At 43.9% G+C, this 144,179-nt stretch overlaps 1 protein-coding gene and 1 non-coding gene across 2 annotated transcripts; one reads left to right on the forward strand and one right to left on the reverse strand.

The window, feature by feature from the left end:
- Nucleotides 1-37,511: 37,511 nt before the first annotated feature.
- trnam-cau (transfer RNA methionine (anticodon CAU)) lies at nt 37,512-37,584 on the forward strand. The gene has a single exon. It is a non-coding gene; the product is annotated as a tRNA-Met (tRNA).
- A 16,466-nt stretch (nt 37,585-54,050) lies between these two features.
- On the reverse strand, nt 54,051-112,885 carry smad6b (SMAD family member 6b). Its single transcript, XM_072565285.1, has 4 exons — nt 112,352-112,885; nt 109,130-109,186; nt 107,877-107,945; nt 54,051-54,965 (listed from the first exon to the last, which is right to left on the reverse strand). Exons 1-4 carry the CDS (start codon nt 112,767-112,769, stop codon nt 54,424-54,426), a joined length of 1,086 nt encoding a protein of 361 aa, XP_072421386.1. The 5' UTR covers nt 112,770-112,885; the 3' UTR covers nt 54,051-54,423.
- Nucleotides 112,886-144,179: the final 31,294 nt, after the last annotated feature.

Raw genomic sequence — 144,179 nt, forward strand, 5'->3', positions numbered from 1 at the left:
AACGCATCCTGGTCAAGTAAACACAGAAAATAATGAACAATATTGTCCTTGAACTTAAATTATCTTAAAAAATTCAAGGTAATCAGTTCCTGAGGATGCAGATATAGTCATATCAATATACTGCAATATCCTGGTTTTTAATTATTTGAATGACAAAACTTTTCAAGTTTAGTTAATTTTGAAGACTCGTTTATTCCTCTGGCCTAGTGAGTAAATTCCTGTTGATACATTTGTGATTTCCAAACAAAACAGGAAAATGCTAGGTACAATCCCAGGCCTTTAGTTAATAGATATCAATCAGCATGGTTATGGAGGGTGACATTTGGCCATTCTTAATTCTCAGACCACGGAGGTAAACTCTGATTGGTCAAGGTGTTGTCATAGGAATGCAGCAAAGATTGGCAGTATCCATGACCTGCTTTTTTATTCTTCTTTGAAAGAAGGGGAGTGCATGTAAATGCAGTTCTTTGAGATTGGGACTGAAGATGTAGCAGGAGTAGGCCATTCAGCCCCTTGAGCCTACTCCACGGTACAGTATAATATGCTGCTTAGGTTGAAGAATCTCTGGCTGAAATACTTGACCTTTGAGTGCTTGATGAAACAGCGTATACTCCGCAATTGCACTTCATACTAGCAAGTGCCTGATTCCGTCTGTACTGGCCAGAACTGGGAGTGTTTGATTTCCCGAACATTGACAACATCCCCCCACAATAAGCAGCAACATTCTCAAAGGCAGGAGGGCACCGATGAATCGCAATCAAAGGTAAATGAGAATGGAGACAAGACAGTTGAATTCCATCTGGCAGCCCTTGTACAAGCAGCAGTAAGTTGGCTGGAGTTGTGCTTGGTGTCTTTGTTTATTAGATGGAAAATAAGAGCCCCTCGATTTTCAAAGCCTTACAGATCATAACAGTAGCCTTACATGCACGAAGAATGTCCACAGCCTGCCAGTGAGTTTATAATACTGACTGTAATTGTTCGATAATGAATATCTAGCCTTGAATAAACTAGCCACAGAGCACACATATCCTTTCTTCCAAAAGATAGTCTCAGAATGCCATACTCACACACATCTCCTTCGACATCTGCTAAACAATTGGGCATTTTTAAACTCTGTGTATAAACTCCTAACTAGGACACACTGTTCCAAGTATAGTGGCTTCAAAACATTCTTTAGTGGGAACTATTAACAGTTGACAAACACAGTTAAAAAGAGCTGGATTTCCCTTTAAAAGGCTTTCAACATCTGGCCTGCACTGTGCGTTTGAGGTTCCTTGAGGGCTGTCCATAATTTACAATCCAATTAGAACAGTTACTTTGCAGTCCCTCTGTCATTACTTAGAAGTAGGCACTAAGTCTTAGCTTATTTCCTCTGTAATTGCTTGAAGCTCAGAATCAATAAGTTCTGGAAACTATTCTGACAGATAGCTGAATTCATAGAATCAGGGAATGATCTAGCACAGGAAGAGGCCATTCACCCCATCATGTCTATGCCAGCTCAATTGAAAGAGCTAAGCAATAAATCCCATTTTCCTGTCCTTATGCTATAATCTTGCAAACTTTTTCCATTCAAGTGTTTATCAGATTCCGTTTTGAAAGTCTTTATAAAATCTGTTCCTTTCAGACAGTGTGCTACAGATCACAACAACTCATTCGTTCCTTTACCAATTATCTTAAATCCGTGTCCCTCTGGTTACCATCCTCTGCCATTGGAAGCACTTGCTCCTTATTGCTCATTAAAATCGAACCCTTTGGTACTGATACTTCAACGTGGTCCTTTATCCTTTCTTTAAAAGGTAGATCGGAGTGCAATTTTTGATTTATTTTAATAGTTAGTCCAACTGATTAGAATCATAGAACAATCCAGCACAAGCCATTCGGTCCATCGAATCTACTGCACCTCTTTCGAAGAGCAACCTGTTTTGTGTCACTCCCTCGTTCTTTCCCCCTATCCCGGCGTTGGTGCCTTTCCTTTTTGAAAATTACTGCTGGATCTGTACACACCACGTCATTACTGCTGGATCTGTACACACCACGTTATTACTACTGGATCTGTACACACCACGTTATTACTGCTGGATCTGTACACACCACGTTATTACTACCGGATCTATACATACCACGTCATTACTGCTGGATCTGTACACACCACGTTATTACTACCGGATCTATACACACCACGTCATTACTGCTGGATCTGTACACACCACGTTATTACTACCGGATCTATACACACCACGTCATTACTGCTGGATCTGTACACACCACGTTATTACTACCGGATCTGTACACACCACGTTATTACTGCTGGATCTATACACACCACGTTATTACTACCGGATCTATACACGCCACTTTATTACTACTGAATCTATACACACCACTTTATTACTACTGGATCTATACACATCACTTTATTACTACTGGATCGATACACAGCACGTTATTACTACCGGATCTATACACACCACGTTATTACTACCGGATCTATGCACACCACTTTATTACTACTAGATCTATACACATCACTTTATTACTACTGAATCAATACACACCATGTTATTACCACTGAATCTATACACACCACGTTATTACTACTGGATCAATATACACCACGTTATTACCACTGGATCTATACACACCACTTTATTTGCCAGTGCATTCCAAAGCATAGTGACTTGTTAAGGAACAAAGATTTTCCTCCATTAACCTCTTGTTCTTTTTCCATCTGCTAAAGTACGTTTTGGCTTTTTGAATGTTTTTTTAAAAAAACGCACAATCTAGAATTTAATTGTGTAGAAATCGGCTATTTAGTCCATTAAAGGTAACAACAGTTCCTTCGGGCAATGAAGCTATCTCCTTTTTATTTACAAATTTCTTTGCTTTCCCTTCTCCTGAATGGGTAATTGGCTTTATCTCGCTGGCACCTCGCCTACAAGGTCACTCATTGACAATAAGGAGAAAGCAAAGACTTAGGCTTAGGTAGGACTATACGATAGTGTGGAGCGCATTAGAGTCAATGAAGTACTTTTGAAGTGAAATCACTCAATGAGAAGAAACACAACTGGGAAGTGTGTACCCAGTAAACTGCGTTAACCACATGATAATGACCAGATGTGTTTGAAGGATGCAGACTGAATACAAACAATTGTCAGGACACTCCACAGCTCAGTTTCAAAATAATACTGTGACATCTGTTGTGTCCACCTGAGAGAGCCTTAGTTTAACGTCTCATCTGGAAGATGACACCTCAGCCAATGCAGCACTCCCTCTGTACCACATTGTTAGGCTGAGTTTTGCCTGAGTAAAAATCAAAAGAACTGCGGATGCTGTAAATCAGAAACAAAAACAGAAATTGCTGGAAAAGCTCAGCAGGTCAGGCAGCATCTGTGAAGGAAAATCAGAGTTAATGTTTCAGGTCTGGTCACTGGTCCTAAAACATTACCTGATTTCTCTTCACAGATGCTGCCTGACCTGCTGAGCTTTTCCAGCAATTTCTGTTTTTACACTCAATTATCCGAAACAGGCCTTGAACCCATAACCTGCTAACTTTGAGGCAAGTGTGATACCCACTAAGTCACTAATGAGAAGCCAGGTTCATCATTATCAAGTGGCTGATGGATTGAGGAGGTCACCTCTCAGTGCTGGAGTAACCAAGCCTCATCGTAACATGAGCCCGCAGACTGCAAGCACCAAAGAGACATGCATCGATCTAACTCTCCAATCTTGATTTCAACTGCTTCATCAATGACCTTCCCTCCATCCAAAGGTCAGAAGTGGGGATGTTCATTGATGATTGTGCAATGTTCAACACTATTTCCTCTACTGAAACTGATGTGGAAATTGTCCACCTCCAAATGCAGCAAGACCTGAACAACATTCAGGCTTGTGCTGACAAGTTCCCAGTAACATCCGCACCACACAAATGCCAAGCAGCGACCATCTAAAAAAAAGACAGTTTAACCATTGGCAGTCAATGGCATTATCATCACCAAATTTCCCACTACCAACACTCCATTGGTTACTATTGACCAGAAACTGAACTGGACTGTCCCTATAAATGATGTGGCTGCAAAATGAGGTAATTCACTAGGTGTTCTGCAGCAAGTAAGTCACCTCCTGACTCCCCAAAGCCTGTCCACCATCGACAAGGTATAAGTCAGGAGTGTGATGGAATACTCCCCACTTGCCTGGATGCATGCAACTCCAATAACACTTAAAAACTTGACACCATACAGGACAAAGCAGCCTATTTGATTGGTACCACATTCACAAACATTGACTTCCTCCACCACCAATGCTCAGTAGTAGGCGTGTGTACTATCTACAAGATGAACTGCAGAAATTCACCAAAGATCCTGAGATAACACCTTCCAAGCCCATAACCATGACTATCTAGAAGGACAAGGGAAACAGATATATGAGAACACCACCCCCTGCAAGTTCCCCTCCAAGTCACTCACCAGCCTGACTTGGAAATATATTGCTGTTCCTTCAGTGTCGCTGCGCCAAAATCCTGGAATTCCCTCCATAAGGGCATTGTGGGTCTACCCACAGCACATAGACTGCAGTGGTTCAAGAAGGCAGCTCACCCCCACATTCTCAAGGGACAACTAAGGACGGGGAATAAATGCTGGCCCAGCCAGCGATGCCAATGTCCCAGAAGTGAATAAAAAAAGATCAGGGACTCAGGGGCTGATCCAATGACAGGAAGGCCAGAGAACATAGAACATAAAACATAGAACAGAGAAGAATACAGCACAATACAGGCCCTTCGGCCCTCGATGTTGCTCCGATCCAAGCCCACCTAACCTAAACTAGCTCACTATCCTCCCTATGCCTATCCAATGCCTGTTTAAATGCCCATAAAGAGGGAGAGTCCACCACTGCTACTGGCAGGGCATTCCATGAACTCACGACTCGCTGAGTAAAGAACCTACCCCTAACATCTGTCCTATACCTACCACCCCTTAATTTAAAGCTATGCCCCCTCGTAATAGCTGACTCCATACATGGAAAAAGGTTCTCACGGTCAACCCTATCTAAACCCCTAATCATCTTCTATCAAGTACACCTCTATCAAGTCACCCCAAACCTTCTTTTCTCCAATGAAAACAACCCCAAGTGCCTCAGCCTTTCCTCATACGATCTTCCTACCATACCAGGCAACATCCTGGTAAACCTCCTCTGCACCCGTTCCAGTGCCTCCACATCCTTCCTATAGTATGGCGAAGTTGGGGAAAGAGCCAGGACCCCAGAATGCTAACGGCATCATCTTAGGTTTACAACTTTTTCATTCATTGACACCCCTCTAAACTGCACACAGGACCCTCCAGTTATCTCCAATTATCTTCAATATAATGACTGAAAGATAGAAGAATCCCATCCCACAGACAGAAAGGATGAAATAGGCCTCACTGCAGCCTCGCCAGCGCTAGGCCTCTCAGGAGGCAGTCTTCTTTACCAGGAGGATAAATGAGGTGCTAGATGTTTCAGCCGGCCACCACCCCCTATTCATTTCTTCTTGGTGAAGTGAACAAACATTGGTCGCACTATGTGCCAATAAATTATTTATTCACGGTTAATGTCCCAATCAACAACAACAACAGTCAACTGAATTTAAATAGTGCCTTGAGGATGCCAAGACTTTCCACAGAACCATTATCAAACACAATAGACAGCCATCCGTAGGAGAGAATGTGAGAACCACAGAGGCAGGTTTTCTGTGAGCCATCCTACTAAAGAAACTGTGCGTTGCTTTTGAAAACATTTCTCTGTAGATTTTTATTTTAAAAGATTGGAGAGGAAAGAAGTGCTGAATTTGAATATTGCCCAGTTAGGGATTGTAAAACCCTCTCTCAGACAATCACCAGTCACGATGACATAGATTCCCTTGGGTGCTCTGGCTTCCTCCCACAATCCAAAGATGTGCAGTTTGGGTGGATTGACCATGCTAAATTGCCCATAATGTTCAGGGATGTGTAGGTTAGGTGCATTAGTCAGAGGTAAATGCAGAGTAATAGGGTAGGGAAATGGGTCTGGGTGGGTTACGCTTCAGAGGGTCAGTGTGGACTTGTTGAGCCAAATGGCCTGTCGGGATTCTATAATTCAAGGCACACTCTCTTGACTTCAGAACATAATCTAGGCTGACAGTGCTTTGCAGTGCTGAGGGAGAGATATAAAATTGGAAGGTTCATGGTCATGTTTGATGGAGAGCAGGGGAGATCTCCCGAGTTTTCTGCCCAGATTCTTTATCAGGTCAGTATCTCGTTACCAATTGTGGGAGTTTACTATGTGCACATTGGCTGTCATATTTCCAACAAGGCAATTGCAACTGCATGTCATTGGAGTTAAAGCACTTCAGGATGGCCTGGGGTCACAAAAGGCACTCCATGAATGCAAGTTCTTTCATCATTCTTCTGTATGCCTGGTGTAAGGATTACGAGATCAGTTTTTTTTCTGGAGGGATCTGGTGAAGGGTTGAAATCCATATTTCAGGAAACCAACGAAGATTGGAAAGAGAAGGCAGAGAAAATTAAATAAATCCAGAAGTTGTGGTTTCTGGGGATGCCAAGCTTGGGTTGTAAAAGTTGGACGAAGAAGGAATGACTGGGGGAGGTGATGAGCTCTCAAATTCTCGATTTGCCTTTTGGACTGAGCCAGGACACACCCAACGATATTGGGGCAGTAAACAATGAACATATCCCTACAGGAGGGAGGGGAGTCAGCGTTATTCCCTTCCTATGTGACAACACAAAAATGGTGAAACTGACAACATTAGTGTCAAACTTCCCTTTCCTACTCAAGGTAGTAAAGTCGTAACCTCTTTCCCACGATAGTCACACTCGATACCCTCCTCCATCACAGGAGACACTCGGACAACATTCATGGATCACTTCTGCCTCTCACATAGGAGGCCATTTGCCAGGAACAACAAAGACTAAAAGTGCTCTCATTTCGTAAGAACTGGCTCTGCTGTTAGCTCAGTGAGGGCATTAAATATAGGGTGGGCCCTGCCAGTATAAACCAAACACATGTCACATTAAAGAGGCTGTCAGAGCTCTTGTGTATCCAGTCACTCCATGATCAAACGACACTTGCACCTCAACATCTTTCATTCCTTTTCCCTCCCTCCTCTGTTCTTTCCATTTTCCTTCCCTGCACACATCCCGACCTCCAGGGACTGATGTGCAAACTTCTTTGCAAATAAAACTTGATGTGTTTAAATGCCTCACCCCTGACGATAGCACGCTATTATAATCGGAAGCTGTCCGTATACTACTGTCTGCAGAGCAGCTATAAGTCACTGTGGTTAGCTGGCACAGTGGCCTGCTTTGCCTGGTCAGAGCGCACTCACTTAATAATTACCAGCTGTGCCCTCACAAACTGTTGACCTCCAGGGCTATTTAAGGTAATTTGTTTGTAAGGCTGCATTTATTTAAACTACTTGCCTTATTGTAATCTTTCTCAATTCCCTTCTCCCTCCCAACTCTCTCTTCCACCCCTGCTATCTCCCCCTTACTTTGGAACACGAGGCTGAACAGTGTCAGCACCAGCGTCACATGAAAAAGAAGGGAAAACACAAAGCAGGACTTTTAATGAGCAGGCTTCAAAGGGGCATTTCTCCGGAGTCTTGCTTGCTTGGAACAGGCCGTGTGTTGGAAGCTTGGAAATGATGTAGGGTGACTGCATTTCCGCAGTCTACCCCATTTAGTCTCAAAAATGTGGAACGCATTAGTGGCAAAATACACTTATTACTTAGGCTTCACTTTAATGTTTGCAGTTCCTTGGATCTATTATTTTATGACTCCACAGTAAAAACCTTTTTCAAGTCCTTCAAATTACCTCCTCTCTTGGGTGAGATTCCTACAGCTCGATTAAACTCACTTCTTCTGCATTTCCCATTAACTCTTTCTGGGACTAATGGCTCTGAAACCAGACCGCGAGCTGGATGAAAGGTGGGAGGAATCGAACAGGGGTTTTGGCGAAGGTCAGACGTGAGATTGGGCCATAACTGCTTGATGGGCATTTATCCCGTCTCCATCCCATCCTACTGCGGATCTGGGTTGGGCAGATAGCAGGACTAATCCCTCATACATGGCGCTTACATGCTGATATACAAATCAGGAGCAGCAGGAGGCCATTCAGCCCTGGCCTAACTCCCTCTGCCATTCAATAGGATCACGGCTGATATGTTTGTAGCCTCAGCTCCACATTCCCACCTGCCCATGATAACATTGAAAAAGCTGATCAATCATTCTGCTTCAGTTATTGCCACACCATGTCAGGAACTAACATCTGTCTTTTGCCATTATTAACAAATTTGATTGGGTTTGATTTATTATTGTCACATGCATCTGATTACAGTGAAAGTTTTGTTTTATGGTGTAGTACCAGGAGATCATAACATACAAAGACACAAAGATCATGGGGTGATTGAACAGAGCAAGGAACACAAAGTTACAGCTGCAAAGAAGGTGCACAAAAAGCAATTTGGAATTTGAGAGGACCATTCAGCAGTCTAATAACAGCGGGGAAGAAGCTGTTCTTGGATCTGTTGGCGTGTCTGTTTAAGCTCTTGTATCTTCTGCCTGACAGAAGAGGTTAGGAAGAGATTATAACTGGGCTGGGAATAGTCTTTAATGATGTCAGCTCCTTTCAGAGGCAACCAGAAATGTAGATGGAGTCAATGGATGGGAGGTTGGTGTTTACATTTGGGAGAAAGTGAGGACTGCAGATGCTGGAGATCAGAGCTGAAAAATGTGTTGCTGGAAAAGCGCAGCAGGTCAGGCAGCATCCAAGGAGCAGGAGAATCCACATTTCGGGCATAAGCCCTTCTTCAGGAATGAGGAGGGTGTGCCAAGCAGGCTAAGATAAAAGGTAGGGAGGAGGGACTTGGGGGAGGGGCGTTGGGAATGCGATAGGTGGAAGGAGGTTAAGGTGAGGGTGATAGGCCGGAGAGGGGGTGGGGGCGGAGAGGTCAGGAAGAAGATTGCAGGTTAGGAAGGCGGTGCTGAGTCTGAGGGTTGGGGCTGAGACAAGGTGGGGGGAGGGGAAATGAGGAAGCTGGAGAAATCTGCATTCATCCCGTGTGGTTGGAGGGTTCCGAGGCGGAAGATGAGGCACTCTTCCTCCAGGCGTCGTGTTGCCATGGTCTGGCGATGGAGGAGGCCAAGGACCTGCATGTCCTTGGCGGAGTGGGAGGCGAAGTTAGTGTTCAGCCACAGGGCAGGTGGGTTTGTTGGTGCAGGTGTCCCAGAGGTGTTCCCTGAAACATTCCACAAGTAGGCGGCCTGTCTCCCCAATGTAGAGGAGGCCACATCGGGTGCAGCGGATGCAATAAATGATGTGTGTGGAGTTGCAGGTGAATTTGTGACGGGTATGGAAGGATCCCTTGGGCCTTGGAGGGATATATTTCCTTCCCCTTCCCTATCAGCGTTCCGGAAAGACCACTCCCTCCGCGACTCCCTCGACAGGTCCACACCCCCCATCAACCCAACCTCCACTCCCGGCACCTTCCCCTGCAACCGCAAGAAATGCAAAACTTGCATCCACACCTCCCCCCTCACTTCCCTCCAAGGCCCCAAGGGATCCTTCCATATCTGTCACAAATTCACCTGCACCTCCACACACATCATTTACTGCATCCGCTGCACCCGATGTGGCCTCCTCTACATTGGGGAGACAGGCCGCCTACTTGCGGAACGTTTCAGAGAACACCTCTGGGACACCCGCACCAACCTACCCAACCGCCCCGTGGCTCAACACTTCAACTCCCCCTCCCACTCCACCAAGGACATGCAGGTCCTTGGACTCCTCCATCACCAGACCATGGCAACACGACGCCTGGAGGAAGAGCGCCTCATCTTCCGCCTAGGAACCCTCCCATCACTAAGGGATGAATGCAGATTTCTCCAGCTTCCTCATTTCCCCTCCCCCCACCTTACCTCTGTCCCAACCCTCGGACTCAACATCGCCTTCCTAACCTGCAATCTTTTTCCTGACCTCTCCGCCCCCACTCTCTCTCCGGCCTATCACCCTCACCTTAACCTCCTTCCACCTATCGCATTCCCAACGCCCCTCCCCCAAGTCCCTCCTCCCTACCTTTTATCTTAGCCTGCTTGGCACACCCTCCTCATTCCTGAAGAAGGGCTCATGCCCGAAACGTCGATTCTCCTGCTCCTTGGATGCTGCCTGACCTGCTGCGCTTTTCCAGCAACACATTTTTCAATTTACAACATTTCTCTGGTGCTGGGCAGAGCAGTTGCTGTACCAAGCCGTGATGCCCCCAGGCAGAATGCTTTCTATGGTGCAACTCTAAAAATGTGTAGCTGAACCAGTTGGAGGTCTCATGCCAATGTGAAATGCACAAACGAAGTGACCTAACGACTAAAATGTGTTAAATGCGACACCGAGTCCAATTCATTGATGCCAATTCATTGACATTGACTAGAATTTTATGATCGGGCTCCATTAAGGACGACCTCACTGGCAGTCTGGGAAATGGTGGTGACCAGGGGAGTACCACTCCAGTGAGGCTAAGAGGACCACCCTCCTGTCTGACTGGCTGGCAACAGCCATCAGAGGACAGCAGGTTGAGGGTCACAAATATCAGCCCCCTTTCTGCCAGCAGTGATGGTTTAGCCACCGAAGTTATTTCCTAATTAAACCTGGAGATGGGGACAGCTCCATTTTGAAGCACCCTCTCTCTTTCCTTACCTTTCATAAAAACCTGCAGCTTTTCCCAAACTGTAAGGGCGTCTGAATGGCTGTCTAGCTTTGGGATCCTGGTGAATGAGATAGGGTTTGATGACCAATAATAATAGCTTCACATCCACCATCACTGAGACTAGGTTTTCACTCAAGATCGTTAATTCATTGAACCAAGTCAGATTTGAACCCACATCCCCAGTGGATTTGCCTGGGTCTTTGAATTATTTGTCCATTGACAATGGATTCTTAAGGATTTATAAAAGTGAAATAGAGTCATAGAGAGGTACAGCATGGAAACAGACCCTTTGGTCCAACTTGTCCATGCCGACCAGATATCCTAAATTAACCTAGTCCCACCTGCCAGCACCTGGCCCAAATCCCTCCTAACCCTTCCTATTCATATACCCATGCAGATGCCTTTTAAATGTTGTAATTATACCAGCCTCCACCACTTCCTCTGGCAGCTCATTCCATACACGCACCACCCTCTATGTGAAAACGTTGCCCCTCAGGTCTCTTTTAAATTTTTCCCTCTCACCCTGAACCTATGCCCTCTAGTTTTGGACTTGCTCAACCCAGGGAAAAGACCTGTGTACTCACCCTATCCATGCCTCTCATGATTTTATAAACCTTTATCCCCCGATGCTCCAGGGAAAATATCCTCAGTCTATTCAGCCTCTCCCTAAAGGTCAAATCCTCCAACCCTGGCAAATTCCTTGTAAATCTTTTCTGAACCCTTTCAAGTATGACAACATCTTTCTGATAGGAAGGAGACCAGAATTGAACACAATATTCCAATAGTGGCCTAACCAATGAATGCTTCTGTATTTTGTTACATTGTACAGAAGGAATCTCCATTTGTCCATCAGCTCTTTGTACCTCGTGAGGGGAGTAAAATTCATCCTTTTTAACTTGACTTTCATTTGGGGAAAGTGTTTTCTTTTTGACTCAGTGGGTTATTGGTTCCAGTGCCACCTCAGGAGCCTGGGCATAATCCTGGCTGACACTCTGGAACTTTTTTTTGTAAGAAGGAATGGTAATATTTAACTTTTTAATTTGTTTCTTTATTTTTCTGCTTTGTACCCAAGATTCTGTACCAAGTACCTTTGTGTGTAAGATATCGCCATAATTGGCAACTTGCAAACTGTACTCCTGTGAGTACATGTGACAATAAACCTAAATCTAATTCTAAGTGCTTTGCTGTAGAAGGTGTCAGCTTTTGGATCAGATATGAGATGTAGGTCCCAACAGCAAGTATTATCCCTTTTAGTCCACATCACAAATGAAGATTGTGGGGTCTTGCTGTGCCATGCATCCTACAACTCACAATGAAGCTGAATCCCAGCATGAGGGAGAGTGCCCTATCTTTCAGTTAAAGGCATTTCAATCTTCTGGAGGCAGGATCATCTCCCTGTACAATCACCCTCACTTTCCACAGGAGATACATTTGAGGAAAATCTGTAACTGGCAAAAAGACAAAAATTAAGCAATTATTTCCTATCAGAATTAACAAATGCATTTTCAGCAATATATTGAAATAATGATGTAAGTATGAAACAGTGGGCGGCACGGTGGCACAGTGGTTAGCACTGCTGCCTCACAGCGCCAGAGACCCGGGTTCAATTCCTGCCTCAGGCGACTGACTGTGTGTAGTTTGCATGTTCTCCCTGAGTCTGTGTGGGTTTCCTCCGGGTGCTCTGGTTTCCTCCCACAGTCCAAAGATGTGCGGGTCAGGTGAACTGGCCATGCTAAATTGCCTGTAGTGTTAGGTAAGGGGTAGATGTAGATGTAGGGATATGGGTGGGTTGCGCTTCGGCGGGGCGGTGTGGACTTGTTGGGCTGAAGGGCCTGTTTCCACACTGTAAGTAATCTAAAAAAAGCCACATGAAAACTGAAAATTCATGTATATATCAAACAACAAATACCGGGGGAAGAAATAGTGTAGACCCACTGTACAGCAATTGCAAAATAAAAACTGAAAGAACTGCGGACGCAGGAAATCAAAAAGAAAAACAGCAATTGCTGGAAAAGCTCAGCAGGTCTGGCAGCATCTGTGGAGAGAAATCAGAGTTAACAGAAGTGTTCTGAGGAAGGGTCACTGGACTTGAAACATTAACTCTGATCTCTCTCCACAGATGCTGCCAGACCTGCTGAGCTTTTCCAGCAATTTCTGTAACAATTCCTCCTCATTACCATTACTCCCACTTTGTCACATTGTAGTGGCTTGTAATCATTCTGCCTTATCCATTCACACCTCCCCTAGATCCATCTTATGTTTCTTTACTGATTCCATTAGCATCAAGCCTTTTCTGATTTGTTTCTCCTGCCTTCCTTGTCATGTTTGCCTCAGACCTCAGCCCCTACATTGTCTGTATCTGAACTAAAAATTGTGCTCAATCGCTAATGCTTCCCAGTTCCAGTGCAAGGTCATTGAATGTGAAATGTTAACTCTTACTTTCTCAAATGCTACCTGACCTGTTAAGTGTTTACAGCATTCTTTGATTTTATTTCAGATGCATTTAGTTGTTTTCTCCTGGCTGTGTGTGATTATCTACATGATGTTTCATTTGCACTGACGAAAGCAACTATCTTAGATAGGGGCATGGGTACAACTAACGAGTGAATCATGTACGAAGGCACTTTACCATGGTACGTGCACCAGCATGTTATAAATGCCTTTGAAATCTACCAAACCATCAATTACATGCTTACAGTAAAATAAATACAGAATGTCAGTGGAGAGGTAGAAGTATATGAATGAGAGATAATTGCTTCACTTGGGACCATTTGTCCCAGATAATAACGTAACTTTTGCTAAGAGCAATGTGAAATAACTTATTGTGATTTGTTATCCTTGCATGTTATCAGTGAAACTGAACCACATTAAAGATACAGTTGAGTTCCCTCTGCAGCTCAGTAAAAACTGGACCATGCAGTTTAGGCTAATCTTGGAGCCAGCCTGTGTTAAATAGTCTCAACAGAGTTAATGATAAGAATTAATTGGAACACACCATGGGCAAAGCAGGTGCAATAAACTTAGCTCCTTCACCCAATAGTCACCCAGGGATGAATCTTCCTAGCCCCTCAATGATGTGGATTTTGGGGAGAAAGTGAAGAAGGCAGCGTGAGATTTTGCAGTGAGAACCTTTCAGTGCTGAGTGCAGAAAGTCCCACTTTCCAACAAAAGGTTGAACAGCGAGACTACATTCTCACTATGAGTGGTGAGACACCGATGTTTAACATTCCCTTATTAGTTATCTTGGCTTTGTTGGTGTGTAGTTTCCCATTCTCCACCGTGCCAGATAGAAAGGAGATAGTGACAATTCCCAATGTGGAAGGCAGAGTGGTGTTACTGGGTGGCTCCAGCTCACCATTTGCTACTCTGGCCCTCAGTTACTCAGTATCAATGTCTCAGGGCAAGCTCCCTGGGCAGCGACAGCATCCCGTCCCCATCCATCCTCCTGCACCTCGCACACAAACATGACTGATGGATCCAGTCACAGCAGGGGTTATCATTGCTGTTGCAGTGATGCAGAGAGATGGACGAGGAACGGATGCACCATCGAACCCTGGAGCATCAGCTACATCCAGCAGATACCAATAAGCCTCCCCACGAGGAACTCACAGCCGAATTCTCCCTCAGGATGTGTCGGAGACGCAGGAGGAGGACCAGAATCTGTCACCCTCAGTGCCATTTCCCTCCGGATGAGTGAGGCAAAGTGTCAGCACTGAGGATGTCCTGGGACACTGTCACTGAACTGGACCCAACCCTGGAGCCTGAAGGAGTGTCTGGCCATCCCATCCCGGGGGTTGTCATGGTGACAGCCACGCTGAACTTTTATGTGATTGGCCCCTTCCAGGGAGACACTGGCGATCTGTGTGGGGTCTCTCCCCCGTCCACCCACCGATGCATCAAGACTCTTCCTGATGCAGGTTGTGTCAGATCACACTGTGCCATCCCATTTCCCCATGACCAGGTCAGTGCTGCAGCCCGGGCAGTAGGCTTTGCCAACACAACTGGCATCCCCCGGGGCAAGGAGCTATTGATTAGACACACACCACATTGACAGCAGTAAAATGAGAGCTGTCATGATGTCTATTTCCTGGAGAAGGCTTATGTTCCTGCTGTGTTTTTGGGCTGGATACTTGGCCAAGATAATTACTGGGAGACAAGGGCTACCCTCTACGACATTGGCCGATGAGTCGAGAGAGTGGTGCTGGAAAAGCACAGCAGGTCAGGCAGCATCCGAGGAGCAGGAGAATCGATGTTTTGGGCAAAAGCCCTTCATCAGGCATCCCTTGTAGAGAGAGGAGGAGAACTTCTTCAAGGCAGGCATCTTTGGAAGAGGCTTCGCAGCGAGATTAAAATCAGCTGGGAGACAGTGAGGACTGCAGATTCTGGAGACTAGTGTGGTCGAGAGTGTGGTACTGGAAAAGTACAGCAGGTCAATCAGCACCCGAGGATTCTGTTACACAGCTTGCTGACTTTGGCTTAGTGTAGATACAATCCAGACTATTCTTCAGCCAGGGATATCATGGAGCAGATGATAGGTCTGTGGTTATTGAAGGTCTATCACTTCAGCCTCAGGACAGTTCTGCAAGAGTCCCTCAGGGTAGTGTCCTCAGTCCAACATCTTCAGCTGCTTCATCAATGTCCTTCCCTCCATCATAAGATCAAAAGGGAATGTGCAATCATTGGTGAACAATGTTCAGCACCATTCGCGACCCCTCAGATACTGAAGCAGTTCATGTTCAAATACAACAACATCTGGAACAATATTCAGGTTTGGATTAACAGGCGACAAGTGACATTTGCATCACAAAACTGCCAGGCAGTGACCATCTCCAACATGACAGAATCTAAAGAAGGGCTCCTGAAGAAGGGCTCATGCCTGAAACGTCAATTCTCCTGCTCCTTGGATGCTGCCTGACCTGCTGCGCTTTTCCAACATTCAATGACATTGCCATCACTGAATCCCTACTATGACCATCCTGGGTTTATCATTGACCAGAAACACAATTGGATTAGCCATATGAATACAGGTACTAAAAGATCAGATCAGAGACTGGGAATCCTGCAGGGAGTAACTCACCTCCTGACTCCCCAAAGCTTGTTCACCATCTACAAGGCCCAAGTCAGGACGGTGATGGAATACTCCTCATTTGTCTGGATGAATGCATCTCCAACAACACTCAATAAGTTTGACATTGTCCAGGACAACACATGACTGGCAACACATCCACAAACATCCACGATCTCTTCCATAAATGCTTAGTAGCAGCAGTGTGTACATTCTACAAGATGTACTGCAGAAATTCATCAAGGCTCCATAGATCGCATTTTCCAAACTCATGACCACCATCATCTAGAAGGAAAAGGGCAGCAGATACATGGGAATACCACCTCAAAGTTCCCCACCAAGCCACTCACCACCCTGACTTGGAAATATATCACCGTTCCTTTAGTGTCACTGGGTCAAAATCCTGTAATTCCCTTCCAAATAGCATTGTGGGTCTACCTACAGCACATGGACTGCAGAGATTCAAGAAAGTGTCTCACCACCACCTTCTCTAGGGGCAACTAGGGATATCAATGCTGGCCCAGCCAGTGAAACCTATATCCTGTGAATGAATTTAAAAAATGAAGTAATCTAAATGATTCATTTGAAGTTTCTACACCTGTCAATTAACATTTAGGATGGGGAAGGTATGCTTGAGGATGGGTATTGCGTAAGGGCCTCAGGACCCTGGAGCAACCTTGCGATGATGTCATGGACTTGTACATTATGGAGTAGAAATAGCACAATATTGGCAGAGTTAGAACACATTACTGATTGCCAGGCTAGAGCTCAAAGTATGAGAGTTCAAGCAGGTGGACATGAGCATATTGAAACGTGTGCATTAGTCCTTACCTAATGTCTGGAGGGATATGGGCCAAGCGTAGGCAGGTGGGACTAGTTTAATTTGGGATTATTGTTGGCATGGACTGGTTGGACTGAAGGGTCTTTCTGTGTTGTATGACCCTGTGCAGCAGCATTTAGTATTAAAGTAAAATGAATAGCGTTAACTTTGACATCTTAGTCTGAAGAGAACCCTTGGCTTTGCCTTCCCTTGACCGGACTATCTAAAACCTAAAATCAAAGCACATCATCAAACCACACAACCGAATAATATCCACTGCCCATAATACACGTATAATTATATAAATATGGGATTGACTGTGAATCAAATACAAAAGTTGGGAAGTGCTGGAAAAAATTGTCCTGGCAAATCTGGTGACACTCACACAATATGAGTGTGGGCTTTCTGCCTCCAGTGGGGCGAGGAGAAGTAAGCAAGTTATATTTCATTCATTAAACTTAAAGTAAGGGTTAACACAGAGTTTCCCCAGGTATAAATAGAATTAATCTATCTCTTGACAGCATCAATATTTGTTTGAATGAGTAGTGTACTATTGATCACGTAGTATTGCACACAGATTGTGGCAAACAAAGCCAAAACCTGAATGTCTGAAAATCCTTCCTGAATACATGCTCTGAGGCGATGTCTCATCAACCACTTTCTCCTATATTATTCATGTGTCTTTGCCTAGGCTGACTTTTTGGTTAAGAGAAAGTGAGGACTGCAGATGCTGGAGATCAGAGTCGAAGAGTGTGGTGCTGGAAAAGCACAGCAGGTCAGGCAGCATCCTACTCCCTGGATTCGCCCGGCCCCTGGATTCTCCTACTCCTCGGATGCTGCCCGACCGGCTGTGCTTTTCCAGCACCACACTCTTTGACTTTTTGGTTAGCCCAGTCCAGATTTCCCATCCCCATCCCACACCCCCCCCCCGCCCATCCTCTCCAGTCCAATTTATCATGCAGTTGACTTAAACCGGAATTCTAACCCTGATTTACAACTTTTCCAAATCCGAGTTCGCCATTGTAGGGAGTGGTCAAGGGTCAAATGAGTGTTGCCAACTTTTGTTGGTTACACTCCTAGGGGTTTCATCACATGATCACTGGCCATCAATATTCCATGATATGGAGGTGCCGGTGTTGGATTGGGGTAGACAAAGTTAAAAATCACATAACACCAGGGTTATAGTCCAACCATTTTATATGAAATCACAAGCTTTCAAAGCACTGCCCTTCGACAGGTGCAGGGCACAACTGCCGGAGCTTAGAGACTTCACCTGATGAACGAGCAATACTCCGAAAGCTTGTGATTTCAAATAAACCTGTTGGACTATAACCTGGTGACTGCTGATTTCATCAATTTTCTGACAGAAATTACTTCTCTCAAAGGGTCGTGAATCTGTTAAAATCATGGACCCAGAGTGTAGCGGATGCAGGGAAACTGAATACATTTAAGGAGGAGACAGGTAGATTCTTAGTTAGCAATAGGTTGAAGGGTTATAGGGAGTGGGCATGGAATTGGAGTTGAGACTGAGATGAGATCAGCCATGATGGTATTGAATGGTGGAGCAGGCTTGAGGGGCTGAATGGCCTCCTCCTGCTACTAGCTCTTAGGTTCTTACATACCTCACTTTAACTTGACAGAACAATCTCCATGACGGTCACTTCCCCCACCATTCAGAAAATAAATAATCTCTTGAAAATTACCTGATTGAATAAGCACCCTTTTTAAGAATTCCTACAGTGTGGAAACAGGCCATTCAGCCCAACAAGTGCACAGCAACTCTCCAAAGACTATCCCAACCAGACTCACTCTCCAACCCAACCCAGTAACCTTGCATTTCCCATGGCTAACCTACGTATCCCTGAACACTATGGGCAATTTCCCATGACCAATCCACCCTAACCTGCACATTTTGGACAGTGGGAGGAAACCAGAGCACCCAAACTAAACTGAACCCAGGGCTCAGGTGCTGTGAGGCTGTAGTGCTAATCACTGAACCACTGTGCCACCCCTCTTATTCCCCACTGTCATTATTTTATAAATAGAATTGTGCAAAATAAATTTTAAAAAAGTGGACTCTTTTTTTCTCAGAGTCTTGATGACTTCTCTCAAACATTGTTCCAGGTAGTGCCTAAACTTCAATTCCTGGGGACTCCAGGCCAGTTCTGGAGGGCTGGAAACCTCAGGCTGAATGCACTTTTTTTTCTCTGCATTATGATGCATTAGTACAAAAGACAAAAAGAAAACATTTTGATGTTTGGCTGTGAAGTGCGGATTGATAAATATCATTTTTGTTGGTTGTTGTTCGGACTGGAGTGCAGGGAGGGCCCTGAGCCAACTGCTGTAGCCAAGTTGGATAAGGAATTGTTTCTGAACCAGTTTGTTGCAGAAACCGGCCAAGAGCCCAGGTTGTGTGGTCCATGCTGAGAAACCAAGGGCTTCCAGCAAGGTCAGGAAAGTTGAGGACATCAGTATGGCATGGGCCAGCGATCTTGGCTGGAGCTGTGTTTATCTTGTCATACTATTTATCCTTCCCTCTTTTGTAAACAATTGTTTAACAGGATGTAGTGGTTAAACCCACTGAGTGAAAAATGACTGTTTTTGTAACATGCATTAAAGAAACAATCTTTCACCATGACAACCTCCAAAACTCTCATTGCAAAGAACGTTTTACAAGGATTCATTTCCTTCTTGTTTCTTTGTCTTTCCCATTTGCTCCTTTCATTCAAAGAAAAAAAGGAAAACATATTTGTCTATAACTCGTTTCCCAACCTCGGGACTTCCAAAAATACAGCCAATTAAATCTTTTAAAAGAACAATCATTGCTGTAACTTAGGAGCTAATTTACACGCATCAAGTTCCGATAGACAGCAATATAATAGTGACTGGATCATCTGTTTTTCTCAATATGTTGGCTGAGGCACAGACATTATCCCCAGAATGAACTCCTGGATCATAACATGGGATCTCTTGTGACCACATGAAAAGCAGACACGATCTCAAATTAGTACTTCATCAAAAAGGTTTCACAAGCCAGTACACCTTCAGTACTGCAAAAACGTCACCTAGCTTATCTACCTTTGAAGTAGGATAAGAACCCCCAATCTATTGACAGAGTTTGGTATAAAATGTGTAACTGATATATATTTTAATATTTAGTTTAGACTTTAGATTTTGATTGCACAGTATATGTGTTTGTGTCTGCACGTCTGAAGGAGTTCAATGATTAACTTGCAAGTATTTCTGTAGCTATGGTGATTTATTTTAAAACCCAACATTAGAGAGAGTCTTCCCAGAGAGTAACAGGATTTAGTTTATATTGAGAGAGTTCACAAGAGAACAGAGTAAACAGATGTACAATAGATTACAGATAGATAATTCTGAAATTTATTTTCTGGCTAAGGGAAAATGCTCACAGTTTGAAAAAAAAAGTAGTTTAGCACTGTTAAGAGGTTTCCTCAGTGTATGGAGTTTAGTTTCAAAGTTCCATACCAGAAGTGTTTGGTTAAAAACCCAAGGGTTGTTTGAAACTGAGAAATTTTAAGCTCAGTGCATGAAGTCTTCAGGAAGAAGCTACCTGATTCTAAATATGGGGAATTATAGGCAGCACTAAGTTAAGCCCTCATGACATGAAAGAGAGGAGAATTCTCTCTTGTATGAATACTATAAGTAATGTTTTTGGATTGTATTTTACTGTGTTTTTTAAATACTTAAGCTTGCGTTACATGTAAATGGTTTGGCTTCTTCTATTTTACTTTCATTTCTTTTGTTTAATAAACTTCAGCTTTATTGTTAAATCTGCAGCATTGTGTGCTTGTGATTCAGTGAGAGACTACCTCATTGAAACTAAAAGAAAACTATCAAGCTGAAGGTTGGTCTGGGATCAGATAAGCCCATTAATGCCCGTCAGTAACATTAGAAATGAGAATGCTTACTTCTGCATTCTGAACATTACATTGGAATCATTTTTTGATTTTGGTGGGCTGGAATAATTTAACTACAAAGCAACAATGATCAATTACTTTATTATCATTATTAACAATATTGATAATAATGCTAATGATCGTTAATAAATGGCAATGAATTCTTTAATTTGTATATTTTCATCCCTCTCTTCCTCTTGCTGCATTCAGTTTGCAGGGGTTCAGGAATGTGGCAGTTACTCACCCAACTGACATTCTTTCATAAAATGAAGTTGGAAAGGTAGAGTGGCTGTTCAATCAGGGGAGATGTTAGAGTTGAGCCCAATACTGTCCACTCTCATTCATATTGACTGAGATCCTATAAAATGATATGAGTAGGAACCAGTAATGGTCCCACCTACTTATCAAATGCTAATCTATCCTTAACCAGACAGCGCGACATGACTATTCCAATGTTATGTTGGTCAGATTCCTATGCATAAGTTCATCTGAAATGTTACCTCACACCTCGTCCCCTTCAACCCTGTTGCTGACTGACAACACAAGCTCCAGGTTTGGCAACCTCTTGATTCTCATCCTTTAGTCCAATGCTCATCCTTGCAGGCAGTCCCCGGGTTGTGAACGGGTTCTAATCTTGAGTCTGTTCGCAAGTTGATTTGTACGTAAGTTGGAACACAGTGCGAGACCATATAAAGCAATGGCTTGCAAGTACAGGAAATGTTTGTATGTCAGATCTTTAAAGTTTCACCCCTGTATGGGATTGCTTTCATATGTACAAGCTGTCTCAAGTCAGACCTTTGTAAATCAGCCCCCCCTCCCTCCGCCGTATGATCAAATTCCCTCATAACCTCAAGTGTTTCACTTGAGATCCCCGTGCTTCTCCAATTCTGGCCTCTTGAGCATTCCAGTGTTAATCAGTCTGTGCTTTCAGTTGCCTGGGCCCCACACTCTAGTATTCAATCCCTGAGGTTCTCCACCTCTTTACCCCTGCTCCTTTCAGACATACATTAAAACTTACCTCTTCGACCAAGCTTTTTGAAACCTCCCCTGAAATCTCCTGATGTGATTCAATGTCAAATTTTATCTGAGAATTGCTCCTGTCAAGCCTGCTGAAATATTTCTGTACTCTATGAGTGCAGGTGGCTGTTGGAGCTATTTTCGCAGAGATCACATTGTAAATCAGAATCTTTTATTAATTTGCAGGGGTCAGTAATGACCAGTTGGATCATGTTACACCATTGTGACAGCCATAAAAACCTACTGTAATACTTTCACCCCTTTGTAACATGACACCTCACTGAGTCTTTGGGCAACTTAGATTATTAAGAATTGCATTAAGTCTTTTATTATGTAACCTTTGGTTGTACAATATCTTTTTAATCATATCACATACTAAGGGTATCCCTTAATTAATTATCCAAATCTGCAAATGATATAATGTAACTCAGCCGTTCAATTGGATTATGACTGATTTGAGAGTTAACTTTACAAACTTGCCTTTGCTCAATATCTCTTAATGTTCTGATTAACTGAAATCTATCAACCTCACATTTGGAATGTACTATTGACCCAGCATCAATTGCCTTTTGCAGGATGAGAGTTCTAACCTTTTGCCATCCTTTGTGCATGCTAATAAAGTTCTGAACTTTATTCCTGAAAGCTAAATCCCCTGATTCCAGACTCCTCAACCAACAAGATTCATTTCTCTCTATCTAGCCTATCTTTTCACTTCACTATCTTGAAAACTTTGATAAAAATCACTCCTTAATCTTTTAAATTCCAGAAATACTTCTCCAGTTTATCTGGTCTCCAGTGGATTGAATTGCTCACTCTCTGTATACTGCAGCCAATTCTGTGCCCCAAAATTTGACCTGTTTGAGGGGTCACGTTGACATTTTATGATGGCATCCCTATCTCTGCCATTTCTGCCCCTCCTTTTTCTGTCAGATCCCTGAACTTGTCAACTGGGATTCTTTGTCAACTGGGAGCCAACTTCATGCCACAGCCTACTCAAATATTCAAACATTGGCAACTGAAGAGGGATTATGATTACGATGGTTTTGGAGCAGAAATTCAGACTATCTTTGAATCATATTTAGTTGCTAGCCAGTAAATATCTTTCCTCTGACTGGGGTTGATGTGCAGCTTTACAAGTCAGCTGTATTTTAAATGTCAGAAAGGTGGGGGTTAAAGGAGAATGACACTTTTCTCACTCTCTGAAGGGTTACCAACATTGGAGAAATCCCATGTGTTGGACCATCAGGCAATATGCTTGACTTTTTACTTCAAGCTAATACATTGACATTGATAAAAGCTTCAAGCGATGCTAAATCATCATTAATGTCATTTCCTTCTCTTGCTGTTGTGCATGATAATTTCCCCTCCCTTTTCTTTCTTCTTCACCTCTACTCTTTCCTTCTGTACATAACGTCTCGATTACAGTGTCTCAAAACCCTGTTTAATGACACCTTATGATCCAGCCCTCTTGATGGGTGGCATGGTGGCTCACTGGTTAGCACTATTACCTCACAACGCCAGGGACCTGGGTTCAATTCCTACCTCGGGCAACGGTTTGTGTGGAGTTTGCATGTTCTCCCCGTGTCTGCGTGGGTTTCCTCCCACAGTCCAATGATGTGCGGGTTAGGTGATTTGGCCATGGCAAGTTGCCCATGGTGTTAGGTGCATTAGTCAGGGGTAAATGTAGGGGAATGGATTTGGGTGGGTTGCTCTTCGGAGGGTCAGTTTGGGCTGAAGGGCCTGTTTCCACACTGTAGGGAATCTAATCATAACCTGGTAAAAATTACATCCCTCAAATATTGACGAGTTTACTGTAAAATTCTGTCCAATTATTATAGTTTTTTTAAAAATGTATTTATCTCAATGTAAATATGCTTGCAGTTTAATGAAGTAGCCACATCAAATATCAATATTTGGTGCAATTTCGAGTCAATTTCTCCACCTGTTCAGTGATATCAGTTGAGGGTGTGAGTGAGAATACTTTCTGCCTGTGAGATTTATTTAAGGTAAACTTGTGTTAGATTTAAGTGCTTTATGCTGTAAATAAAGTATAATAGTGATGTGTATACCCTCTGCATTACAATTCTATTACTTAGTGTGTGTTTTCACAATGATGATGTGGATCTTTGGATTATCCAGAATATTTGATCAATCAGCTCACTCTTGGTCCCATAGATGCTGGATAATTAAATGCTTGCTGTATATGCTTCCCCTTTTTCTTTATGAACAGTGATAAGGAAGAATATACAGCTGTTCAGGACAGGTCATCCTGACATCTACAGCTAATAACAAAATCGCTTTATTAAATCCATTGGGCTGTCATGACTTTGTGGTTGGAAAGTGTCCCGATGCTAAAACACAGACTTGGTGAATTTAATGGGTTAAAGTAAAACATTTGGAACTGCTTGCTCCCAGTATTACCATTAGAGATAATGTTGTTGAGATCTGTGGTTTCCTATAAACCAGTAAAGAGACCGTTTTCTTAGTCAACTCTATATCGACACCAAAGCTCAATTCTCCTTTAAGGATTATATTGGTAGGTGCCAGGAGCAGAGTTTACTGTATGAGACAGGTATGTGCTTGTTTCTCAAGCACGCATTCCATCTCACTGTAGCCTGAAATGGTAAAGAGGTTGAGAAAGCTCTTAAAGCAGACAGAGCTTGTGAAACCTGGCCCTCCCAAACCACAAGGTCAGCATGGTCATGTTTTGTTGTCAGTTCATATCACCTGTTTTTTGAAGAGGTAGATTGAGGCTGCAAGCACAAACTTTAACTGAGAGTAAAGCTGGGATGTCACATAAAATTGTCTTTTGAATCATCTGTCCTTGAAATATTTTGTGAAAAGGCACAAATAGATTTGATGCGCTCCTCCTTTTCTTAGTGTTCCCTCCAGTTCACCTGTGAATAATAATGCTGTAATGATCAGTTTGGTTCCTGGTGTGGATGGCACTTTAGATTAGCGGCCATACACACCACAGCATTGCTGGAGTATAGGGACAGGAGTAGGCCATTCAGCCCTTCAAGCCTATTCTGCCATTCAAGGTCATGGCTGATCAACTACCTCAACAGCATTTTTCTTGCACTATTGTGAATTTCTTTGATATCATTAGTATCTGCGGATCAATTGATCTCTATCTCAAACACTCTTAAAGACTGAGTGGGCACAGCTCTCTGGAATACAGCATTCCAAATATTTGCTACCCTCTAAGTGAAGAATTGCCTCCTCATTTCACTACTAAATAGCTAACTCCTAATTCTGAGACTGTGACTCCTGGATCAACACTCCCCAGCCAAGGGAGCCACTCTTTCTGCATCCACCCTTTTGGTCCTTTGAAGAATTTTGTCAGTTTTAATGAGATCACCTCTTATTCTAGAGAGTTGCAGTCCCAGTTTCCTCACTCCCTTTTCATTGGATCGTTCCCACCATCCCAGGAATCCAGTTGGTTACCCTGTGCTGCACTCCCTCGATGAGAAGTCTGTACTTTTGGTGGGTTGGGGCGGGGGCAGGGATGAGGGCGAGGTGAGGGGATCAGCACCACACACAGTGCTGTAGGTATGGACTCACCAAGGGTCTAAACATTCGTCACAAGATATCTTTACTCCTGGACATTGCATATAGTTGGTGTGCACTGTCCCTTTAAGAGAGCAGGTCAGCTGACCCAGAGGCAGGAGCTAGTGTAAAAACTGACTGTGGAGCTTCAAGAACAATAATAAAAGTATTCCCTGTTCAAGTTTATCCTCTGCCTCCCTCATGTTCTATTTATAGTTCTAGTGAACCATAAACATAAAAAACACAATAGACAAGGTGGCTCAGTGGTTAGTACTGTTGCCTCACAGCATCAGGGACCTGGGTTTGATCCCACTCTTGGGTGACTGTGTGGCATTTGCACGTTCTCCCCGTGTCTGCATGGGTTTCCTCCAGGTGCTCCGGTTTCCTCCCACAATCCAAAAATGTGCAGGTTAGATGAATTAGCCATGGGAAATGCAGGGTTACAGGGATATGATGTCCTTTGGAAGGTCAGTGTAGATTCAATGGGCCAGATGGTCTTCTTCCACACTGGAGGGATTCCATGATATGGAGGAAGGTGTGTGTCCAGCATGAGATGGGGGATTCTCCAAAGTCATGGTCTCTTGGGGCAAATAATAACAAAGGGGTTCAATGAAAACGGGGAGGGAGTTGGCTGGAAGAACACAAGGGGCTACTCGAACAGCAAGACAAGAGGGAACCTCTATGCTCACTGACAGAGCCTGGAATTCATTCAGACTGAACCAAAGTTGGAATCTCACTATGTCAGCTCAAAAATCAACTGACACAAAGTGGCTGGCCCTGGAGTAAACTGCTTTTTCTTTCTTTGGGACAGAATAAACCATCAAAGAGCAGTTACATGATGGTCAGGTCAAGCATTTGGTGAGCTATAGCTGTGCGATACCCTCTCCAGCTTAGATTATCAGGCTTTGTTCTCAATAGTTTCTCGGCGAAGGAGAGGACGGTGGGAAATGACATCTAACTAAGGCAAGTTGCAGCTTTAATGAAACGTGCAGATACAACGAAAGAGGGTTATCACTGCTCAAGGTGGGATTCTGAGTCTCCATTTAAGACTTGAAGGGAAAATCGTAAACATTTTCCTCAGCATCAAAAACCTGACATTTTCATTTTTCATTCTCACCATTGCTCACACCACACCAGCAAGGGGAAAACTCCAATCATACAGTCATTCCAGCAAAGCAGAAGGCCATTCAGCCTGTTCAAGCCATGCTATTCCTCTGTAGGTAGCTTCAGTAGGACCCATTCAGCCAGATGATCATCTTAACCTAATGGTGGGGGGTTAGTTCCTAAAGTACTTTTCCTTGCACTCTTCTGAATCTGGTCTCTTGCATCTTCTTGGTTAATGGCAATGACGTGTTTAGCGTTGATGTATTCAGCGACCTGCTTCCTCAACCTTTGGAGACCAACCCCCCCCCCTCCAACAACATTCCCCCTCTGTATGTCACCCCCAAATAATCTCCCTCTGTATCCCCTCAAAACATTCCCCCTCTCTATGTTTCATCTCCAAAACATTCTCCCCTCTCTACCTGCTCCCCTAAAACATTACCCCCTCTCTATCTGCTCCCCAAAACATTCTCCCCTCTCTACCTGCTCCCCTAAAACATTCCCCCTCTCTATCTGCTCCCCAAAACATTCTCCCCTCTCTACCTGCTCCCCAAAACATGCCCCCCTCTCTATCTGCACCACCCAAAACATTTCCTCCTCTCTATCTGCTCCCCAAAACATTCCCCCTCTCTATCTGCACCACCCAAAACATTCCCCCCTCTCTATCTGCACCCCCTCCCCCCCCAAAACAGTCCCCCCTCTCTATCTGCACCCCCCCAAAACATTGCCCCTCTCTATCTCCCCTAGGTCTTGACAGGATGGATGGGTTCTTTCCATCTGTGGGAAATTCCAGAACTTGGGTTCAACATTTAAAACTAAAAGGTCACCCACTGAAGACAGATGAGAGTTTTTTTTGAGGGTATCTTACTCAAAAGCCAGGGGAAGTAAACTCTTTGAGGTAGGTATATTCTTGTTAGCAAAGGGCTGAAAGGTCATTGAGAGGAGACAGGAAAGTATATTCAGATCAGCTGTGATTTTCAGAAAGCGTGGGTCAGTTCAAGAGGCCGAATGGCCTACTCCTGTTTGTAATTTGCATGTTTTCAAACATTTGGTCACTTGCCTCAATATCTCTTTATGTGCCTCCGTGTCAAATTCGATGAAATACCTTGGGACAGATCATTACATTAGAGGTGCTACATCGAAGGCACATAGCCACAACGGAATGATGTCATTAAGGCAAAAAGGTCAGGCTAACTTGTAGGTGACATCATCAGAGCAGGATCAAAATGCTGTTGAATATTAGCCAGATCCCAAGTAATTTTTAACAAGAAGCTGTCAGTTATGTTTAGACTAGAACATACCTGAGCTGGTGTGGGACCTAAGTAGCTAGTAAAGGAAAACAAAATGCCTGAGCTTTTGTTGTCAATATAACAGCATGAAATCCAGGTCCTTTATCCTGCAGTTTACATTGTATTACTCTGGTAAACAGAGAAAGGCTGATTGCTACATAAGGGCCCACCTAATTGTGCAAAGGTCTCCCAACCAAGTGGCAACACACACAAAGATATCCAGCATGAACAGGATTGGGTTATAACTTCTTAATGGTGCTCCTCACATGACCCCTGTACTGGTGACACAGAACAAAAGCTTGAAGACTTTAAAGTGTGTTTAAAACTATGGTAAAATGTGTGTGTATCTGTATACGTGTGTCTGTGTACCTGTGTGTTTATATGTGTGTATATGTACCTGTACCTGTGTGTGGTATCTGTGTATGAATATGTGTGGGTAGCTGAGTATATGAGTGTGTGTGTATGTATTTGTATTTGAGTGAGTGCTTACATGTGTGTGCTTTTATCTGAATGTGTGTTATGTATCTGGGTGTGTGTGTGTGTATATCTGTATGTGAGTGTGAGAAAGTGTGTGTGTGTCTTGTGTGTGTGTGTCTATGTGTATCAGGATTCCTGATGAAGGGCTTTTGCCCGAAACGTCGATTTTCCTGCTCTTCGGATGCTGCTTGACCTGCTATGCTTTTCCAGCACCACTCGAATCTTACTCTAATCTTCAGCGTCTGCAGTACCCACTTCTGCCTTGTGTCAATGTGTATGTCTGTGTGTTTATATGTATGTGTGTGAGTGAGAAAGTGTGTGGGTATTTGCCTGTGCACAATCTCACTAGGAGTAACAGCCTAGTTTCTGTGCTTAAGGATTTAGAATGAGATGATTAAATGATAATCTTCAGAGAAAGGTGCTCCTCACTGGTCCAAGTCTGAAACTTAAACATACATCAATCAGTAAGATACCAAGAACTAAGGGAAAACCGGGTGGACTGAGGAGAGAATACAACATTTATCAAGTATGCGACTAAGGCACTAAGAACACATATTCAAAATATTAAATGTCTGCTTGCTTTGAAATGGAAAATGGAAAACTCTTAATGGTTTACAAAGATTTCGGGAATATGAAGACATTGATTAGTGCGCAGTCCATTTCCTGAAATTCTGCAACAGACAGAAGAAACAGTGAATTTGTGAAATTTATCAATCAATGTATTGGGATCAGACTGCCTCTTTAAACATTGTCGACACATAGTCCCAACCACCAGTGTGCAGAACAAACAGGATTAAGGCAGCACAGGACAATAATCAATCCAACCAGACTCCTCGGTAGAATGCTGACATTTATTTAAGTCTACGACAGATCTCCCATGGCATTGCTCAGTGGTAGCCTAGGAACAAAGGAATGATGCTCAGTTGCTAACTTAACCTGAGTCTTTCAAGGAACTGCTCAAAAGATTACACAGGTAATTGGACTGCGGGTAAAACAATCAATTCATTGATTGCAGATGGTGAAAAACACAAACAATCAGTTAGAATGTGTTGTTGCGGGTGTGATCTATAATTATATGAAGATGAAATAGGGATAATATTTGGGTTTGTTGAGGCTGCATTTTAAGAAGGGGCACTATTTCAGTTTCCAGGTTATGGAAGAGAACAGAATTATTGGAGGTTTTTCAGGAAATTATGAGGGACTTCAACAACTGGGTTTACAGCAAATATTGATCAGACAGACTTCACTCTCTGGAGAAAAGGAGGGTGTAAGATTACAGAATGATGAAAAAGGTTTTTTGGATTGTGCAAATGAGACCAGTTTGGGTTCATGGAAGCTCTCCTGTTGAGACTGAATGTGAGGACATGGGATGTTGTTTTTATTGAAAAGTTTCAAAAGAAAATATTAAGATTAGGCAAAGTCAGGGAGAGATAGAACTGTAGAAGTGATGCCAACAGAACAGAAGAATATAGTTTTACAAAGAGAGTTGTTAGATTCCTGTTAGGAAATGGGATGTCGGAATCATTGAGAGGGAACTGATGGGTGGTTTGAAATGGTCAAGCAATCTTACCCTGTTCAGAACACTGTAAAGTTTCCATTAATCTCCTGAAGTCAGTTACTTATAAGTTTGAGGCTTTGCTTCATTCTCCCTTTTGTTAAGAATGTTTTCTTTTGGAGGAGAATGTGATATCTGGTGTGTCATGTGCCTGATGCAAGATTTTTATATGTAAATAAATCAGGGAAGACATTACCAGCAGGTGATCCCAGTGTTTAATGTTCTCGAACAAACCTCCCTGCTCTGCTATGGAGGTGTAAAGTATTTATACCAAAAACAAAGAGTTGGAATTTGACTTCTCGTGACTTCAAGAAATTCAACATTATCTTGGACAAACAAAGGCAGTCTCTGGTTGACTCCCCATCCACCACCTTCTACATCCATTCCCTCCACCACCAACACTATCTTGTACTATCTACAATAGGTTTAGCTCAGTTGGCCGGATCATTGGTTTACAGAGCAGTATGACGCCAACAGCCTGGGTTCAATTCCCATCGTCGGTTTGTGGTTACCATGAAGGACCCTCCTTCTCAAACTCTTTCCTCGCCTGAGGTCTAATGGCCCTCAGGTTAAATCACCACCAGTCACTTCTCTCTGATGTGAGACCAGCCCCTATGGTCTTGTAAGACTATGGTGACACAAGTTGCACTGTGACAATTCACCAGCGATGCTCGCCAAGACAAACATTGACTGCAGTTGGAGGACCAGTCACTCAGTGAAAGATGCTCTTTGGTCTGTCTGAAACCTTGATGGTCTTCCAGAGCAAGGAGTTGACCCCAACTGACTGACACATCGGTCCAGGACTACGTCCTGAGGGACGCAATAAAATTTGGGGCAGCTCCTATCAGTTGGGAAGGACCTCTGCGGAAGTTGAATGGGGTCTCACCTGCTGCCTCAATTCTACATAAATATCTCATTCAAGTAAGAGATGTCTTTGGTTTGTTTGTTGGACAAAGTCACACTCTAATGTTTGTTTGTTTCCTCGATATACCACTTTACAGAACCGAACTGTGTTTGTGACTGTACATATATAAAGATACTTTTAATGAATAAAGTATACTTTGAAATAAACAAAATTCACCAAGGCTTCATTGACACCATATTCTAAACTCGCAGAAAGTGAGGATGCTGCAGACGCTGGAGAATCAGAGTTGAAAAGTGTGGTGCTGGAAAAGCACAACAGGTCAGGCAGCATCCGAGGAGCAGGCGAGTCAACGTTTCAGGTATAAGCCCTTCATCAGGAATGTTAGTAGAAGCTAGCCCAAAGTTTTTGGAAATTAGCATAAACCCGAAACATCAACTCTCCTGCTCCTCGGATGCTGTCTGACCTGCTGTGCTTTTCCAGCACCACATTTTTCAACTCTCTCCATCTTCTAAACTCTCAATCGTCAACCAGGACAGTCGACACATGGCAACACCACTGCCTCCAAGCTTCCCTCCAAATCAAGGGTTATTCCTACATTGATGGTGGTGAATTTCCAGGAAATGCCACTCCAACAGCACCTTGGAATCATCTTCACCAAAGTATCCTGAGATGTTTCCAGGAGGGCCATCACTATCTACCCCAGAGCTATAGAGATAAACCCCAAGAAAAGTCAATAATCCCAAGAATGATTTGCATTTTTTTTTAATAAAGGCGGTTGGTAAATGCTTTGCATGGCGTAAATGAATGTAAATTACCAGGATTGCGATAGACAACTGCTGCAGCCATTTTCTACATGTCCAAAACTGACATACAAGAAGCAAGGCGATTGGCTAGGGAGAGAGTGCAGCCCAGAGGGCAGCCTAGTCTTCCTGTGGTTGTGCCACATGATCTTTACCAACTAGCTGAACCAGAAGGTGGATCCTTGGCTGAGTATCTACAGCTCTTACAGCCCAGAATAAGGTGAGAGAACAAGATCTGAGAAGGATTTTCTGGCTGATGCAGTAAAGGCTCGTGGGGTGGCAGGACTGATACACGACGAGAGACTCGATCAGGAAGGTCGACATTCACTGGTGTTTAGAAGAAATGGTGAGCGATGTGAAGGGCTGGAGCCTCATTAAAAACCTCTGAAATTCCGACAGGAGAATTCACGATAAATGCAGGAAGGATGTTCCCCACAGCTGGAGAGTTTAAAACCAAGTAACACAGATTAAGGGAAAGAAACCAAATTGTGGATGCTGGAAATCAGAAAGGAAGACAGAAATTGCTGGGAAAGGTCAGCAGGTCCAGCAGTAACTATGGAGAGAAAGCAGAGTTAACATTTCGGGTCCACTGGCCCTTCTTCAGAACATCCTGAAGTTTTCCAGCAATTTCTGTTCTTGTTACAGTTTAAGGATATCAGGTAGGCCATTTAAGACTGAGATGAGGAGAAATTTCTTTACCCAGAGAGTGGTGAGCTTGTGGAATTCTCTCCAACAGTAAGTGGTTGAGACTGAAATATTGAATATTTTCAAGAAAGAGATAAATATAACTCCTACGGCTAAAGGGGTCATTGGGTATGGAGCAAAAGTGGGAATACAGCTCTGAATTGGATGATCAGCCATGATACTATTGAATGGTGGAGCAAGCTCAAAGGGCTGAATGGCCTACTCCTGTTCCTATTGTTTATGTTTCTGTGATGTGGAATAATATAAGCTGTTTATTTGGCAGTTGTTTCAGTATTACCATTTGACAGTGCTTCGTTTAAGGAATAAATAAAATAGTACAATCACATGATGTATTATGCAATGGAGCAGTCATTATGTTTGAAGATAAATGTTTGATTGTTTTATAGAGTGATTATACAGAAGGTATATGACTGGGTAGATGGCGCAGTATAAGATAATCTATCAGTGGAACTGGAATATTTGGACTCCTGGGCAAACTCTATCCCAACATTGCAATTTAATATTATAATCATCCTCCACTTGGAAAGGTTCATATTCAGAGGACATAGATGTAAGATCATTGACAAAAGAAGCAGACATGAGATAAGAAGATATTTATAACACATGTCGCCTATTATCATTGGGAATGTCTGAAAGGATGGAAATTGACCTGATAATTTTTTGGAAAGGGAATTGGAAAAACAAATTGAAGGGGAGAAATGTGCAGGGTGGCAGGGAAAGAACAGAGGAATGGGTCTAGTATGAAAGCTTTTGCAAAGTGTCTGTTAGGCATGACGGGCTGAATGGCCTCCTTTCCTACTGTATCACTTTATACCTCAGACGTGATGGGCTGAATGGCCTCCTTTCCCACTGTATCACTTTATACCTCAGGCACAATGGGCTGAGTGGCCTCCTACCCCACTGCCTCACTTCATACCTGAGGTGAAAGCAGCTTGCAAATTAATGGAAGGCTAGGTTGGAACAGTCGCTACTCCAGTTTTCTTATCCTCTTGTTAGAATACGGTGGGAATGAGAAATCAAATGCTGGTTAAGTAGATCGGAATGAACACATGGGAAATGGAACAGTTGCATTACATTGAGCAGTCCCTAGGTTAGGGATGGTATATTTACATATTGAGCACTTCCACACTCAACAATATATCTCACCAAATCCCAGAAGGGAGACACCACCTCCAGAATAACAGGCAGGCAGGGCTTTTGTAGTGTGACAGTGGTGTCCTTACCTTTATACCAGTAGGCCCGCATTCGAGTCCCAGTTGCTCCAGAATTACATAATAATATGTCTGAAAATATATCTACAGTTGACTCAACTTTACTGCAACAGGATTTGAAACTTCCTAAACCCTCAACCATTGGTCTCAGTGCACCAAACAAAAGTTCCGAAAGTAGAAAGGCTGTGCTCCCGCTGGATATTATTCTTTGGCTGTATGGTGTGTATGCAGCACTGATTTACCAGAGTGATACCAGGTTTAATGGAGTTCGTTGCAATGACTGATTTCATACACTCACTTCATAATCCCATGAATATAAAAGATTAAGGGGTGGTCAAATTGAGGTGCAAAAGATAATGAAAAGAGCTTTCAGTCTCTCCCCATGTGCCCTAATTCCCAAGGTAGGCGTTCGTACAAAGTGGTACAATCAGAGCCAAGAGTGTGACATCAAGAAGCACTTGGTCACACTTCAGGGAGTGGAATTGTGGACCTTTCTCACTCTCAAAGAAACTGTTGAGAGGATGGGGCAAGAGGTTAATTTGCAAAATTCAAAAGCAAGATGGATAGATTTTAGTTCAATATGGACATCAACAGCTACTCAATCAAGATAGGAGATTGAATAAAGACATAGATCGGTCACGGTCGAATTGAACGATAGACCAGGCTTTAGGGGCTGAATGACCAGCTCCTGTCCCAACCTTCCTAAGCTGTGGTTGTATGATGCTCAGCTTCTTCAATGTCTAAGTGCTTTTCAGACACTTTACTTTCGAACCAACCCCTTGGTTCTTCACTTCTGCCGGATTGTGTGACTCAAGCCATGTGATGCCACTAAAATTACTTCCAAGAGAATGATAAACAAACAATTGGAGGTCCACAGACCACCAAGGAAGCACAAAAGCACTTACACAATGGTCACATTATGTCCCAGTTGGCTGTGTCCTGTTTGATCTCATGTATTTACATCAGAATGTTCTTCGTGGATATCTGGTATGAGTGTCAGTCCCAAAGATAACCAGCTGGTGTTTCAAATATAATGCAGAGTTTAAGTCTATTTTAATTAATCACATTAAGTGTGGAACTCAAAGTGATACCTCAATAAATCCCAGGAGTCAAATGTGCAAAGGAATGGTTGAGTTGCCACTTTCTTAAAGGGGCAATGTCTTCATATAAATCCGGCAAAATAAAAATATTCAGAATGTACTGATGTGAATACCCTACAGTGAGTGAGTGCTGTTGTCTGCCAAAGTGTTTGTGCCACCATACTTCCTTTTTCATTTTCAGGCACTGAGCATTTTTGACATTGTTTGGATTTAATGAAGATTTTTCAGTTTTTTAAATGAAATTTTTTATTTACTTTTATGATTACATAAAGGCTGACCATATGTGAGCAGGGGAAGGTTTGTCCCCGTGGTTGATTTCAGCCTGCATGGTGCCAATACAGCAAGAACCTGCATTTGTACAACACCTTTAATACACTAGAATCTTCCAAGGCACTTCCCTTGAGAATTAATGAGACAAGAATTGACACTGAGTGAAAGTCGCAGACATGTAGGCTAAAAGGTTCATCACAGAGGCAGGTCGGAATAAATTATTTAAAGGAGGGTACAAATCCAGACAGGTTGAGGGAGGGACGTACACTCACACAATTGTTAAAACACAAAATGAGGCCATTCAGCCCTTTGCACTTATGATGGGTCATGATCAAAAGAGGAGGTTCAGCCAAGGGATCATTCTTAAGTGACTCCTACTTGGAAGTTTACATATGTGGATGTTTTTGGCAAGTGGGATTGGGACTGGATTAACTGTGATGCTTCAGTAATGGAACAACTCACTTTGCTTCTCTGTGCTCTTTATCTCACACCATCATCGTCGACAATCTCTCATGGATGAGGATGACTCTTTCCCACTCTCAGGGTGAGTCTGTAGGTGGCTGTACAGACCGATGGGGCTATCACAGGCTGTGTTACACCTGGGGGCAGGTGTGGCCGCAGGAAGGGAGTGGGTGGGGCCTTGGTGTGACAGAGCGTTCCTTTTGCTGTTTGCGCCTGGCTTCCATTTTTCTCCCGATGACAAGTCTCGAGGTGCTCAACTCCTCCCCAAGTGCTTTGGACTGTCTTGGGCACTCATTCCCAGGTGTCTATAGGAATGCCGCTATCACCTGAAGCACTTCCTCTGTCCACCTGGAGCTCCAGACACACACATACACACACACACACTCACTCAAACACACTCAAACACACATTCACACACACACTCTCTCACACACACACTCTCTCACACACACATACACACACACACACTCAAACCCACACACACTCACTCAAACACACACACACTCACACTCTCAAACACACACACACACTCACTCAAACACACATACACACACTCACACACACAGACACACTCACTCAAACACACATACACACTCTCTCTCACACACTCAATCAAACACACTCAAACACACAGACACACACACACTCTCTCACACACGCACAAACACACACAGACACATTCTCTCACACACAATCTCAAACACACATAAACATACACTCTCTCTCTCACACACACTCTCACACACTCTCTCACACACACTCTCAAACACACACACACTCAAACACACATACACACACTCTTTCACACACACACTCACTCAAACAAACACACACTCACACACACACACACACTCACTCAAACAAACAAACACACACTCACACACACAGACACACACACACACTCACTCAAACACACATACACACTCTCTCTCACACACACACTCTCAAACACACACACACTCGCTCAAACACACTCAAACACACATACACACACACACTCACACTCAAACACACGTACACACACTCTCTCACACACACACTCTCAAACACATACACACTCACTCAAACACACATACACACACACTCTGTCTCACACACACTCACTCAAACACATACACACACACTTACTCAAACACACATTCACACACTCTCTCACACACACACAACACACACACAGACACACACACACTCACATTCAGACACACTTACACCCACACTCTCTTTCTCACACACACACTCACTCACCCAGCCACTCAGACTCACCCAGCCTCTCTTACACACACACGCACTATAGGCATGAAACCTGCATCTTCACCACAGTGTATTGTAGAAGAAATCCCGTTCTTGCTACATCGTCCCTCTGCAAAGACAGTGACCTTTTAATGAATATCAAATAGAGAGACAACTGTGGATTCAGTTATAAAGGGTGATATTTTATAAGGTGAGGACGTGATTTTGCAGCCTCCTGTTTCTCTGATTTGCCAGTTGTAGCTGTTTTCCCCAAGGTGCAATAGCCCTTGCCTTTATTAACTTCTTTCTGAGCTGCAGTCTTTCCAGTTCAAGGACGGTGCATGATACAGTTCAATGGCTTGTAAAAATACCCAGCGAGGCAGACTGTGCAGTGCCCATGAATTCACAGGATAAATAATGAGTGCAGGATATTATTTAAGCTGACCAGTGAGATAATGATAGAGGATACATTGGGCAGACAGGAGGTTACTGCAATTTAATTGTGCCCCATAGGCAACCTTAGGATCCATAGTAGTTTCCCTGAACCAGGGAATATTACTCTGTGACCAGTTTTATTTAGCTATTGTGAAAAATTCCTATTTGCTCTTATGACAGGGTAACTACTCTATAAACAGGAAGCAATCTAGTTTTCCTGAGTTTAAACAAAATACCAAACGCTCCTTTAGAGACTGACCTTTGATTGACTTTTTGCTCAGTGTAATTTTGAATGGAGAGGGTTTTTTTCTTCTGCAGTAGTTCTTGTCTACGTTCTGGCTGCTGCTCACAAAACAGGTCAGCAAGAGAACCATTCAGCCCACAGTCTCTTTCAGAGACCAATCACAGGATGATAACAGTACAAAGGTAATGACTGGGGCCATCAAATCTACAGTGGCTCCCTACAAGGGCAATCTTGTCAGTCCCCTGTAGTTCTGCAATTTGTTCCTCTCAAGGACCTTATTCAATTCCCTACTGAAAGCCACAACAGAACCTCTCTCACACTTTCAGGTAGTGGGTACCACACATACATTTTCCCTCATGTTCTTTTCCCAATGATCTTCACTCTGTGTTCTCTCCATTCCCTCTACCTAGACCCTTCATATGTTTGAACACCACTAACAAATCACCCCTCAACTGTTTCTTCTTAAGGAGAACAAAACCAGATCTCTAATCCACCCAAGTAGCTGAAATGCTTAAACTGGAATCATTCTTGTGAATCTTTTCCTCACCCTCTTTAATGCCATCACATCCTTCTTAAAATGAGATGCCCAACATTAGTCTCATGATGCTCCAGTTGAGGTCAACAGGGTTTTTCTCGGAAGGTCACTCTGATGCTGACTCAGCTGGCCTTCTTAGCGCAGTAGGCAGCGCGTCAGTCTCATAATCTGAAGGTCCTGAGTTCAATCCTCAGAGAAGGCAAGACTGTGGCCTTTGTCACCAACACCTTCCCCCTACCTAGTTATCTCGATCGTGGTTGTAAGAGATCTGCCCTGGAAGTTAGAACTTTGAGAGGAGCGTTGATCACCATTTTCAAGAGATTAAGGGGGACGGATGGTTTCTCTCAATGTTTTCACTGATTGGGGAATCTGGGACTGGGGCACACAACCTAAAACTCAGAGCCACATCTTTAGTTGTGAATCTGGGAAACTTTTTTTACCCACAATGCTGGGTCTTTAATTAATTTTGAGATTGATAGCTTTTGTCAGCCAAAGTTCTTCAGGGATGTAGGGCATGGAGGGGTATGTGGAGTTAGTGTTCAGGGAAGCCAGGTTGTAGGTGGCAAACAGGTTTGAGGGGTGAAATCGCCTCTCCATTCCCTCTCATTCATCAACTGATTTCAATTCTTCCAAAACAGAGCGACTAAAAAACACCTTCATGTTACCTCAGTAATAATTAAGTGCAGCATTAAAACCCATCCAGTCTGTTACTATAACCAGGCTAATGGGAACTCATTGCCGACACCCCCAAAACCTGTCCACCATCTGACCTGATGAAGGGCTTTTGCCCGAAACGTTGATTTTCCTGCTTCTCGGATGCTGCCTGACCTGCTGTGCTTTTCCAGCACCACACTCTCGATTCGAATCTCTAGCATGTGCAGTCTTCACTTTCACCATCTACAAGGCACAAGTCAGGAGTGTGTTGGAATACTCCCCACTTGCCCTGAATGGGTGCAGCTCCAACAACACTCAAGAAACTTGACACCATCCAGGACAAAGCAGCTCCTGCTTGATTGGCACCACATCCACAAGCATCCACTCTCTCCACCACTGATGCTCAGTAGTGGCAGTCTGTACCATCTACAAGATGCACTGCAGGAATTCACCAAAGATCCTCAGACAGCACTTCCCAGACCCATAACCATGACCATCTAAAAGGACAAGGGGAACAAATACTTGTGAGTTCTCCTCCAAACCACTCACCATCCTGGACTTGGAAACATATCGCTGTTCCTTCGCTGTAGCTGGGTCAAAATCCTGGAACTCCCTCCTTAAGAGCATTGTGAATGTCTGCAAAGATGGCAGCTGTTCAAGAAGGCAGGTTTCTCACTTTCTCCAGGGTCATTAGGAATAGAGAAAAAATATTGGCCCAGCCAGAGATGCTCATATTCCCTTGAACCACTGAAAAGAGAATCGTGAATTGAAAACTCTGTTTAAGGATGCATTACAACATCTGTTCATTTATAATATTGAATGTTACAAATTGTTTGCACATATGCCACAAAAATTCTCTTTAAAAAAGTTTTACCCCACTTTTCTCCCTCATTTAGAGACTTGCAATTGGACATGGCTTGAATTCAAGAGCAAAAGATCCTTTGTAGTCTGGCCAAAGAGAGCGGCGATATTCCATCGCTGGGCATTTAGTGAATCTGGTCACTACTTCAAATTAATAATAACTTTAAGGCAAGGGACACAGGTTCAAACCAGCAACTGGCAAGTTTAGGACTGATGACAGGAAGTTATTAACAGAAAGAGTGATCAACACATGCAATGGACTTCCTGGCATGCAGTGAAAACAAAAACTCTGGAGTCACTTAAATTGGCAGCTGGATTCTGGAATGTGGAGACGAGAGATTATTTCTAGTCAGTCACAATGGCTTGAATGGAAGCACATTGAAGTTCCAACACAGAACCAGACCATTCAGCCTAAGCTGTACTGGCTTGGTTCCACAAGAACCTCTAACCTTTCTATTTCAATGAAACCTTTTACTTTTTTAAGACCATGAAGTGCAGGACTAGAAATAGGCCATTCGGCCCATTGAATCAGCTCTGCTATTCAATAATAATCCTCAATTCCATGATTCCCCCCTCCTGATTAAAAAATGTTCAATCTCAGCCTTGAATGTACATAACGACCCAGCCTTGATAGCCCTCTGTAGTGAAGGATTCCACAGGGTTTACTAGTCTCTGAGACAGGAAAATACCCCCTCAGCTCTGGTTTCAATTTGTAATTCCTTATTCTGAGATGACACCCGCTGGTCTTAGACTCTCCCCAAGCAGAAACAACCTTTCCACATCTAGGGTGTAGGTTTGTTCGCTGATCTGTAGGTTTGATATCCAGATGTTTCATTACCTGGCTAGATAACATCATCAGTAGCGACCTCCAAGTGAAGTGAAGCTGTTGTCTCCTGCTTTCTATTTATATTTTTCTCCTGAATGAGGTTCTGGGGTTTGTGGTGATGTCATTTCCTATTCATTTTCTGAGGGGTTGATAGATGGCATCTAGATCTATGTGTTTGTTTATGGCGTTGTGGTTGGAGTGCCAGACCTCTAAGAATTCTCTGGCATGTCTTTGCTTAGCCTGTCCCAAGATAGATGTGTTGTCCCAGTCGAAATGGTGTTTTTTTTCATCCATGTGTAGGGCTACGAGGGAGAGAGGGTCGTGTCTTTTTGTGGCTAGCTGGTGTTCGTGTATCCTGGTGGCTAACTTTCTTCCTGTTTGTCCTATGTAGTGTTTGTGACAGTCCTTGCATGGAATTTTGTAGATGACATTGGTTTTGTCCATGGGTTGTACTGGGCCTTTTAAGTTTGTTAGTTTTTGTTTGAGAGTGTTGGTGGGTTTGTGTGTGACTAGGATTCCGAGGGGTCTTAGTAGTCTGGCTGTCATTTCTGAAACTTCTTTGATGTATGGCAAGGTGGTTAGGGTTTCTGGCTGTGTTTGGTCTGCTTGTCATGGTTTGTTCTTGAGGAATCTGCGCACTGTATTTTTTGAGTATCCGTTCTTCTTAAATACGTTGTATAGGTGGTTCTCCTCTGTTTTCCGAAGTTTGTCTGTGCTGCAGTGTGTGGTGGCTCGTTGGAATAGTGTTCTGATACAGCTTTGTTTGTGTGTGTTGGGATGGTTGCTGGTGTAGTTAAGTATTCACAAAACGACACGACCCTCTCTCCCTTGTAGCCCTACACATGGATGAAAAGAAACCACCATTTCGACTGGGACAACACATCTATCTTGGGACAGGCTAAGCAAAGACATGCCAGAGAATTCCTAGAGGCCTGGCACTCCAACCACAACGTCATAAACAAACACATTGATCTAGATGCCATCAATCAACCCCACAGAAAACGAACAGGAAATGACATCACCACAAACCCCAGGAACCCCATCCAGGAGAAAGATATAAACAGAAAGCAGGAGACAACAGCTTCGCTTCACTTGGAGGTCGCCACTGATGATGTTACCTAGTCAGGTAATGAAACATCTGGATATCAAATCTACAGCTCAGTGAGCAAACCTACACCCTAAACCTCAACCTGAGCTACAAACCTCCACAAACCTTTCCACATCTACCCTGTCAAATTCCTAAAGAGTCTTACAAAATTAACCTCCAATTGATTTAATACCATTACAGAAGAAGTCACATTGTGTCAAAATCTTTCGCTGTGCTCTCACCAGGACATTTCACAAGAAAATCAAGACATATGATAAGCCCATATGACATCACTAGATTGAGTGGACCTTCATGCAGTCTCCAATATTAACCCTTTCAGAACCATTATCTTATACAACAGCTTTGATCTGTACATGGTTGGTCAGGCAAGAGGCATTTAAGTGGTTAATTCCTGAAGAAGGGCTCATGCCCGAAATGTCGATTCTCCTGCTCCTTGGATGCTGCCTGACCTGCTGCGCTTTTCCAGCAACACATTTTCAGCTCCCAAAGCCTATACTCAATACTCCGACCAATAAAGGAAAGCATACTAAACGCCTTCTTCACTATCTTATCTATCTGCGACTCCATCTTCAAGAAACTATGAAACTGCACTCCAAGGTCTCTTTGTTCAGCAACACTCCCCAGAACCTTACCATTAGGTGTATAAGTCCTGCTCGATTTGCTTTTCCAAAATGTAGCATCTTGCATTTATCTGAATTAAACTCCATCTCCATCCTCAGCCCATTGGCCCATCTGACCAAGATCCCATTGTAATCAGAGGAAATCTTTTTCATTATCGTCTACACCTCCAATTTTGGTGTCATCTGCAAACTTACTAACTATACCTCTTATGCTCGCATCCAAATCATTTCTATAAATGATGAAAAGTAGTGGACCCAGCACCGATCCTTGTGGCACTCCAATGGTCACAGGCCTCCAGTCTGTAAAGCAACCCTCCACCACCACCCTCTGTCTTCTACCTTCAAGCCAGTTCTGTATCCAAATGGCTAGTTCTCCCTGTATTCCACGAGATCTCACCTTGCTAACCAGTCTCCCAGGTTGATTAAAAAAAATAGGTTCAATAAAAATGAAAATTATAGGTAGTCCCCAGGTAGTGAACGGGTTCTGTTCTGGAGTCTATTCGCAATTGACCTGGACACAAATCAGAACCGAATGCAGGACAATATAGAGGAGCTTTTCGTGAGAAGAGGAGATGTTTGCATGCCGGGTCTTTAACATTACACCCCTGTGTGGGATCACGGTCGAAGTTACAAGTGTTTGTAAGTCAGACGTTTGTGAATCGGGACCTCCTGTATCAAGGTCAGGCGTACAGACTGTTTTGATGATGTGAGGAGATTTTAAAAGCAGAAACATTGTAACAAAACTGGTTTGGTTTGCTTTCTGTCTGGGTGAATGTATACATGAAGAGCAGGACCAGGCCACTCTGTCCTTCAACCCCACTCCACCGTTCAATAAAATCACGGCTGACAATTCCATCTATCCCCAATAACATTCAACTCCATTGCTCATCAATTGTTATAATACACAAATGTACATTATTTTATATATTTATGTATAGTTTGGCCCATAGAAAGGAGTGATCAGAAAAGACTGGAGAATATACATTTTTTTAAAATCTAGAATTCAAACATTATTCTTAGTGAGGCTGATTTTCATGACAATGTACTGATTACACACACGCTAAGGCTGGAATCACATCATTCTAAAGGTATAGTCTCACTCGCTCATGACAGGGAAACAACTGGTGGGGTTTAATCTGAGCATCATCAGATGAAGGGATTGGTTGAGAAGGAGATTATCTCAGCCACTGAAGGAATTTTTATTTACTACTTTATAATGAGAAGAACTGTAATGTTGCACTTTTAACTTAACTTCATTATTTTTCTACTTTTTACCTCAGGTTTTGTATCTATTTACATTGTACCTAAGATGGCTCTGTGAATGGTGACATTGTACACTTTTCACTGTACTCCTCTATCCCTGTACTTGAATACATGTGACAATAAAGCCTAATTCTGCATTAACAATGCCAGTGTACAGCCAACTGACTTAACCACTCAACATACAGATGTTGATTTCAAATAAGCTGTAGTTTCTGGGTAACTGTTTTTTTTGTCAGTTCTAGATTTGACTGTTTAGATTAGATTAGATTCCCTACAGTCTGGAAACAGGCCCTTTGGCCGAACAAGTCTACACCAACTGTCCAAAGAGTAACCCACCCAGACTCATTCCCCTCTGACTAATGCACCTAACACTATGGGCAATTTAGCATGGCCAATTTGCCTGACCTGCACATCTTTGGACTGTGGGAGGAAACCAGACACCTGGAGGAAACCCGCGCAGACATAGGGAGAATGTGCAAACTCCACACAGACAGTCGCCCGAGGTGGGAATCGAACTCCGGTCCCTGGCGCTGTGAGGCAGCAGTGCTAACCACTGAGCCACCGTGCCGCATTAGCTTAATCCTGGGAATCTGTTTTTTTAAATCTATAAACTTGAAATAGATTCCGGTTTATAATACACTCCTGCAAATCAATTACTTTCGATACATAAGTCAGCTGAATTCTTCAGTTAGATTCTAATCAGTCCCATTTACCCTTTGGATAAATCTGACCAAAATCTATCCTTCATCCAACATCATTAAAGATTTCATCTCACAGTAGTTGGTGGGAGCTTGCTGTGCACAGGTTGCCTGCTTTAGTTCTTACATTAAAACAGTGACTACATCTCAAAAATACTTCATTGGTTTTGGTGTGTCCCAAGATAAGGTGATATAGAAACACAGATTACTTCTTTCTGGAAACATTTGGACTCCTGAGTTAAGCTCCAATCTGCAAACTGTTTCCAAGTAAATGTTAATTTCTACAAAGGGGAATATAGGATTAAAGATAGGATTCTTGGCAGTGTGGAGGAACAGAGGGACAAAGTTGCCACCCAAATGGATAGGATTGTTAAGAAAGCATATGGTGTTTTGGCTTTCATTAACAGGGGTATCGAGTTTAAGAGCCATGAGGTTTTGCTGCAGCTCTACAAGTCCCTGGTGAGACCACACTTGGAATATTGTGTCCAGTTCTGGTCGCCCTACTATAGGAAAGATACAGAGGCTTTGGAGAGGGTGCAAAGAAGGTTTCCCAGGATGCTGGCTGGACTGGAGGGCTTGCCTTATGAAGAAAGGCTGAATAAGCTCAGACTTTTCTCTCTGGAGAGAAGGAAGAAGAGAGGACATCTGATCGAGGTATACAAAATAATGAGAGGAATAGATAGAGTCAATAGCCAGAGACTTTTCCCCAGGGCAGGATTGACTGATACGAGGAGTCATAGATTGAAGATATTAGGAGGAAGGCATAAAGGAGACATCAGAGGTAGGTTCTTTACACAGAGAGTTGCGAATGCATGGAATGAGTTGCCGACTGAGGTGGTGGAAGCAGAGTCATTGGGGACATTTAAGCGACTGCCGGACAGTGATTAGCACTGCTGCCTCACAGCACCAGAGACCCGGGTTCAATTCCCACCTCGGGCGACTGTGTGGAGTTTGCACGTTCTCCCCGTGTCTGCGTGGGTTTCCTCCGGGTGCTCCGGTTTCCTCCCACAGTCCAAAGATGTGCAGGTCAGGTGAATTGGCCATGCTAAATTGCCCATAGTGTTAGGTAAGGGGTAAATGTAGGGGTATGGGTGGGTTGCGCTTCGGCGGGGCGGTGTGGACTTGTTGGGCCGAAGGGCCTGTTTCCACACTGTAAGTAATCTAATCTAATCTAATCTAATCTAAACATGCACATGGATAGCAGTGAGTTGAGGGGTGTGTAGGTTAAGTTACTATATTTTACATTAGGATTAAGTCTCGGCACAACATCGTGGGCCTAAGGGCCTGTTCTGTGCTGTATGCTTCTATGTTCTAAATACCATGGCTCCATCAATTATATTCCAGATTTTAATATGCTCCGGGTAACCATTTTTTTGATATGTAAACTGTTCAAATCCCCTCAATTAGATTCCAGTATATACCTCACCCCTAGAATGACAGTTTATTTTTAGAATACTATCTTAATGCCTCAATTAAGTTCTAATCTGCAGTTCCCTTAGGTATTGGTTATTCTATATTTGTAAATCATCCAAATCCTCAATTACATTTACATTTGTGTGGATATTATAGAAAATAACTTCATAGCTTTCATTAAATTCCCATCTGCAACTCATAGCTGGGGTAGCCATTACTTGGTGTGTCAGTATTAGAACATAGAACATAGAATACAGCGCAGAACAGGCCCTTCGGCCCTCGATGTTGCACTGACCTGTGAACTATTCTCAGCTCATCCCCCTACACTATCCCAAAATCATCCATATGCTTATCTAAGGATTGTTTAAATCTCCCTAATGTGGATGAGTTAACTACATTAGCAGGTAGGGCATTCCACACCCTTAACTACTCTCTGCGTAAAGAACCTGCCTCTGACATCTGACTTAAATCTATCACCCCTAAATTTGTAATGATCCCCTCATCATCCTAGGAAAAAGTCTTTCTTTGCCTACCCTATCTAATCCTCTGATCATCTTGTATGTGTCTATCAAGTCCCCTCTTAGCCTTCTTCTTGCCAATGAGAACAGGTTCAAGTCTCTCAGCCTTTCCCCATAAGACCTTCCCTCCAGATCAGGCAACATCCTGGTAAATCTCCTCTGCACCCTTTCCAGTGCTTCCACATCTTTCCTGAAATATGGGGACCAGAACTGTACACAATATTCCAAGTGTGGCTGCACCAGCGTTTTGTACAGTTGCGGCATGATATTGTGGTTCTGGAACTCAATTCCTCTACCAATAAAACCTAACACACCGTATGCCTTCTTAACAGCACTATCCACTTGGTGGCAACTTTCAGGGATCTATGTACATGGACTCCAAGATCCCTCTGCACATCCACACTACCAAGAATCTTTCCATCGACCCAGTACTCTGTCTTCCTGTTATTCTTCCCAAAGTGCATGACCTGAAATTATTAAATTAAATTTTCCAAAGGGGTCAACTGATGATGGGACCTAACTTTTCAAGGTAAAAGATGGAAGCCACCACATTGTCCTTTGCAATTCACTTTTTCAAACAGTCCACCTTGTATATAATTTATTTCTCAGTGAAGCAACAGATATTATGTGGATATTCAGTTATATCACTGACCCCAATCCCTTAACCATGACCTCTCTCTGAAGTTGTTTTCAGAATTCATTGCTCCTCATTACTAGGCTTTTAAATCTTCTAATGTAATTCCATTAGTACCGAAAGATGGTCAGAATCTTAACAACTCGACTACTTCCCAAATCAGCCTAGCCACTGTCAACAGATGGAGATAGATTAGTCACTCGGAATCCACAGATATCTTTCTCAGTAAGGAATAGTAATGGGGGGTGGAAATGTTGTCTCATTTATTACTACTTGGTTCATATGCAATTCCCAACTACTGCTGAAATAGCTAACTCAGCACAGAGTGGGAATCCATCCACAGATAGACTGGAGAAGTTGGGTATGTTTTCTGTAGAGCAATGAAGTCTGAGAGATTTTGATAGAAGTTCCCAAATTATGCTTTTATTGGCCAGTGCATTGACTATAGGAGTTGGGATGTCATGATGTGGCTGTACAGGATATTGGTTAGGTCACTTTTGGAATATGTTGCTCAGTTAGGTCTCCTTGTTGTTGTAGCATGTTGTGAAACTTGAAAGGTTTCAGATAAGGTTTACAAGAATGTTGCCAGGGTTGGAGGGTTTGAGCTACAGAGGGAGGCTGAAAAGGCTGGGGCTGTTTTCCCTGGAGTGTCAGAGGCTGAGGGGAGACCTTATAGAGGTTTATAAAACCATGAGGGGCATGGATAGGGTAAATAGACAAGGTCTTTTCCCCGGGGTAGGGGAGTCCAAAACTCCACTAGAGGAGGGCATATGTTTAGGGTGAGAGGGGAAAGATTTAAAGGGACCTAGGGGGCAGAGTATGGTATGTGTATGGAATGAACTGCTGCAGGAAGAGGTGGAGGCTGATACAATTGCACCATTAAAAGGCATCTGGGTACATGAATAGAAAGGATTTAGAAGGACATGGATCAAATGCTGGCAAATGGGACTAGATTGGGTTGGGATAACTGGTCGGCATGGACGAGTTGGACCAAAGGGCCTGTTTCTATGCTGGACATCTCTATGGTTCTCTGAGGAATCTGGGCAGAGCGGATAAGAAGAAACTGTTATCAAGAACCAGAGGGCATGGTTTTTGCGAAAGAAACAAATCCGTGCTGAGAAAAACCTCTTGCACTTAGTGAGCAGGGTCTGAATGCACTGCCTGGAAATGTGGTGGTTGCAGGTTCAACTGAGGTTTTCCAGTGAGTATTGGATAGTTATTTGCAGGGTCACGGGGAATAGGCAAAAGTTTGGCATTAAATCAAAATGCTCAGTGAGCCAGTTCAAACATCATGGACCAACTGGCCTCCGTCTCCAGGGGCACAATTCCCTGATTTTCTACAGGTACAGCACTGCAAACCCAGCACTGTCAGGGATCAGGTTGTGTTGCATTTCTGACATTTTCCCATTTCAAGTCAGGTGGTTTAGGCCACTGGAAATTCAGGTCAAGTTGAGGTCAAAGATGACTCAGAATGTGGGATAGAATGGGACGTGGTGCGTGCAAGCCAGCAACTGGTGCTGCATCACATTAATGCAGCACCTCACTGAATCGTCCTGGTATTTTTTTAAAAGCAAACTGGACAAACAAAATTGATGCATACAAGATTATAAAAAAGACATCTTCACATTCCACCAGTTTTGGGGTAGCTGGATTTGAGATACTCTTTCTTTAAAACAATCCATACATATTACAGATATTATCTCACTATATATGTATAGAGGTTACACCATCAGGATAGCTTCTATACTATCTACTCTATATAACTAGCTATATATTGACAGAGAGAGAGAGAGAGAGATAAGTGGGTATTATACATTAACTTTCTATAGATTGACTTAACTTTTCTAGATTTCCATTATGTCACACCTATTTTATGCCACATTTTATTAAGTTTAAGAACGTGGAAGTACTACTTTGACTTTTGTTTTGGAAACATTAACATGCGTTCTTTAACCCTCCTGTCATCCATAGCATTGTTATACAGGTCCACCACCACATTTCATCTGGTTACACCAAAACAATGTCCCCTATCCAGAACAATTTATGTCGTGTAAATTGATCTCAACATATTTTGACTGTTATTTGCATTGTTATAGGTTCCCAAAATAAACAGACAGGTATGAAACTCAGCTGTGACTTACTATAATCAGCCTCAGTATCCAATGGTCAGTGAATGGATTACATAAACATCAACAATGGGTTTTTCTGCTGGTCACAGTCCCATAGCTCTTACTGCCCTCCGTGAATACAGTGAAAGACCAGTTCACTCACTCGCCAACTCTTCTCGGAAGGGATGCAATTAGGTTTCATGTTACTGTTTCTGAATAATTCAGCACAAGTCTCCATTTCCATTTATTTTCCCAGCTCCCTTTTGGAAGTTGCTATTGACGCTCCTTCCACTAGTACAGCCCAGATCACAACTCACTGACTGGGTAAGGAAATGTTTCAATCTATGTTTTCCGCCGTTGGACCACTGACTCTATCAAAGCATATGTTAAGCCCTTCCATAGGTGATCAGTAAATACAGCAATGTATGATGTGATAAATCATCTGGGCAAAGAACTGTCAGGAACAGCAAAAGATCATTGCTTTCTATGACACCCAATTGTGTGAAGTTTTTGTAACTATGCCACGAGTGAGGATTTCCTCCCATAAGTTGGACAATTCCTTTAACATTTCCCTATAACTTAAATTCTTGATAATTAGTATCACCTTGCTCGCTTTCTTACCTTCTCAAAGGCATTAATCTGGCTGGGAGCTGAAAAAGTGCAATATTAAGAGGTAACCTTGCATTACGAAACAAGGATGTGCAAGCCTTTTTCCCGGGGTACAACAGAGTGTTACAAGGGGACATAAATTTAAGGTGAAGGGTGGAAGGTATAGGGGAGATGTCAGGGGTGGGTTCTTTACCCAGAGAGTGGTGGGGGCATGGAATGCGCTGCCCGTGGGAGTGGTAGAGTCAGAATCATTGGCGACCTTTAAGCGGCATTTGGATAGGTACATGGATGGGTGCTTAATCTAGGTTAGAAGTTCGGCACAACATCATGGGCCAAAGGGCCTGTTCTGTGTTGTATTGTTCTATGTTCTAAGCCCTAATCAATTTCTCTGGCTAGTTAACATCCTTCGATTGTTGATTAGTTAATACACTGTAAATCAGGTTCTGAAGTGTTGTTGTGAGTAACGTGTCGGGGGGGTGGGAGTCCAAATAGGGGCCATAAATAGATATTCTCACCTGACATCAAAGTACATGCAGTTTCCAGCAGTGACCATTCAGGATGAAGCTCCAACACTCAGGCTCCAATACACATGCTCCCCCTCCAACACCCCCCACCAACCAGTGTCTAAACCGTACACCAAGGACTGGAATAGGAATCTTACTGTTTCAGTTACTTGGGTCCATCATGAAACAAACTGACAGGTCAATCAAGTTGACAGGAATTGAGGTAAGCGGTACCCATCAGAGAGCATCCAGCTCTCTTGGCCTTCATCTGCTGCTGGGTGTATCACTAGCTGTGCATTAGAGGCCAGCCTCCCTGTATGACATCAAAACAGCACAAGGAGAGTGAGGACTGCAGATCAGGCCTAAGGCCCTCTCCAGCTCCTCGGATGCTGCCTGACCTGCTGTGTTTTTCTAGGGCCACACTGTCAAACAACAGAATCCAAGCTAATTCCAGGAGGAGATAAGGCTATGTCAGTTTCCATACAAGGGGTTCCATTAAAATATTTAATATAACCATAAGACCATAAGACATAGGAATGGAAGTAAGGCCATTCGGCCCATCGAGTCCACTCCGCCATTTAATCATGGCTGATGGACATTTCAACTCCACTTATCCGCATTCTCCCCGTAGCCCTTAATTCCTCGTGACATCATGAATTTATCAATCTCTGCCTTGAAGACATTTAGCGTCCTGGCCTCCACTGCACTCTGCGGCAATGAATTCCACAGGCCCACCACTCTCTGGCTGAAGAAATGTCTCCGCATTTCTGTTCTGAATTGACCCCCTCTAATTCTAAGACTGTGCCCACGGGTCCTAGTCTCCCCGTCTAACGGAAACAATTTCTTAGCTTCCACCCTTTCCAAGCCATTTATTATCTTGTAAGTTTCTATTAGATCTCCCCTTAACCATCTAATCTCCAATGAATACAATCCCAGGATCCTCAGCTGTTCCTCGTATCTTAGACCTACCATTCCAGGGATCATCCATGTGAATCTCTGCTGGACACGCTCCAGTGCCAGTATGTCCCTCCTGAGGTGTGGGGACCAAAACTGGACACAGTACTCCAAATGGGGCCTGACCAGAGCTTTATAAAGTCTCAGTAGCACAACGGTGCTTTTATATTCCAATCCTCTTGAGATAAATGACAACATTGCATTCGCTTTCTTAATCACGGATTCAACCTGCATGTTTACCTTTAGAGAATCCTCGACTTGCACTCCCAGATCCCTTTGTACTTTGGCTTTATGAATTTTCTCACTGTTTAGAAAGTAGTCCATGCTTATACTCTTTTTTCCAAAGTGCAAGACCTCGCATTTGCTCACATTGAATTCCATCAGCCATTTCCTGGACCACTCTCCCAAACTGCCTAGATCCTTCTGCAGCCTCCCCACTTCCTCAGTACTACCTGCCTGTCCACCTATCTTCGTATCATCAGCAAACTTCGCTAGAATGCCCCAGTCCCTTCATCCAGATCATTAATATATAACGTGAGCAGCTGCAGCCCCAATACTGAACCCTGTGGGACACCGCTTGTCACCGGCTGCCATTCCGAAAAAGAACCTTTTATCCCAACTCTCTGCCTTCTTTCAGACAGCCAATCCCCAATCCATACCAGTAGCTCACCTCGAACACCATGGGCCCTCACCTTACTCAGCAGCCTCCCGTGTGGCACCTTATCAAAGGCCTTTTGGAAGTCTAGATAGACCACATCCACTGGGTTTCCCCGGTCTAACCTATTTGTTACCTCTTCAAAGAACTCCAACAGATTTGTCAGGCACGACCTCCCCTTACTAAATCCATGTTGACTTGTTCTAATCTGACCCTGCTCTTCCAAAAATTTAGAAACCTCATCCTTAACGATGGATTCTAGGATTTTATCAACAACCGAGGTTAGGCTAATTGTCTTGATCCTTTCTTGAACAATGGGGTTACAACAGCAGTCTTCCAATCATCTGGGACTTTCCCTGACTCCAGTGACTTTTGAAAGATCTCAACCAATGCCTCCGCTATTTCCTCAGCCACCTCCCTCAGAACTCTAGGATGTAGCCCATCGGGGCCAGGAGATTTGTCAATTTTAAGACCTTTTAGCTTTTCTAGCACTATCTCTTTTGTAATGGCAACCATACTCAACTCAGCCCCCTGACTCCCTTTAATTGTTGGGATATTACTCATGTCTTCCACTGTGAAGACTGACACAAAGTACTTATTAAGTTCTCCAGCTATTTCCTTATCTCCCATCACTAGCCTTCCAGCATCAGTTTGAAGTGGCCCAATGTCTACTTTTGCCTGTCGTTTGTTTCTTATGTATTGAAAGAAACTTTTACTATCATTTCTAATATTACTGGTCAGCCTACCTTCATATTTGATCCTCTCCTTCCTTATTTCTCTATTTGTTATCCTCTGTTTGTTTTTGTAGCCTTCCCAATCTTCTGATTTCCCAGTGCTCTTGGCCACTTCATAGGATCTCTCTTTTACTTTGATACATTTCCTGACTTTGTCAGCCATGGCTGTCTACTCCCTCCCCGGATAATCTTTCTTTTCTTTGGGATGAACCTCTGTACTGTGTCCTCAATTATACCCACAAATTCCTGCCATTTTTGCTCTACTGTCTTCCCCACTAGGCTCTGCTTCCAGTTTATTTTCATCAGTTCCTCTCTCATGCCCTCATAATTACCTTTGTTTAACTGTAACACCATTACGTCCGATTTTGCCTTCTCTCTTTCAAACTGCAGACTGAACTCTACCATATTATGATCGCTGCTTCCTAAGTGTTCCCTTACTTTTAAGATCTTTTATAAAGTCGAGTTCATTACACAGCACTAGGTCCAAAATAGCCTGCTTCCTTGTGGGCTCCATGACAAGCTTTTCCAAAAAGCCATCCTGTAAGCATTCCAAGAATTCCCTTTCTTTGGATCCACAGGCAACATTATTTATCCAGTCCACCTGCATATTGAAGTCTCCCATGATCACCGTGACCTTGCCTTTCTGACATGCCTTCTCTGTTTCCCGGTACATGTTGCACCCCTGGTCCTGACCACTGTTAGGAGGTCTGTACATAACTCCCATTATGGTTTTTTTGCCTTTGTGGTTCCTCAATTCCACCCACACAGACTCCACATCATCCGACCCCATGTCATTCAGTGCCATAGATTTAATTTTGTTCTTAACTAACAAGGCAACCCCACCCCCTCTGCCCACCTCCCCGCCTTTTCGATAAGTTGTAAATCCTTGGATGTTTAACTGCCAGTCCTGACCCCCCTGTAACCACGTCTCTGGATGTCTACCACATCATAATCATTCACGATGATCTGTGCCGTTAGTTCATTTACTTGGTTACGAATGCTACGAGCATTCAGGTAAAGTGCCTTAATGCTAACATTCTTATCATTAGAGATATTGGAAGTTATAAGATGTCCTTAGTTATCCTTCCTTTTTTTTGCATTCCTAATCTGCCTCAAGGTTAAATCCACCTGCACACATGCTATCCTGCTGCTTATCTTTCCATTTAACTCCATACTCCCTGTCGCTTTCACTTTCCCTTCCCCCCCCCAACTCAGAAGTTTAAAGTCCTACTGACCACCCTATTTATCCTCTTTGCTAGAACATTACCACCAGATCGGTTCAGGTGGAGACCGTCCCAATGGTACAGATCCCCCCGGTTCCAAAACTGATGCCAATGCCCCATAAAATGGAATCCCTCTTTCCCATACCAATCCCTTATACCATGTTTACTTCCCTAATTTTCTTATCCCTATGCCAATTGGCACATGGCTCAGGCAGTAATCCGGAGATTATGACCCTTGAGGACCTATACTTCAATTTCCTTCCTAGTGCTTGATAATCCCCAAACAGGTCCTCCACCCTAGCTTTGCCTATGTTGTTAGTCCCAACGTGGACCACAACAACTGGATCATCCCCCTCCCGCTCCAATATCCTTTCAAGCCGGTCGGAGATGTCCCACACCCTGGCACCGGGCAGGCAACACACCATGCGAGACTCCCGATCCGGCTTGCATAGGATACTATCTGTCCCCCTAATTATAGAATCCCCTATAACCTCTACTTGTCTTTTTGCTCCCCCCCCTCTTGAATGGCCTTCTGCACCATGGTGCCTTGGTCAGTTGGCTCATCCTGTCCAGAGCCCTTTTCCTCATCCGTATAGGGAGCAAGAATCTCATACCTGTTGGACAAGGTCAAGGGCTGAGGCTCCTCCACTCCTGAACTCAGGTTCCCCCTACCTGCCTCACTTACAGTCACACTCTGATGAGCCTGATCACTAGCTGAATGTGAATTACTTAATCTCCCAGGTGTGACTGCCTTCTGAAACAAAGTGTCCAGGTAACTCTCTCCCTCCCGGATGTGCCGCAGCGTTTGAGGCTCAGATTCCAGATCATCACTGGAATCCAGATCAACCACTGGTACTAACAGAAGTTACACAAACTCCAACTATACCAGGGTTGATGTTCCCATGAATGCCCCCCCCCCCCCCCCACCACCACACACACTTCATCTAACATGCTCAGCATCTCTTTCTATTCCTTTAATCCAAATGTTTACTTAACCTCCTTTAAATGTAGCTTTAGTACTCACCTCACCCAAATTCCAGTCTGCAGAGAGACGTTTCTCCCTAATTTCCTCGTAGAGGTGCATGTGTTTTGATGTCAGGTGAAGATTTCATAGAATCCCTACACTGTGGAAGCAGGTCTTCAGCCCAACAAGTCCACATCGACCCTTCAAAGAGTTACCCCCCCCAGACCCATTCCGCTACATTAATCCTGATTAATGCGCCTAAGCAACCTCTTCACTGAGGGACTGACAGCCTGCAAACTGAAACAAAGACTTGGCACAACCGATTTATAATGCAAATACTTTATTATCAATGAGTGACTCATTTTGTTGTTTTACGGGTAAGTTAGCTTTTTGTCTGGGTACTAAAAGTACGGCAGCACTATACACCAAAACTAGGCTTTGTCCCCATTTTTGCTGTATAATTTAATCTGATGTTGAATGAGTATATATAAACCAAAGTGCATTTTCCTGTTGTGTTCTGTATTCATACACATTGCACCATACATAAATAATTACAATGTAAAAATGACTCCATATTTACAAGTACAATATATATTTCATATAATATATAAAACTTTATATTAAATCTAGGTAGATGATATTTGGAATAGTCTTGTTTTTTTTCTGATATAGGATTTCATTCCTGGAGGGTGACTGTTATCTGCTGCTATTCAGCATTATTTCCAGCCAACATGGGCAAGACGTGATGAACTGTCTCGAATAGCAAGGTCCCCAACCTTTCGCAAAGCTGATACGAACACTGTTAGGATCATATGGCCCGTCTGCATAATCTGTATCTGTGGCTTGCTGCAGCAGGCAAGACTTCTCATAGTCAAAAACCTTTATTGAGTATCCTGGCATCACCTTCCGAACAATCAAAGTCCGAGAATTGGGAATGTCCAGCGTCGGGGAATTGACGAAGATTGGATGCTCACTTCGGTTGTACGCCCACACCCCATCCGGCTCTCTGCTCAGTAAGATCCCATAGCCAATTTTGCTTCGAGTCCTTTTGACGGTCTCGCTCCTGTTGTGCAGGGCTAACTGTCCGAGGCAGAAGCCGTTCCCATGAGGTAGGTCGTAGAAGATACTGACAGACTGTTCATAAACAGTGTACAGGCGGCCAACTCTGGTCCGATGTTCCCAGTACGCCACGATACACCAATGGCACTGCTTCATTGTGTCGGGTGACAGGCTGGCATCTGCAAGGGTGAAGAGAAACCAAACATTAGGGCAATCTAAACTCATTTCAACACCCCATGCAAGGCTTAACATCAAAGTACCCAGCTACATTACTTCTCAAGGAAGCAGCCACCCTTTCTACATTAGCCAACAGCCCTCCCACACACAGACACAATTCTAGTACTCTTACGAGACTTTCAGGTTGATGGGTGGATGGGCATCATTTCAATTGAATGGAGAGGAATGTTCCAACAGTCCAATAAAAATTCTGACTGTACAAACCCGGCTTACATTATTAATGTACTGGTGGGTATGGGACAGCTGACCGTAATAGTTAGAGCTGAAAGCATTGGTGGAGGCTGGTTTAATCGAGACATTCAAGAAGGTTGAAATATCCATGAGGGTTGAAATACCCAAGCCTCCAGAGAACACCAGCAGATTGGCAAGAGGAAAAGAAGCGCTTTTAATGGGGCATTGCAGACACAATGGGCTGAATGGCCTTCTACTGCATTGTATTATGTCTATGATTGCAGAGAAATTGGTGTCTTATGCAACATTAAAGTGTGTTTAAGATCAAATGTTCCCAAAGGCCACTAGGATCCACATCCACGTTAAACAAACCTGCTCACACCACTATTGTCTCCTTGATGATGGTTGTGGTTATGGAATAAAGTGAACAGAAAAACTACCTAACTTACTGTAGATCAGGGACTATAATGTCACCTAAGACACAGTGGACAGATGTTTCGTCGCTGATGCTGTGATTAATGATTTCACTGCAGAGACCTGAATACTGAAATCTGGGCTTACATCCCCCAGCACACCACTGAGGGAGTGCAGCATGGTCAGATGTGCCATTTTTGCAAATGAGATGTTAAACTAAAGTCCTGTTTATTATGAAGTGATGTAAAGGATCCTGTGTCACAATTTCAAAGAAGGGCAGATGAGTTCTTTCATGTAGGAGCAAATTACTGCAGATACTGGAAGCTGTACTGAAAACCAAAAATTGCTGCAGGTCACAGCGGGTCAGGCAGCAGCCATGGAGAGCGACAAAGCTAACATTGTGTGTCTAGATGACTCTTCACCAGAACGGACATGAAGTGTGGAGAGGCCAGCGTTTATGCAATATTGGGGAGGGGATGGAGTGCTGGGGGAGACAGGGTTTTGACAGAGCAGATCCTTTCATGTATCCTGCTCAAAATTTATCGCTCAAAGCAACGCTACAAAAACATTATTTGGGGACGACCACACTGTTGTTTCTGACAGATTAGCTACAAAGGCAACTATATATTTAACGCTACTGAACTGGGTGGAAAGTGCCTTGGGACATCCTGAAAAGGTGTTACATAAACATAAGCCTTTCTTCTCCTTTAGTTCATTGTAACATGCAGTTGGAGCTGTGGAATAATATTAAAGAATACCGGAAAATACTTTGTTTCTCTCATGTCTGTCAGTCTGGGTTGAAATAATATTGGAGTCTCTGACACTTGTCACAGTCACCGATTATTAAACTAAAACACTCATTTCACATCAACTTTCTGTTGACACGATTTTTGGTCACAATCTTATGCCAACATTTGAACTGCCCAGATAAACATTTAACATCAAAATCCCCAAAATGGAAATATTTGTCTGTAAAGTTGCAGGTTGTACCCACAGGGAGCAAAATTCTCACAATCTTCTTTTACAATCATCACTGGACTCAGGCAATCTACCCATTTCATCCAAATGCTCTTTGTAATTCTCAATTTGTATCTCAGTTGAATAATACTTTGCCATTGTCATATTTGGTGAAATTGCTGACCCCAAAGAACCAACCCTGTCACAATGTGACTGTCAACGTTTGTAGATTTGGGGGCTCTCAAACGATTCATGAAATAAACGATGTAAATCATTTGTTGATAGCTTAAGATATTGTCAACCGTCGTGTCTAACACTTGGTACAGTTGAATGACCAACTCTCAGTCTAGGTGGATATCAGGAGACTCTAGTCTTCCCAAGACAAACATACACATTAAAAGGTTAAACAAGGGAACCCAGATGCTGGTTTGATCAAATGTGCTGCTAAGTTCAATTTTTACAGACTTCCATTTATACCCTGTCCCCAAATTCCATTAAGGTGGAGACAGCAAGTCTCCTTAAGTCCATTGTAGCAGTTTTGGTACATTAAATGTCTTGCTATGTTATTTCAGGAGCTAGGTCAACATGAATCAAATTGCTAAGGGGGAGCAGGTGGTCAACGTAGCCCAGTCTAGATGAAACAGCTGGAATTTTATGATATGGACACCATTACCAAATCCTAGGTTTCCGTTACAGATTTATTTAATGCCTTGCATTTAAATGCTGCTGTTGTGGTGGGACCTGAACTCATGTTTATTTAGACCAAATATCTCAATGACTAGTCTGATAGTAAAACCATGTTGTCACCCTGTATAAAATACTGCAGCCTTGAGACTGACTGGGCCTTGCCTCCTGGCTCAGTGGTCAGGGCTGAGAGACACAACTCAACAGTAACTTTGCCTGGGAAATCTTGGCACATGGGAACAACCTAGCTCTCAACGCCAGCAAAACCAAGGAACTCATTATTGACTTTTGGCGGGATGTTACTCATGCCCTGCTACACATTAACAGCACAGAAGTGGAACAAGTGGAGAGTGTCAAGCTCCTGGGAGTGGTCATCAAGCTTTCTTGGACTCTTCATGTGGATGCACTAGTTACAAATGCCCTTGCCAACTTTTATAGGTGCACCATCGAGAGCATTCTGTCTGGATGTATCACTACCTGGTATGGCAACTGTACCATTCAAGATTGGAGATGGTTACAGAGAGTGATGAACTCGGCCCAGACAATCACAAAGGCCAACCTCCCATCTATAGATTCCATCTACCAAGCCCACTGCTAGCATTCTCAAAGATCCATCCAGGGAGATTTAAACAATCCTTGGATAAGCACATGGATGATGATGGGATAGTATAGGGGGAACAAGCTGAGAACAGTTCACAGATCAGCGCAACCTCGAGGGCCAAAGGGCCTGTTCTGCGCTGTATTGTTCTATGTTCTGTCCCACCCAAGCAATGTTTTTCTACAACCTCTACTATCGGGGAGAAGGTACAGAAGCCTGTACACACGCACCAGCTGGTTTTGAAACAGTTTCTACCCTACTGTTGTTAGAATACTGAATGGACTCTCAAACTCTTAGCATTCGGCTGTACTTGTGTTTTTGTTTTTGCTGCTGTTTACCTATTATTTACCTATCTATGCTACTTAACTCTGATCTGCCTGTATTGCTCGCAAGACAAAGCTTTTCACTGTACCTCGGTACACATGACAATAAATTCAATTCAATCCAATTCAATGATACCCGCTCTCTCTCGGGTATCCACAGTGTGCCGTCTGATTACAGTGGAGGACAGTTCACCATCTCAATGGTAGGATTCACCCACCTGCCTGATGTCAGTTTAAATCACGTAAATCCCTAATTAACCTAATCCATTGCATCAAACTTCACTATAGAAAAGCAAATGTTCAGAATTATATCCAACATTTCTTACGCAGTCTCAAAGTTTACACAATGTTCCTGCAGATATACACGAGTTTGTCATTTATCTCAATTAAGTACCAAGTAATTCACAGCTTTCTCTATGTAGTTGTAGTACCAGGGACAGGTCTCGGTGAAGGCAATTAGACTGATCAGTTAACAATACATTCCAGTACATCCCATGTTAAAGTTTGTCAGTTAAGTCTGGCTTTTCCTGTATTGCTTTTACTTATCAGGCCTCATGACAACACTGGAGTCACTCTTGCTTATTAATATTATTCTTGACTGAAGCTCAATTGTCAGTGAATCCAGAACTTCTGACCATTTGTTGCATAAAATGTACTGCAACGACAGTTAAACACATGCCAGAACACAAGCTTTCCAACTGCAATCTCTTCCACTCAATATCGTTATCACTATTTAGACCCGTTCAGACTCGCCAAGGAGAGGGAAGTTTGAAGTATGGATTACTATAGATCAGGATAAGAAGATAAGAACGAGGAGCAGGAGTGGGCCATCCGGCCCTTCGACCCTGCTCCGCTACTCAATAAGATTACGGCTGATCTTTTCGCGGACTCAGCTCCACTTTATTTTGCAAAATAAAAGTCTACCTTAGCTTTAAGAGTGATCACTGAAGTAGCATCAACTACTTCCCTGGGCAAGGAATTCCATGAATTAACAACCCTCTGGGTGAAGAAGTTCCTTCTCAGTTCAGTTTGAAACCTGCTCCCTCTAATCTTGAGGCCATGCCCTCTTGTCCTAGCTTCACCTGCCAGTGGAAACATTCTCTCTATTTCTATTTTATTTATTCCATTCATAATGTTTCTATAAGATCCCCCCTCATTCTTCTGAATTCCAATGAATATAATCTCAATCTACTCAGCCTCTCCTCGTTAACTAACCCCCTCAACTCCAGCATCAACCTAGTGAACCTCCTCTGCACCCCCTCCAGTGCCAGTACATCGTTTCTTTTGACATGAGGCCATTCAGCCCACTATGCCACAGCAGAAGCAGTGAATATACATGATTTCCCCATGTCAGCCATATTCCGTTGTAGTCAAGCACACCCAGGCACGTACATGTTTTTTATTCATTCACGGGATAAGGGTTTCTCTGGCCACAGCAGCATTTATTGCCCATCCCTAATGGCCCAGAGGACAGCTAAATGTCTGGAATCACATGTAGGCCAGGTAAGGATGGCAGTTCCCTTCCCTAAAGGGCATCAGGGAATCAGATGGGCTTTTCCCCAACAGTTGGCAATGGATTCATTGTCATCATTAAATTCTTTATTCCAGATATATATTGAATTCAAATTCCTCCACCTGCCATGGCAGGATTCAAACCCAGGTTCCCAGAATGTTAGCTGGGAGTCTAGATTAACAATTCAGTGACAATACCGCTAGGCCATTGCCTCCACATCATCAAGTATATGTTATCAGTTCCTTTACACTGTCAGACTCATTGGGTGGGTGCTGGAAGAACTAGAAGCCGAAGAGCACTCCCTTTACAACATTTAAATACTGCATCCTCCACTTCCTCAGACTGAAGTTGGTAGTTTTGTTAGTCAGGATAGAATCTGTTATGGAAATGGAGCAAAAGGACGGAATTAGGAATCACGATCATCATGACTTCAATGAACAGCCCAATCTTACTTCTGAATGTCAGCTTTCCATTGCCTGAAACATCCATTTGTTACCAAATGTGAATTGGTGAAGACTGGGTTAACAAGAACATGTGACTCATCTCTTCCAATCAGTTCAGGACATTATCTGATGTAAAGAACTGGAATGAACTGGAGGGTCAGGTTTTCGATTTGGAGAGTGACAAATTCAAAACGAATCAGCAAACCCTGAGGGTTCCCTCGCAAAGACAAAGAAAATCTTCCACTGGCATTTAAAGATGAGATTTTGTAATTTCATCTGGAATTTCAGACACAACCTAATCATTAACTTTACAATTCAAGTTATTACCAGGTCCCAGAAGAAGAAAAAGGACAAGAGTTAGGTTCCTGAGAACTGTTCCAGAGTTGGGAAATGTCAGTGAAGGTGATAAACTGGAGAAGCTGAGACTGTTTTCGTTGGAGAAGGGAAGGCCAGGAGGAGATTTGATATACGCTTTCAAAACCATGAGGGCCCTGCACAGCTTAGATATGGAGAAACTGTTCCCACTTGTTATAAAGATCTGGAATGGGAACAGCATAGATTTCAAATGATTCACAAAGGCAGCAAATGAGATATGAGATCTTTTCTCCCCCCAGTCAGTGAGTAGCCAGGGTTTGGAATGTGTTGCTTGGATGTATGATGGAGAAGGGTCAATTAAGGCACTCAAGAGGATATTAAATAATTGTTTCAGTAGAAATAACTTGCAAGGGAAGTGTAGGAGAAGGCAGGAGATGACTCCAAGTGCTAATGTGCATTGAGGGAAGCTGGCACAGACATAATACTGTGACAATTCTACTCTGACAATTCTACCCCAGCTAGGTTAACGTACATTATGATCAGGTCTTAACCCATCTTTCGGAAACATCACAAGGAATTATATTAGTGCTCAGCACTTAGATGTGGAGCTAAATCCCAGATGTCCATTTTGTGCACGATATCACAAACAGGGTCAGCAGAAATTGGCTGCGAGCCGAATGGTGCCCAAGGTATAAGTGCACTCTCTCCCAATGGCACACCTCATCATCCACTGGGAGAGGCCTGTTGCGTTAACTGGGGTCGTCTCTGTGCTGCACCAGTGCATCAGAAGGGGCTATCACAGGCTTTCATCCACAGCTCCCTGAGCTAACAGGCTAGTGCATCAAGCCCACCATTAAACCTGCTGCTAAATAGACAATACACAAGTCCCTGAGCCCTAACCAGCCACTTAAGGACAGAGGATCAAACACGTGTGTTTGTGGAGCATGCAACCGGATTTTCTTGGGACTATACGGGTTAAAATTTCACAGAACATCATGGGGTAAGATATTAAGGACAGATTCGTAACGTTTCAACCAAGGCTAGATTCTGGAGAAGCTGTGTGCATGCCAGACCCATTAAGCACAGTACAAACATGTAATTAATGAGAGTTAAACAGTTCCATGCAATTTTTTCCATATACAACACACCCACAAGTGATTAAATAGCAGACTAAGTAAGTACACTAAGGAAGGCCATATCCGTTTGCTTTAACCTTTTATTTTAAAGAAAAACTCCTATTGGTCACACCACGCACTCCTTTCTAACCCAACACTTACACAATTAAAAGGGAAGAATTATTTCCAGCGGTCTCTAGCTGGGCACTGGGCCCAGCTCTTCAAGCTTAGCCCAGGGGTGTGTTCTAAGCCAGCGTGTCTCTCGGCTCCCACTGACAACTTATCAGCAGATGAAGCCCTCTTAACCTCTTCTCCCTCACACCATCAGATGCGATCAACTCACTCACATAACAATCCCATTATTTTCCTTCAGTAAGCGCAGTACCAGTGACAGGTGTTCCCAAACCTCCCCAATAGCACTCCCACTGCTTCAAATTATCTCTGAACCCAGACGCTTGCTCTTAAACCTTCTCTCCAAATATCAGCCCCTGTGAAAAATAATTCCCTTCCCTCACTTGGTATACACTCTCCAGCTGCTTGTATCAAACCTTTTTTCTCCAGCTCTCCCTTCCCCACTATCATCCTTTCTCCCTCACTATCATCTGACAAAACACTCGACACTGCCTTTCCTCTCCCTTGCCCAGGACCCTTCCCATCATCCTTCGGGATGAGTGTACTGTTGGCCTCTCCCCCCAGCCCTCGCCCCCCGCGGCTTTGGGGCACTGCTGCTTTTTGTGGGTGGGTGCACTGAAATTTGGAGATATACTTTGTTAAAATACTCAACACAAAAGCAAGCCTTTCCTCTGTCCCCACTTTGCAACTGCTTCCAGGTTTGACTGACAGATGACACTCAAAAGAGAGTAGAATTTGCTCTCAGCAGTGTTAACTAGTTAACCAGAGCTTCCTATACCTGGTAAACCAACTTGGTGGAAAAGTAACCCTTTTACTGTTCCATTTTTGTTTCCCTTTGAACTGTTCTTTCTGGTATTTATGGGGTGGGGATGGAGGAGACGTCCAGTCAAATACATTCCCCCATCCCCACGCCCCAGTGATCTGTTTCAGTGAGAGCTTAGTTGATGCTCCCATTAAGACATCTACAGGCCAGGGGCTATGTTTGTGGTGGTGGACCTGAACTTCACTGTGATCTCACTTAACATTGGCACCCTGGAGGACAGTCACAAACTAGAAAGCACAGATTTAAACACAACTGGCAGACAAACTAGAAGGGCAAACACTTTCTTCTCCACCGGGAGCGGAGAGAAGCTGGTCTGAAGGGACAGTGGGAGCAGATTCAGTAAGAAACAGATAACCACTCAGATAGGGAAATTTTACACGACCATGGACTGACTGGACAAATTCCTCAAAGATCTAGCACAAGCATGAGAGGCCAAAGGGCCTCCTTCCGTTTTGCTTCATTTGTTGGTTTTGCAGACCCACCCTAGTTCTGAGGAGTGAAGGTCCCAGAAGTTAACTTCAGCTATCTCCCCGGTTGGGAATTCAAACCAGAACTCTCCTGTCAGAACGGCCCCATTCCTCACTCACCCTCTTATCAGAGGTTGGATTCCCTAACAGCTATGTCGCTGCTGATTGATGAGGACTCAAGGTTCCGTGCTCAAGTTCTTTTATCAACAGTGTGTAAGAGTTTCCAAGCTTAGCCTCCTGGTTTCAATCTGGTTAAGCCTCTACAGCCTATTATGAACTGACTGGCGGTTTCTGAATTCTTTGTTTAGTGGATCACAAGACAAATCCAACGGCTCCCCCCAGCAAGACTGGGGATGGTTAGTAACCACCAATCAGATTGGTTATGTCAGTTAAGGAGGTGGAACTAAAGCCAATCAAAAAACAATTCAACAGAGAGATACCAAGGCCTGAAGATGCCTGAACCAAAAGGCTTCCATTGCCAAGGTTAGCTTTGACAATCCTCAGCCCCACCCTCCAGCCAATCAAAATCAGATGGAGGGCAGGGGTGAAAATTGTTAAAGAGACTTGCATATGGCACCTTTCGTGATGCCTGGGTATCTCAAACGGCCTTACAAGCCAGCCAATCCATGCACAGCAAAATCCCACAAACAGCACTGTTGCCATGAAGAACGCTCCAGTTTGAAGACGACAGGAACAGATTAAAATAAATAAATATCAACCATCCTCTGGTTTGTTCCTTGGGTTAATGCTTTAATCAGAGTCAAACTAGCCAATTTAAAGTTAAACACAGTTTGGCAGTCATCATCTAACCAGTCCATACTTCATGGCATTCCCAAGTCCACCTAAGAAGTCTATGCTGATATGGACTGATGAGGGCAGGAGGTATGAAGTCCACATGCTGTGTAAACACTGACATGGGCCAGAAGACATGTTCCTGCACTGCAAACACATGGCAATATTAATAACAAAATGCAGTTTATACCTAATGTTATTTTTAAGGAGAAACATTTGGCCATGGGGGGACATACAGGGTGAGTTTATCAAATGATGTGATGCACTGCATCCATTTGCCCACTCGCTCAACTTGTCTAAATCACTTCAACACCTCCTGGCACGAGATCTCAAACCAAAATCCCACTTCTCTCCTCTGATGGAGGCAAAAAGATCCAAGGACGCTGTTCGGAAGAACAGCAGGAGACTTCAACATCACAGAAAGTGATTCTCTGATCATTCTCACATTGCTGTCTGTGAAAGCTATCCAGCCACACTGTAGGAAATTTGAGGAGAATAAGCACAGAGGACTTAAGATCAACCTCATTATTGCCAGTCTGATCCAGGATGGTTTAGACAGGATTCCTCCGTCCTGTTCTCTTTTGCTAGTAGGATGCATTCTCGTACTGTTAAATTAATTCCTGGAATAGATTCTACTTGGCAGCTTTGAAAAACTTTATTCTGCAGCAAGGCTTGAATCCACAAAGCCTCTTCTGGAGTACTGTGTCCAGTTCTGGTCGCCTTGCTGTAGGAAGGATATTATTAAATTGGAGAGGGTTCAGAAAAGATTTACCACAATGCTACCAGGAATGGACGGTTCAAGATCAAAAAGTAGACTGGGACATTATTCATTGGAGTGTAGGAGGTTAAGGAGTGACCTCAAAGGTTTATAAAATCATGAGGGGCATTGATAAGGTGAATAGCAAGAGCCTTTTCCCTAGGGCATGGAAGTTCAAAACTAAGGGGGCATATTTTTAAGATGAGAGGAGAAAGTTTTGAAAAGGACATGAAGGATAATTTGCTTCTTACAAGAGGGTTTGTGTGGAATGAACTGCCAGATGAAGTGGTGGATGCAAGTGCAGTTACAACATTTAAATGGCATTTGGATAAGTTCATGAATAGGAGAGGTTTGGGGGGAAATAGGCCAAGTGCGGGCAGGTGGGACTAGTTTAGTTTGGGAACTTGGTCTGCATGGACTGGTTGGACCAAAGAGTCTGTTTCTGTGCTGTTGACTCTAAACTGTCCCGAAATGTCTATTTTCCTGCTCCTCGGATGCTGCCTGACCTGCTGTGCTTTTCCAGCACCAGACTTTTCAACTGCTAACGTCTCCAGCAAAGACCGGTTTGGAGCACAAACAGTGTCAGGGGAATTCAGTCTCAGGGGAGGTCACACCTTCATGAATTGAAGGTTTTGGAATGGGGAATTTTGCTCCCTTCTACTTTCTCCTCCTCTAGCCAGTCTTAGAGGGAAAAAGATCGCTTTGCAGCTAAAGACATGTCAGTTCATTGGCAACCTGTGGCCTTACAGTAAATAGCGGCCAATGGCAGGAGCAGGGTCAGAGATCATTCACCCAGAAGCCTGCTCCATCTGGTCTCCTGTTAATGTTCAGCCCCGAGCTGTATGGACTGGAGGCAGTGGCATTTCATCAGGAACAGGACGATGTAAATGTGAACAGTCATCACTTTACAGCGTGCTGGCTACAAACCAGTGAAGTGAAACCATGCAATGATCATGGCTTTTAATGCAGGGCTAAATTTGGAGGACAGGACAAGTCTACATATCCTTGGGTATAGGGAGTTGGGGGATGTTCTAATCAAGGTGCTGAAGATAATTAAAGAAGCTGATTGCTTCTCTCTATTTACCAAGCATCACAAATCCTGCCATCTAGAATGTCAAGGGCAGCAGAAACATAGGGACACCACCCCTTGTAAGTTCCCCTCCAAGCCACTCACCATCCTGACTTGGATATTTATCACCGCTCCTTCAGTGTCATTGGGTCAAAGTTCAGGAACTTCATCCCCAAGGGCATTGTGGGTCAACCCACACTGTAGCGGTTCAAGGTAGCAGCTCACCCCAACCTTCTCATGTCCGATGAACGAGTACTGCCCTACTTCTCCTGGTGGTGGGGAATGGGTAGGAGGGAATGTCCAGAGAGGGCAGCCCCTTAAAATCAGAGCTGGGCTGTGCCCACATGTACTTTTTGTAACACAAAAGGAGAACAGTCATCTGGAAACAGTCTCCCTCCAAGAAGCTGCTGAGGTTGGGGGGGGGGGGGGGGGGGGGGTCAAGTGGAGCATGTTGTTTCAAACTGTGCGAGGATATTCCAAGTTGCTGGACCAAGCTGAACACAGGAAATTAAACTACAGAACAGCCATGAATTAACTGAATGCTGGTATGGGCTGGAGGGGCTGAATGGCCTAATCCTATTCTCAGGACTGCTGAGCACTGAAGGAGTTAAAATGTGCGTGCCAACAATCCGGAAAGTTTCAGATAGGGACTCGAACCTGGCAGTGAGTCAATGATTAAACATCGGGAGATAAGGGAATTGGATGCGTTAAACTAGCATGGGTTCAGAAAGGTACAAATCCATCAAAGAAAGATTACGCGGTTACAGGCGAGAACCTAAGTGAGTGGGAAAAGGCACATTAGAGAAAAGAGTGACAGAAAGAATGTGGGGAGAGAGAGAGAGAGAGAAAAGAAGAATGGGAAAAAGCAGAAAAACCAAGGGAGAGAGAGAGCGTGCAATGAGTGAGAGGTAATAAAAGGATTATGTGTTAAGGAAACTATTAGCCAGTGGAAGGAGGAGGCCAGCTCTGTAGTGTTGTTTGCTGTGCCCATACTGAACTCATGTTGTGATTCTTGCAAAATGCTTTGCTGAAATGAAATCGTTTCATTTTCTTTTCCATCTTTCCAAGCATACACTCAAACAAAGTCTCGAGATTCAAGCGGCAGAACCCAACGAGATGCAAGTTTTCTCAGCCAGGCCCCTAATACACGAGGCCAGTTCTGTCTCATCTACAGCCAACTCCGAGCTTTGCCTGCAGCTATTAGGTGAAGCCATTAAGGAGACAGCGGGAGGTCTGAAAGGCTTTGAATGTTGAACAACACTTTGCCACATAAAATGGGAAGAAAATGCAACATTTGAACTCAAAACCTACACTGTGCCATTAAATGTTTTGACAGTAAAGTGCTTGCAATGGCAAAAAGAAGAGTTTAATCTCGTGGTACACTCTTCTCCTCCCCCACGAGTGGAATGGTAAAAGCCCAAAAGCTTTGAACAACTATTATTACAGGGATAACCAGAAATTATAACAGCAACATTCAGCCTGGCGACACAGCTATCTCTCCCATCAACAGCCAACTTATCAGCCAGACATATACACTGAAACACTGCCCTTGTTTATATATGAGGCTGTTTCAAGCAGTCCCCATTTCCCCTCTGCAAGAGCTGTGCTTGCTGGCAGACAGACCAACATGACTGAGCAAACATACAACATGGCCCTCAATAAGAAAATATTAAACATGTACTCCAAAATAATTATTTTTAAAAACTATCAAAGAATGAGGGAAGAAAGATTCAAAAGAGTTGGGTGGGCCTGCTTTAAAAAAAATACAAAGAGAGCGAGTGTTTAATGCAAAGTTCCCAGGAATTTCTTTTGCTGTTTTAACCCCTTTGGACTTTGAAAAAAGGAAGAAATTACATTTAGGTAGCACCTGTCATGTCATCAGAATGTGTCAATTTGCTTGACAGCCAATAGTGTGTTTTTGTTCTAAAAGAAAGGCGCACTGTTGTGATGTAGGAATTGTGCATCCAATGTGTACACAGAAACTCCACACAAACAGCAACATGAAACTGCTTTGTGGTCATGTTGTTTAGAGAATGCATTTTGGTCAGAGCAATGATGGGCTGCAGGAAAGGCCAGAATGGTATGGACAAGATGGGCCAAAAGGACTTTTGCCCTGCTATAAAATCTCTTTGCCTCTGTAATTTGGAGGACAGTGGATATTTTGGGAGATGGAGGGGCTGGGGGTAGGTGACAGAGAAAAGGTGGAGTGTGATGTGTCTCCTTTCCAGATTGTAGAACAGGGGTACAACTGAAGAACTCCTGTGCCATGGGACATGAAGTTGGACAGCAAAGAAACAATCACAATCATCGTTCAGTCTCAGAACCACAGGCTGTCCCATTGGAATTCGACACAATTTTGTAATGTCAGAAAAAGGGCTGCCAAATTGGGCACAAGAAGTTCCAAATTTTGTTTTTGTGATGAGATTAGGAGATCTCCCTTCTTTTACCTTTGAACCATGGGATCTTTACATTCAATTAAGAGCTCATAAGACACAGGAGCACAAGTAGGCCATTCAGCCCATTGAGTCTGCTCTGCCATTCAACAAGATCATGGCTGATCTGATCATCTTCAACTTCACCTGACCCCCTTACTGATGCAAGATCTGTCTCTCAGCCTTGAATGTACTTGAACCACAGCCCCAGCAACGCTCTGCTGTAAAGAGATCCACAGATACACTACTGCCTGAGAGCAAACAATACCTCCTCCTCTGACTTAAACGTGCAACCCCATATTCTGAGGACACCATCTGGTCCTAGACTCTCCCACTTTGGGAAATAACCTTTTGTATCTACCCTGTCAAGCCCCCCAAAGAATCACAAACGTGTCAATAAGATTGCCTCTCATTCTTCTAAATAACGAGTACAGGACCGATCTACTCAATCTCTCCTCATAAGACTATCCCTTCATACCTTGGATCAGCCTAGAGAACCTTCTCTGAATTGCCTCCAAGGTCAAATATAATTTCCTTTGTCAAAGGGGTCCAAAGCTGTTCAGTATTCCAGCTGGGCTGTGACCAGTGCCTTGCTTCATTTTAGCAAAACCTCCCTACCTTTACTGTCCATTCCCTTTCAAATAAAGGCTTTATTCTCACTGAGAGACTGAGCCCATGACAGTGCTGCACTCCCACAGCCCTGCAAGGGAGCACCAGCCTGGATTTGCAAGTTCCGAGTCTCTGGGCCTGAGAACTCTGAGCCTTTTGACCCTCAGGCTGGAGTGTCGTCCGGTGTGACACCCCCAGAGATTCCAGGAACTGTTGGACAGAATAGAAAATCCCAGGTACATGCTCAGAAAGCAAAACATGCTCTCCTCTCCTCCTAGAGCGCAAATGAGATTACTCAGTTTAGAAAGAAGAATGTGGGTTTAGCTGGAGTGAATTCCTGAGGACTAGAAACCCCGCGAGGGGCCCAGCTCAGAGTTGTTCTTTTTCATGAGGTCCAGTTGCTGACCTCCGTCTGCCTTATCTCAAGCGCAGTCTAAGAATGGAGTCAGATTACATCTCTCGGACAGGCCCAGAGAAGCAAATAGCTTTACATCTCTCTCTTTCTCTCTCGCCTTCGCTTCTTTATTTTTGCTTTGTCAAGCCACATGTTATGCTTTTTCAGCAGCCAGGGGGAGGAAAAAAAAGGAGAGAGAAATATTGTTTCATCAGTCTCAAATTTCCACTCTCCATGACTGCAACATTTTCAGGAGACACTTCTGCCAAGCCCCGGAGTCTGAGTGACCGCAAAAGCTTTGGGAAAACAGGAAACTTCGGGTTTAATGGCTGATCACTGATGCGGTCACACTTGAACGTACTGCAGATCCCTCTGTGACACAGGAAGTGGGGCAGCTCCCTTCACCAACTCCCCCCACCCACCTTGTCACCAACCCCCAACACCTCCCTCCCAGCATGCCTCAGAGTAAAGGTCTTCATTAAGCAAGGTCAGTGCTTTGGTGCTAACCTTTACTGACACACACACACAAGACACAGGCATACACACACACACACACGAAAACTCTCTGCAGGCAGTTCTCCTCATTCTCCCAGCTTCCTGCAGTCTGTACGGGAGGTTACATCAGGCAGAAGGTAGATTCCTCAGGGGCTAGGAGTTCCTGTACAAGCCTGAACCAAGTAAAAGAAATATGAATAAGAAACATCATCATCAGAATGGCAGTGAGGGAGATGCAAAATAAACCAGAGCAAAGACAGAAAAATATAAATTACAAGTGAAAGCCACAGCAAGTAAAAGCAGAGAACAAGAAGGTGGGGTGGAGAAAAGTTTTTTTTTGCAGCATCATTCTTGATCGTGGGACATTCCACAGGAAATTAGGAAAACTAGACAACAGCAAGGTGGTACCATAGTTCATGGATGCAGCAGCCAACTTACACACAGCAAGCTCCCACAAAAACAAATGTGATGACCTGATCATCTATTGTGGTGATGTCTGACAAGAATTAAATATTGAAAAGTAGAGAAAGTGCGAGAGAGAGAGAGAGAGAGAGAGAGAGAGAGAGAGAGAGAGAGAGAGAGAGGAGACAGCATGAGAGACAGAGACAGAGAAAGAGAGGATAGAGGAGAGAAAGTGAGAAACAGAGTGAGCGAGCACGAAACCTATGACTTTTGTGTACACATGGTATCACAGAGCACATGCAGATTGGTACAGGGTTTCCTGATTTTAGGAAGTTTGAAGAAAGTTTGAAATATAGACATTAGATAACATTTGACAAAAGTCAGTGTTATTTGTGTACATAGTTTAAATTGTCGTGTCGCCTGTTTCTGTCCTTATAGATTGTGGGAAAAGAGCAGTCTGCTCACTGAGTGGGAAGTGCCTTCTGTGACGGCTGACTGACCATAGGCTACAGCTACTCCCTGTAAGGAGCACAGGTACATTTCCTCTTAGTTAGGAAAGGGAATTAAAGACTTGCATTTATAAAGCACCGTTCACAGACACAGGATGTCAAAGAGATTTTCCAGCCAATGGGAGTTTTTGTTGAAGTGTCATCATTGTTGTGTTGTCAGTCCAGGTCCCACAGACATTGTGAACAAACAGTATCACTAAAAACACAGGCAAGGGAGAAGGACAGCACAGGATATGGAGCACTGGTCTCTCTCTCTCTCAAAAAGTGATAAAGGATCACCTTATACCTGCTTGGAAAGGCAGACAAAGTCACAATTGAACATCCAAGCCAAGAGGTGATAACTCTTGTCTGTGTAACTCCCTCCCAGGTACTGAGCTAGAATGGCCTGGCTTCTAGACCAGGATTTGAACCCACAACCTTCTGACTTGGAGTGCAGTTTCACACACTGAGCCACATGGAACCTACTCTACTCCTTTATAGCAGTAGCGAGGCAGAGTGGGGTTTGTGGCAGGAGGAGGGGTGTACCCGAGCCACATTGGCTCATGTCTCAAGTTGATGAAGGCAGCCTTGACCCAGCACATCAAATGATCTACAGACACAGGACTGTAAGTAGGCCATTCAGCCCATCGAGTCTGCTGTGCCATCCAATGAGCTCATGGCTGGTCCTCAATTCCACCGTTACGCCTTTTCCCCAAAACCTTCGACTCCCTTACTGACTGAAACACCTGTCTATCTCAGCCTTGAATATATTTAAATGATTCAGCCACTATATCTCTCTGCTGTAAGGAATTCCACAGACTCACTATCCTCTGACAGAAGAAATTCCCCTGCAGTTCTGTTTGAAATGTGCGAACCTTATACTGAGACAAGATCCTAGACCTGCCGACAAGAGGAAACAAAAGTGGCATTCACATTACATGACAAGACAGGGCATCTTCTTAGTTATTTTGAATGATATTTTTAATTAAATCCCAGTGCCTTTCAAATAAGAGAAAGAGAGAGAGAGAGGGAGAGAGAGAGAAATAGTTTTCTTTAGCGCAATGGTATCCTTCAGGAACATTGTTTATTAAAAGGAGTTCCAGACCAATTTCATCTGGATTGACTCTGTTAAACAGAATAGACACAGGAGAGAGCATAGCTTATCACAATTCAGACTTTTTCAACTAGACCCAAGCACTGAATACAAACGCATAAACTTTTGTGTTTTCTTATGAAAATGTGCAATTTTGGCTCGAGGAGGCTTTTTTAAAAAAAAATAAAAATCTTATAAACTTCATGCCCTGTGTACTTTTTCCAGCTCCATTTGCCAGTAAGTTAAGGGCCACTTCTCTAATAAATGAGTCCTAATGGATGCCAAGAACATTGGTCTCCTGCAACAGGGTAATTCAGCTCAATAAATCATTCTTTTCTGTGCTTCCTACCAATCCTTATTCCACCCCCCACAACCACACGACAGTCTCAGTGAATTACAATGCTCTCCCCTCACCCAGAGGTTCGCTAGTCTCCATTTGACTTTATCTCTTCACAGTCTTTTAAATGGCCAGGGTCCAAGCCTCATTAGTAGTTAATCTCAAAGACAGTGCATTCCAAGCCTTCAAAACCACTTCTTTTTGCTATCTCCCACCCATCAATTCAGCCAGTAAGGCAGCCAACTTGTCGACTCGATAGCCTCAGTCCTTATGCCTGCCTCTCCGATGGCCAACTGGAAGAAATTACTTCTTCAATGCAAAAGCAACAACTTGCATTTATGTGGCACCGTTGAGTCAGTGAAAAAAACCACCCCGGGGGGCAATTTTCAAACAAAGTCGAACATTGTTTCGGACCAGAAAAGTTGATCAATAAGGAATTTGTTAAAATGAGAGAGAGGCTGAGAGGTTTCAAAGAAGGGAATCCTAAAGCCTAAGGTTCTGGAAGCTAAAGATTATGGCACAGCATTGGAAGTAAGCAGTTAACTAGAACTGGAGGGGCAAGGGTATGAAGTGACAGAGATAGCGGAGGGATGTGAATACAGATGAATAATTGAGGTACTCCAAGACTGGGAGCCAAGGTCAGTGATCAGAGAGGTGATGGTAAATAAAACTACACAAAATAAATATGCTTAAAAAAAGAATTAACCCTTAAAGTTACTATTTGCTAGCTTCTCCAGGGATTGGAATTCCAGCCTCACCTCAAGACTGAAGGACGTTACCATGGTGACATTACCAGCTAATGCACTGAGGAAGAAGCAATCGCATTAGACAAGGTGGGTCTCAGTCACTGGAGGTTCTGAGCAATGGACACATGACAGACAATCGGAAAGAATAACCTTCACACTAGCCCGATATAAATCAGCTGGGTATAATCTTTAAGATGTAACGCCTGTATCCCCTGTTTAGTTGTATGCTGTGTGGTGCCATTCAGGTTTTAGTGAATTAACCAAGAGGGTGGTACATGTATGGAATGAGCTCCCAGAAGTAGTGATCAAGGTGGGTACAATTACAATGTTTAAAAGACACTTGGACAGGTCCGTGGATAGGCAAAGTTTAGAGGGATCCGGGCCAAACGCAGGGATTTGTTTAGGTTAGAAAACTTGGTCGGCATCGATGAGTTGGACCAAAGGTTCCGTTTCTGTGTTGTACGAGTCTACGAGTGTGACCCCACATGATGTCCTGTATTTCTACAGCGTCCTTCATAACCTTCCTGTGTACCAAAGCGCTTACCTCAAGGATGTTTTCCAAGCCTCCCTGAACACAAGACTGCACCATCTCCACCAACCCACCAATCCTTCACCCGAGACAGCCCCAACTGGAGAAACAGCGTCAGTGAAGGTCCGAGCACCTCCAGCCAATCTGAACTGCTGGGCCTGGACATCCCACCAACTCACTTCTTCAGACACTGGCTGTTCCATCAGTAGGTATGGTCTGCAGACCCTCACTCACCTCCACATCACTACCTCAGAGAAGACGACAGCCATCCTTGGTGCTGAGGGCTGGCCAAAAAGGAAAAGATTGCGGTGACAATGAAGTATCTCTGCACTGAATCACTGTCACAGCAAATTTACGAAGTGGGAATTAAAACTGCTTTCCCACTCTTGTCAGCGTGGGTTCCGGGGTCAGTGAGAGACAGGGGTCTGTGCCAACCAATGACTGGTGATGGGCACACATGGCAAAGGAGTCCACAACTGTGATTGCACTATTCTGTGAAGGAACAGAGGTTGTGCAAGTGTGACAGGGCGCGAAGAACCTGTGAGACAGACAGACAGACACACACACACGTGGCTGAGTGAACTCCATCACCATTCTGTTCCCTTATTTACAAGGGATCACCACAGCAAGCACTAAGCACCACTTCCAGTATTAACTCCTCTCTCCAACTCAGGCCCACCAGACCCTCTGAAAATAATGTACATTCCTGGCATTCCTCAGGGTGAAAGGGTGAAGGTTGAGGCTACTATCAGGCAAAGGGTTAGCTTTAGCAGTTAAAGGCCGTTAATTAAATCTCTCAGCAGGTCCACAAGGTAACAGTCCCCCTCCATTTATGAGCATCTCACTCCTTTATGACTCCTGGATGAGTAGAATCATATTCAATGTGAGTCTGCCAGTATACAAAACCATGATTTTCTAACCTTTTTAATGCTGGTATTTGAATATCAGGGAAGTGAAATGTGTGACAAACCTTGTATAGTCTTCAATTGCATGGTGTAAATAAAAAAAAAACCACACCATTTTAGGTAGCTTTCCTGTTGAGCAGATGCTGGTGCCTGGAGAAACTGTTGTAAGCTGTACAAGGTGAGTGAGAGGTGGAGTTGGGTGTGGAGATGTTTGAGACGGGGAAATACCTTGCAGGAAATCAATACATTCCACACTAAAAGGTGTAGCGTGGGATTTGCCAACTCTCCTGGCAGCCCCTGATGTCACACTCTTGTCCGTTCGTTCCTCACTCATATACAAGGTGGTCAATGAAGTGAAAGAGAAAACAGCCGCATTTTAATACTGACCTTTCCTGACATCAAGAGGTCCTAAAGGCCTGTGAAGTATAATTCCCATTTCAACGGTGGAATCAATTTGCACACAGCAAGCTCCAACAAACAATACACAACCTCACTAAATATTCTAGGACCTGTAATCCTTGTGTTTGTTGAGGATTAAGTATTGGCCAGAGCAACAAGGAGAACTCCTCTGCCTGCCTCCAACACAATAACAGTGAGGAGCCGATGGCCTAGTGGTGTTGGTGACAGCCAATTGTTCTGGAATTACCAGCTGACGTTCTGAGGATCTGGGCTCAAATCCTGCCATGGCAGATAATGGAATTTGAATTCAACTTATATATCAAAAAAAAATCCGGAAATAAAAGTCTTGATGACGATCATAAAACCATTGAAAATTGTCAGGAAAATCCCATCTGGTTCACTAACGCCCTTTAGGGAGGGAAATCTGCCATCCGTACCTGGTCAGTGTGGTTGACTGTCAATTGACCTCTGGCAATTAGAGGTGGGCATCAAACAATGGTGTAGCCAGTGATACCCACATCCTGTTAGTGAATTAAACTAAAGCTATGGAGGGATCAGACAGACTCAGTTCATACATCTTCTTCTGCGGAGTAGGCGCAGACAGGAAGAGGCATTCTGCCCTTGAGCTGATTCCACCTTTCGATGAGATCCTGCTGATCTATGAAAAAGCATTATCCCTATCCTGTCATATATTCTCCATTACCCCTTTCACAAGCAAAGCATCCATCCATCTCAGTCGTAACATTTTCACTTGAACTCTAGCCTTAATAAAAAATGTTTCCAGGATAGAATTCCCAAATTTTCCCTTTTATCCAAAAAGGCCTGGCTCTAATTGTAAAGGGTATGACCATCTCCCCCCCCCCACCCACCCACGACTACCTCATTGTCTGTTTGTGAATACCCCAACCCCCCACCTCACTTAAAGAAATAGTTTATATTTCTCAATTCTATCTACTCTTTTGATCATATTAGATCAGTCAGTGAGGATACTGCTTCTTCATCTTCAGGAAATAGAGTCAAAAACAAGCAATCCTCAAAACTTACCGCCTTTAACCCAAGTGTTATTCTGGTTTGGCTGGGCTACACCCCGTTCAGATTAAATTTCTGCTTTCTATGTTCTTCTCTGTCCAGGTTGTGGTTTACTGATGAACAGGAGGGGCCATTCGGCCCTTCAAGTCTGTTCAGATTACTTCACATTTCCATTTCTTCCTGACAACCTTAAGATTCTTGACAGACAATGGAGTCTATCTACGCCTCTATAAAATTATTTAAAGATCAGCACCTCCCCAGCTCCCCAGACCTGTTACCTCCATTTCCATCTTAAATGGGAGGCACTTTGTTTTTAAACTACGTCTCTTTGTTTTGACGATCCACCATGTCACGTTCTCTCAGCATCTGACACATATTTTAAGGAGAACATGGCTCATTCTTCTGAGCTCAAATGGATACAGGCCTAATCCGTCAAATCTGTCCTCACAATAATCTCTTTGCCCCAGCAGAGTGAATCTTCTCGGAGCTGCCCCTAAAGCATTTCTGTCCTTCCTGAAATAAGAGACCAAAACAGTACCCAGTACTCCAGCCTGGTCTCATCGGTACATTGTATAGCTCTGGTTTAAATTTAAAAAAAAACAGAAGTTGCTGATGAAACTCAGCAGCTCTGGCAGCATCTATGGGGAGAAAACAGAGTCAACGTTTCAGGCCCATCGACTCTCTCTTGGAGGGTGACTGGAAAGGTTAACTCGGTTTTTCACTCTCCACACATTCCCAGACCTGCTGGGTTTTGCCAGTGATGTCTGTTTCACACCTCCAGCAGTTCATTATTTTAGCTCATCGGTTTTGATAAACTTGCGCACATTAGCTAGCTGTTAACGTCTCGTGGCACATGGGCCATCCAGGCAAAGGACGGTGTGAAACTGCTCCACGTAAAGTCTCAGGTTCAATCCATGTGCTGTCGATCGAACCAGGGCCAGGCTGGGTCTGACAGAATTAAAAACACAAACCACAGATCGTGGTACAGTCACTGACCACAAGTCAATCCTAGTCACCTCAGCACACGTGACATGCAAGGACTAGATTGCATGCTCCTCCTTCTGCCCATACCGCCACTGTCTAAAAGAAAACCCAGAGGAAAATCACCAGGAAATGGGGGAAGTGTTATTTAGGTCCTTCACAGGTACCATGGGACAAAATGGCTGTCCTTTGCACAGTATCACACCATCAAGCGTAAAACGAGTCTAGCCTGTTGGCACTATCACATAACATCAAAATTGACTGCACTGTTAGAGCCTACCGCTGACGGCTGGATGAGGAAATGATCAACTCCACAATCCTTACCCTGACAGGGAGTTAGCCAAAACCAGTCAGGTGAGGACTGGTCAAAAAAGTAGAGACAGAAACCAAAAGTCTCGGCTTGTAAACTGGGCCCTAACTTTACTTTCCAGTTTCCTTCTCATTGCTCGAAAATGTGAGCCAGCTTTCAAACATGAAAGTTACAAACTGTACACTGTCTAAACGGGTTGAAGACCCAAATTCTACACTCAGCAAAGATGTCCTTATTGTTGAAAAACACAGGAAACCCAAAGGAGAAGGTCTGAATTTCAAGAAGTTACTGTTGTCATTTTCAATTAAGAGCTGCTTGGAACTCTGGGAGTGGATCCAAAATGGCCTCCACAGCAACAAGAGGCCCACATTCTTCTGCTCTCTCTTACCAGGGAAATGGGAGTTTACAATGCACTGCTCTGGTTAGTCACCGCTGTATATAAGTCCCAATCCCGGGAAGTCTTGACCTACTGCCATGAGACTGTATGCTTACAGTGAGGGAAACAAGCACCTATTTGAGATCTTCTGGAAAGAAAACAGAGTGACTGGAAGAGTTAGAAAAAGAGGAAAGCGAGAAGAGAGAGAGAGAGATGAGAAAAAGAGAGGGAGAGAGATAGAGAAAAAAAGAGAAAGAAAGTGAGAAAGAAAGGAGAAAGAGAGAGAGAGAGGGGGGAGAGAGACAGAAAGACAGACATTCTCAAAGTCAGGGGAATGCCCACCATATTTCAAATGGGGGGTGTGGCTTTCTCCAAAAGGTCAGGGGTCATGACCCTGACAGAGAAGGCCTCTAACTGAAAGGAAACAGGCACTAACGGAGGCCTGAAGTCATTTATACAAAGCCAGCTGAACCCAAGGGTCAGCACAGCATGGATCAGCTCTGCTCACAAAGCGAAGGGAGCTCATTAAGGCTGTGGTCAGCTTTTTCTCTGCTGCTGTTTGGATGTCTGGTTGTCCAGCTGAAGGCATTGAAAAGAAAGAAGCAAGACACGCTTTCAGCGGTGTCCCTCTTGTTCAGGAGGAAGAATCCAACTTCATGTTACAGCTCGCAGAAATCTTCCAGTGCGTTAATTTAAAGATGATTTTTCCCCCCCACAGTGGCTCAGGGAAATCCTTCTCCCACAGCTATACCGTTGAAGTAGTCACTGTCGAGAAGCTGAGATTCCCCGATCAAGCAGCATGACTAGATTTTCAGTAATCATGATTTGGACACAAGGTCAGACCTATCAGTCAAAGCACGGATGATCCTATGCACAGTTTCCATAACTTTTACAAAGTATTTAAAAACAAGAGTCAGCACACTCAACACATCCGGGTTCGTGTTTCTCCTTCTCCATCAAACCCCATCTGCTCCTCCTTTCAGTGTCACCGGTATATCCAACTCCCTCTCCCCACCTTTAAATTAATTTATCTACAGTATTACCTCAATCACACTCTGTGGGAATGAATTGCACACTCCAGCCATTCTTCAAGTATAGAAGTTGCGCCTTAAGCCCCTACTGGATTTCTATTAACTGCCTACATGCCCTTGAATATCTCTGGTTGAGTCAGCATTTATTGCCATTCCGAATTGCTCGAGCAGGTATTAGTGAGTTGCCTTCTTGAACCGCTGAACTCCACTTACTGTAGGTAGACCCACAGTACCATTAGAGAGGGAGTTCTAGGAATCTGACCCAGTGACATTGATGGAATGGTGATATATTTCCAAGTAAGGATGGCGAGTGGTTTGGAGAGGAACAGGCAGGGGGTGGTGTTCCCATGTATCTACTGCTCCTGTCCTTCTGATGGAAGTGATCATGGTTTTGGAAGGTGCTGTTTAAGGATCTCTGGTGAATTTCTACAGTGCTTCTGACAGATGGTATACACTACTGAGTGTCAGGGGTGAAGGGAGTGGACGCAAATGGATGTGGTGCCAATCAAGTGGGCTGCTTTGTCCTAGATGATGTTAAACATCTTGAGCGCTGTTGAAGCAGCATCCTTCCAGGTGAGTGGGGAGTTTTCCATCACACTCCTGACTTGTGCCAAGTAGATGGTGAGCAGATTTTGAGGAGTTGGGACAGGAGTTACTTTCTGTAGGATTCTTAGCTTCAGTAGTGACCAGAGTATTTATAATTCCTAGTTCTAGTCTCAACTGCAAGGAGCAACACTTTCTCTACATCCATCCTAATCAAACCCTTTCGTAAGTTTAAAATAAAACTCTTTGAAAGATTGTTCAAACTGAACAAAGTTTGGTATGGGGTTCTGTACTGGGCCTGTGGATCACAGCCTGTGTAATATGTCTTACAACTGATCACAGCTGATCTAATTGGCTAAAGCACGAGGCAGACAGGAGAAATAAAATTTGCTGAGTGTTGCGTAATGATCTACCCCATGGTGATCCAGTGATCTCAGTGGTGAGACAAGAGAATTGGGCCGACTGATGCCCACTATGTCGGGTCACATCCAGGGCAGTGCCATTTTCACCAGTTACCGGAGCGCTGCCGATGCCCATGCTACTCTCTGATTAACAAAACCCAGCAGCTTCTGGAGAGAGAACAAGAAACCTGAGGAGCGGGTAGTCTGGGGCAAGGCATGGGAATCTGTAAAAGAGAAAGTACAGAAATGAAGTGGAGGGAGTGTCCAGAGAGCCATGAACATGACGGGACAGCAATACAGATTCAACCTGTCTCGTATACTCCAGTACCTTCATTTCAGAGTGTGACTGTTTTGAAGTTTAGCCTTCACCAGCTGAACCCTAGTGTACAAGAGCCAGGGGTCTGTGCTGGAACTGTTTAAAACTGTAGTTAAACTGCAATTCTGGGCATCTCAGTGTAGCAAGGACGTGACTGCCTTGGAGAGGGTACAGTGGGATTGACAGAAACCTCATCCAGACACAGCAATTTTAGATTAGATATGTTTGAGCTGTTTACTTTGGAACAGAACAGGCTAATTGAAGAGCAGTAAATTATGAGGGAGGTGAATAGAGTGGACAGGGAGGTGCTGCTCTGTGTTGGTTGAGCAGTTTATAACTGGTTTGGGGGGCGGGGGGGTGTAGCTTTAGACTCAGGGTTGAGTATGATAGAGGGGATGTGGAATAACATACTTTCACCCTCAAATGTTGGCAGAGGTCTGGAAATCATTGCCTTGAAAAGCTAGTGGAGGCAGGTCACATTTAAAATTTACTGAAATATAGTCAGCTGTAAGGCTCCAGACCCAAGAAATTGGAAAATGGGATTAGATTACATAGCTCCTTTGTAGGGACAGCACAGGCCGTTGGCTGAATGGCTTCCCCCTGTGCTGTAAATCTCTATGATTCTATGAAGTGAAAGACCATAAGACCGTGAAAGAAAATACAAAAACAAAAAGAAAATCCAAAGTGCTCCTAGCTTTGTGGGAACACAGATCTGAAAGGATGGTCTATTCCAACACGGAGAGAATTCAAATCCCAACTCACAATTCTCCCAATAGGTGGCTGATCCCATTGCTTTTAAATTGTTCGGACCAAGGCCTGACTTTATTGGATGCTGTCCAGCGAACAACTGTCTTTGCAATTCCTCACAGCAAGAGGCCTGCCCAGCAACTGTCACCTAGACTCTTCCTCATGCTTTAAATAGTCAGTGCTGGGAAAACTAACCAGGCACCAGCTGGACTACCATCGACCCACTTCAGACAGACTTACTGACTACTCTTTGTTCTGCTTATGAAGTGGGTGCTGGCAGTCAGGCACCAGGGGATCGGAGACCGAAAGAGACGATTCTGACTTGACAGTTTCCTGACCTGTGAACTGAGACGCTTCGTAACCATGGGACCGACAGAACCCTTTTGACAGGGATCGACGATCTCTGTCCAGCCAGCCTCCTGCTGGATAAAGGCTGGTTTATCTTGTTACAAGAAAACTGCATTTTTGAACATATTTAGAGAATGGAGGAATAAATTTTAAAATCAAGCTCTGCTGGCAAAGAATTCTTTTTTTAAAAAAATGTGTTAGGCGTTTGGATCCAATCCAATTTGAGATTTGACCGTTTCTGGGCCACTCAAATTATTTGTGGCAGTTAAAAACCATACGGTTTGCCCTGATGTTTGTGTAACAGGGCAATAGTGGAGGAGAAGTATTTGATATTGGAGAGGGCGATGGAGTAGTGTGGGGGGTGGGAAGAGAAATCAGCCCCAAAATACTGTCTGTGTGGATTTCAAGGACATCACACAGCTGAGCAGTGATGCCTCTGTTGTCAAATAGCAATATTCACTTTATCCACAGCAGTGCATGGTCGTGAAAGAATGCACTGGACAAAGGTGCACTGTACAATTCACACTCCAGAGGCTGTTTTGTGTGAAAATTGCATCTATACAGGACAGAAACCTGGGGAGGTGGGTACAGAAGTGAAAATTATTTTGCAGATTATGAGAATCAGCTGCTAGCAAACTGGAGCTCACACTCTGCTCCCGAAATGGCTTCTAAGGTTAATTTTCTATAACTGGCAGTGAGAGGGTCGAGAGCTTTCCACTGTAAGTGTGAAAAATGCAATACAACAGAGGGTACAGTTTCCATTCAGAGGTAGACACTGCTGTGCTCACATCGTAGCCTTGTGCCCAAAGATATTTGCCCTTTCTATGAGAGCTGTGACATTCAAACAGCAAGACAGAGAATCACTTCAACCAATTCAATCAACACGAACACTACTCAGAGAACCCCATCACAACATCCTGCTGGATGATCCAGTGTATACAACAACCTACATTTACACTGCAACTTTGACCAGAGCAACATATTCCACATGTAATTGATGATGAGAGTTAGAAATTAACTTCCAACCAGCGGTTTGTTCGGAGATGTGTGATTTAAAATGACGAGGGGAGAAGGGATTTAGGGAATTGAGTTCTGGAGCCCAGGATTCAGTGACTGAGCGCACAACCAGTGACACCAAGGTGGAAAATGGGGAAGGACAAGAGACCAGAATAGGAAGATCACTGAGATCTGGTCAGTGTTTCACTGACCCCGGGGAACTGTGCCTGAGCACATCAACAACATATTCAGGACAGGAGTGAGCAAAAAATGGGGAAGAGGTCATAAGGTTAGGGACATGTGGAAAAAAAGCAGCAGTGAGACAAGGGAAGACAGGAGATCCATGACCAAACTCTGGCAGGCCATGCCAGAAGAAACAAGGGAGTGATCCTGCTGTGTGAGACGGTTAGGGAGAGCTTTCCGGCCGCCTGATGTGGCTAGTTTAATGTTCCACTCACAGGGGTCAACTCCACACATACTGCTACAGGAGGGCCGCCAGTCCAGTCAATCAGAAAGTGCTCACAAACTGAAGGCCTGACAGTTTACTCCTCTGGACTTTTTTTTTTAAGTAGGTTGCAGTCTGCTCTGATCTTTCTTTCCGTTACACGATCTTTACTGCGTGAGCACTTCTGTGTCAACAAGCTTGAGTTTCTTAATTGCTGCTGCCAATTTGAAACGCCAGAGCTGAGCAAATATTCTCTGAATGCAAGAGCCAGGGAGGTTCACATTTCCCTGGATACTACAGGAAGGCTGCCGAGGTTTCCATGAATGGATTGCAACAAGTACCCTGAACTCTATTCGCTCAGTCTGTCCAGCACACAGACACATAACACAAAGTCACACTGGGACTGGCAGTGACCAGTTTAACATTCTCAACTTTGTTTTCCAACCATGCTGTGACATCACTCCTCCCTATCTCCGTTATCTCCCCAGTTCTCGGGAGACCTCCTCCGACTCTGGCCTCACCCACTTCCCTATTTCTGTTTGTTCTACCATTGGCTGTTGCTCCTTTAACTGCCAAGCTCCGAATTTCTGGAATTCCATCCCTAAGTATCTACAGCTCCCCTGCTTCCAGATACTCTTAAAAACCTACATTTTTAACAAGCCAGTCTGTCTGTCCTTGTATCATAGAATCCCTTCAGTGTGGAAACAGGCCATTCGGCCCATCGAGACCACAGCGACCCTCTGATTAGCAACTCTCCCAGACACACACCCCTCCCCACCCCTGTAACCCTGCATTTCCCATGGCTAACCCACCTAGTCTGCACATCCCTAGACACTATGGGCAATTTAGCGTGTCTGATCCACCCTAACCGGCACATCTTTGGATTGTGGGAGGAAACCGGAGCACCCGGAGGAAACCCACGCAGACACGGAGAATGTGCAAACTCCACACAGACAGTTGCCCGAGGGTGGAATCGAACCTGGATCCCAGGCACTGTGCCACCCTGATGCTGTTCCGTTTCACATGTTATTTGTGAACACTTCAACACACTGCACTTTGGAACATTATATTACTTGAAAAAGGGTGTGATTTAAACACAATACGTTCAGGAATTGTGCATGTTCCCAATTCAATCCATACAACAAAGTCTTCCACTACTTACAACCTTCACTCTGTCAATTTCCTCTTACTATCTGCTCAGTTCCCACTCCCGGAGGAACGGTCAGCAAACTATTTGACATGTATCCAGTTATCAGTCAATTGCAGTCACTATGTGCAATCCCCATGAAAATTCCACAGCTAAAGATTCAGATTTCGAGATTTTCGCATCTGTGATACAAATATGTGGAAAAACTCAGCAGGTCAGGCAGTATCGCTGGAGAGAAAGAGGGTCAATGAGCCACAGTCAGGAATGATGAAACGCTCTCTGGTTATGTACCTGCTGAAGTTCAGTGCTCCTATTCCAGCCAGAGGTTTGTGGGCAGTGGGGTTTGAGTCCAGTTGACTCCACAAACCAAGTGTAAAACCCAAACCCAACACAGAATGTTAGCACTGCTACAGATAACCACCAGGAGACATTTAAAAAAAAAGATCCTATCTGTTCTCTCGGGCAAATATAAAACGATCCTATGGTAAAATTGCAAAGAACAACGGGAGCCCCTGAAGAGGTCTCTCGCCAATAAATGTCTGTCTGTCATCACTATCTAGGAACAATCATCTGCTCAAGATTCAACTGTTGCTCTGTGCAAATTGGTTCCATGTTTTTCTACAACTAATTCAAAAAGTACTTTATTGGTTGCACATTGACCTAGGACACAATGATGAACGATGCCATAAAAATCCAAGATCCTTCTTGCTTATGTTGAAGAGTTTTTGCAAGAAATCCCAATGTAGCTTGCACCCAACAGCAACATGCAATGAGGGATCAAGGTGGGAGATTGCAGGCTGGTATCCATTGTGAGGGAAATAATGAGCTATCAGAGTTGTAGATGGTAGGCTGCTATCTATTGCAAGAGAAGCTGAGACTCAACACCAGTCCTGGATTCCTGATTAAAGGCTCCAGCCTGAAATGCCGATTTTCCTGCTCCTTGGATGCTGCCTGACCTGCTGCACTTTTCGTGCACCACTCTAACCTTGACTCAATACCAGTCTTACCTGGTGCCCACTCAGTGTGAGATGGGAGTGACTGGGAACCTGAAACCTTCTCGCTGGGTCAGCGCTAATGCATGGAGCCAACCTGTCTGACAGCGCGATGCCACAGTGCATCATGAGCGGTTTGCGGGGGCTGGATGGCCGAACTCAAAACAGTCGCTCCAAAGCCTGAAGTCTCGCAGGCGCCCAAGAACAATGTGACTTTTGATCGGCAAGAGTTCAGAGAAAGGTTCCCAAACGGAATGTCGCTGGCTGCTTTGAAAGAATGCTGCAAACAGGCACTGGAGTCAAACACGCTGACCTGCACTGGACCAAAGCCTCCCATTACACACACACACAGAGTCAGGAAGAGAACTTGACGCTATGCAGTACTTTACATAATCTCAGAACATCCACAAAGTTCATGAAGTACTTTTGAAGTGGAGCCACTGTTCTAATGCAGCAAGCACAGCCAAGTTGTACACAGCAAGCTCCCATAAACAGCAGAGCAATAATGGCTCAGGAATCTGTTCTTATGATATTAACTGGAGGAAGGAAGATCAGAAGTTGCTGGAAAAGCTCAGCAGGTCTGGCAGTATCTGTGCAGAGAAAGCAGAGTTAATGTTTCGGGTCCAGAGACTCCGATTTCTCTTCACAGACGCTGCCAGACCCGCGGAGCCTTTTCCAGCGATTTCTGGTTTCATTTCTGACTTACCCCGTCCGCAGTTCCTTCGGCTCCTATCAAAGAAAGCAGACTTGAAATGTTAACTCGGTTTCTCTCTCCGAGAGCCACTCCACCACGTCTTTTGTGGAAAGGACTGGGTAAGTCAAGATACACAAGGCGATATGGGCATTGTTGCTCTGAGATCAGGGGTGTTAGGGGATAACTTCAGTCCTAGCTCCCACTCCTAACTCAAATGAAGGGAAAGCACATGACTGTCAATATTGACCAAAATGCAGGAGATCAGCTGAGCAGTGGTGCCCCATATTGTTGAATAGAGCCAGGCACCATGCATGTGGTCAGCTGGGAAAGTCAGGACAACTCCATAAGGAACTGTTCTCCAAGTCAGATTAAGACTTCCTGTGGTACCCCCAGGCATTGGGCAAGTCTTAACTGGACAACACAGGGAAGGGGGTCTTACAACACAAACTGATTTCGTGTTCCTCTGCTCATCAAACCCAGCAGCTTTTGGGTCCCGCACCCGCAAAATATTTTATAGACAATTTAACCTCATCAATTAAAATAGCATCCAGTTGATTTTTCCAGCTTTATTAGTTTGTCGTCTCCTGTTTTACAGTTAGCTGCAGGTTCAATAGCAAGCTGGGAATGGAAGCAGTGGGAACAGAAACCAACAGATCCATGCTGGCTATTTCCCTCGAAAACAAAAAGCAAGAAATACGGGAAAAAGGTTTCTAGAGAATGAAGTTGCAACTCCGTTTTACTCCCTCTTTAGCACTGACTCGCCAAACATGTAGCTGCTACAATGGGGTCAATATTTACAACAATGTCCCTGTGACACAAACTGACATTTCACGCCAAACAGGAGGGACGCACAGCCTTCTAGTGACCTCCCAAGACAGGCAACAGTGCTCTCCAGCTCTCCTTCACAGCACAGACTGACAACGTGTTTGGATCAGTAGCAGTCTAAATGGAGCCAGACTTGCCTGTGTTCAAATCAAGTCACTTGATGGCTATTACTGTGGGAGCTCACTGGTGCCAAGCACACAACTAAAATAAAAAAATGAACCAGTTAATCATTACGAAGTTCTTTTCCAGCTCACACTCCACAGTTTCACAAACTTGGGCAATCACCCATTTTCCATTCTGTTAACCCTTCGACCATGGAGCATCCCCCATGCAAACCGAAACCTTTTGGCATCACCTGGCTCCTAGATTAAATACACAGTTTCCAGCATAGAAACAGGCCATTTGGTCCATCTGGACTGTGCTGGTATTTATGGTCCACCAGTTGCAATTCATTAATAAAATACCTTTCTAATCCTCTCTCCCACATGTGCTTCATCAAGTGTGCTAGCCTTTAAATGCATCCCCAAACCACTCGCCTTAACCATTTCCTGTGTGGGAGGAAGAAATATCAGTTTGTTCTCCCAGAAATGGAGGAATGGCAGCCCCAATACTGGATCAATGGACGTTCACTGGACCACAGAATGAAACAAACCAGGAGGGGGCCATTCGACCCATCTGACAGTTCTTTGAAAGAGCTATTCAATTAGCCTCACAACAACACATGAAAGAGGAGACCTTTGGACCATCAGGCTTGCCCCAAGGTGATTAAAAATCTATTGGTCTCAGCCTTGAATATTCTTACTAAGCCAAGGTCTCAACAGCCCTCTAACTGAAGATTTTCAGATTCATAACTGTCTGAAAGAAGCGGTTCCTCCTCCTGTGTCTGAAATGTGTGACACCCTTACTCAGGAGATGATGCCCTAGGCTGTCCCACAACTTTCTCCCAACCCTCAGCTGTTGGGGATACACTGAATTTTCTTCTATCTGATGGGTCGAATGGCCCCCTCCTGGTTTGTTTCATTCTGTGGTTCAGTGAATGTCCATTGATCCAGTATTGGGGTTGCCATTCCTCCATTATTGGGTGAACAAACTGATATTTCTTCCTCCCACACTTTTATTCACATTTTTGTTGAAAGTGTGAAGCAATTGGTTCCCCACAGTTTGGGTAAACTTGGGATATTGTTAAAAAGCATCTTTTTAAAGCTACAATGAAGAAATTGGTAAGTCAGGTTTAAAACTCAAATTATCATACCTTGAGCAGCAGCTGATAATGCAGGGGGTGGGGGGGGGGGGGGTGGGGGGGGGGGGGGGGGTGGGGAGAACTGGTCATTTTCCTTCATGAGAGCTTCTTGTTTGAAAAATGGCTGCCAACTTTGTCTTCATAACGGAAGCAGCAGCCATAGCCTAGCCTCACAGAAACTGTAAATCCAGATCCTCCAACAGCAGAGACCTCCCACAACTGGATCAAGGTTAGAGTTGGCAACGGTTATCTCCTCGCGAACCTGAATTTACAGCAGTGAGATCTGGATCAGCAATTAAAGCCTCCTCTAGGTGCTGGAGAATTTCTACCAATAGGGTCCCCTCAGGATGCTCCTCAACTGAACAAGCTCCAGGATCCCATAGGGAGCTGTAGGCAGAGGCTGGATAGGCTGGGGCTGTTTTCCCTGGAGCGTTGGAGGCTGAGGAGTGACCTTACTGAGGCTTATAAATCATAAGGGACATGGATAGGATAAATAGACAAGGTTTTTTCCCCCTGGGGGTGAGCAAGTCCAGATCTAGAGGGCATAGGATTAAGGTGAGAAGGGAAAGATATTAAAGGGACCTAAGGTGCAACTTTTTCACACAGAGGGTGGTGCGTGTATCGAATGAACTGCCAGAAGCAGCGGTGGGGGCTGGTACAATTACAACATTTAAAAGGTATCCGGATGGGTACATGAGTAGAAAGGGTTTACAGAGATATGGATCAAGTGCTGGCAAATGGGAGTGGATTAGTTTAGGATATCTGGTCAGCATGGTTGAGTTGGACTGAAGGGTCTGCTTCCGTGTGATGCTAAACACTCTAGTATCGCAACTATGATCTCGCAAAGACCAGCTACTCTGGGCAGTGCATCTGCATGGCAACTTGGAAAAAAGAATGATAGGTTATTGCTGTCTCAGGCTTAGCCAACCCTTCCTGCCAATCCTAGCAGTTCATTGACTGCATAGAGTCTGTGAGCCAGATGAGGTAAATATGGCAGATTTCCTTCCCTAAAAGGGACATCAGCGAAACAGATGGGTTTTCATTATCACAAGTGAGTGATCAGGGTTGCCATTAAGTTAGCTTTTCGTTCAATTCCAGTTTGAACCATCAAATCAGATGGAATTTGAATCAGTGTCCCATGAACATTAACCAGGAGTTCTAGAAAACTGCTGGGGTGATATCACCACTACATTACTGCCTCTCCCCAATAGCTGCTGATGTAGGTCCTTCTCCACCCAACTCCCCTTCCCGCCCACAAACCCGGGCTGAAGAAAACATTTGAAACTTTCACAAGACCTCATTGAAATGGGAACAAACTGACAATCAATTCATCAGAGGACCCTGGTACAAATGATGGCAGTGTCTGATCCCACAGAGAGCACACCTCTGGGCTGTTGAAACTCTGTTCCAGGGAAGTGATCAAAGTGGAAGAGCCAGGGGGAATACCCCTCGATTCAAGCATTAAACACCAGAGCTTACACTTTGGTTAAAGAGAGAGTCCAGGCTTTTCTGGTCAGAGCTACACTGCAATTCACATACCACCAGTTCCAGCTGCCAGCATCTCTGTCAGACCGTATTAGATAACAACATCAAAAACACTACAACCCCTACCCCCATCCCAGAGACCCATCCCCAACAGTTCCTCTTCCCCAGGGACCTCTCTCCCTCCTCCCCCATCAAATTGTGTGTAGTACTGGTCTCTTTACTTGAGGAAGTATACACTGGCTTTAGAGGTGGTGCAGAGGAGGGTCACCAGGTTGATTCCAGAGATGAGGGGGTTACCCCATGAGGACAGGTTCAGTCACCTGGGACTGTACTCGCTAGAATTTAGAAGAATAAGAGGGAATCTATACAAACATATAAAATTATAAAAGGGATAGATAAGATAGAAGCAGGCAAGTTGTTTCCACTGGTGGGTAAGACTAGGACTAGGGAACATGGCCTCAAAATTAGGGGGAGTAGATTTAGAACAGAGCTCAGGAGGAACTGCTTTTCCCAGACAGTAATGAATCTATGGAATGCTTTGCCCAAGGAAGCAGCAGAGGCAGCTTCATTAAATTCAAGAGACAGTTGGGTTTTTGCATGTTCAGGGAATTCAGGGTAATGGGGATATTGCAGGTAGGAGGAGCTGAGACGACAGATAGTTCAGCCATGATCTTAATGAATGTCAGAGCAGGCTTGAGGGGCCAAATGGCCTATTCCTGCTTCAGTTAATAGGAAGTGATGAAAATACTGATAGCCCTTCTCCCCAGGGTCACCACCGCCACCCCCACCCCCACTAGCCCTTCTTCCCCAGGGTCACCACCCCCACCAGCCCTTCTTCCCCAGGGTCACCACCCCCACCCTCACCCCCGATAGCCCTTCTTCCCCATGGTAGCCCGTCCTCTCTGTCCAAAGACCTCTGGTTCCAGGATAACGCTGCCAAGTCAACCAGGAAGGTACAAACCATGGAGCATGCAAACAACGCCCTCTTGCTGAGAGATTGATGACAATGACAATGCAAATGAAACATTTTTCAGAAACATCCGAAAGCCCTCCAAGTTTCCTAGCACAAAGTTTCTTCCAAACGCTGACCTCAAGAATTAATGAGCAAAACCATCACTTGTGAGGACCACCCCAGCTACTAAGTCTGCTCGCGCACCAAGAGCTCCCCTCATGTCTCAAGATGGAGAGGAAGGGGAACCGGGATTAGCTAACCGAGCAATGTAAGCTAGACTCCAATCTCTGTGCAACCATCCTTGCTCAATAGTTACGTATTAGACCATAAGAGCTAGCAGCAGGAGTAGGCCATTTGGCCCATTGAGCCTGCTCCACCATTTGATACAATCATAGTTGACCTCATCTCGGCCTCAACTCTACTTCCCAGCCTGATTAAGCAGGTCCTGTTGAAAAAAAGGTGGCTGGGAATCCCAGGAACAGATAAACTGAAATATTGAACTTTTCATTAATATATTTTAAAGCCTATGCCAATTTAGAAATGCACGTGGGAAAGCCTAACATTATGTGCGTGCGTGGGCGGGTGTGTCGGCAAGGAAGGAAGAGAATGGGAGGAGGAAGAGGAGAAAGACCAGAAAATGAACAAGTGACAGGGAATGATCAAGGATAAAGGATACACAGGAGTGAAAGGGTGAAACAGGAAAGTGTGACACTCAGGAATATCTTGCTTTGTTTGTACTCTCAAATTATGCAATTCACCAAATATCCCAGCAAGCCAGAATATTTTCAATTTTACCATTTTCCAAACCAGTTAAAATGGAGACAATCCAAAAACGCTGCCTGGAAACAGAAGCTGATCAAACCCACCGGTATACTCTCCAGGTAGCGAAGGGTTATTGTGCTTCGAGAGGCACGGTGTTATTTATATCACTGAAGGGTCTGACAGTAAGCACAGAGTAACCAGGTCTCAAACGGAGAAACAAAATTTAAGCTGTAAGCAAACCACCGGGGGAAATAAAATATCACGATTCTGACTTTCCTTCAGAGTTTAAGTGGAAATCCAGTTTTAAAATGTAACTACATTTAATATTCATTTTACTTCAACTTTTACAAAAGATTTCACTCAATCTCAGAGCCTTCATTACAAACAACCTTTTGATAGTGACTGGACACTGAGAATATGCACTCTCTATTCTGGCTAACATTAACTGTAGTGTTGGACCAGATAATCAAACCGCATTCCCAAGCCAGTCAGCAAGTGTATTGCTAAAGATCATGCTGCAGTGACTGTCAGGTGGCAGTGGGCAGGACAGTCAGATGACTTAAAAGTCTATGATTTGTCCAAGTGTTGCTAAACAAAACAGCTCCAAGTCCAATTGGGAATGGGGGACATAGCCAAGAGAAGCCTGTCCCATTCCTGAAATTGCGCTAAGAGTACGACAGCGATGGGACAGCGACAGCCTTGGCTAAAACAGAACTTCCCAAAAGGAGGCACGTGCACAAAGACAGGATTGGGATACCCACTGATGCCTCCACAGTTGAATAGCCAGTTACACAATACTCTGATGCACACAAGGAAGGAAAACGCTGTCTCTTCCTACAGTACACAAACCTTTAGGGTGAACAGGAATAGAGGCGACTGGCTAACAGTAAAAATCAAAAGATAAAACAATGCCAAGTTCCTTTAACTACGAACTGCAGTGAACTGTGCTACTGCATGACTGGAACAATAAAAACAATAAAGCAGGAAGCCTGATTGAGGCACACACTTCCCTCAAGTAAACAATTCACAACCAATTCAGAGAGTGTAAGGCATCATAGTGGAAGTACTCAAGTCATTATTTTTCCATATCCCTTACCTTGATGATCCAGCCCGCCTGGGAGATGGAGTTAAATCCCCCCACAACAGAGGCTTTGAAAGCAAATGAACTGGCAGGACAGGCAGCACTTGGCAGGTCGAGTGAGAGTTGGCAGCAGCAGGCACTGTGGGTTAAACCCTCCCACCCCCACAGGCTTCCACTGTTCTGCCCATTTTCCTGGGGCTTGTTTTAAAGGGGCAGTTGTTTTCACTTTATTTTTCCTTTCTTAAAACAGCCTCCGAAGCTCACAGAATTCAAGCAACCTACTCCCTACGACTGCACTCACGGGGCTCTTGTAGCAGAGGGAGTGGTAGTGTCGCTATCTCTGAGCCAGAGGTCTGGGTACATGTCCCACACTCCCAACATTTATCCGAGGTGATGATCAGAATAACTACCATAGGCACAAGGCACCCAATAAGTACACTCACAACTCAACCCCGAAGGAAGGGTCACAGGCTCAGAGAACAATTTCAGCGACACAATGCGACCATTCTGCCCATTGTGTTCTTTTGGGTTTTCTGCTGGAGCAATTCAATTAGTGCCACTTCACTGCTCTTTCCCACAGCCCTGTCATTTTTTATTCCCTCTTGAGTAGTTTCTAATCCCCTTTGGAGACCTCACCCTGAATCTACCTCCAACGAATCCTGAGGCAGTGCATTTCAGATCCTAACTACTTGCTGCATAAAAATATTTATCATCATGCTCTCGCCTTAAATCTGTGCACTCCAGTTCTCAACCCTCTGACCAGCTGAAAGGTCTCTCCCCATCCACTCTGTCCTGACCATTCAGGTCTCTTGAGAGTGGGACACTTGTATTTCAGCACCTTGTCACAAGTTTCACCACAGAGACAAAATGACCAGAACATGATATAATATTGCAGCAAACTGAGGGCCTAGTTCCTTTTGGGTTTGCACAAAGATAGTCATATTTGGTTCTGAGGGTGAGCTAGAACTGGCTTCTAGATCAGAAGAGTGGGGTAATTAGATCAGGAATCCAAATTGTAAAATGGTCTGTGACTGTCCTACAAAACGCCAAGTAATTTGGGAAATGGAACCCATTGGCCAATCTTAGATGCTCTCAAAACCACCTGCGTGTGGAGTTGATGCCTGCTTTGCTTACCTCTGTTTTCCTCAGAGGTTTGCCCCAAATGCTGTTCAACCTTGGTGCGTAGATCATCCTGGTTAACAACTCTCTTATTCACAAGCTGGAACCTCTAGTTCAACACCCACAGTTTACTGAACCTACGACTCTGGGTACGGGAGAGAGGCGGGAGCGGGAATAGGTCCTTACGTTCACCTCGGTGAAAGTGAGGACTGCAGATGCTGGAGATCAGAGTCAAGATTAGAGCGGTGCTGGAAAAGCACAGCAGGTCAGGCAGCATCTGCGGAGCAGGAGAATTGCGTCTCGGGTAAAAGCCCTTCATCACCTCCCCAGCTTTAAAGAAACCAAGTTCTCCCCATTTTCCATTGTACTCGGAGCAGGACAGATGATCAGGCTACACAGTACAGAGGAATCTCCCCCATTTCTTGAGGATGGATGTAATTTTTGAGGTGCAGCCTGACAGGCCACTGTGAACATGCATCAATATTTCCTACTTTTGTTCGGTCAGGTTTGGTGGGAGCAATTTATTTTTTCATCAACTATCACAATCTTGGAAGTAGCGGGCGGCACGGTGGCACAGTGGTTAGCACTGCTGCCTCACAGCGCCAGGGACCTGGGTTCAATTCCCGCCTCAGGCGACTGACTGTGTGGAGTTTGCACGTTCTCCCCGTGTCTGTGTGGGTTTCCTCCGGGTGGTCCTGTTTCCTCCCACACTCCAAAGATGTGCAGGTCAGGTGAATTGGCCATGCTAAAATTGCCCGTAGTGTTAGGTAAGGGGTAGATGTAGATGTAGGGGTCTGGGTGGGTTACGCTTCGGCGGGGCGGTGTGGACTTGTTGGGCCGAAGGGCCTGTTTCCACACTGTAAGTAATCTAATCTAGCCACTTTGGCACCTGTGCAACATTTCCCTTGTTGCTATCATCCCACCGCAAGATTATCTATTTACTGTTAACTAATGCAAGATTCTTGCCTTTTCACAATCTTTTAGGTTCAACTAAACTGGAGGCTGAGAATCTATAGCATTGCTCTCGTCTTTCTCCTCTGTGTTAGTGGTGCTAATTCAGGCCCATTGCAGAATGTAATAAGGATACAGCGCCAATACCTTGTTCAACTTTAAAAAAAAAGTCAGTTTTCCAGAGGCAGATAAAGTTCACATGGTTTGGGACTACCACAATTCAAACAGCACAGATCAACAGTGACCATAATCAGATACTTCATGCATCTCCTCCTCAGTATGTGTCCTCCAAAAGACTTCAAACAAGTTATTTAATAAAATTTCATATCTTCCTTTGACCTAAGATTCACTCCTGAGAGAAGTGTAACCCCTTTATTTCATCTTTGCTCAGAATGATCGATCCAGCCTCTTAGTACCAGATGTAAATAGCCATTTTTCCATGCAAACCCAGGATGTGATTGGATGCACACTACGTCAGGGCCTGGCCAATAGGCCACCATCAGGTTCAGGCAGCGGACCCTATAAGGGCCCTGTGTCTAACTGCCTGCTTCTCTCTGATGGAGATGTCCACAGCCGGGCCTCCTTGGAGAGAGGGAGCATGTGGTGTCCACCATTACACTTCAGACCTTCTAACGTGGTGGGCAGCTACAGGGGCTGGGATACATCATCAATCCAAAAACATATCCTTGTAGGAAGACAGCATGTGCTTCCCACCAGTACAAAAACAATGAATTCACGAGGCTCTCTATGGAATTTTGGTTCTCGGTTCTGTGCCGCTTTAGGGCTGCTTGTTCTCATTATGCTGAATTTGTTAATCAGACACAAGGAATGTGGGACCTATTTTTTGGAGGTGTTGGTGGGGGGGGGGTAGGCATTGCTGAGCTCAGCCCAACCCAGCCCTCATTGGATGGGCACACAGAAACACTTTTTAGGAGGACATTACTAGATCCTGGTCAACTGAACTACAAGCGAACAGTGATCGCCTCCACATTTTTGAATCAGATTCAGACAGCGGACACTGTGTGAAAGATGACCCAACTGACTCCTTAATCTTAATCCAAGGCGAGCAAGTGTTAACACCAATGAGTACAGAGTGAATGGATCTGAGAGGTGGGGACAAAGAGTCAAGATATTGCTCCATACCTAGCCTTCAAATGGTTGCCTTTTGCCTATTCAGCCACAAAGAGGAAAAGAAAGAACTCTCTTTTCGTAGCCTGGTTCAGGACCTCACGATAGTCCAAGTGTTTTACAGCCAACGAAGGAGTTGGGAAGTTTCAGCACTGCTGTGAATATTGGAGCGGTTTACAACAATTTTGTTGAATTTGTTCATTAATTCTGGGAACCTGGCAGCTAATTTGCACACAGCAAGCTCCAACAAACAGCAGTCCAACCATGAGCAGAAGATTTCCTTTCATGACGTTGACCAAGGCATAAACATTGGTTCTGGGGAAAATTCCCTCCTGTTCTCCCAAATACTGCCAGGGGAACTTCTACATGTGACACACGTCCAAAATACTGGCACCACACTGGGAATGCTAGCTTGGACTTTTATGCTCAAGTTCAGATTGGGAATTGGACGCCCATTCTTCCAGCACAAAGGTGAGTGGTCTATCGACTGAGCCATAATAGGCATTTGAATAGAGGCAGTCTGTACTCCCACACACTGGCGATGGTATTCGCCAGCTAATAGTTCAGAGATAAAATAACAAGGGTGTTACTTGGGAGAGCAGGACTAGGAGGGCACAATAGAGAGATGTGTCTGACTGGTGCCATCCCTGGGTGGCATGCAGTTGGTGCTGATACAGTGACAGAAACAGGAGAGTACTACGTTCACCAGCTGATGCCTTCATCTCAATGAACACAGAAAGAGATTGTGGTTTTACACAGCTCTTGTCAGAGTTAGTTTGGTGTTTTTTGGGAAGCCAGTGGTGTGTGAAGGCTATAAAAGCATCTATGTTTAATTGTACCCGGACTGCTTAGCGTCACCATTTTCTAAAACAAATCCATGCCGTAGCAATGTAAATTGTGTCGGCCAAACAGACCGGGAGGAGACCACAATATTAATTCCAAGCAGCTGACAATAACATCCACAGCCCCTCGCACTCTTCCCTGTTTCCCCCCCCACCCCACCCCACCTCCCATCTAACATCCACCATTAACATAACTTAGGAAAGAGTAACTATAGCAGTGGCACGTGTGTAACAAGATCAGATCATTAACAAGATGCATCAATTCACCTTGTCAAACCTCTCCTCCTCCTCCACTGCACTGCTGCATGGATACAGCTAGAGCGTAATCAGCTTGCAGGCTATTCAGCCCATCGAGACCACCCTGGCTCTCTGTAAAACAATCAAGTCAGCCCCTTTCCCTACCTTTTCCCTTGCACATTTATTTCTCTAATCTTCCTTTTGGAATCATTGATTGTTTGCCCCTGAAAAGTGACTCCAAGTTTACTATCACTCTCTCGCCCTCAGGATCTCAAACTCCAAACCTTTAACCTGCGTCCCCTCAGTTACGTCAGCACTGGGGGATAGTTTGTCTATGTATGCTTTTCCTAAACCGGCCAAGCTTGGACACCTAACTCCCTGGTAAACAGGTAGACAGCTGGCTGACTAAAGATCTTGCCCCAATGAAGGAGGTTTCAAGGAATGTGGAGAGGTTTAGGGAGGGAATTCCTTGACTTAGGATTAATGGACAGCGCTGACAAATAAAACGATCGCTTTATACCGACCATATCAAACAGTCTCTTCCCCCATCACCTGACAACCTGACTCTTCATCTCCTTTCATAGTGTTTCCTCACGGCTTGCCCTCACCAGTGGTCCACTGTTTCGCAAATAAAGCCAGTGCAGGCGCAAGCTAATTACTCTTCCTCTTGTCTTCTCAAATACCTGTGCATCTCACTTTGGTTCCTGCATCAACTCTTTGTAGGAGCCAGAATCATTCAGTCCAGATCGCCAAACCCATATGAATTGGAACACATAAAAAGAGACAAAGACAAAGTACAGATTTTCTCCGGGTTATGAATGCCTGTACTTAGAAACCAACCCCCATAAAGCCCATTATTTAAAACTAAAAGCGAGTTAATACAACGGTTCAAACTAATGAACGGGCTGACTGCTTTGCGTGACCCTCAAGACAGTGCACTATATTGTACTGTAGTTACACTTATTACCATTACTGTATTATATTTAAGATGTTTAGGTAAAATATATACTATATACTAAGACAAAAATTTGACTAATTGATGCTAGAAGTGAACTGTACCTAACCGTTCCAACTTACATACAAACTCAATGTGCGAACAGACTTAAAAATGGAACTCATTTGTAACCTGGGGACTTGCTGTACATTTACTGCCCTTCGTGGGAATGGTGAGGAGTAGGGATTGGGAGGTGTTTCACAATTATAGAGCAATCGTAACAACATTAGAGTGTCTCCCTTCTCCCTATACACACACCACCACTAACCTATTCATTCACTGAACAATCCATCTTGAACTGAACTTTACGCAATAAAATGGGAACTAAGTATTTAAAGAATGCGAAGCACCAGATTACCGGAATGGAGTGACTTGGAATTGAATTGTCGGGAGCAGACCCTGTGATGTACCTGCCCACTGATGTGCCTTGCCCAAACCTCCAGACTGCTGTCTTAAAGACAGCCAAAGTACACCAAACATGCTGACTTTGTTCATCGAGAGTCAGACTGAAGAGGATTGGCAAAGGACACAGATCAGGAACTTGCAGTTCACAGAATAGATGTTGAGAGCCTAGAGAGAGAGTTCAGGGGAGACACCAAGGTTGACTGATGTAAGAAGGGTACAAGTTTTGAGATCTGTCCCCAACATCAGTTCAAAGAGGAATCTCAAACCTTGTTCCTGGCCTCCAACCCCATCACCTCTCAAGTTCATTCCTCTACTCCTGCTCAAACCAAGCTCCTGTCCGTCAGCCTAATCAGCCTCGAGTTCAAAACATACCAATTGTTAAAGTGGCGGATTATAGCATAGGCCTGTAGAACAGGAGAAGGCCAATCAGCCCCTTGAGCCTGTTATGCTACTTAATAAGATCACAGCTGATCTGATCGTTCCTGCCTGCCCCCCGATAATGTATTACCCTCTTTGTAACAAGAATTGCTCTTCTTCAGCCTTAAAACTACTCAAGGGCTCTGCTTCCATCATCTTTTCAGGAAGAGTTCCAGAAGCTCACAAGTAACTCCTGAATTTTAAAACAGTGAGCCCTACTACCAGATTTTACCATTAGAGGAACCATCCTCTTGACACCTCTCCTGTCAAGACCCCTCAGACTCTTGTATAATTCAATCATGTCACCAGTGGTTACAAGTCTAGCCTGGCTATCAGTCCCTCATAAGACATCCCACCCATTCCAGCTACTAGTATGGTAAATCTTTTATGAACTGCTTCTGAGCACCAACCATCCTCATCCAGTTCTAACCCCACGATTACGTCGAAAATGTGACACTGCTGCAGAGTCCAGCTAACTAACTGTCTTTGCTTGACCATCTCACCATGACTGTTGCTCAGAGAGGTGGACAGTGTAGGGAGCTCAGGGGTGGTTCGATTATTGGAAAGCAAGCTGAAAAAAACCTCATTAATTGGAAAAAGATACTTTGGCAAAATGTGGCTACAACTGCTTCAGAGACTAGACCCAGCTCCCAATCTCACCAACACTGGCAGGCGGAGAATTGCAGATTTGTTGAATACCCCCAGGATAAGGTCTAGGCTCCCCATGGATTCCAAACAATTCAGAATGTGACCACATCAGGTTAAAAGGAAATACTACAGACATTCCCTGGTACGTGAGAACTTTTGAGGGTATCTGATGGAAGACGAATCAGGATATCGAGAGGATATACGGAATAGATGGAGAGAAACCATTCCCCTGTTGGAGAGACTGAGATATCGGTTCTCACTGGAAGACTGTGCACCTTTTGGGGGAGAAGGGAGGAGACAGAAAATGGGGCTAGTGTGCAGCTCTCTCCCACAGAAAGCAGAACATGGTCAATCAATTAATAAATTTCAAATTTGGGCAATGGAGTTTTGCTAGATGAGAATACAAAGGAATATGGACTATGAGTACGATCGTGATTGACCTGAAATGGCATAACAGTGTTGAAGGGCTGAGTTTTCCTCGGAGTGAGAGAGGAAACCAAGCAACAAAAACAAAATCCTGGATGCTGAAGATCTGAAATGAAAACCAAGTGCTGAAGAAACTCAGCAGGTCTGGCAGCTTCTGTGGAGAGAGAAACAAAAGTTAATGCTTTTCTTTGAAGAGAAATCATATTGGACTTGGAGGCGTTAACTCCTTATTTCCTCTCCCACAGATGCTACATGAAAAACCAGGGAGTGAGTGAGCGGTAGATTAGCAGAGAAAGCATTTATTTATTTATTTATTTTCACCTGAGTTTAGAAAAGTAACAATGAAGATATATAGTAAAAGCACAAATACTAATCACTTCCACACGATAACTCTCCAAAGTATCTATAAACATTCATCCTGGGGAATGGAGGAAGGGCTGTTCATTTCCAAGAAAACATCTTGTGGACAAGTGAAGGGAATCTTTGATTGGAAAGAAATTCTTGCAGCATTCCACGTTCAGAGCTCAAACAAAAGGTTTTTAAAAAAAAATTCCATATGGAGACCTAATCTTAATAAAAATGGTTTTCATGAATGAATTCAATGACCATTATCCTAACTGGCTCCAGTTTATTTCTGCATCTCATGGAGGTTACTGTGATGGATTAGCTCTGGTGGTTAGCATTAATCACAGCAGAAATGCAAGCTTCTCCTTTGAAGCATGCCATAGGCAGAAAGTCAAGCAGCCTCACTGCTGATAATAATCACACAATAATTCATGCCCTCCGAAATTCCCAGTCTGCACTGCGCTCCCAGTCCTGATGTTATCAATCCCAATTGTGCATGGAGAGGGAGAAAAATCACTTTAAAAAAAAGGTTTAAAAATTGATTGTGTGTCTGCATGGAGACAGACAGGCAGGCAAGGACTGGGAGAAATGCAAACAGGAGAAAAGACAGGCCAGTCTCACTCAGAGGCCACCAGAAGTCGCCTTGCCCCAGAAGGCAGCACCAGTAAAACTTGCGAATGACACACGTTCAGTACAAGAGAAACCAGACTCTTCCAAATGGGGACCAGATCTTTCACTTCTAAATACTAGAGTCTTTTTTTGGAAGAAAACTATGATTTTTTTCTTGGGGTCGGAGAGCCTAAGAAACCTCTGCGGTAATGTTAGAACTCAGATGGAAAAGGAAGAGTGAAGGGGCAGAAGGAGGCAATGAGATACATGAGGGATGGCTGGGGACCTGGGGGTGAGAGTTACAGGGCAATGAAGGAGCACAAGGAGAGGCTGCTTCTGTCAAACATGACAGTTACAAACACAGCCAACCAAAGTTAGAGGAGACAGTAGCATATTCATACTGTTGCCAGACTAGTAATCCAAACTCAGAGTCATGCCTTTGAGATGTGGATTCAAATCCCATCACAGCACCTGCAGGAAATTTAAATTCAGTTCGCTAATCTGGAACATAATGCTAGTTTTGGTACTGGTGAACATGGAGGTTATCAATGTTGTGAAAACCCCATCTGGATCACTGGAGTTCATTAATAGGAAGGAACTCTGCCGGCCGTATGTGGTTTGGACTAAATGAGGCCAGACTGCCCCCTGCACTGTCCTAGCGAGTCACTCAGTTCAAGGGCAATTAGGAATGTGCAACAACCAATGAAGGTATCAGTCAGGCCACGTCCCAATTAAAGAACTGAAATTAGTTCAAAAAGAAAATGCCCAACTTTCTTGGGACATAATCTTCATTTCACATGGTTATATTTCTTCAATTGGACATTAATTTTTAAAAAGTGAAATTGGAGAGGCTTGTATGCAAAATTGGAAACACCCATTTACAACATGAAATTCAATAATCACTTACATAACAAAATCCTGGAAATGTTCACTTCATGTGGTGTTTAATAACAAAGGCCTTGCCAACTGTAAAGCCTAAATTCAAAGTCAACCTGCTCTATTCCAAACAAGATTCTAAATGTTAAGGGTCATTCAGCCACAGTAGTAAATCACAGAATCCCTACAGTGTGGAAACAGGCCATTTGGCCCAACAAGTCCTCACCGAACTTCCGAAGAGAAGACCCACCAGCCCCTCTGTAATCCTGCATTTCTCATGGCCAATCCACCGAACCTGCACATCTTTGGATTATGGGAGGAAATTGCAGCAGCTGGAGGAATCCCACGCAGACACGGGGGGAAAGTGCAAACTCCACACAGACAGTCGCCAGAGGCTGGAATCGAACCAGGGTCCCTGGCGCCGTGAGGCAGCAGTGCTAACCACTGAGCCACCCGTGCTGCTACCATAGCAATCAAATACTGGACACGGTTTAAAGGAAGTCACACACTTGACCACCTCACTCGTGCCAGGGCTGCAGTTGATAGGTGCACATCCAATGAAAGTCTGAACCATCGAGAACGGGACTTTTCTGATGAATAATGGATTTTGTGTGGGCAGACATGCCTCAAGTTATCTGGGAAGACACTGTCACCGGCAGAGAGTGGACACCTAACTGTGGGGCTAAATCATCCATACAGAGACTGGGAAATGATAGAGAATGCCATCAGGACACTCTCCTGAAACATCAAGAATGCGTACAGTGAGCTGAGATCATCCTATGTCCCAGCTGCTGATCACAAGTCAATGTTTCTTCCTAGAAACTGCACCATTATTAGGAATAGACGAAAGCATTTCGTCTTTCAAGACTGTTCCACGCTTCAATGAGATCATGGCTGATTCAGTAAGCCAGCTGTACCAACTGATCCAGTACCAACTGCCATTTATGGGAGAAAGTCTTGGGACTTTTACCATTATTCATCAACATGCTTCCAATTTTCACTCTTGCACAAAAATCAGGCTCTACATTTCTCTTGGTGATGTCCCCTAAATTCCCTCCATTTACTGCATCCACTCTGCTTTGTATTTCAAAAACACTAATCAAACTCTCATGTAAGCATCCAAATCCCAGGGTATCCAACTAACCATTCTCTTGATCCAAAATCATCCGCAGAGGCTACATACACATTGTCCCTTAAATTAATATGCATGCTTGGCCACTCAAAAAATGTATAAGTACTGTACACTTAGAAAAGAGATTGTTCACACCCTCAGAAAAATTAGGCTGAGTGGTGTATACAATCCTAGCCTCGTCCTTGTCGTTTGACCACTGCAGTCCAGGTACAATTCTGGAAAATTCACACCGCACACCCTCCACAATTTGACCACTGGCCTTCAACAGTGTGGGACTCAGAATACAGAAATGCCAGGTGTAAATCACAATGGTCTTCCTCCACCATCTTTAACATCCACCATCACCAACACTCAGTAGCAGCAGTGTGTACCATCTATTAGATACACTGCAGAAATTCAGCAAGGTTTCTTAGACAGTATCTTTCAAACCCGTGACCACTCCCACCTAGAAGGAAAGAACAGCAGTTTTTTTGGGAGCACCTCCCTCTGCAAGTTCCCCTCCAAACCACTCACCATCCTGACTTGGAAATATTACCATTCCTTCAGTGTTGCTGAACGACTTCCTTCCTAAAAGCACTGTGGGTATCTCTATAGAAACTATCCCACCTTTTTGCAGGGTAATTAGAGATGGACAGTATATGCCAGAAATAGCTACACCCCTCTAAACGAAGGAAAATAAATTCAACATTATAAAAGATTATCAGATTTGCAAAGGAAATGTAAGGTTTCCCCAAACTCACATGATACAAAAAATCTGCCAGTGCTTTGGAAGACTGATGTTATCTCACCTAAGTCGTTATCTCTCTCAGTGCCAAGACCCACACTGAGTGAAGAAGCAAGGGGTTTCAAATTAACAATGGTCAGATACTCAAAATGCCTGCACAGCGTGTACACAGAGGTTACCAGAGCCAGGTTTATCTCTGAACAACCTCAGATAAAAACACTAATCAGGTCAAGTCTGGAGGGAGCATGAGTGAAAGAGAGAAAGGAATGGCCTGGGTCTCAGTGTATGCTAGCTATTATCAGCCTCACAGTAAAGGGTTAAAATAAGCCCCAGGGGTTAATGGGTCAGCTTGAAATCTCTTAAAAACTCCCACCCTCTTAACTAGAAGTCTGAACACTAGGAGTGCATTAATCACCAAATACGACAGTCTGCTATTACAAGTCTCAGTATCTGAACTTGCACAGTCGGGAAAAAACGTATCTGATTTCATGGAGACTGCACTCCATTTTATCGTTATATTGTTCTAGTTAAACTCATTTCCATTACGGAAAACCTCACCAATTCTCTCCGTTAATATCATAGCATCTAGAAAGTCACATGCTCTTTCCAGTCTGTAAAACGTAATACATTCTACCCAACCTGGACAGACTAAAAACAGAAAAAATACCAACCAAAAAAAAAAACTTGACTTGACTTCAAAGGACCAAAAGGAAAAACATTAAGTGCTGTTCAGCTGTAATTTAATTGCAAAGAAAAGGAATGATTAAAGTTACAGCCAGCTCGGAGAGCATTCTTTCTGCTTTTGTGTGTTTCTCTCTTTCACTGCAAATGATTATTACTAAACTTGGCTGAAAGATCAAGGGAAGCATTAGGCAAACAGATATTTTATTAATATTTATTAAATTGGCTGATTCCTATCCCCAATATTAAAATTCACTGGCAGGGACCTTTCACTACTTTTCTTAGAATGATTGGTTACATCTGTATATAGTTAACAAAATAAAAATGCTCTTTAGACTTCAAGTTTAGCTTCTGTCCAGGGTTTACACCTGAAGGTATTAACAACTGCTTGGTACCTAGTCCTGCATAAACCTGGAGGAGACAGCATCTACATGGAATTCACTCATATTTCGTATCATAATATAGTTTGTTCCCATGTCCAACAAGAGAATGTGTGCACATGTCCATGGGTGTGTACCTTCAAGAGTTAGTGTGTGGAAGCAGGGAGGCTGTAGAATGAGTTGGGCAGGCTAGAAGAGTAGGCAAAGAAGTGGCAGATGGAAAACAATGTGGGAAAGAGTAGGGTTATGCACTTTGGGAGGAAGAGTGAAGGCATAAGACAGGTTTCTAAATGGGACAAGGGTTTGGAAATCTGAAGGACAAAGGGACTTGGGAGTTCTAATTCAGGATTCTCTTAAGGTCAACATATAAGTTCAGTTGGCAGTTAGGTATGTAAATTCAATGTTAGCATTCATTTCAACAGGGCTAGAATACAAGGGCAGGGATACACTGCTGAGGCTGTACAAGGCTCTGGTCAGACCATATTTGGAATATTGTGAGCAGTTTTGGGCCCAGTATCTAAGGATGCATATGCTGGCCTTGAAGAGGGTATGCAGGAGGTTCACAAGAACGGTCCCAGGCTCGAAGGAACAGTTGAGGACTCTGGGTCTGTACTCAAGGGAGTCTCCCTGAAGCTTACAGAATACTGAGAGACTTGGATAGAAGATATTTCCACTAGTAGGAGAGATTAGGACACTAGGGCAGAGCCTTGGAGTGAAGGGATGACCCTTTAGAACGGAGATGAGGAATTTCTTCAGACAGAAGATGGTGAATCTGTGGAATTCTGCCACAGAGGGCTGTGAAAGCCAGGTCATTGAATGTATTTAAAAGAGAGATAGAGATGTCCTTAATTGGTAAGGGGCTCAAGGTTACAAAGAGTATGCCGGAGAATGGGGTTGAGAAACATTTCAGCTATGAATGAGTAGCGGAACAGATTCAATGGACCGAATGGCCTAATTTTGCTCCTCTGTGTTATGGTCTTGCTATAAAATAAAATTAGACATTGAGTCATACATATGGCAAACGTTAAGACTGATGACCAAAAGTTTGGTCATTGACACCTGAATGTAGAAGAGAGCCGGAAGGGTTTAGAGGGGGGAATTCCAGAGCTTGGGGCCCAAGCAGCAGAAAACATGGCCGCTAGTGATGGAACAAGAAGAAATAGAACGCACAAGAGGCCAAAGGTGGAGGATAACAGATCTTGGAATGTTATTGGGCTGTAGGCTGTTACAGAGATTGGAGGTGGTAGTGGGGAGGTGGAGGCCTTGAAGGGATTTGATAAAATGGATGAGATTTTAACAAAAGTATATTTTAGGCATTGCTATACCAGGTGCCAATGTGGGTCAGCCTGCACGGGATAGGTGACTGGAACTAAATTCCTAGAAAGGACATAAATTGGAGGGCCAACTACAGAAATTCACTAACGATTCAGAGACACCACCTTCCAAACGCACCATTTAGAAGGACAAGGGCAGCAGATATATGGGAACACCATTGCCCGGCAATTTCCACAAGTCACTGTCGTTGGGTCAAAATCCTGGAATTCCCTCCCTAATGGCTTTGATTGTCAACCCAGAGAAGATGCACTGCAGTGGTTCAAGAAAGCAGCTCAACACCACCTTCTCAAGAGCAACAAATGCTGGCCCAGCCAGTGACTCCCATATCCCACAAGGGAATAGTAAGAGTGCAGGAAGACTCCCGGAGGTGGCGGAACAACCATGTACTGTGACTGAAACTTGAACAATGGCCTTTCTCCTCATTCAAAGGCAGGAGCACAGAGGCCACCAATCACTATGATATTGGTATCAGTACAATCTGGAACCTTCGGGGTCACATTGCCTGGCACGGTGTCACATGATTCAGGTTCACAGTGATTCATGAGGAAGTGCGAATGTTTCAGAACATCCAGTGAGATAGGAATGACCTGGTGCACAAGGCTCAGGAACTATTAGTCTAACACTGGCTTAAAGTGCCAGACCCAATTATCAAATCTCTGCTGAGTTAATGGACTACAAGGCAGCACTTAAGGGTTAAGAATGGGGTAGTGAGGTGGCTAAAAAAAGGGGAAATTAGCCAGAGATAATTAGCCAAAGATAACTTTCTGCAGGAAGGTGTGGGTGAGGACAGGATTGGAATTGCAAGTGATGTCCTCATGGTCATATGGTGTGCAAAGATTATTCTGTTCCAAACCAATGCTTTGGGAGTTTGGGCAAGATTACTAGGGGCTCACTGGCTCCTACATTGTAGCACAAGGTTCATTTTGACTTTGCAAATGTGGTTCTATTTTGCTGAAGAGCACCGTCTGGCGCCTGGTAAATTATCAATAATTAATTTACATGTGGAAAAAATAGTGCCATCAACTGATCTTTCGCAACTTAGTGTTCCAGGTTAGAAGCACAAATCCTGCCAACAACAGACTTGCATAGGGACTGGGAGGCAGCTGTCCTTATACAGTTGTACAGAGTGAATGTTCACCACAATCTTCCTCCCCACACATTCCTGTTGGAGCAGAGCGTGCTTACACCTCTGTCAGCCTGGGCCTTAAAACCACATAACACACAAAACAAACACGGCAAGATAATCTCCTCACTTACATTTCAGGGCACGATAAAGAATTGGTCAGCCACAGTTATCGTGCAGTTAGATACCATAATGCCAAAGTCTCCAGATTAGCCACAAAGCTAGTATCAATAAACAAAAAAAAAAGTAACAACATGCATATTCTCATGGATGGACTCTGCTCCACAAACAGGCACCCAGACCCCAGCCACACCACATCGTACACTCCGACTTTTATCACCCCTATTGGCAGTTTTATCTTCAGCTAATGAGGCTCCAAACTCAAATTTCCTCCATAAACCTCCCTGTGTCCACCTTTAAGGCACCAGATCTTTCACTAAGCTTCAGTCCTAACCTCTCTTGTGGAGCCCAGTGCCAGATTTTGTTGGACAACATTCCTGAAGCACCTAGAGACATTAAAGGCACCAGGTAAATGCAGATGGTGAATCCAAACCATCAGATGGCTGATGAAGAAGAGTCATCTAGACTCAAAATGTTTGCTTGCTCTCTTTTCATGGATGCTGCCTGACTCGCTGGGTATCCAGCATTTTTTGTTTTCAAACCATGCTCATGCTGCTCAAGTAATGCAAGAAAGAGGCAGAGAGCACGTTCATCTTTTTCACCCTTCTCTCCTGCTGTGCCAACTCAACCCTGATCGATGATTTCTTCTGGTAATCTTGTTGGACACTAGATTTCAATGCAGACTTGAAGCATGAAGCCAGGTGCAATGTTGACCTGACGTAATGCCAGAGGCCTGTTTCACATCCTCCAACAGGTGCCAACTAGGACTGGAAGGTGGCACCTTAGTTGAATTTATATTCCACCAACTTTGCCCAGGGGGCAGCACTTGTCCAACTCAGATCATTGAATGAACCACAGACTGAGAAATTGAGCCCTGGACCTTTGTTCTCACAAGTTAGTGCCACGCCACCTTTGACCAACTGAACCACTACAGATCAAATCGTATTTAGAGATATAATCCAAATTTCCAACCCATTCCCCCCCCCAAAAAAAAAACTAGTTCTAAATGTTGCTAGCAAATTCAGAACCAACATCATATTAACACATGCCATCTCATGGTTGTTTTCAGCCTACTTAGTCACTGAGAAATGAAAAGCTAGTGTCCTTTAGGGAAAGAAATCTGTCTCCTTAACTGGTCTGGCTCACATGTGATTCCAAACCCAAACCTACATGCTTGACATTTAACTAACCAACAAAGCCCACATCCCCTGAACCAATAAAGTAAAGAAGTGGAATGTTTTCAACTGGTTACATCACCATTTATGAAACTGCAAACACCAAAGGGGTCCATCAATGCCAATCTTGCCAGTCTACAGTCTCAGTCCATCAAGGTAGAGGTGCTCCCTCCCCTAACTAGCTGGGAGGTTAAGGGGGCATGTGAGAGTTAGTTTGTTTACTTTGTAGCGTGCCTGACTTGACCCCACTCTCCTATTGATAGCTTTCATGAAAGGGTCGTGAATACAAACAGAAAATCCTGTACTGTACTCACATGGTCATTTGTCAGGCAGAAACCCCTCCTGGGATTTCACATCAAAAAAAGTCTTTTAGTGACAACTTTACAAGATCAAGTCAACTAAAGCAGACAACCACTTTGCTACCATTTCTGTCGTCAGACTTACCCAAGGGGGCATAATGTACAATCTCTCTTACTTGGCAATGATCAAGAAATAAAAAGGGTCAATGAAAACAGGGGACGAGGGAAACATGTTACAACAGCATGTCCCAGCCCTCACTCTCAACCAGAAGAGGATAACAAAGCATTCCCGATCCACAAAATTACCAACTCTTGATAATACCACCTTCCAAACCAAGACAACCCCAAGTTGGGAGTCCAAGTACAAAACAATGTGGTTCTGAAGTAAAGCTATTGGTCTGAAACATGGGACTCCACTTTCCTCTCCATTGATACTGCCTGACCTGCTGTATATTTCCAAAAGTTCTGTTTCTCTGAAATCAACACAACCTCAAAAAGTCCAGGTGGGATTCAAGGTGGCATCAGCACAGATTTAACACAATAATGGTCACTATTCCATAGTATACTTGCTATATGGATAATAAACCCAACATTATAGAAAATTCCCTTGAATCTTTTCCAGAAGGATGGATCATCTTGAAGCATTTTAAAGAGAGAGCACTATTCGTTGTGACTACTGTGATGTCTATCATTCCTAACAAAATGAAGCTCCTGAACACTCATTGATTTAATCAATCTCACTTCCTTCACGTTTACACACTTGAAACATGCTCAAAAAGCTTACCTGAGAAATCTCCAGGTGTGATATTTGGGGAGTTGGTGGCTTCTGTTTCAGTGCAGGATGCCGTGCATTCTGGAGAATGGTAAAAGAGGACAGTAAGGATGCAGGAATTGCAAACGCAGTGCATTCTACACTACTGCACAGGGTGAATTTCACAATGCACTTCCCAAACATTGTACACAATGGCTGTAAGACAATGGAAAACAGCTAAATCACACACATTACCCCATTTCTCAGGCATGCTATGATTACACAGGGAAGCGAGGTGTTGTATTGGATGTGTTTTACAATGCTGTGGGGCAAGAACATCACACGCCACAAATAAAGTTTATAACATTTCAGAGCAAAGTTCATGGGTGTTTAGAATAAATGGAAACCAGGAGGAACTACAGGAACAAAAAAAAAATCTACAAACTTCCATTCTCCAAAACATCAAAAGTTACACCAAAGCTCCAGCTCTCAACAAGCGAATATATATAATCTTCCTCAACCCTAGCTCATTAGCACTGGTATAAAACCGCATGGCAAACGTCTTTATAATCTTACACTGCTTTCCCCCACATTCTTTTTTTAAAAAAGTAAATTTTAATCAAGAGTTTTTTTTTCCCCCCATGAATGCCACAGGAAAACTGTGCGATTAATAGGATTTAAATAGTGGAAGAGTTTAACCCAGGACAAACTGAAGCTTGCCTCATGACTGATCCTTTGCAACCCCAGCACCACACACTCCCAACCACAGCGTGACTCACTGAAGCTCTGCAGTGTTTGGCAGGCAAACACACAAAATAGCAGCAAAATTCACAAGCCTTCCTGAAGACTACAGGTTTACACTCGGTGGGCTAAATACAAAACTGAACAGGATAAGGTGCAGTTACTGTAGTCAAACACAATTAAAAATCCCTGCAAGCTGGATTAGTTCTGTTTTAACAAAGCTCTTACTTTGAAACACAGAAAAGTTTGGAGATATTTTCCCCTCCTCCCCCACATTGTCCCTCCTGAAGCCCAGTCCCTTAGTTTTCAGGTTACCTTGGATGATCCATTCCTAATCACAAATAAAATATTTTTAACATGCTTAATCAGAGCATGGATTGTCTATCTCTTGCACACAAAAATGACAAGCTTTTGCTGAATTCACAGCAATCTGTTACCTGTGGCACATGTTTATTACAATGCTCTGGTCTAGCCACCATTCCCTCAAACTAATACCAACATTTTTTTTAAAAAAGTCGTAATTTTAGACATATTTAAGAACTTACCCAGTGGCTTTTCCTCATCACTTGTAGAGAATCTCGAGTAAGGAGGAGGTGGAGAGTCTGAAAATGATGACATGGGAGTTAAAAACAGAAAGAAAAAGTGGAGAACGAGAGAAAAAAATCCTTTCTCTGTCTTGGGAAAGGTTTAAGTGTAAGGAGAGTGAGCTTGCAGTAATTGCCTGGATGTTCAATCGTCAGATGAGTGAGAGAGCCAGGCTGGCGCCAGACATATGCAAACTACATATTATTACCACTCCTTCACCTAAATAGCTTTCGAACTTCTTAGGAAAAAGGAGGAAAAAAAACACGAGCTGAAATCGATCTCATTTCAAAGGGATAATTCCAGACCTCAATCTCCTCCCACTAGAGGAGGAGAGAGAGAAAAAAAAACTTGAGATTAAAATCGCATTCGCTGGAATCTAGTCCGGTCTGTACAATTAAGAAAACTTTAAACCTTTTCTTAAAGAAAAATTACTACACGAGATTACTACAACTTCCTTAAAAAAAGGGAAGCGTTTGCCTTTGTTACAATAGTAAAAGGGAGCCTGAAATTGACTCGCTCAGTCTGCAAGAGCGAAGGAAACATACAGCTAGGTTTTGTTAGTGCTAACAAAACGTTACAATTGGTTAGATTAAAGCAGTTTTCCATATTTAAAAAAAGATTTCTTTGTGGGTTGGAGGCCAATTAGGGAGGAAACTGCAACTGGTAGCGGTCACATTTTAAATACTTTTTAACATTGTTTTCCTTAAAAAAATACACGAAGGACATATACAGGTGAAAGCCAGAATTTGCATCAGTGACATTAATATGAACGTTATCATGTCACGCATTAGTGATCCTCAGCTATTTTCAAAATGCAATTGGACTCAGACAAGGCATGGGGCCTGTTTTATGTTTGTCTTTAAAGCAATAGTGGTACCCCCCCCCCTTTAAATCAGGGCCTCTAAACAAGTTTAAACAGCATTCAAAGTAAACACATTGAATTCACAATTCTCTGCATTAACTGTTCCCCCATCTCCTTTGTATTATTAAATTCTCAATCTGGCCAAACTGTTTCCCTTGGATTATAAACGGCGCTTAAATTATTTATTAATGATCATTAGAAAGGTGCTTCCCCCAAGTTCAGGAGTCTCACCATTAGAAGTAAGTAACCGAGTTAGAAGAGTTCAGTTGGCTAATTGCTATAATGTGGTGCTGAATGATCACAAGGTTGGGGGCGCAATCCTGCATTGGTTATTCCATGATGACCACCTCTTCATCTTTCTCACTTGCCCCGTACTTAGGGAGTGGTGTTCGCCTACCCCCAGATATATGAACAGTTGTTTCTCTCTGTAAGGGAGAAAAGATGACTTTGGTTCCCTGTGATGAGTAATCTCACTCAGTGTTAAGATTGAGCCCTCCACTATCACCTGCTGAAGGAGCGTCGCTTCCAAGTAAACCTGTTGGACTATAACCTGGTGTTGCGTGATGTTTCATTCAGAGTAGCCTGAACTCAGATCTATCTATGACCCCGCCCCCCCCCCCATGCACTCCCCAAGAACTTGCAAAACCCACTGAAAGCTGAAAATGTGTTGCTGGAAAAGCGCAGCAGGTCAGGCAGCATCCAAGGGGCAGGAGAGTCGACGTTACGGGCATGAGCCCTTCTTCAGGACTCGCTACCACAGCCACATCTCCTTCCTCAGCACCTGCCTACGGAACCGACAAAAAAAAACTCTACAAAGAAAACCCACTGAAAGCCAGGGTGTGAAATCTAAATCACTAACTGTAGATAGAACAATGATGAGAAATGAAATCCAATCCCACTTACCTCTCCATGAATACAGGACAAGTGAATTAAAATGTAACACTTTTTTTTAAAAAAAAAGCAAATTTAAATCCAAGACTCACTAGAAATTCAAGTTTTATCTAAGAAATTGGACATGGCAAAAGAGGGGTACCCAGAGCGGAATCCTCCTTTTGATGTTTAACGTATAAAAGGGTTCAAATCTCCGGTCTTTCCCTTAAACCGTTAGCCACTCACCAAGTGATACACATTGTACACTCACATCTCGATCGCCTTGTTCGCTCGTGATTCTGACACGGAATAAACAGACAATTTGGAATGCCTAGAACATGTATTTTTGTTTGAGACAAAGTGTCCATAATTTCATAGTTTCAGCGTGAACATTGCTCACCCGGAGTAAGGGGAGAAAAATCACAAGGCACACATCAAATACTATGGAAGTCACAAACTCCCATTTTATTTCAGAACTGATTTTGCCCCGTCTGTAAGTGACTACCTTTTCCTCCTGTCTGCCCCTCCCCGCCCTAGGCCAAGAACTCCCAATCTCACCTGTTCCAAAGCCCTGCCATTGTTGGAGCTGTATTTACTACAACAGCATTCTACTTTATGAATGACTGAAACAGGCATTCCGCATTCACATGACTGAAATGTTACATCCACTCCACGTGAATGACTGAAATGAATGAATCCGCCTGGGCCCCCAAAGTGACAACAATTTCTGTCCTTCAAGTGTTTGAAATCGACATTACGTATGTCTGCATTTTTTTTTCCAAGATAGTGTATTACAAACACATTCCAAACTCCGTTTGTACCTTGAGAGACTGGGTTTTGCAATGATACCAACAAATTATGGGATCTCATTTGAACTAATATTTTTAAAAATAGATTTCACACGAGTTTTTTTATTGGGGGGGGTGAGGGTGGTTCTAAATGCGTTCACTTATGTCACACACTGAAGCATTCAATCGTTTTCAAAATGTGGCATCTTATAATGAAGGTAATCCACATCTCACGTGCCTCTTTGCAAAGTCTGGAGAGAAGCAGCCGTGTACAAAGGTGAAACCTTTCACAAGGAACAGGAGTTTATACCTGGTTAAAAGCGCTAACTGCGGGCCTCAGGTGAGAATTGGGAGTTCTCATCTTCTCTCCGATCACCCACAATCCCAGCCCATCATCACCCCCTTCCATCTTCAATGAGAAAAAGTTTGAATGCATAAAAAGCGATGCACGCCTCAAGATTTTGTTTAAGCTGCATGTGTGGGGATTAGAGTGGTGCTGGAAAAGCACAGCACATCCGAGGAGCAGGATGCTGCCTGACCTGCTGTGCTTTTCCAGCACCACTCTAATCTAGACTCTGGTTTCCAGCATCTGCAATCCTCACTTTTGCCTGGAATGTGTGAGCATCTGAGAGATAAGGGAGAGAGAGAGAGAGAGGGCTCACCTGGTCCACAGAGTCTGCTGAAATGATAAGGGTTGCAGCAGACGGTGGAACTGTCTGTGTTCCTGGCGAATCCCTCGCAGGAGTACAGTCGCTTGAGTTCAAAAAGATGCTTGAGGTCAGGCCAGCGGAAGAGTCGACAGAGTAAGACTTGAGGGGCCAGTGTCTGCTTTCCGAGCCTCAGCTCGCTCTTGGCCATGGGCACACAGGCGGTGTGTAAAGCACCGCTGCTCTGCACCGCTTGGCTCAGCACCTCCAGCGGCTTCTCCTTCAGCCTCTTCAGCAGCGAGTGAGTGACCGACTTCAGCTCGTTTAGCGATCCGGCCAGGTCACTCCAATCGTCCGCCTCCTGCCCATTTCCTCCCGTTACCCGGCTCTGCCAAAGTCGCCGCACAAGGCCCGACCGTTTAGACCTGAACATACGACGGTTATAGACGGAGTGGCCGGGGAGGGAGGACAAGCTGAAACGCTGCAGCTTGGCAATGCCAGTCTGTCTCTGCCGCTGCCCTCCTTGTCCTGGGCTGGGTGGATGGGAGGGGTTGGGGGCGGGGGGGGGGGGGGGGAAGGGGAGGGGAGGGGGGTCAGGGGAAAAGGGAAGGGAAGGGGTGGGGGGGGGGGATTTGTTTTTACAAAGGGAGCAGATCACACTGCATCAAGCTGAGAGCAAAGCCATGCGTGAGCACAGCCAGCTCCAGGACACAGATCACAGCTCCACTGTAATCCAAGCTGCAACATTCGGCTGGGGGGGGGGGGGAGGGAAGTGTGTGCAAGAGGACAGGGGGTGTTTGGGGGTGGGGGCAGAGAGAGAGAGAGAGATGCGGAATCAGTTAACTAATTCAGAAAGAAGGGGAAAAATGAAATGTTGCACACAAAAAAAAGCAACTTGGAACCCACGAGCCAGACCAAAAATCAAAACAAAAAGACAGGCGATTTTCTCCTGTGCAAGTGGGGTTAGCAATATCTCCTTCAATTCCTCAACCTACACCTCCCTCTTCCTCAACAGACAAAAACGTTCCTCTTCACATTGAATGCAAGTGTCCTTTTCCCTCCTTTGCAGCAGATCCCAGCGAGCTGCGTCTCCCCTTCTGTAAATCACATTGCAGATTGCAGCGATGCCACATGCTCCTTCAGTGCATCTACTGATGATCCCAAGCTTCGGGAAATAATCAATCACACATACACACAGGCAGGCAGAGGCGAGCTGCAGAAACAAGTCCCCGTCATCAACATGTCAGGCTGCACTATGTGGATTTTTCTCTCCACTGCTCCTCTTTCTCACTCTCTCTCTCTCTCTCTTTACAACACTCTGGGCGTCCTAACACATAACTCAGCCATTGGCTCTCTGAAATCATGTGGTAGTCTAGACATTTTGGCGCGGCCCTGATTTGTACTGATGGTTGCGCAAACAAGGGTTCTAGTTTTTTAACCCTTTGCACACCAGAGACTTTATTGAAGGTATTTTAATGATATTTTTTTCCTCGCAAATCGACCCCAATGATCCTAATTTGTTTAAAAGGTGTGTATAGGTAGCTGGCGTTGCATTAAATGAATTTGCAGGTCAAAAGGAACAGCTAACCCAAGTCTGCATCTTCACTCCACTTTCGCCCCTCTCACCGCCCGCTGTCGATTGGGATTTTGCAGAGTTGGATTGTCCAAGTCATAGAGTCATAGAAATGTACAGCATAGAAACAGATCCTTCGGTCCAACCCGTCCGTGCTGACCAGATATCCCAACCTAACCTAGTCCCACCTGCCAGCACTTGGCCCACATCTCTCCAAACCCTTCCTATTCATATACCCATCCAGATGCCTTTTAAATGTTGCAATTGTAGCAGCCTCCAGCAATTCTTTTGGCAGCTCATTCTATACACGCACCACCCTCAGTGTGAAAAGGTTGTCCCTTCAGTGCCTTTTAAATCTGTCCCCCTCACCCTAAACCTATGCCTCAATGGGTTTTTTTTATTATGATCTTGCCCCAATGCCCTCCAGTGCCCAGTTCTGCTTCAGGGCTGGTCCCACCCATCACAATTCAAGGGCAACTAGAGACAGGCAATAAATGCTGGCCAGCCCACACCCCACAATGAATGAAACAACAGAATTTGGACTGTGAATGTTGGGAACTGGTGAAATTTCATAAAAGCCTGAGGAATGGGAGCAGCCATAGGCCATTTGGCCCCTTGAACCTATTCTGCCATTCAATAAAACCATGACTGATCTGATTATGGCTTCAACTCCACTTGTTTGTTACACCCCGCCCCCTCATTATTCTTGACTCCCTTGTCAATCAAAAATTTGTCTCATTGAATACATTTGATGATCCAGTCTCCATTGCTATCTTGGCGACAGAATTCCAGAAGTCACATGACACCAGGTTATAGTCCAGCAGGTTTACTTGAAATCACAATCTTTTGGAGCGCTGCTCCTTTGTCAGGTAAAGTTCACCCCAGTCCAACACTGGAATCTTCGAGGAGAAAGTGAGGACTGCAGATGCTGGAGATCAGAGCTGAAAATGTGTTGCTGGAAAAGTGCAGCAGGTCAGGCAGCATCCAAGGAACAGGAGAATCGATGTTTCGGGCACAAGCCCTTCTTCAGGAATGAGGAAAGTGTGTCCAGCAGGCTAAGATAAAAGGTAGGGAGGAGGGACTTGGGGGAGGGGCGTTGGAAATGCGATAGGTGGAAGGAGGTCAAGGTGAGGGTGATAGGCCGGAGTGGGGTGGGGGTGGAGAGGTCAGGAAGAAGATTGCAGGTTAGGAAGGCGGTGCTGAGTTCGAGGGTTGGGACTGAGACAAGGTGGGGGGAGGGGAAATGAGGAAACTGGAGAAATCTGAGTTCATCCCTTGTGGTTGGAGGGTTCCTAGGCAGAAGATGAGGTGCTCTTCCTCCAACCGTCGTGTTGCTATGGTCTGGCGATGGAGGAGGCCAAGGACCTGCATGTCCTTGATGGAGTGGGAGGGGGAGTTGAAGTGTTGAGCCACGGGGTGGTTGGTTTGGTTGGTCCGGGTGTCCCAGAGGTGTTCTCTGTGCAGCGGGTGCAATAAACGATATGTGTGGAGGTGCAGGTGAATTTGTGGCGGATATGGAAGTATCCCTTGGGGCCTTGGAGGGAAGTAAGGGGGTAGGTGTGGGCGCAAGTTTTGCATTTCTTGCAGTTGCAGGGGAAGGTGCCGGGGGCGGAGGTTGGGTTGGTGGGGGGTGTGGACTGGACATGTAGCGGATGCAATAAATGATGTGTGTGGAGGTGCAGGTGAATTTGTGGTGGATATGCAAGTATCCCTTGGGGCCTCTCCCCTATCAGCGTTCCGAAAGACCACTCCCTCCGTGACTCCCTCGTCAGGTCCACACCCCCCACCAGCCCAACCTCCACTCCCGGCACCTTCCCCTGCAACTGCAAGAAATGCAAAACCTGTGCCCACACCTCCCCCCTTACTTCCCTCCAAGGCCCCAAGGGATACTTCCATATCCGCCACAAATTCACCTGCACCTCCACACACATCATTTACTGCATCCGCTGCACAGAGAACACCTCTGGGACACCCTGACCAACCAACCAACCACCCCGTGGCTCAACACTTCAACTCCCCCTCCCACTCCATCAAGGACATGCAGGTCCTTGGACTCCTCCATTGCCAGACCATGGCAACATGACGGTTGGAGGAAGAGCGCCTCATCTTCCGCCTAGGAACCCTCCAACCACAAGGGATGAACTCAGATTTCTCCAGTTTCCTCATTTCCCCTCCCCCCATCTTGTCTCAGTCCCAACCCTCGAACTCAGCACCGCCTTCCTAACCTGCAATCTTCTTCCTGACCTCTCCGCCCCCACCCCACTCCGGCCTATCACCCTCACCTTGACCTCCTTCCACCTATCGCATTTCCAACGCCCCTCCCCCAAGTCCCTCCCCCCTACCTTTTATCTTAGCCTGTTGGACACACTTTCCTCATTCCTGAAGACGGGCTTATGCCCGAAACGTCGATTCTCTTGTTCCTTGGATGCTGCCTGACCTGCTGCGCTTTTCCAGCAACACATTTTCAGCAACACTGGAATCTCCACATTACAGAAGTCCAGTAATTACAGACCCTCAATGAAAGAAGATTTTTCCTCCTCTCTGACTCAAATGGGAGACCCCTTATTCGGAAAGTTTGCATCCAGTTCTAGTTTCCCTCCTACCTCTTGACATCCATGCTGTTAAACCCCTCAGAGTTTGATTTCTTCTAAACTCCAGTGAGTGTGGATCCAACTTGTTCAACAGTCTTTTGAGGACCCATGTGCACCAACCCTCCTGTAGTCAGCAATGGGAACTTGGGCTAATTTCCCACATTACAGCAGTGACTACACCTCAATGATACTTCATTCCCTGTAAAGTGCTTTGAGATGTCTGCCGGCAGTGAGAAGTAGACAGGCAGGAGGCTGGAAGAACACAGCAGGCCAAGCAGCACAAGAAGGTGGAGAAGTCAATATTTCGGATGTGACCCTTCTTCAGGCTGTGAGAAGCGCAGTGTAAATGCAGCTATTTTTATTTCCAGTCCCTCTCCTTCTCTATTCCATCAGAGTTGTCTTGGAGCCTTGAATTAAGCTTCATCTCCAAGACACTGTACCGAGCAAAAACCCAGGAGAACAAAATCATCAGGGTGCCAAAAATGTTTGCCTTTCAAAACTTCTCTTCAAACACTTTCTTTCACTTTTGGAGATAGGAAAATCGGTTGCTTGACCAACAGTCAAGGACCATTCAATAGAATAATGCAGAATCTATTCAGTTTCTATTTGGGACTGGGCAAATGGTGGGTCTCAAGGATTTAAATGTTTTGATGGCTGTCCGTGTGAGTATAGAAGCTGAGGTTCAGTGTTCCTGAGGTGAATCTTACAAGAATATTACCTCGGGGAATTGACATCCCTATCCCCTTCCCCAGTCTAGATTAGGGCAGTGCTAGAAAAACACAGCAGGTCAGACAGCATCCGAAGAGCAGGAAAATCAACGTTTCGGGCAAAAGCTCTTCATCAGGAATGCGCTCATTCCTGATGAATGGCTTTTGCCCAAAACATTGATTTTCCCGCTCCTCGGATGCTGTCTGACCTGCTGTGTTTTTCCAGCAACACTCTAATCTAGACTCTGATCTCCAGCATCTGCAGTCCTCACTTTTGCCTATCCCCTTCCCCAGCCAAGTGCTGTAATGCACATGATAGCATTGCCAGAGGTAATGAACCTGCAAAGTTGTTTACTTTTAAGTCCCAGCCCAATAGTCAGCAATGTGTTCACCAAGTGAGCCAGAGTGGGAGCCTTCAGAAAAAGTTAACTAAGTTACTTCCTGACAAAGCTGCTTTAATAAACGGTTGGTTTTGTTCATTCCCAGTAGTTGTGAGACCGACACGAAGTGACATTTATGACAAATGCACCACATCCCTTTTTGTGTGCCTGTATTCAAATCAGCAATTTAAAACCTTTTCCAGTAAAGCAGTTAATTACACTGTTTCAGAATGTGGTTGACGGGTAATCAACAGCAGCATCAACAACAACAACTTGAATTCATATAGCAAAATGTCCAACGACGCCCTGCAGCAGCATTATCCAATGAAAACAAATGGCAGTGAGCCAAAGAAAAAGGCATTAGGAGAGGTAGCTGAAAGCTGAATCAAAGAACAAACTTTTAAGCAGAGTCTTAAAGGAGAGAAATCAATAACAATGAAATAAAGCAAGAAATTAAATGGTAAAGCATTAAAGTGACAGAATGACAATAGTTAGTGGACATATTTTCGGCCAACGTTTGCTACTTATTCCTTGTCACTCCCCTTCCCCCATTCCCCACTGAACTGTGGTGACACCAATGAGGGTCCCTCAACCTCCATGTAGTGTGTCAGTCAAGCAGCTAACATTACTGTGAGAATTGTAAGCCCATTTGACTACATAAGACCATAAGAAATAGAAGCAGGAAGAGGCTGTTCAGCCCTTCGAGCATACGCTGCCATTCAACAGGGTCCTGGCTGACCATTACCCTCAGCAGCAGAGCACACTGGGACGTGTTGTGATGGTGAGTCAGTCAGTACTGATCAGAAACGATCCTCACTGAGTCTTGTCCTTCCTCAACCCAGGGCTATTGAGTTCAACAGTATGGGGCCCCACTCAAGCCAGTTAACCCAATACAAATCTGGAACTGAAAACTGAACCTTTGACATTGCAATTACTGTGTAACTGTTTTCACTGTCATTTGGGGAAGCAGTGACATAACAAGGGATTGTTGAGTATTGTTTCCATAATACAAGTGGGCTATTGCAGAATCTACTGCTCTTTATATAGGAAGGATGTTGTCAAACCTGAAAGGATGCAGAAAAGATTTACAAGCATGTTACTGGGATTGGAGGGTTTGAGTTACAGGGAGAGGCTGAATAGGCTGGGGCTTTTTTTTCCCCGGAGCATCAGAGGCTGACAAGTGACCTTACAGAGTTTTATAAAATCATGAGGGGCACGGATAGGGTGAATAGCCAAGGTCTGTTTTTCCCCAGGGTAGGGGAGTCCAAATTTAGACAGCATAGGTTTAAGGTGAGAGGTGAAAGTTTAAAAAGGACGTGGGGGTGAGTTTTTCAAACAGAGGGTGGTGCCTGCATGGAAATGAGCTGTCAGAGGAAGTCATGGAGGCTGGTACAATTGCAACATTTAAAAGGCATCTGGATGGGCATTTGAACAGGAAGGGTTTAGAGGGATATGGGACTAGGTCAGATTGGGATGTCTGGTCAGCATGGACGAGTTGGACCGAAGGGTCTGTTTCCGTGCTGTACATCTCTATGACTCTATGACTTCACATATTTAATTGATGATGTCACATCAACTCCATTAGCTCCACCTTTTGCTCCCCTAAACCTGTCCTGTTCCAAATTGTCACCAAATTTCCCTTGCTCTCTAACATGATTGAATTAATTGTAGCTTTCCAGTTCAATCCTTATATCCTCCTTTCCCCACCCCCCTCCCCCCTCCCCCCCACCACCAGTTTGCTGTTTGCTTCCCATTAGTCCAGTTTCTGTCCTGCCGACAGCACTGGGCATGATCAAACTTAGCCACCACGTTTTGGGTGATTTTTAATTTTGTCCACCCCAGTCCAACACTGGCACCTCCACACCAAGTCCATTGTGAAGGTTACTATGGTAGGCTACTCGTCATTATCCTCTGCCACTTTTAGGTGTTCAATGCAATCAACCTCTATTCATCTTTCACTAGCCCTACGTTTCAGAACACAGGGATGGAAAGAAAAACCATGGTTCAGTTAATTAGTCTTTTATCAGTCGCATGATGTGATAATGGAGTTTTTATCATGACATTTAAACCAGGTACGGGTAATAATGGTGGAAAACCCCAGTGGTGGCAAGCTTTCAAAACAACAAGTCCAAAATCACCCATTTCTCCCAAGCTATTACACTCGCCACACGTCACATCTCAAATTGCCTTTGTCCTGGTTCTTATAACTTTATTACCTGAAACAGAATCAATGTGATTTTCATTTGAATGAATTAACTGACTGCTTCCACTGTCTCCCTGGGATCCCATTCCATAGATTCAACAAATGTTCCTTGAAACAATAACTCACCTAAAACCCATTAAAGTACAAGCAAGCCAGCAATCTCTCAGCTTCATTCCCACCTGTCCTCAGGTATGTCGCATTGCTACCCTACTTGACTCCATACAGCTAGCATTACATCACCCCAGTAATGCACAGTTGACTGTCTCCTGGTTTTCGATTAAATGTGGTCCATGAACAATGTTGACCAAAGGCATGGGATTAGTCTCTACATGTTATTGAAGAGGCTTAACCTTATTTTTCTATTCACATGGGATGTGGGCTTCGCTGGCTGGCCCAGCATTTATTGCCCGTCCCTAACTGCCCCTTGAGAAGATGGGTGTTGAGTTGCCTTCTTGAACCGCTGCTGTGGGTAGACCCTCCTTTAGGGAGGGAATTTCAGGATTTTGTCCGAATGACAGTGAAGAATCATAGAATCCCTAAAGTGTAGACGCAGACCATTTGGCTCATCGAGTCCACACTGACCCTCCAAAGAGAATTTGACCCAGACCTGCCCTGCTAACCTAATCCTGTGACCCTGAATTTCCCATGGGTAACCCACCTAGACTGCATATCCCCGAACACTATGGGTAATTTAGCATGGTCAATCCACCCTAACCTACACATCGTCAGACTGTGGGAGGAAACCGGAGCTTTTGGTATAATATTATCTGAGCCCCTGAGTGGCACAAGCCTCACAGCGCCAGAGACCCGGGTTCAATTCCCGCCTCAGGCGAGTGACTGTGTGGAGTTTGCACATTCTCCCTGCGTGGGTTTCCTCCGGGTGCTCCGGTTTCCTCCCACAGTCCAAAGATGTGCAGGTCAGGTGAATTGGCCATGCTAAATTGCCCAAAGTGTTAGGTAAGGGGTAGATGTAGATGTAGGGGTATGGGTGGGTTATGCTTTGGCGGGGCGGTGTGGACTTGTTGGGCCGAAGGGCCTGTTTCCACACTGTAAGTAATCTAATCTAAAAAAAATTGATTACCAACTAGAAGCCCTTGTCAATAAATATGCACCACTAATCACAATAAGGATCAGCTTAACTTAAAACTTATAGAAAATTATAATGGGAACTTTGTAGATTGAGAAGGTAACGTTATCCATTATTTCGAAAGAATTGCAGCCTCCCACTGTCCTAGAGTCATAGCATGGAAACAGACCCTTTTGTCCAACTCATCCATATCGACCAGATATCCTAATCTAATCTAGTCTCATTTGCCAGCACCTGGCCCATAACCCTCTAAACCCTTCCTATTCATATACCCATCCAGATGCCTTTTGAATGTTGCAATTGTGCCAGCCCTCACCATTCCTCTGACAGCTCATTCCATACACATGTTACCCTCTGTGTGAAAAAGTTGCCCTTTGGTCCCTTTCATACCTTTCCCCTCTCACCCCAAACCTATGCCCTCCAGTTCTGGACTCACCCAACCCAGGAAAAAGACTTTGTCTATTTACCCTATTCATGCCCCTCATGATTTTACAAACCTCTATAAGGTCACCTCTCAGCCTCTGACTGTCAAGAGTAAATTCTTTCTTGTACGCAGCAAGATTTAAAAAAAAAGTATTTGTTCATGGGTTTTGGGTGTCACTGGCTAGGACAATATAACCACTTACCCCTTGAATTTTCTAGGACCATTTCAGAGGGGAGATCACAAGTCAGCTTCGTGACTGTAGGTTTGGAGTCTCCTGCAGGTCAATCCAGGTAAGGACAGTAGATTTCTTTTTCTAAATGACATTAGTGACCAGATGGGTTTTCATGGCAATTAGAATTAAGTTCTAGTTTTGCAGGGTTAAAGTGACTCAGAGATCAACAGGACCTAATTACTCCAATATTAATCCGTGGCTGTATAGTAAACATTGAGAAATATAATTAAAACCTTCTTAAATTATTTCTACATTTTTGCTCATGCTTTACTTATTGTTCTTCAGCCTCTCTCTTCTAAACAAGCTTCATCCCCTCATTCCAATATCGATGATAGAAACTTCAACTTGCCAAGTCCTCTCCCCAGGGAATCTATCCCTTTATCCTTCTGTCTGGCGGCTTCACACCCAATCGTTCTTAAAAGTCATGTGTTTGAGTCTCGCTGGTTGGACTGGCAGTTATTGCCCATTACTGGATTAGTGGTGCTGGAAGAGCACAGCAGTTCAGGCAGCATCCAACGATTATTGCCCATCCCTAGTTAACCTTGAGGGTGTCGTGATCTTGACTCACTGCAGCCCAGCTGGTGTAGATACACCTATGATATTGTTTGGGAGGGAGTTCCAGGATTTTGACTCAATGTCATTGAAAGAACGCTGATATATTTTCAAGTCAGGATGGTGTGATTGAAAGGAGAGGGCATAAAAAAATCTTGTAAAGGGCAGCAGATTCACAGAACATTATTAGCCCTAAATCACATCAGCCATTGAATGGGAGAGCAGACTTGAGGGGCTGAATGGCCTACTCCTCTTCCTAAATCAATGTGTGGGATTAGAAGGAGAATTTGGGGATATTTCTGTTCCATTTTCAGGACTAATCATGATCTTTCCCTTCAATCGCATTTCTGAGTCCTCTCCTCAGTCCACCATACTATTTATTCTTCCTCTTCCCTTTGGAAAACACCTTATGGAGCTTGCTATGGTATAAAACTTTATTACTGTTGCTTCCCACCTCTGTTTAAAGTTGCTTTACTTTGTTATGTATTTCCAACTAAAGCATTATCTTATTAAAATGTAAATACTTCATACTGCGAGATTGCTTCTCTTCATTCGGCTGTTATCAGAGGATAGTGTGTTGCTAATTTAAGATCGAGATGAGAAGTAATTACTTTAATCAGAATGTTGTGAATCTTTGGAATTCTCTACTACCATGAAGGTTGTGAATGCTCCATCATTGAGTATATCTGAGCCTGAGATACGACATCAAATGATATGGAGATTGGGCAAGAAAATGTTTCAAGGTTGAAAAGTGTCCATGTTTGTATTGAATAATGCAGCAGGCTCAGGGAAGCTGACTGGTCTACACCTATTTACTTTCTCAGATTTTTCTGTAACCACCCCAATATCCAATGTTGGAGCAAATTGCTACAGATGCTGGAATCTGTCCTGAAAATAAAAAAATACTGGAGATCGCAGCAAGTCAGGCAGCATTCAGAGAGAGAAAGCAAGCTAACCATTCAAGTCAGTGCTCTGATGAAGAGTCATTTGGACTCAAAACGTTAGCTTGCTCTCTCTCCATGGATGCTGCCTGACCTGCTGTGATCGCCATCACTTTTTGTTTTCAGTAATATGCAATGTTATTCGTGTGATTCAAACTGCATTCATATACTGAAAAATGTGTTGCTGGAAAAGCGCAGCATCCAAGGAGCAGGAGAATCGACGTTTCAGGCATAAGCCCTTCTTCAGGAATTTTCAGCAACACATTTTTCAGCTCTGATCTCCAGCATCTGCAGTCTCACTTTCTCTTGCATTCATATACTGCCTTATCACATCGAAGCATTCCACATGGTGGACTACGTTTGGAATATAGTGACTATGAATCTGCAGACAATCGTCATTCTGTGACAATAACATCCCATTAATGATGATGACCAATTAATCCATTTTTGTTTTGGAAGCTATTGTTTGAGGAAGGGCCACCTTCAGTACACTGTGAGAGCTGCCTCCTATTCTTTTGGGTCAATGAAATTGCAATGTTTTCTTGAACCCTGGAGCATTGATGATGACGAGAGTTACACCCCTCCCTTGTTCTAAATCTGAGCGTTTGCTTGGATTTGTCACTCAAGTCCTAGTGCATGATTCAAATGCACAACTTTCTGATCAAAACTCAGGGGCTGCACTAACAAAGTCAACTAACTTCATCACTCATTAGTGAATATTATAAGCTATCAGCCTCCTTCTATAATCTACCCCATTTATTAACAGTTCACCATAGCCCAGTTAAAGGATCATCACTAAACAGAACTTGTAAGGCCCTTGCTATCAGATCAGAGACAGTAAGATGCTCTGACAGGAAAAGGCTCCAACATTTTCTGGTGTCCTTAACAATTTACCCGTGTCGATTAAAACAAAAAATACTGTGGATTCAGGAGATCTGAAAAAAAAACAGATATTGCTGGAGAATCTCAGCAGTTCGGGCATCTGTGGAGACAGAAACAGAGTTAATGTTTTCAGTCCAGTGTGACTCTTCTTCAGAATGGTTCCAAAGCAGGGTCATCGGACTCAAAACATTACCTCTGCTTTCTCTCTGCACAGGTGCTGCCAACCCTGCTGACTTTTTCCAGCACTTTCTCTTCTTATTTTGCCTCCCTCAATGCCACAACAAACAGATTAAGGCAAAGGTTTTCAAAGTGTTGTCCAGGGACAACTGCTGGTCCATGATAGTACTCTAGGTGGTCCAGTGGCTGGTCCAAAACACAGGTCACCGATACACAATGGTCACGGCCATACCAAAGAACATTCCAGAACCCTCATCCCCACCGCTCCTGTGCTGTTACCCAGCTCCAGTGCTGGTCTGTTGTTGTCCTCAGCATTAACACCACCAATGTAGTTTTATAAGCAAGATTTACATTACAATTGACCTTTTTTGATTAAATCCAGATAGCATATATGCAATATGTTTGTAACATCTGTAGCAATGTTTGAAATATATATGTTCTCTATTTTTAATGCTTATAATATGAAACTATTTATATTTTTTGTTTGGCATTAATTAATGATTCACATTTGATATTCAGTTGAAGATGCACATAACTATTAATTTCCAATATTTTGATGAGCTTTTCTGTGGGATTAAGTAGAAATGGGTGGAAGCAGACCAACAAGAGACTTGTGGCATCTTCTGCCTTTATGGTCCATGGATGAAAATGCTTGAGAACCATTGGATTAACGAGAATTCCAGATTGTGGGATCTTGCTCTGCACAGCAAAGGGTCAACCACTGTTGTCTAAACTAGAAGTCACCACGCTGCAAAATAATTGATTTTATGCAAATAGTGTTTCTGATTAGGAGTTGGGCAATAAATGCTGGTGTTGTTGAAAACCACATCCCGTGAATGAATTTTTAAAAAGTTCTTACAGTGTTTAGGGATCAGTTGGCTGGATAGCTGGCTTGCAATGTAGAGTGATACCAACAACATAGATTCAATTCTACACCAGCTCAGGTTATCATGAAGGATTCCCTTTTTCAATTTTCCCCATCATGGTGACCCTCAGGTTAAACCACTACACAGTCATCTCTCTCTCTCTCTCTCTCTCTCTAATGAAAGAGCAGCTCTATAATCCACTACAACTATGGCAACTTCACCTTTTATATTTTCAAAAATATTACATAGGATTGATTTAAAAACCTTTAACTGTTTTTGCATCCCTTGCAATTGATAACCAATAGGGCAATACAGTGGCTCAGTGGTTAGCACAGCTGTCTCATAGTGTCAGGGACCCGGGTTCGATTCCAATCTCGGGCAACTGTCTGTGTGGAGTTTGCACATTCTCCATGTGCCTGAGTGGGTTCCCTCTGGGTGCTCCAGTTTCCTCTCACAGTCCAAAGGTGTGCAGGTTAAATAGATTGGCCATGCTAAATTGCCCCTAGTGTCCGAGGATGTGCAGGCTAGGTGAGTTAGTCATGGGAAATGTAGGATTATGGAGACAGGGTGGGTCTGGTTTGGATGCTCTTCAGGGATTTTGTGTGGTCTTGATGGGCCAAATGGTCTGCATCCATGCTGTAGGGGTTCAATGACTCTAAATTATAGTTATGTATGAGAGTGGGTTTTAATTAACACTGCAGATGACTGCATACAAAACAATACAGACCCAGAGGTGAGAAGTGAATTACGCACTTTTACAGATCAATTAAACATCTCTAAACTTACGAGAACTCCCACACCCAACATCATGTAATACTTTTGTTGAAATGTTTTAATTAATTTAGTAGTTAAGGGGTTAAAGAGGCCAGTGGGTGTGTCTTTGCAAAGTCATTCCCCCCACCCCATGTTCTGAAATCATTCAACTTTTAAAGTGTTTGCATGTTTAACCTCACGCAGTGGGAAAATGAAAATCTCCTAATTTTGGGCAAATGGTATTATTACGAGAACGTTAGAACACTAATTTTCACAAATTTCTTGAACAGTTCAAGTGATTAGCAGCATATTGAGGGGTTTGTTAATTTGCTATTCGGTTGTAGCCAGTGTTAAGTATCCCACAACACCAGGTTATAGTGCAACAGGTTTATTTGGAAGCACTAGCTTTCGGAGCGCTGCTCCTTCATCAGGTGTTTGTGTAGCAGGATCATGAGATACAGAATTGATAGCAAAAGATTGCAGTGTAGCCATTGTCGCTGCACTTTCCTAATCAATGCTTGGTTTAGGTCTAATAGGAGCAGCTTCTCCATACACTGATTCATCCAGGACTGTACTACCCTGCACCTCTTCTTATATCACAAATGTAAAACTGGGGACTTCTTTTTATGAACCAAATGCAGATGGAGTTAAAGAGGCAGAGCTTTCATTGACAGAAGATATTGGAAAAAACGCAGAAAAGACACCACTATTTGATGAAGGCCTATGACAAAATATTTAGCTCAAACAAAAGCAGAAATTGCTGGAAAAGCTCAGCAGGTCTGGCAGCATCTGTGAAGAGAAATCAGAGTTAGCGTTTCAGGTCCAGCGACCTTTCCTTAGAACTGTGAGGAAGGGTCACCTGACCCGAAACGTTAACTCTGATTTCTCACCACAGATGCTGCCAGACCTGCTGAGCTTTACCGACAATTTTTGTTTTTGTTTCTGATTTACAGCATCCGCAGTTCTTTAAGTTTTTATTAAATATTAACCTTGTCTTTTTAGGTTTGCTGTTGAGTCATGGAGCTGTACAGCACAGAAGCAGACCCCTTAGTCCAACTCATCTGTGCCAACCAGATATCTTGAACTGATCTAGTCTCATTTGCCAGTTTTTGGCCCATATCCTTCCTATTGATATACCCATCCTGATGCCTTTTTAAATTTTGTAATTGCTGTGTATTTGCACCATTCCCTGTTTTTATTTCAGAATTCCAACAAAACCAACGTTTTAGGGAAAATGAAAGAAACCCATACAGTCTCTTCATTCTGAATGTCCTGGCCATTATTTTGTTGTTTTAAGTGCAACACAAAATAGACATTTGTGTCCCAGGAGTGTACTGCCACAGTGTGTACGCATATAGCGTTATTAAGGGAGTTAGAAACATCCCAAGGTGCCTCAGAGGAGGGTTTTGTCAGACTAGGATTACCATCAGAGCACTGAGGGAGGGATTGGGATATGGGGCCAAAGATGTAGGTTTGGACCAGGCATCTAAAGGAGAGAAGTGAGTTAGACAGGTGGAAAGGTTTACGGAGGGAATTCCAGACCCTATCAATTTCACACAATGTATATTCACAATTTATTTATATTTCCTGACCCCTGTATGATCTTACATTGGAAACAAGATGTAGAGCGCAGGCTATCATTCCTTGGTCTTTCTGCTTCCTATCTCTATAACCAGCACCTGTCTTACAGTTCTGTAGGATCTCTGCATTCCTTCTCCTTTGATCTCTTGTGCACCCTTCAAATATCACCTGAAAGTTCAGGAAACAGGTGCCCCCTGACTTTAACCTCTAACTTCCATAGCTCCATCATGAGCAGCTTTGATTCAGTTGTCCCAGTTCCTCAACTCTAGAATTCTCTCCCAAAATCTCTCCACTTCTCTTTTCAGATGTTTCTTAAAATGTATCTCTTTGACCAAGATTTTGGGCACCTGCCCTAATAGCTCCCTGCCTGGCTGTGTGTCACATTTCATTGGAGAACCAGCTCTCTAAATGCATTTCAGATGTTTTTACTATTTTAAGAATATTATATTGATGCAAACTGTTGTTGCCTTCTCAATTAATTGCGTTAGCTTTCACACGAGCTGTCTGATTCTTTTCATCAGTCAGTTAGGATTGGGCCCAAATCTAGTAAACACGGTGATTCATATCACAGGCCCCTGGGGTTGATGTATTTTCACATACCTGTAGGTTCTGATGATCACAACTCAATAGAAACAAGTGTTCCCTTTCCCAGCTGGCCACTGTGAGGACTGGTGGAGACCAACGAGAAGTGTGGGTTTCCTCTTCCTGTTCGTCCAGGTGGGGTATGGAATGTGCACTTATGAAAAAGGAAGCAAGTGACGAATCATGGAATGGTCCCAGTGCAGAAGGAGGTCATTAAGCCTATAATATTTGTACTGGCTGTCTAAATGATGCTTATCTCCAGCCTTTCCCCCATGACCCTGTATATTCATCTCTTTCAGACTGACTGCATTTTGAATACTGGATCCACCACACTCTCAGGCAACACATCTCACAAGTTAACCACTCGTTGCATGAGAAGCATTTTCTTCTCACCTTGTTTTTGCTTCTTATTTTGTTATGCAAGAGTCATTTTAGGTCTGTGGTCTCTGGTCCTTAATCCTTTCATGAGCAAGAACAGTTTCTCTCTATCCAATCTATTCTGATACCTCATGATTTGAACACCTGCAACAACTCTCCTCCTAGCCTTCTCTTCATCAAGAAAAACAATGCTAGCTTCTAATATCCAGTTTGGTGACCATTTCAAAAGGTTGTGAGTGCTGCGTTCTCCAATTTACATCAGCTTTAGCTGTCAAAAAATATTTTCATTGGATGTAAAATGCTTTGCATTATCCTGAGGACAGGAGAAATGTTAATTTAACAGTGCTAAATTTTGGTTTTACTGCCTTCAGAAATGAGATAACAAGAGTCCAGAGACAGTATATTCCTGTTAGGGTGAAAGGAAAGGCTGGTAGGTATAGGGAATGCTGGATGACTAAAGAAATTGAGGGTTTGGTTAAGAAAAAGAAGGAAACATATGTCAGATATAGATAGGAGAGATCGGGTGAACCCTTAGAAGAGTATAAAGGAAGTAGGAGTATACTTCAGAGGGAAATCAGGAGGGCAAAAAGGGGACATGAGATAGCTTTGGCAAATAGAGTTAAGGAGAAAGCAACAGGTTTTTACAAATACTTTAAGGGCAAAAGGATAACTAGGGAGAGAATAGGGCTCTCAAAGATCAGCAAGGCGGCCTTTTTGTGGAGTTGCAAAAGAAAGGGGAGATGCTAAATGAGTATTTTACATCAGTGTTTACTGTGGAAAAGGACATGGAAGACGTAGAATGTAGGGAAATAGATGATGATATCTTAAAAATGTCCATATTACAAAGGAGGAAGTGTTGGGTGTCTTGAAACACATAAAGATGGATAAATCCGCAGGATCTGATCAGGTGTACCCTAGAACTCTGTGGAAAGCTAGGGAAGTGATTGCTGGACCCCTTGCTGAGATATTTGTATCATCGATAGTCACAGGTGAGGTGCCGAAAGACTGAGGTTGGCAAACGTGGTGCCACTGTTTAAGAAAAGTGGTAAGAACAAGCCAGGGAACTATAGACTGGCAAGCCTGACATCAGTGGTGGGCAAGTTGTTGGCGGGAATCCTGAGGGACAGGATGTACATGCATTTGGAAAGGTAAGGGCTGATTAGGGATAGTGAACGTGCTTTGTGCGAGGGAAATCATGTCTCACAAATTTGATTGAGCCTTTTGAAGAAGTAACAAAGAGGATTGATGAGGGCAGAGCGGCAGACGTGATCTATATGGACTTCAGTAAGGCGTTTGGCAAGGTTCCCCATGGGAGACTGATTAGCAAGGTTAGATCTCACAGAATACATGGAGAACTAGACATTTGGATACAGAACTGGCTCAAAGGTAGAAGACAGAGGGTGGTGGTGGAGGGTTGTTTTTCAGATTGGAGGCCTGTGACCAGTGGAGTGCCACAAGGATCGGTGCTAGGTCTACTACTTTTCATCATTTATATAAATGATTTGGATGTGAGCATAAGAGGTATAGTTAGCAAGTTTGCAGATGACACCAAAATTGGTGGTGTAGTGGACAGCGAAGAAGATTGCTTCAGATTACCATGGGATCTTGATCAAATGGGCCAATGGGCTGAGAAGTGGCAGATGGAATTTAATTTAGATAAATATGAGGTGATGCATTTTGGGAAAGCAAATCTCAGCAGGACTTATACACTTATGAACAAAGAGACCTTGGAGTGCAGGTTCATAGCCCCTTAAAAGTAGAGTCGCAGATAGATAGGATAGTGAAGAAGGTGTTTGTTTTCCTTTATTGGACAGAGCATTGAGTATATGAGTTGAGAGATCATGTTGCAGCTGTACAGGACATTGGTTAGGCCACTTTTGGAATATTGAATGCAAGTCTGGTCTCCTTCCTATTGGAAGAATGTCGTGAAACTTAGAAGGGTTCAGAAAAGATTTACAAGGATTATGCCAGGGTTGGAGGATTTGAGCTATAGGGAGAGGTTGAATAGGCTGAGGCTGTTTTCCCTCAATTGTCAGAGGGTGATCTTATAGAGGTTTATAAAATCATGAGGGGCATGGATAGGATAAATAAACAAAGTCTTTTCCCTGGGCTGGGGAGTTCAGAACTAGAGGGCATAGGTTTAGGTTGAGAGGAAAAAGATATAAAGGTGACATAAGGGGCAACTTTTTCACACAGAGGAAGTGGTGGAGGTGAGTACAATTGCAACCTGGATCTGGATGGGAATACGAATAAGAAGGATTTGGAGGGATATGAGCTGGACGCTGGCAAGTGGGGCTGGATTAGGTTGGGATATCTGGTCAGCATGGATGAGTTGGACCGAAGGGTCTGTTACCATGCTGTACATCTCAATGACTCTATAACTAATAGACCTAAAAGCAATTGAAATGAAATGGGAAGACACTGAACATATAATGTACTTCTCAACTCATTGTTACTTCTAAAGCTGCTACATTTGTCTGTACATCTCTATGACTCTATGCTGCACGTCTCTATGACTCTATGATTTAATATAATTACTTGTAATTAAACATAAACAAAATAGCTGTTAAAACTCAACTGATCTGGCAACATGTATGGAGAGAATACAGAGTTAGCATTTCAGGTCTGACCCTTCTTCAGAACTGACTCCAGTTCTTGACCAATTGAAGTTCTGCAAATTGCAAATCCAGAAATGAGACATAGTGGAAACACAGTAGCCAGGTGCTAATGATGTTAGCGTCATGTAAAAGGTCATATCTCATTAACTGTTCAACCAAACAAATGAGAGACAAATGCATATTTTCTATGAAAAACCAGACAGATAGGCACCCAGATCCTGCTATTCAAACAAAAATATTGGTAAGTCATCCAAATGAATGACAATGTTTGAACCATTACGTGACACGCCCTGATTGGTTAGAACTATGGAAATTCCAGAAAACCTTCTAAAAAAGTATAAACTTGGGGCATGGCTGCAGATCTATCTCTTGGACCCTCTGCAGACAAAGGAGTGACCAGTATGGCAAAAGGCAAAGACCTATTGACCATCCGGAGCGAGAAAGGAAGAGAATGACGACTTTGCAAATCCGACTGAAGTTACTCTGGGAAGTATTGTCATGACTAAGGGGATTGGGCCGGATTAGGAAAAGGGGATTATTAGTATTAAAGTCTCACTGCTACCCGTTCCTTAATAAAGTTGCAACAGTTTGCTTCCGTACCAACTTGTGCCTGTCGTGATTCGACCATTCTGGTATTGTGGGATACCTGGGTAAATTCATTTATAACTGGTTGTTTAAAGTGTCTGATGGGTCCTAAAAGGCTTGGACCACAGGGGGTGCTACACTGTTGGAGGTACTGCTTTTTTTGAAGCAGATATTAAAGCTGCACTTCTGTCCTTTTAGCTGGATGGAAACAATCCCATGGCAGCATTTGAAAGCGCAGCAGAAGGTTCACCCCATGTCCTGGTCAAGATGTATCCCTCAATCAACATTACACAAACAGATGGCCTGGTCAATATCACATGACTGTTAGTAGAATTAAATTAGATTCCCTACCATGTGGAAACAGGCCCTTCGGCCCACGGAGTCCACACCGACCCTCTGAAGAGTAACCCACCCAGGCCTATTCCCCTCTGACTAATGCACCTAACACAATGAGCAATTTAGCATGGCCAATTCACTTGACCAGCACACCTTTGGACTGTGGGAGGAAACCGGAGCACTTGGAGGAAACCCACGCAGACACGGGGAGAATGCACAAACTCCACACAGACAGCCACCTGAGGCTGGTATTGAATCTGGGTCCCTGGCACTGTGAGGCAGCAGTGCTAACCACTGAGCCACTGTGCTCCTCCAAGCTTGCTGTTTGCAGATTAGCTGCAGTGTTTCCTACATTACAATAGTGGTTACACTTCAAATGTCCAAAGATGTGCAGTTTAGGGTGGATCAGATGTGCTAAATTGCCCAAAGTGTCCAGGGATGTGCAGGCTAGGTGGGTTAGCCAGGGATAAGGGAGGGGTTGGGCTGCTATTTGGAAGGCCAGTGTGCACTCTGTGGACTGAATGGTCTATTTCCGCACTGTAGGGATGCTATGAAATGTTACTTAATTTGGTATAAAATGCTTTGAGACTTCTGGTGGTTATGAAAAGCACTATATATAAACACAAGTCCGTCATTCTTTAATCGGCATAACGAATCTAGTAATTATCCAACGGCCAAATTGTGCTTAGCTTTGTGATGTTGGCTGAGCATGAACCTTGGTGAGGAGACCAGAGAGAACTCCCTTGTTCTTCAAAATACTGCCATGGGATCCTTAATGCTTTCTGGCGAGTCTGGATGAAACCTCTGCCTCATGTCCCATTCAAATGAGTGTGTGTGTGTGTGTGTAATAAATACCCTTGAGACAGGGCTTGAAGCTGAAGTCCTCTCATTCAGTATAGATAATAAAGCCAAGTTGATTGTTGCAATGAAGTCAACGGTTAAACTTAAAACTGTAACATAGCGGGATGAAATATTTCATGGAGGTTAACCATTGGACTTTTTAACTGGCTGAATCTGCAAAGACTCCTCTAAACTGTTTCAAGTGTATCTGCATATTAAGCTGTCAGCTTAGTTTACTGTCAGATGCTCACAGGCTCCACAGCACAACCTGGTTTACATTTCCAGATATTTACTTTCTGATAATCGTCTTAATATCACACCTAAAGGTCCTACAGTAACCCTGGGTTATCCAGTCCAGCCAGTAAAACCTGAGCGAGTGTGTCTGCGTCTGGAATTCCCGCACCAGAGCTCCCAGCCAGGTTTTCTGGCTCTTAAAAACCTTTGACTTTCAAATATTGATACTTGGAATTTCTCCAAATTGCATATGAAAATCAGGAATAAGTATTATTACAGGAGATATTGACTTTTATCCAACAAGTTCTAGAAGTTGGAAAGCTGAAGTTTTTTTTAATGTTCCTGTGTTAGCTGTTTGCTGGGTATGGTCATCGATGAGATTGTGTGGGATGGGGAAGCGTATGGTTTAGCCTGTGTGAGGGGAGAGGTGGCAACAGCCAAAGTCAAGGATATGAAGTTAGTTTGTCGATCAGCCACCATCTCACTGAATGATGGAGCAGGATTGACAAACTAAATAGTGTACATCTGTTTCTATGTTCCGGTTCTTAAATTTCACCGCCCAATCCAGGATTACACTCTGGATTCAATATTGAGGGCCGCGTAAGTTCCCAGGTAAAATGGTAAATAAAATCCTTACGTAAGAATGATAAATAAAATAACGTCAGCTGCCATTCCACTACCTCCAGTGAGATGTCACTACCAGACACATATTCCCTTCCCCTCCTTTGTCAGCCTTCTGCAGGGACCGTTCTCTCCAAGACATCCTGGTCCACTCTTCTTTCATTTCCAACAATCCACCCCCACACAGCCCTACAGCACCTTCCCCTGTAGCCTCAGATGGTGTAACACCTGCCTGTTTACTTCCTCCCTCCTCAGTATTCAAGGTCCCAGACACACCTTCCAGGTGAAGCAGTAACTTACCTGCACTTCACACACTCTGGTCCCCTGTATTCGCTGCTCGTGACGTGGTCTCCTCGATATTGGGGAGATGAAGCGTAGACTGGTAACCACTTCACAAAGCACCTACGTTCTGTCCACTAAAAGAGACCCTGAGCTCCCAGCTGCCTGCCACCTCAACACCCCACCCTGTTCCCTGGCCAAGATCTCTGTCTCAGGCTTGCTGCAGTGCTCCAGTGAAGTTCAGCATGAGCTGGAGGAACAGCACCTCATTTTCCACTTGGAATCCTGCAGCCTTCTAGACTCCATAAGACCATGAAGCAGAAGTTAGGCCATTCAGCCCATTGAGTCTGCTCTGCCATTCAATCATGGCTGATAAGTTTCTCAACCCCATTCTCCTGCTTTCTCCCCGTAACCCTTGATCCCCTTGATACTCAGGAACCTATATTTCTCCATCTTAAGTATACTCAATGACCTGGCCTGCACAGCCTTCTGTGGCAGTGAATTCCATAGACTCACCACTCTGTGGCTGAAGAAGTTTCTCCTTATTTCCATTCTTAAAGGTTTTCCCTTTATTTGAAGGCTGTGCCCTTGGGTCCTAGTCTCTCCAACTAATGGAAACAGCTTCCCAACATTCACTCTGTCTCAGTATTCTGTATGGTTCAATTAGATCCCCCATCATCCTTCTAAACTCCATCAAGTATAAACCCAGAATCCTCAAACGTTCCTCATATGTTAAGCTTTTCATTCCTTTTCACTCAACATGCTCATGAACCTCCTCTGAACATGCCCCAGGGCAGTACATCCTGCCTGAGATATGGGACCCAAAACTTCGCACAATACTCCAAATGTGGTCTTCTAGACCCTCAGAAGTACATCCCTGCTTTTATATTCCAGTCTTTTCAAAATAAATGCCATCATTGCATTTGCCTTCCTAACTACTGACTCAACCTGCAAGTTTACCTTGTGAGAATCCTGGACTAGAACTCCCAAGTCTCTTTTCACTTCAGACTTCTGAATTTTCTCCCCATTTAGAAAATAGTCCAAGTCTTTATTCTTCTACCAAGGTGTATGACCTCACACTTTCCCGTGTTATACTCCACTTGCCACTTCTTTGCCCACTCAGCATTAACAGCACAGAGATGGAATGAGTGGCGAGTGTCAAGCTCCTGGGAGTGGTCATCCACAACAAGCTTTCTTGGACTCTTCATGTGGCCACATTGGTTATAAAGGCCCAAAAATGTCTTTTCTTCCTCAGGCACCTGAGGAAATTTGGCATGATGGCGAATACCCTTACCAACTTTTATAGGTGCCATCGAGAACATTCTGTCTGGATGTATCACTACCTGGTGTGGCAACTGTACCATTCCAGATCGGAGACGTTTACAGGGAATGGTGAACTCGGCCCGGACAATCACAAAGGCCAACCTCCCATCTATAGAATCTATCTACCAGGCCCACTGTCAAGGAAAGGCTGCCAGCATTCTCAAAGATCCATCCTATCCTGGCAATGTTTTTCTACAACCCCTACCATCGGGGAGAAGGTACAGAAGCCTGAACACACGCACCAGCCGGTTTCACAACAGTTTCTACCCTACTGTTAGAATACTGAATGGACTCACAAACTCTTAACATTCGCCTGTACTTGTGTTTTTGTTTTTGCTGCTGTTTACCTATTATTTACTTACCTATGCTACATCTGCCTGTATTGCTCACAAGACAAAGCTTTTCACTGCTGTGCTGCGGTACATGTGACAATAAATTCAATTCAATCCAATCCATTCACTCTCTGACTCATTATTGACTGAAACAATTTTAGAGTTGAGCACCTTCTCCCATGTCCTTACCCCAACCCCCACACACCAGATCTTGTCATCATATGGGCTGCAACCCCAAACACCCCATTGTCAGCCATTAATGGTCTCCATTGGCAGCTGTTCATTTTCCCAGGCTAACCTTTACCAACTCCTTTATGTACCCAACTGTTTTTCTCCCTCTCTACTTCCATTTCCACCTCGTTCACTCCTGCCCCCCTCCCCTTACCCCTCCTTCAACACATAAACCAACATTCTCCGAACAACAACCAGTTCTGAGGAAGGGTTTCTGGACCCGAAACATTAACTCTGTTTTTTTCTGCACAGATGGTGCTAGACCTGCTGAGCTTTCCCAGCCATTGCTGTTTTTGTTTTTGAATAAATTCCTTTGCATGTAATCTCGCTGGAGTCTTCGCCAACGTTCATTCCTCAGCCAACATACCTAACCCAGACTACCTGGCCAACATAACTAATCCAGACTATCTGGCCAACATAACTAACCCAGATTAACTGGCTAACATTTCCACACAGTGGGAGCTTGCTATGCACAATTTTGGTGACGACATTCCTAGTCAACCTAATTTACTGCAAAGTAGTCCAGGACTTTCCTGAGGTTTTGAAAGAGGCTAAATCAATGCAGTTCTCCCTTTCTTACTTTACCCATGTGATTGGGTGGAGTGGGAGATATGCGGTTTTCCTGGTAATTCTCTGAATTGTGTCTGTACCAACTAAACTGTCTCTGTGGATGACGCACTCTGTCACTGTAGCACGTTATTTGGCGAGCTTTGTGTTTTCTTATAAATATGATATAGTGGTGTACACTTGGGAAATATAGCTTTTAATTTGGACGTGAAACTTAAACACAGTAATTCCATGTGGGATGTCAAGAAGCTAGAGATTAGTGATATTTGTGCCATCTTCAAACATTATCATTGGCAAAACATCCAAATATGAGTTAGTGAGAAAGAGAGAATGGGAAGTTGTAATTAAGTTGTTCCATGAGCTGGGAGAACAGTTTGTTAAAGGCAGCCAGAAAGGAGATTGCTGTTTCAGCTATTTGAATCCTGCGACACAAGATTTGCAAATTTTCCAGAAATAAACCAAGGATATAATTTTCAACAAACTCACAGAAATCTCGTCACACAGAAAGTGCTCCCAAGAGTATCTGGGCAGGATACAAAAATGAGTTCTATGTCTGATGGTTAATCCACCTTCTTGGCCTCCAACCAGTCATCTTCTCTCCTTCTCTTTGCCAAGTTTCCTCATCTCCATTTATTTTATTTACACTCTTGGTTAATGTTGGTTTCTTTTACATTACCTTCCTTAAGCCTCACTGTGTTGCATATTCCATCACATCCTAATCTCATTCCAAATGAACCTCTTACATCTAAATTAGAGTGCAGTATTAGCCACTGATTTCCACTCATCTTTCTCCCATTGTATAAAGGTACAGAGGTCTGAATGGGTCAATACCGAGGAATGCCTTAAGCACCATCCTCTATGATGATGGCATGTGGACCCAGTAGGAGGGCAGCTTAACATCTTGAAGGAGCAAGGCCTACAATCCCCAACTTCTTCCCCGCTGTTATTAGACTTCGGAATGGACCTCTCAAACTTTAAATTTAATGTTGATCCAGCTCTCTGTGCACCTTCTCTACAGCCGTAACATTGTATTCCTCACTCCGTTCTGTTATCCTGATGCACTTTGTATGGTATGATCTGCCCGTACTTCACACAAAACAAAGCTTTTCACTGTGCCTGGATACATATGACAAAAAAATAAATCAAATCAAATCAAATCCAGGTCCTTCTTATAGTTTTTGTAACAATGTTGGTCATAGCAATGTAACCTGCACTTTGTTGCGAACATTCACCAAACCAAGTCTTGCTTAAGTTAAGAGCTGAGTTTTGTTAGACTAGCAAATGATTGTCCCCTATGACACCTGATAAAGCAGGCCCTGTAGATCCCTCAAAGAAAACTGTGGCAGCAACAATACCCCATGGTGGGGAATAGCCTCAAAGAACATAGTGAGGATTTCCCATATACCATAGTGAGAAGTGGTGCAGTTTGCATGTAGCTGCATGATGCTGGCAGCAGAGGAGGTGAACAGTTTCTTTAGACACAGCTTTAAGAATCCGGCTCCGGCATACAGTCAACAATAGGGAAGGGATGAACATTCAAAAACCATACTGAAGTCAACTCATGGAAAGATTCATCAAGTTAGCATTTACAGTCAGTGGTAACAGCTCTTCAGGCAAGGTAAGAGCTATGCTGCTTACGGAGAGTTAGTAACTCTCTGGAGCTGGAATATTAATCATTCCAACACTGTGATCTCTAGGAATGGTTTGAGTTGGGTTTATCCAGAGACCAAATGAATATCAGACGGCCAAAATTAAAACCCCCAGAAGGCAAAGAAATCGTTTCAAACCAATGTAGAATTACAGCCTGGGAAAAAGAGAAGTAACAATAAAGTATTTAAAGATTAGATTGCGTATTGGTAGCACAGTGAGTGTCACCTCTCTTTCATTCTCAGGGTGAGTCTGTAGGTGGCTGTTCGGACTGAAGTCACAGTGAGTGTCCACCATGATGCATGGCAAGGTGAGGGAAATTAATGACAACAGAAGCAACTCAACCATGGTGTCAGATCTAGGGATTTGAGAAAGACAGAATGAAGACTCTAAAGGGCATATTTGAAGCCTAAGCAGATAAGATCTGATGGAAGAATATATTTAGTAGACTTTATTAAGGCCACAGAAAAGGTAGGAGACCCATTACTGAAACTGCAGTTATGGTAGGAAGCATTCACTTAAGCTGCAGACCATGGGAATTGTCCATGAAATCCCTGAAAGAAACAAGGACCCTTAGAAAAACAACAGGCAATGGGATTCATTCAATAAAGCTGCCAAGGAAATGAACATCATTTATTTAGATTCCAAATGAGTTTCAACAGACTACATATTTCAAAAGGTTTTGAGAAATCATAAATGGGTGATATACTGATACACAGCAAGACAACTGAAAAGCATGAGCAGACAGAGCATGCAATCTTATTGATGTAGTCTGTAGGTAAATCTTTGGGGCTGAAATGATTTCAAACAGCAGTCAGTTGAAACAAAGCCCCTAAATGGAGTTATAAATGTGGTAAAAAGTCTGGACTGCTTATCCAATGGCAGAATCCACTGTAAGATAACAATAAAGTGAGTATAGCATTTCCAGGAGGACACATTCCCAATGACAGGTATGAATTCTTCAATTCTTCTTTACTTTTTGGCTCATTTCTTCAACATTAATGGGACATTGACAGACCCTCAAAAATTCCAAATCCATGCGAGTTTCCCCTCTCCAAAGTCAGTTTACAAAGATTTTTAGGAATGGCAAACTAGTTGGTAAAACTAGTTGGTAAAATTTTTGCCTCACTTGGCAATTCCTATAGAACCTTCGAGACACCTCCTGAATAACTAGAGGAATGCATCAGAATTCATATCGGGAAGATACCTTTTACAGGATCATGGACATGCTGACTTCCATGGATATCCCAGCCCAGTGTAGTGTGGCCTTTCCAGCCTCTATCGTTGCTGTCACTTCAGCTTTGAAGCCATGGTCCTCCAGGAGTCATAGAGATGTACAGCACGGAAACAGACCCTTCGGTCCAACTTGTCCATGCTGACCAGATATCCTAACCTAATCGAGTCCCGTTTGCCAGCACTTGGCCCATATCCCTCTAAACCCTTCCTACTCATATACCCATACAGGTGCCTTTTAAATATTGTAATTGTACCAGTCCTCACCACTTCCTCTGGCAGCTCATTCCATACATGTACCACCCAAGAAACTAGATGCTGTTGACTCTATATCATAGGCACAATTAGATACAGAAGCATAGTCAGCAGCAGTTGTGGAGGAGCCTCTCTACATTACACAGGCTCAAGAGAGATTTTCAGAATATATCCTTCGTCTGAAGACCGCCATAGAGACAGACCATAAACCCTAGTTTCTTTACCAGATGAGAAAGAATTAACAATGGGGTACCTCCGAGAATTCAAAGATCTTGCTCTTCTGTATGAGGTTTGCCAATGAAACAGTATCTGTGCAGGGAAACCTGCCGATAACTGCAAATGCACACTCCAGAGCGATGATCAGTAACCTTACTGGGAAAGATATTGAGTTTGTTCATGAAATAGAGTCATACCCTCCACCCACAGAGCCATAATTAGCTCAATGCACTGCATCAGGAAGAGAGAGCTAGACCATTCATTAGCAATGTGTCAATGATTGGCCAGATCAGAAGCCCAATTGGTTGGCCATGAAAACATAATTGGTGCACTGGTAGCATTTCACAATCATCAATGGTTTAATGGTGTTGATGAAAGGCTGGTTATTCCAGCTTTACTTTGGGAAGACACCCCGGCCCATAATACACCATGGACATGTGGCATCTCTCAGTGCATGACCATAGTGAAGCCATTGGTGTGGTGGCCTGGGATCTCCAAAGAGACTGAAGGTCTCATCAGCAATAGTGGTCCTTGTGTGATTCACACACCAGAGCAATGAGAACAGCTGATAACCATCACATTCCCTACCTAGAGGGACCTGTGTGTACAGACTGAGACGTTTTTGATGGAAAGTCCTACCTTATTGTCATTACTTATTGTTCAGGATGTGTAAAGGTGAAAAAGCTGTGTACCACTTCTCCAAATGTTGTTATCAAGGTCTTGCAGGAAGTATTTGCAATACGTGGTACCCTTGATGTGGTTATATCAGATGATGGACCACCATTTGCTCATGAGTCTTTCAGCCATTTTACAGCCAGTTCTAGGTTTGAACATGTCATGAGCTCGCTGAGTTACTCGTAGTCGAGTGGGGAAGCTGAGCCCGAACTTTAGACAGTCAAATCACTTTGGAAGGAAAATGCTGACCTCTATTCAGCATTGCTAAATGACTGATTCACCAACTCTGAAGACTCAACTCCTGATCCTTTACATATCCCATCGGACTGATGTCTGTCAGAAAGAACAGTCCTGCAATGTACAGCAGGCCATATATGATGGGAGGGATCACCAGTTGAGTGAGATGACACATTCAGGATGTCATGTGTGGATGTTGGACTGAAATGTCTCATCATTCAAGGAGCTGTGAACCAGCAACAAGGCAATATCTTTTATACCACACAAGGGGCTGTATGAAGGAACCCCAGGAAATACATCCCATTGTGGATCTGCTTGAGTGTGGTGAACTGAAAATGGGAAGGACTTTCAACCCTCACACTGACAGGAACAGGATCAAAGTCAACAATCTTCAACCCAGAGATCTAACTCATCTTCAAGTTCAAAGACAGCACATTCTGGAAGAATAGTGAAACTTCCAGACCACCAGAATTTGTAATGTCAGAGACTTGGGGAGGGGAGACAGGGAGTTGTGGTACCAGCAAATGTGATTATATGGATCAAATGTGTAACATAAATAATGAGAGATTAAAAAAAAGCTTGAAAGGAGATGTTGTATAAGGGTGTGAGGATTTGAAAGGGTTAATATGGAGGACTGCCTGAAACACCACTGTGATGCAGTCCAAGTGAGAGAACAACTTAGGATCTTGAAAAGGTAGGATCTACCATCCAAGTTCCCCACATCGTCTCTGTAACAGTATTGATCATATCAGTGTAATTTGTGTTACATTTCTGTGGTGCAGTGAAGGACATGTTGTTTAAGACAGGGGTCTGTTCTCATTGGACTTATAGCTGTTGTCCCTTTACTCTACCACAACAAGGACCTGCTCCTCGGATGCTGCCCGACCTGCTGTGCTTTTCCAGCACCACAGTGTCGACTTTGACCTCCAGCATCTGCAGTCCTCACTTTCTCCTGTAGATTCCTGGCTAAGAATTGTACTGTGATTGGAAATGTAACCCATGGTGAGAATGCTAAAGATAGCGTGAGACAGCAACATGAACAGCGGTAATAGGACTGTGATGGAAACATAATTCATGGTGAGAATATTAAAGACAGCATGAGACAGCATGGTGAACAGCAGTAAGGATTACTCCTGCAACTCCTCCCAGCCAACTTCATTGCGCACTATCAATGTATCCTTCCATTCTCCCTCACGTATTTATCTAACATCCCTCTACATGCATTCCCTTTGACTATTTTTCACGATAATCAGTTTCACTTTTTGACAACTCTTTGGTAATGAAGTTTCCCCAAATGACTTCTTGGATTGCTCGTTTCAGTCCCCTCCTTAAGTGAAAGCTTTCGTCTGCCCTGTCGAACCCTGCCATTGTTTGAAAGTGTGCCATTCAGTCACCTCTCAGTCTTGATGATTCTGAGACCGAGAATCCCAGTATGTTCAGTTTCTCTCGGTAGTTATAGCATCCCAATGCTGGAGGTGCTATAACCTGCTGGCTTCAAATCTCTCTGTGGCCTTTGGTGGAATGTACATTCAATTAATAAAGCTGAGATTGAAAGCTAGCTTTTTAATGGTGTCCATATGCATGATCATCGATTGTTGTGAAAACCCATCTGACTCACTGATGTCCTCAAAGGAAGGAAATCTGCTGTCCACGCTTGATTTGACCTGCACGTGACTCCTGTCTCACAGTGATGTGGCTGACTCCTGAGTGTCCTCTGTAAGCTGTCCAGTTTCAGGGGTGAGTAGAGATGGACAACTGCTGCTGACCTTGCCAGAGACACCTGCATCCCATTAAATAGTTTTTAAAAAGGTCCTTGTAATTTTTTTAAACTTCACCTCCCCCCCGCCTCAGATTTCCCCATCATTAACAATCAACACAAACTTGGCAACAACAGCTTCCTCACATCCACTTCTCTCTCTCGGATTCATTTCCCTCCTCTTCCTCTTCTGTTTTGTACCTGTTCTAATGTCGCTGTTTACCATGTGGATGGAGGGATAAATATTGGCCAGGGATAATGTCCCTGTTTTTTAAAATCAAATATTTCCAGGCAACCTTTTCTGACCACTCGAAGGGGCAGGCTGGATTTATATTTTAACATTTCATCAAAAAAGATGGCACCACTGACAGTGCTGCACAGGAATGTCAGTCTTGATCATGTTGGCCTCAAAGTGGAAAATAAACCAAGTCACACAAATGACGCACAAATATTGGAGGCACTGTTGGTAAAAGGTCTTATGAGATCTTGCTGTGCAATATGATGAGGCTGTTGAGGAGTTTCCAATTGCTTCTGTTAGAATCAGATAGCATACATAAATGCTCCTCTCTCAACAGAAGGAATAAACAGTTTAATCTCAAGCCTTGTCATGGCAAGAGAAGCAGAGAGAGACAGACAGACAGAATGAGACATTTACAAGCTGGAGAGATTTGACAAATGTGCTATCGTATTTTCACTATACCAATAGGAGGAAATGAAAGCTGTGAATGGGAAGTTCTCCAACCATTCTTGTAGACAAGCAGATGGCTCTATGAGCCCCACCTTTGTTCTGCAGACAGAATGGTGCCAGTCATTACAATGATTTCCCCATTAACCAGTTCGACAGGGTGTCTTCTCATCATTTTGTGAGAGAGGAGAACGCACAGCTATTTTCAACACCGCTGTCCCTGAACAGGTAGCATCCAAGTTTGATGCTGTGCTACATCAGTTTGTTCTTTCACTGTCTGACCCTGCCTTCACCGGTTTCAGAGACAGACACTGAACCAAACATGATGGGTGTTTGGTTGAAAATGCTCTGTGTTGCCAAGCAACAAAATCAGGAATAATTGGGAGATTATTTAATTCCTGTACCATGTGGTGTATGAGGATAAACAAGGAATGATTTATTTCATGGTAATGAATGGAATAGAAACATAGAAAATAAAGGAAGGAGTAGGCCAATTGATTCCTTCAAGCCTGCTTGACCATTCATTGCCCTATTCAATTCAATCCCCTATTGCTGCTTTCTTCCCATACCATGTGATCCCTTTAGCACTATGAACAATATCTAACTCCTGCTTATACACAACCTGTTTCTGGGGTAAAGAATTCCACAGGCTCTGAAATGAATCTCTGGATGAGCTTAAAGATTGGTTTAAAGAATTCCTCGATGTTTAAAGCATTCCCTTCAAAATCTCTGTGAGCTTTCTCTGTGCCACACTCTATCTTGTAGATAACAGCAAGGGCTCTAGCGAAGCCTACACAAGTGTTCTTTGGGGGTGACTTTCTCTCCAAACTTTGCTTACTCCTCACGGATTAGCATGTTGTGTGCAGTTGTCTCAGTAGCATCTTGACAAGACACCATTAATAAAGAGCATTCAATGACTGGAAGAACATGACCGACCACTCCGAAACCTCCACAAGTGCTTTGACAATCCAAGATTGAGATTTGCTGTTTCTAATGGGTATGGAGACTGGGTGACCTCAGGTCAATCCCAGTCTGTGGAGTTAACGCTCTCGAGAGATAATTTTAGCTGGGTGGTTTTCTTCTCCTATGGGGCAAGATTTAATCGAATGTTGAAATGAGAACTTCCCCCATCAGAGACAGGGATGTTGTGTAATTCTCCAGACACTGAAGACAGATGCCGAAAATTTCTGCCGCTACTTAATCACATCTCTTTATATGACGCTCTGCCGTCTAGATCAGCTTATCAACCACATTCATCAACATT

This window comes from Chiloscyllium punctatum, chromosome 48 (genome assembly GCF_047496795.1).
Source record: "Chiloscyllium punctatum isolate Juve2018m chromosome 48, sChiPun1.3, whole genome shotgun sequence".
NCBI lineage: Eukaryota > Metazoa > Chordata > Chondrichthyes > Orectolobiformes > Hemiscylliidae > Chiloscyllium > Chiloscyllium punctatum.

What these genes read in the sequence shown, in the direction of transcription:
- smad6b (XM_072565285.1), bottom strand. Translation starts at nt 112,769, where the DNA reads ATGTTCAGGTCTAAACGGTCGGGCCTTGTGCGGCGACTTTGGCAGAGC. An exon ending in CAGCAGACTCTGTGGACCAG is followed by an intron (nt 109,187 to 112,351) that starts GTGAGCCCTCTC and finishes CATCATTTTCAG; the next exon opens with ACTCTCCACCTCCTCCTTAC. An exon ending in TGATGAGGAAAAGCCACTGG is followed by an intron (nt 107,946 to 109,129) that starts GTAAGTTCTTAA and finishes ACCATTCTCCAG; the next exon opens with AATGCACGGCATCCTGCACT.